The 111,436-nt window shown below is 40.8% G+C and overlaps 3 protein-coding genes and 3 pseudogenes across 12 annotated transcripts; 3 read left to right on the forward strand and 3 right to left on the reverse strand.

Annotated features, from left to right (window-relative positions):
* The first annotated feature begins 19,468 nt into the window (after window positions 1–19,468).
* Window positions 19,469–23,973, forward strand: ARMCX2 (armadillo repeat containing X-linked 2). Of its 4 annotated transcripts, XM_081794374.1 has the most exons (5): window positions 19,498–19,592; window positions 19,847–20,258; window positions 20,801–20,853; window positions 21,171–21,248; window positions 21,605–23,973. In XM_081794374.1, exon 5 carries the CDS (start codon window positions 21,734–21,736, stop codon window positions 23,561–23,563), a length of 1,830 nt encoding a protein of 609 aa, XP_081650500.1. In that variant the 5' UTR covers window positions 19,498–19,592; window positions 19,847–20,258; window positions 20,801–20,853; window positions 21,171–21,248; window positions 21,605–21,733; the 3' UTR covers window positions 23,564–23,973. The 4 variants fall into 4 exon arrangements, with proteins under 4 accessions (XP_081650499.1, XP_081650500.1, XP_081650502.1 ...); XM_081794373.1 differs by lacking the exon at window positions 19,847–20,258 and having other exon boundaries at window positions 19,469–19,592; XM_081794376.1 differs by lacking the exons at window positions 19,498–19,592; window positions 19,847–20,258 and adding an exon at window positions 20,624–20,647.
* An 18,950-nt stretch (window positions 23,974–42,923) lies between these two features.
* On the reverse strand, window positions 42,924–58,536 carry ARMCX3 (armadillo repeat containing X-linked 3). Of its 3 annotated transcripts, none has more exons than XM_081793467.1 (5): window positions 58,375–58,536; window positions 57,763–57,842; window positions 57,407–57,467; window positions 57,075–57,145; window positions 42,924–56,798 (listed from the first exon to the last, which is right to left on the reverse strand). In XM_081793467.1, exon 5 carries the CDS (start codon window positions 56,650–56,652, stop codon window positions 55,513–55,515), a length of 1,140 nt encoding a protein of 379 aa, XP_081649593.1. In that variant the 5' UTR covers window positions 56,653–56,798; window positions 57,075–57,145; window positions 57,407–57,467; window positions 57,763–57,842; window positions 58,375–58,536; the 3' UTR covers window positions 42,924–55,512. The 3 variants fall into 3 exon arrangements, with proteins under 3 accessions (XP_081649593.1, XP_081649592.1, XP_081649594.1); XM_081793466.1 differs by having other exon boundaries at window positions 57,763–57,870; XM_081793468.1 differs by lacking the exon at window positions 57,075–57,145 and having other exon boundaries at window positions 57,763–57,870.
* A 4,903-nt stretch (window positions 58,537–63,439) lies between these two features.
* On the forward strand, window positions 63,440–66,371 carry ARMCX6 (armadillo repeat containing X-linked 6). 5 transcript variants are annotated; one of them, XM_081792410.1, is made up of 4 exons: window positions 63,440–63,564; window positions 63,867–63,944; window positions 64,274–64,399; window positions 64,713–66,371. In XM_081792410.1, the coding sequence occupies exon 4, from the start codon at window positions 64,858–64,860 to the stop codon at window positions 65,758–65,760; it is 903 nt and encodes a 300-aa protein (XP_081648536.1). In that variant the 5' UTR covers window positions 63,440–63,564; window positions 63,867–63,944; window positions 64,274–64,399; window positions 64,713–64,857; the 3' UTR covers window positions 65,761–66,371. The 5 variants fall into 5 exon arrangements, with proteins under 5 accessions (XP_081648536.1, XP_081648539.1, XP_081648540.1 ...); XM_081792413.1 differs by having other exon boundaries at window positions 64,274–64,393; XM_081792414.1 differs by having other exon boundaries at window positions 64,319–64,399.
* Window positions 66,372–71,022: 4,651 nt separating this feature from the next.
* Window positions 71,023–72,595, reverse strand: LOC145713747 (delayed-rectifier potassium channel regulatory subunit KCNS3-like; annotated as a pseudogene).
* A 106-nt stretch (window positions 72,596–72,701) lies between these two features.
* On the forward strand, window positions 72,702–76,611 carry LOC145713748 (delayed-rectifier potassium channel regulatory subunit KCNS3-like; annotated as a pseudogene).
* A 4,651-nt stretch (window positions 76,612–81,262) lies between these two features.
* LOC145713749 (protein ARMCX6 pseudogene) lies at window positions 81,263–105,956 on the reverse strand (annotated as a pseudogene).
* Window positions 105,957–111,436: the final 5,480 nt, after the last annotated feature.

Genomic DNA, 111,436 nt, shown 5'->3' on the forward strand with positions numbered 1-111,436 from the left:
CTCTGCCTCTTCAATCCGAGCTGTCGCCATTTCCATTTTTTTTGCATTTCGTTTAAAGCGCTTTTCAGCTCCTCGTGACTGTTCCTTAGTCCCTTGATCTCTGTGGCAAGAGATTCTCTGCTGTCCTCTATACTGTTTTCAAGCCCAGCGATTAATTTTATGACTATTATTCTAAATTCACTTTCTGTTATATTATTTAAATCCTTTTTGATCAGTTCATTAGCTGTTGTTATTTCCTGGAGATTCTTCTGAGGGGAATTCTTCCGTTTGGTCATTTTGGATAGTCCCTGGAGTGGTGAGGACCTGCAGGGCACTTCCCCTGTGCTGTGGTGTATAACTGGAGTTGGTGGGTGGGGCCACAGTCAGACCTGATGTCTGCCCCCAGCCCACCGCTGGGGCCACAGTCAGACTGGTGTGTGCCTTCTCTTCCCCTCTCCTAGGGGCGGGATTCACTGTGGGGTGGCGTGTCCCGTCTGGGCTACTTGCACACTGCCAGGCTTGTGGTGCTGGGGATCTGGCGTATTAGCTGGGGTGGGTAGGCAAGGTGCACAGGGGCAGGAGGGGCAGGCTTAGCTCACTTCTCCTTAGGTGATCCACTTCAGGAGGAGCCCTGTGGCAGAGGAAGGGAGTCAGATCCGCTGCTGGAGGTTTGGCTCCGCAGAAGCACAGAGTTGGGTGTTTGCGGGGAGGGAGCAAGTTCCCTGGCAGGAACTGGTTCCCTTTGGGATTTTGGCTGGGGGATGGGCGGGGGAGATGGCGCTGGCGAGTGCCTTTGTTCCCCGCCAAGCTGAGCTCTGTCCCCCGGGGGCTCAGCAACTTTCCCTCCCTTTGTCCTCCAGCCTTCCCGCTTTCTGAGCAGAGCTGTTAACTTATGACCTCCCAGACGCTAAGTCGCGCTTGCTGTCGGAACACAGTCCGTCAGGCCCCTCCGCTTTTGCCAGCCAGACTCGGGGGCTCTGCTTGGCCGGCGAGCTGTCCCTCCGCCCCGGCTCCCTCCCGCCAGTCCGTGGAGCGCGCACCGCCTCGCCGCCCTTCCTACCCTCTTCCGTGGGCCTCTCGTCTGTGCTTGGCTCTGGAGACTCCATTCTGCTAATCCTCTGGCGGTTTTCTGGGTTCTTTAGGCAGGTGTAGGTGGAATCTAAGTGATCAGCAGGACGCGCGGTGAGCCCAGCATCCTCCTACGCCGCCATCTTCCCTCCAACCTAATTGCTTGTATTTCTGAGGGATTGGTTGTAATAATTATATTTTCATTCATGATTTTATCTATTTGGGTCATCTCCCTTTTCTTTTTGAGAAGCCTGGATAGAGGTGTATCAATTTTGCTTATTTTTTTCAAAAACACAATTCTTTGTTTCATTGATCTGCTCTACAGTTTTTTTGAGATTCTATATTGTTTATTTCTGCTCTGATCTTTATTATTTCTCTTCTTCTGCTGGATTTGGGGTTTCTTCGCTGTACTGTTTCTAGTTCCTTTCGGTGTGCTGTTAGATTTTGTATTTGGGATTTTTCTTGTTTCCTGAGATAGGCCTGGATTGCAGTGTATTTTCCTCTCAGGACTGCCTTTGCTGCATCCCAAAGCGTTTGGATTGTTGTATTTTCATTGTCATTTGTTTCCATATATTTCTTAATTTCTTCTCTAATTGCCTGGTTGACCCATTAATTCTTTTTTTAATTTGAAATTTATTGTCAGATTAGTTTCCATACAACACCCAGTGCTCATCCCAAAAGATGCCCTCTTCAATGCCCATCACCTACCCTCCTTTCCCTCCCACCCCCCATCAACCCTGAGTTTGTTCTCAGTTTTTAAGAGTCGCTTATACTTTGGCTCTCTCTCCCACTCTAACCTCTTTTTTCTCTTTTTTTTCCTTCCCCTCCCCCATGGGTTTCTGTTAAGTTTCTCAGGATCCACATAAGAGTGAAAACATATGGTATGTGTCTTTCTCTGTATGGCTTATTTCACTTAGCATCAAACTCCCGAGTTCCATCCCCGTTGCTACAAAGGGCCATATTTCATTCTTTCTCATTGCCAGGTAGTACTCTATTGTGTATATAAACCACAATTTCTTTATCCATTCATCAGTTGATGGACATTTAGGCTCTTTTCATTCTTTAGTAGGGTGTTCTTTAACCTCCATGCTTTTGGAGGTTTTCCAGACTTTTTCCTGTGGTTGATTTCAAGCTTCAGAGCATTGTGGTCTGCAAATGTGCATGGTATGATCTCAATTCTTGTATACTTATGAAGGGCTGTTTTGTGACCCAGTATGTGATCTATCTTGGAGAATGTTCCATGTGCACTCGAGAAGAAAGTACATTCTGTTGCTTTGGGGTGCAGAGTTCTAAATATATCTGTCAAGTCCATCTGATCCAATGTATCCTTCAGGGCTCTTGTATCTTTATTGATTCTGTGTCTTGATGATCTATCCATTGTTGTTAGTGGAGTATTAAAGTCCCCTGAAATTACCACATTCTTATCAATAAGATTGCTTATGTTTGTGATTCTTTTTTATATATGGGGGCTCCAGTATTCAGTGCTTAGACATTTATAATTGTTAGCTCTTCATGATGGACAGACCCTGTAATTATTATATAATTCCCTTCTTCATCTCTTGTTACAGCCTTTAATTTAAAGTCTAGTTTGTCTGATATAAGTATGGCTACTCCAGCTTTCTGTTGACTTCCAGTAGCATGATAGATAGTTCTCCATCCCCTCACTTTCAATCCGAAGGTGTCCTCAGGTCTAAAATGAGTCTCTTGTAGACAACAAATAGATGGGTCTTGTTTTTTTATCCATGCTGATTCCCTATGTCTTTTGGTTGGAGCATTTAGTCCATTTACATTCAGTGTTATTATAGAAAGATATGGGTTTAGAGTCATTGTGATGTCTGTGGGTTTCCTGCTTGTAGTGATGTCTCTGGTACTTTGTCTCACAGGATCCCCCTTAGGATATCTTGTAGGGCTGGTTTAGTGGTGACAAATTCCTTCAGTTTTTGTTTGTTTGGGAAGACCTTTATCTCTCCTTCTATTCTAAATGACAGACTTGCTGGATAAAGGATTCTCGGCTGCATATTTTTTCTGTTCCTCACATTGTAGATTTCCTGCCATTCCTTTCTGGCCTGCCGAGTTTCAGTAGATAGATCCGTCACTAGCCTTATCGGTCTCCCTTTATATGTTAGAGCATGTTTCTCCCTAGCTGCTTTCAGAATTTTCTCTTTATCCTTGTATTTTGCCAGTTTCACTATGATATGTCATGCAGATCAATTCAAGTTACGTCTGAAGGGAGTTTTCTGTGCCTCTTGGATTTCAATGCCTTTTTGCTTCCCCAGATCAGGGAAGCTCTCAGGTATGATTTCTTCAAGTACACCTTCAGCACCTTTCCCTCTCTCTTCCTCCTCTGGACTCCCAATTATGCATATATTATTACGTTTAATTGTGTCACTTAGTTCTCTAATTCTCCCCTCATACTCCTGGATTTTTTTATCTCTCTTTTTCTCAGCTTCCTCTTTTTCTGTAATTTTATCTTCTAATTCACCTGTTCTCTCATCTGCCTCTTCAATCCGAGCTGTGATCACCTCCATTTTATTTTGCAGCTCATTGATAGCATTTTTAGCTTCTCCTGACTGTTTCTTCGTCCCTTGATCTCTGTAGTAATAGATTCTCTGCTGTCCTGTATACTTTTTTCAAGTCCAGCGATTGATTTTATGACTAGTATTTTAAATTCATTTTCTGTTACATTGCTTAAATCGTTTTTGATTAGTTTGTTAGCTGTCTCTACTTCCTGGAGTTTCTTTTGAGGAAAATTCTTCCGTTTCATCATTTTGTATAGTCCCTGGAATGGCGCGGAACTGCAGGCTCTATAGGTCTTTTATGGAATAGGAGCTTTCCTTCGTGCCTGTAGATGAATGAACTGTTAAGGGCATGGCTGGGATTTGTTTTTTTTTTTTATATCTGTACCTTATAAGTAACTCACTGACTGCACTCCCTAAAAGTAGAGTGGCTGTCTCCATTTCCAAAGCAGAAGAAGGGAAAGGATCAGCCCAGAGCAGTGACCTCAATACCCATAGTTCCTGATTCTGGTTAGTGGTCTTCAAATGTTGATTGCTTCCCCATTACCACTCTTGTAACTTCTCATCCTATATTCTCCCATTCAAACACACACTCACACACACATAGTGAAAAAGTTATGAATGGCCTGAGGGGTAATATCTGGTTTCCACTCTTCCCATCCAAAAGCTCAGAAAGTTTCCAGTTAAAGAGAAACTGAGATGATTCATGCAGAATTTTTCAACTACATAAAAAGGTGCTTAGATTGTAGCAGACTAATGTGGAATTAATTTCTTCTTCTTTATACTTAGGTATACTTGCTAAATTGCCTTGGTATCCTATGGTCTTATCATTGAGTTGAGTCATTAAGGCTGGTTTCTAAAGAAATAGGAAACAGAATAAATCTAAATACTCAAGCTCAAACTGTGGGTAAAAAGAAAAACATAAGTCCACAGTATATCAGTAAGAGTTTTCTTAAAACAGGATGACAGAGTGGTGGGGAGCCTCAGATGAAGAAGCACAACTAGTGCTCCTGGATGGAAAGAAAATTGTTGAGGACACAGCTGGACTGCTATCTGGGGCTATGAACTAAGAATCTTCTTCAAGGTTATAAACATTTTCAGTGTCCTGATGGGACAGGACACAGCAGAGGACCTGGAACCCAGAAAACAAACGAATTTATCTGTACTCCCTTCCTCTTGAATCTCTGTCCTCCTTCCCTTCCTCCTTAGTCCTTTGGGTTCAATCATTATTTAGGGCCCTGGTGAGACTTGATGTCAGCTGGAGTCATGGTTCTATTTTCTTATGTGCAAGCAACTCTTCCAAACACTTTCTGAAACTAAGCAGGGTTGTCCAGATTGTTCTTCACCCGAAAATATCCTGGGGCACCTGGGTGGCTCAGTCGGTTGATCGTCCAACTTTGGCTCAGGTCATTATCTCATGGTTTGTGAGTTTCAGCCCCACATCTAGCTCATTGCTATCAGCATAAAGCCCACTTTGGATCTTTTGTCCCTCTCTCTCTGCCCTTCCTATGTTTGCATTCTCTCTCTCTCCCAAAAATAAATAAAACATTAAAAAATATCTTTAAAAATGTGCACGGGGTAGGAGACACTGGAGATTGTTTTGTGGACTGATCCTTCCCAAACTATTGATGCTCCTACCTGTCATTATCAATGCAGTGCCCTAGTTTTCCACTGGTTCTTAGTGGTCTTGTTCTTAGGGGATTCTATGACACCTTCTCCTATATACACCTTCCTTCTCTACACAGATCAACATACCATCAGAAACCATAATAATACAAGGGGATAGAAAAAGAAGGAAGGGAAGACACTGAAACAGACCCTTCTCCTAAAGACAACTAGACAAATATTGAGTATTAAATGTTAGGGGGAAGGACAAATACTTGCAGTTCTTTATTTATGACCATGCTTTTCAAGCTGCTCTCTCTTGGAAGTTCATTTTTTTTTTTTAATGTTCATTTATTTTTGAGAGAGAGAGAGACAGAGTGCAAGCAGGGGAGGGTCAGAAAGAAAGGGAGACACAGAATCCGAAGCAGGCTCCAGGTTCCAAGCTGTCAGCACAGAGCTTGATGCGGAACTCAAACCCATGAACCATGGTCATGACCCAAGCCAAAGTCAGACACCCAACCGACTGAGCCACCCAGGCGACCCTCTTGGAAGTTCATTCTTTTCATGGCTCCCTAGCATGCTCGCACTGACCAGAAACACCATGCCAATGGAGTCACAATTAGGAGTATGTGGAGGTGAACTGAGAATAGGAAAATAGGGAGTGGGAGACAGTGGGAGGTCAGACTTTTGGCAGGCCTTCACTCCCTGAGCATATGGACAGACAGTAGGGCAGGAGAGACTGCAGAGCTATTCAGAAGATGCAGAACAGGCAGCACAGAGTGGAAGAGACAGTGGCTGCCCCAGGACCCCAGCTAGTCACAGCCATCCCCACTTCATAGACACATACATATGAAGGTGGAGATTGGGTACTCAATGAATATACAAGTACTCAATCAGCCCCAGGACACAAATCTTAATACTAATCTTTCCTGATTGAAACGTCCCACTTCAAGGTCTACCTATTGGACCCCCAAACCTCACTCTAGACTTCTCTGCTGCTAGCCACTTGCCTAGAAATTCTTTAAAATATTTCCGTTCATAACTTTTAAAAACAATAAGGAAATTTTACTAGATATTGACAAGATATAGGTCCAAGTTTTAGAATAAAGAAAGTATACACCATGAACTTAATAACTATTCTTTCTCATTTTCTCTCCTTCTTCCACTCCTTTTCCTTCCCTCTTTTAATATCAAGAGTTTGTTCTTGATAAATATGGCACTGAGCCACCCATAAACCCAAAAGAAGCAGTATGATTGGTGAACTAAGGTGCATTCTGAAGTGAAGGCTCTTGTTTTCCAGAGAATCCTGACACCATGATACACTGAGTCACAACATAAGGGGAGTAGTTTAAGTGCCCGTGCTTCCAACACCTTCTCCTATGGCCCATCTTCACTCACCCCCTCCTGTAGGCTGGCTGCCCAGTGAAGCTTCTCAATTATATGATTTATTCTAACTCAATTAGGAGAGAATGAAAGAAACAAAGGAAATCTATTTTGCAGTTGGCTGATCACTCAAAACCATCCTACCTTAAAATGTCAGCTAATTAGGAGTTAGTGGGCCGGGGAGTTTTTGCTTGAGTACTTGGACCTTATTGTTGGGCCTTAAAGTGATTATTAATATTATACTTCAACAAACTAAACCAAAACTGTATCACATACCTAATTGTATTTGAAGACTGAATTTCTATTGCTCTCACTTTACCCAGACAGATTCGTAATGTCTAAAATCACAGGAACAATGGCCAAATTAGTGTTTTCTCAATTAAGTACTGACCTATTCAGTCTCTTTTTATTTTTATTTTTATTGTTTATTTAGTTGAGAGAGAGAGAGAGGAAGACAGAGCGTGAGCGGAAGAGAGACAGAGAGGGAAGGAGACACAGAATCCCAAGCAGCCTCCAGACTCCACACTATCAGCACATAGCCCGATGCGGGGCTTGAACCCATGAACTGTGAGATCATGACCTGAGCCAAAGTCGGACGCTTAACCAACTGAGGCGCCCCTGACCAATTCTCTTTAATTCCTTTTTGGTTTTTGAAGCTCTAATAACCTTTGGATACATTTAACCCTCAACTTATAAATGAGCAGAAAGCTGAGAGAGTAAGGTATGTTTGAAAAAATACAATTGGAAGAGACCGAATGGCTACAGACTCTAAAATGCAGAAAGAGTAGCTGTTCTGTTCTTTGGAGAAAAAGATACATGCAAAGGAAAACAGCATCCAGGATGACAACTTTGATTAAAATTTACTGAGCTCTTACTATGTGTCAAGCACTGCTCTAAACATACTATACTCTCTATCATATAGATCTCACAAATAGTGTATGAGAAAGGATGTTTTTCACATAAGGAAAATGCATAAAGAGGTTAAGTGGCTTCCTCAAAGTCATACACATAGCAATAAAACCAAAATTTGTACCTGTGCAGTTTGACTAGAGAGCCCTTCTTACAAGAAACATACGCTCACAAATGTTCTTGCACATCAATAAAGACAAATAATGAGAAAGCACAGTAAGATGATTAACAAAATGCATGACTAGAGACAAAGGGCAAAATTCAGTCTCTGTCAAAAAAAATATTTTTTATGGAAAATAGCATCTTTTAACTTTATTTTATTTTATTTTATTTTTATTTTTATTTATGTAAATCCAAGTTAGTTAACATATACGTGTAATAATGGTTTTAAGAGTAGAACCCAGTAATTCATTGCTTTCATATAACACCCAGTACTCATCCCAACAAGTGCCCTCCTTAATACCCATCATCCATTTATCACATTGTCCCACCCAACACCCCTCCAGCCACTCTAAGTTTCTTCTATATATTTAAGAGTCTCTTATGGTTTGCCTCCCTCTCTGTTTTTATCTTATTTTTCCTTCCCTTCCCTTATGTTCATCTGTTGTGTTTCTTAAATTCCACATATGAGTGAAATCATATATTTGCCTTTCTCTGACTCACTTATTTTGCTTAGCATAATACACTCTAGTTCTATCTACGTTGTTGCAAATGGCAAGATTCCATTTTTTTTTTTGATCATCGAATAGTATTCCATTATATATATATATATATATATATATATATATATATACACCACATCTTCTTTCTCCATTCATCAGTCAGTGGACATTTGGGCTAATTCTGTAAATTTGCTATTCTTGATAGTGCTTCTGTAAACATTGGGGTGCATGTGCCTCTTCAAATAAGCATTTTTGTATCCTTTGGATAAATACTTAGTAGTACAATTGTTGGGTCATAGGGTAGCTCTCTTTTTCCATTTGTGAGAGACTTCCATACTGTTTTCCAGAGTAGCCGCACCAGTTTGCATTCCCACCGACAATGCAAGAGAGTTTCCCTTTCTCCACATCCTTGCCAACATCTGTTGTTTCTTGAGTTGTTAATTTTAGTCTGGCAATAAATTAAGTCACCCTATAACTAAGTTTTCCATAAGGAGATAAATATAGACACACACAAACACACACATACAAGAGTTTGAAAATAAGGTTTCCCTCTGAAAGTTAAACAACTAAAAGCCAGCCATAATAGATGTGAAGAGCAAACTATAAAACACAAAGGACTGCCTGGCCAGATATGACAGCAGACTATGCACACATCCAACAGGCTAGTCAAGGCTGAGGGACCAGCGCTGGGGACCAGCCAGATGAAGGGGAAGAAAAAGGGTGTTTCAGGAAGAGAGACAACATGTACCAAAGCTAGGAGGTGAGAGAGGAAATGATACATTCAGAGAACATTAATAAGTTCAGTAGGGTCAAAACAGTGAAGGAGGAGTAGGCAGGGATGGGGCTATGGAAGGCCTTGTCTGCCTGTAAAGCTTTTTGGACTTTATCCCCAGTGCAGTGGGAAGCCAGGCACTGAGGTGTTTTAAGTCAGATGTGAAGGAATTCAGATTTGGGGGAGATCACTTTGGCCACCAAGTGTATTGGAGCCACTCCTACCCTCTAGCAGAGGCAGGTAGACCAGTTTAGGAGGCTGTTGCCATCATCCAGGAGAGAGATGACTGTGCAAGGTTGGCAGAAGTGACAACTGGGAGGTGTGGACTGATGAGAGACATTTCAGAGATAAATGGATGGGATGTGGGGGTGAAGTGGAGAGGGAGTTGGCTTGGGCAATGGGATGGGATGTTGGTGCCCTTCACTGAGAATGAGACCCCTTGGAGGAGGAAAGGGAAGAAGGACAGTTGGAGGAAGAGAAGGAGTTGAGTTTTAGGAACCAGTGAGATGTCCAAATGGAGGGAGCTCTTCACTGACCAGTTGATCACATGGATCTGGATTTTGGGTGCAAGGTGAAAGATGTGGGTATCATCAGCCTACAGACTCCAAGTGTTAATCAGCTGGCTAGAGGAAACCAGACTATGGAAATGAGGAACAGGAAAAAAACAGAGGCTCAGACAGCAGAGGCCAATGCATATTGCATGGTGTGGAAAAAGAGGACTTTTGTGACATCCCAAGTCAATATCATTTCTTTGCTTACTACTTTGGTTTCCTATTTACTGTGAGTCTGTTTTTCTGGAGGTGTGGTGGGCTGGGTTGGGGGCATGTCATACTTTCACATTAAGATGCAGCATAATCTAGTGGTGAAGAGAATGAGTTTGTGCAGTCAGTTGAGACTAGCTCCACTGATTTCTAGCTGGGTATACATTAGCAAAGTTGCTTAACTATTTTGAATCTATATTTCTTCACCTCTAAACTAATACCTATCCCCAATGTCATCTTGTCAAAATTGAAATAGATAACACATAGAAAACGCTCATCACATTCATTGCTATTATTGTTATTGTTATTATTATTATCATTACAATCTTCATCATGTCTACTTTTATCATTTTTGGTCCAGGACCATCTGGAGCATGCCATCCTAGGGTTTTATGCAAGGCATCAGGAGGAAGAAACAGTGCCTGAGAAGCACACTGTATTCATGATCTATAATAAACTTTGTACTTTCTAGATAAGGAGAAAGTCACAGGACTAGTTTGAGCCTGATGAGGCAGTTCTGAGTGTTGATTTACATAGCCCAAGGTAAGAGTTCTCTTTCCCAAGATATCATCTGATCTACTACAACATATCACATGGACAGTCCTCACATTCCAGCAGATTGATTTGGAGTCTCAGAATCCTTATTGATGAGATCTTGATTGCATGGTCAACTAATAAACCAGTTCTATACTCATCCTTTAAAATAAAACTAAAATAGGTAAAACACATTTTTATGGATTTCAGACCCCTGGGGGCCTGAGATCCAGATAACAGAAAGGTACTTCTCCACTTAATAGTCAATATTGCCATGGTTGCTTAATGGTTCACATGATTCACAAGTACTGTCTGCTCTCCTATAAAACAGTATTTGCATTTCAAAGAAATGTACATTTTTTAAAAATTCTCTTCTAAAAATATTTGTTTCAATAGGAAAAAATTGAATTAAGGTCTAGAAAAATTGAGACTTGCAATAACAAGGTTATATTTGCTATAATATTTTCAATAATAAAAAACTTTATTAGACCTATAAGTATATAGCTATAAACCATAGACTTCAGTGAACAAATTCAGGGTTTGATTACATGGAGCATTTACTCAGGAGTAATGGCTTTTCTTTTCCTTATCATCAGAAGCTCTATCATTAGCACAAAGCTTCTTACACATTCTTATCAATTTTTATCAGTTTTATCATTCACTGTTAGGATAAAAAAAAATTAAAGGCATCCTAACCAAGTTGGTGTGTCTTAAGCTTAAAAGAAAAATACAGGTGATAATGGCTCCTGATTTTGTTGGCATTAATGCCAACTACTCTTGGGGTGCCTGGGTGGTTCAGTTAAGCATCCAACTTCGGTTCAGGTCATGATCTCAAGGTTCATGAGTTTGAGCCCCAAGTCAGGCTCTGTGCTGATAGCTCAGAGCCTGGAGCTTGCTTCAGATTCTGTGTCTCCCTCTCTCTCTGCCCGTCTCCTGCTCATGCTCTGTCTCTGTCTCTCTCTCTCTCTCTCTCTCTCAAATGAATAAACTTAAAAAAAATACCAAGTACTCTTTACATAATGCAAATTAGACTTCATAATTGATCAATCACCTTATATCCAATTTGAATTATGAATATGGTTGTGAAAGAAATGCTTTCACTGAATAAAAATAGGCCATTAGCTAGTACTTGGAAACCCTTATTATACAGACATTCTTATAAACTCTTACATAATATTCTATAATGTGCTGCAATATTTGATTATCTCACAACATTAAAAAGTGTAAGTTTTAATTATAAATGAAACTGGTTTGGGAGAGAAGGTAGAGTAAGTTAAATTATAGTACAATTTCTCAAATTTCAATTTTGATTTATATTATTTATACGATTTTATTATTTAATTTAACTTGATTTTTTTTAATGAGAAAGGATTTATCTACTGACCCATTACTATCTATAGGGTCTTGGTTAATTTACTTACCCTCTCCTGACATCCATTAAGTTGAGCAAAATAACTTGTGGTTTAAAGAAACAAGAATTTCTTCCAAGGCCAAAAAAAAAAAAAAAAAATCCTCTAGTTTGGGAAAGTGTTAGTGAAGTTTAGGGATTCCTGAACAAGGAGATACCTGTGCCTTACTCCAATAGTTTCTCAAAGATGTGGCAAGCCTCAGAACAGCCATGAGATGCTCAGCAACTCCAGCTTTGACAAAGATTTCTGTTCCTTTAGCATAGAGCAGAAGCACCAGAGCCATCAAGCCTGAAATGAGCTTGCAATCTGGAACTATGTGTGTCTCAGCAGACCATGTGACTGGGCCTGCCTTTCTGATATGCTGGTTCCCAAATTTTGACTACACTCAAAGAGTAAGGGAACCACAAAAATAAATAAAAAAGCTGATTTGTTTTCCATTTTAACAAGATGGGGACTCAAAAGAGCTTAAATTCCTCCAAGTTACCTTCTATCCCCAAGACCCTTGAGCCACCACCTAGATCTTAGATTAATAAACCCATTTGTCAGAGTAGCTAGGTCCTCTTGTCTTGACAACTTCCCAACTCTGCTTAGGTCAGCTTTGATGGTCTACGTGAACATCTGACCCTCCTTTAGCAACTTCCTCATTACTTCCAAGAAATTTGGAAGTGAGTTGGAAGGCAGTAAACTTAACACCTGTCCAACCTGTTTTAAATGGGACAGGCCTCCACATCCTATGTCTAAACATCCATCAACCTTTGTATTAACTGGGGTTCCTGGGTGGCTCTGTCGGTTAAGCTTCTGACTCTTCATTTTGGTTCAAGTCATGATCTCAAGGTTCGTAGGTTCAAGCACGGCATCGAACTTCATGCTGGCAGCTGACAGCGCAGTCTTCTTGGGATTCTCTCTATCTCTCTCTCTGCCCCTCCCCTGTGCATGCATGTGCGTGCATGTGCGAACATGTGCTCTCTCTCTCTCTCTTTCTCTCTCTCAAAATAAATAAACTTTAACAAAAACAAAGCTTTAAAAAATACCTTTGTATTAACCTCTAGTCTCATTACAGGCAGAATACGTTTTCATGAGGCGCTAAACTGGGTGTCCTCCAAAATCTATATATTGAAGGAGGGAGAGTTGATTCTTAGGTTAAAGTGAGAAAACTAGCCTCTGAGGGAAAGTGTTTCTGAGACAACCACTAGGAGATTGGAAAAGAACAAGCACTCTCCTCTTTTTCAGTTATGGAAAAGTTAGGCATTTTCTGATAGAGTGCAACACAGCTAGTAATGCTGAAGTATAGGCCTTCTGGTGAGAGGAGCACATGAATGAGAAGCACATTTGCATTGCAGGAATGCTGAATGGCTACTTATAATAGAGGTAGTAAATGCTATTGATGCTTTGTCTAGATTCTGTTTACTGGGCTAATGCATCCATCCCCTAGCTCTTCCAAGCATTGGCTGCTAGATTCATAGTTGTACCCTTTTTAGAGGATACCCAGGAGCTAAAATCCCTCTCCCCTCATGTCACTTCACCCATACACCATGGCTTGCAATCAGTGGATATAAAAGGCTGGCTCCTTTGCCTCAAAGTGGATCAATTCTGTGGTGCCCTTCATGTCTCAGAGTTGCCCTGGGTTCAGGCTGAGGCTATACTTCAGCTGGACTCCATCTATGCCTAGTTTCTTCCTCTGTCCTTTGCTGCTCCCCTCACCTCCAAAGATGTTTCATTTGAGAACACTCCTTCACTAAATTACTTTCACAAGAATTCCCATCTCAGGCTCTGCTTCTAGGGAGCCCCACTTAAGACACAATGGTATTAATATGTTTCATCTCTGTATCTGTCTGTGTTCTCCACTTTCCCTTTCTAAATCAAGTCTACTTCCTTGCCTCAGAGTAACTTTGTAGCAGGATTTTCAAGATTTGGTTTCCCCCAAATCCCAAATCCATTGTGAATAACAGAGTTAGGGGAGTAAGAGATTTCCCTCACACTAAAGAGAAATCCCCCTTCGACTGGAGGGGAAAAGAGAGAGGTCTCTGAGTCCCTTGAGCAAACGGGACCTCTAGCCTCTTCCCTAACAGCCCAGAAAAAACAGTAGGAACCCAAGTTTGGTGGCCTGGATCCTTCCCAGGGCTCCCAACTTCACTAAATTCCTGTGTCTTTTATGCCAAGCATGGCACAGAAGCTGCCTAACTGGCCCACCTGGAAACTTGAATGATGGATATCACAGCTATAACTAGTGTGGAAAGATATCTCCTTGTAGATAGATTTTAGTTTAGTGTACACAGTTATTTTTTAGAAAATGAAAACATTTAATATTTTTCACACCTGAATCTGAGGACAAAGTTTCATACCTGCTATACGAAAGGTCAGCAAAAGGGGAAGACTATGATTACTATATTTTATTATTATGAAACAATTCATTAACAGAATGTTTGTGAACCATTTCTAATAACTAATAAAAGACATCCCTTGCAATGTAACCTAAAAAAAATAATCCCAGGATAATACATACAGTATGATTGCAATAATGTTAAACACACACATCTGCATTCTTACACAGAGAGAAAGACAAGGAATGGTAATTGTTGGTGGCTTATTTTTATTTTCTTCCTTACAGTTTTCTGTATTTTCTAAACTTTTTGTAAGCAGGATTAATGTCTTTTGAATCACCTGGTTTCTTCTTGTTCTGCTGTCCATCACAGGTTAGTTGGTATATGTAATACCATGTGCCAGCACCGATCACCAGTCCCGCTGCCATCACCCCCAAATTCTGGGCGCGGCCCATGCTGCCGCTGTTGCGTTATCTCACGGGTCTCTCCCAGGCTAGTGAGAGAGCATGTTGGAGGCGGCAGTCTGAAACAACAGTCAAGTGGGATCTAAGGGTGGGGGGGAGGAAAAAAGGAAATGAAGCCTAAGGCTTTCTCCATCTTTCGCATCCCACCCACCACTGATGGATGGACCACCATACCATGGACAGACCAAAGCCTGAAGTAGACAGGAACAGGAGACAGTGGGGATTCAGTGCTCCGGTGGATGCACCAACACCCGAATGTGGGTCCAAACCCCAACCTTTCCCTGTTCCAGATCCAGGTTGTCAGACCTGTCTCTCACCTCACATGTACCCCATCTCTCTGCTCCCTGATAACTGTTTCCTCCCCTCTGCCTCCTAAGTCACCAAAGCCAACCATTTCTGCTGGTGCTACTTCCCTGCCTTTTACAATGCCCGTGGAAGAGGCTGGTTTCGGGTGTCTCCAAGGGGAAACACTGAAGTGCCTCTAAAGTCAACAATTGTGCTGCCACCCTCCACCCTCACCCCATGAGTCTTCGATCAACACCCACCCTCACGACGTACAGGAATCAAGAACAGTCTCCTCCTCTTCCTCCTCCTCCTCCTTCTTAGCTCACAATCACACCATCTCCAAGGAAATAGGGAGCTTGCTACCTGAGCAGAACCGCCGTCTGGACCAAGACTTCAGTACTAGGCTGCTGGTCACGTGACACTGCGTCACTGGTGAGTTCGGGTCCCAAATTTCCCCTCCTATTATTAGCAACCCTCCTCCTCCCCACCACCACTGCACGCCAGGCACTGTCGCTTTTTTAGTCCTTGCACACCCAACAAATGTGTTGTGTTTCTCTGGTTACTGAAAGGGGCAGCATCTTCTACTGGACTATTGGTCAATTCTACTGTTTCTCTGGAGGAATGGCCCCATCCTTTTCTCTGTTCCCTCCACCTTGTTTCTTTGGAATCCCTACTGTTCCCGTCTGCAGTCCTGAAAATTGGGGTGGGAGAAAGGGTGTCAGGAAAGGAACCAGAGTGAAAAAAAATTTTTGTTATTTTCTTGTTAGCACTATTCTGTTCCTTATTTAGACACTAGTGTGCATCCTTTTTATTATTAGAAACTATGATAGAACTTTTGTCACTTGAGAAAAAAAATTCACTTAAAAAATACATGTATCATAAGCAATCATACTGCATAATGAGTTTTGTACATTCCATTCAAATCAATCTTAATTTCTTCTACATCTTGTTACATGATAAGATCCTGATTAAGCAAATCAGTTATCTGAGGGTTTGCAAATCTGCTAATATGGCATTACCAATTAGGCTTTATTTTTGGAATGCAAGAGAATTGTTCAACGTAGGAAAGCCATTCACTCATTTATTCAACACATTTACTGAGCACCTACTACATGCCATTCATTCTTCTTGATGCTGTGGTTACAGCAGTGAATTAAACAGACCTCAATCTCTAATCTCATGGCCCTTACATTGTAGTCAGAAAGACAAACAACAAACAAGATAAATAAACAAAATGTATACTATATTATTAGTGTTACCTATAAAAAAAATTAAAGGAAAGAAAGGAAGATATGAAAAGTTGAGATGGGTTGAACATTTGGATAGGGTAGCTGGAGAAGGAATCACTAGGAAGGTAACCCTTGAGTAAAGACCTGAATTCAATGAGTAATCTAAGTATGGTGATATTTTGGGTAAGAATATCTGAGACAGGAGGACAAGGAAATGAAAAGGCTCTGTGAAGGCAATAAGCCCAGTATGTCCCAAGAACATCAAGGAGGCCAGGATGACTGAGCTAAAGAGAACATCATAGAAGATGAAACAGGGAGGTAATAAGGTTGAAGAGAATACAGCCTTTTAAGTTAAAGACATTTGCATTTACTCTAAACATCAGGGGAAGTGGGGTGTGTGAAGTTTGAACTTGGGGAATGTGTTGAAAATAAACTATAGGGAGACTAGAGTGGCAGGGAGACCAGTCTATCTAAATCATTCACTGCAGCAGCAAACTGAAGGAAAAAAGAAACCTTTCAATCAAAGCATTTGATAAATTTAGCCAGCCATTCCTGAATATTTAAAAACTATTAGTAAAATAGGAATGGGAGGAAACTTAGTTTATGCAGTAAAGAATTATATATAATTTAACAAATCATTTTTGGTTACATTAAATCAGATATAAAAGAAAGTATCCTTATCCTGATGAAGAATATATCAGAGGATCTTCTAACCTGGCAGATTCCTCCCTCCTTGTGGGTTACCAAGACCACAGAACTTATGACTTGGCTCCACTCACTGACATTATTTCTCTGTATTGCTTTTTTTGCAGCATTGGTAAACATAAGTGAAAGTAACCCTTGAAAAAAGGATAGAATATATCAGAGCAAAGATTACACTAAATGATGAAACAAAACAGGCATTCCCATTTTATTCAAGAATAAGATCTAGTCACCACCTTTGCTCAACATAGTTCTAGAGGTTCTGATCAATGTAACACATGCAGAAAAGAAAAAAATGTACAAATATTGGAAAGGAAGAAGTGAAAAAAGTCGTTTGCAGATGATTGTAAATAAATACCTGGAAAAACCAAAAGTATCACCTGAAAACTATTGGAATTAATAAGACAAATCACAAAAATTAGCAGATACAAAATAAATATATAATAGTTGAACATTATCCTTAAGCAGAAAATTCCCTCCCAGAAATTTTAATTGGAGAAAAAATAGCATTTCAGCAACAAAGACTACTAAATATCTAGGGAAAACCTAACAAGTAATAGGAATTATTTAGCTGAAGAAATTTATGAAATTTGATTAACAAACATAAAAATAGATCTGAACAAAATGGAGACATAACATATTCCTGGAGGGGAAGTCTCAATGTTAAGATACTAATGTTTTTCAAATTAATCTGCAGATTTACTATAATTACAATAAAATTCCAAATGCTTATTATGTGTTTATTGTTGCTCAATTTGGAACTTGATTAATAACCACAAATGCACCTACTAATATGTCCATAAAAAGGACAATGGAAATTGTTAGCAGTGGTTTATAGTGCAAAAGATATCACAGATATCTTTCTCTGTGTACTTTATATATTTCTTTGTTATATTGGATATTTTATAATCATTAATATATGTTACTTTTTTCCTCAGAAAAAAAAAAAAAACAAACAAGAGATTCCTAATCTGGATTGTTATATATAACACTTACTCTCTAGGCCATTGTATCAGTTCTTAATATCTAGGGGAGCAATCACTGACCCCTTGAGAAACTGATGAGTTAAATGACCTCTAATGCCACTCCCCCCAAACAAATGCACTTAACCACACATACACCCACAAACAAAACCTTGTGTACAATTTCAGGTACAGCACAGAGGCAGCCAGTTAAGAATGCCTACTAGTTAATCAGTATGGTCAGTGAGGAGGTTCCCTTGAGCTCCAGCATACATTTGGCTGAGGGAGCACCAAAATGGGTGTGGGCTACATGCAGTGACCCTGCAGCACGGCTAGGTTCTGTCTGGGTGCCTGCAAGCAAGGAGGCCAGAGGTAAGAGGCCCAGCTGGCTGCACATCTCAAGCCAGGTGGGAGCAGCAGACAGTGTTAGGAGCAATGTTAACTAAGGCACCATGATTGAGGGCAGAACAGGCAGACCTGGTGCTTTCCCCAGCCAGCAATCACTTTTTTTTCATGGAAAACTGCAGCTGCAGGGGTATGTGAGAACAGCAGCCCCTTCTGTGTATCTCTGAGTTACATCTGTGGGGATTTTGGGGAGGAAGGGAGAAAAGGAAGAAGCCAAAGGTGGTTACTCAAGTTGGTCACCAGATTAAAGGTGGCATTTACCATCTTGGTCACCTGTCCATGTGTACTTTTAGAGTGACCAACAGAATCAAGTGCCTGAATGCAGGGAATAAGAGGCTCTGGAATATGGAAGGGGGTAGAGGGTCAACACCTCCCCACCCTTGACAAAACGGGGGGGGGGGGGGGATTTAGCTATCTCTGCATCCCTCACTTTCATCTTTCCCTTGGCCTAACATCTCTGCTTTTTGCCCAGAGCTGAATCACGAAACTGGAACCTAATCCAGGGACAGGTGTTCAAAACTGTTATGGTTACAGCCATCAAATTACAGAAGGTTCACACAGCAATCAGCAATGGTTTGGGAATATTAAATAAATGTGTTTCTCTAACAGAACAAGACAGGATCATTTATTTATCCAACTTAAAAGCCATCCCAGAAGGAGAAAAAGTAGGATATTATTTGTCCAAAATAAATAAGATTGGACAACTCAACATCTTTCCGTGGATCAATTTACAGATCCCATGAAAACACACTTATCTTGTTGAGGGAAAATGCCATTTTTATATATTCAAATACCTTAGCACGTTTTGACAACTATTTCCTATGTGGCCAATAGAAGTCATTTTCTGTATGGTAAAAATTAACCAAAATTAATGGTGCCTTCCAATATTAGTGGGAGATCTTTATAAATCATGCAGCTTTTTTTGTTTTTGCTGCTTCTCATACTGTGGTATTTTTTTACTGCAATAATAAAGGATGGTGATCACTTTAAAAACAAATTGGAGAAGTGTTACAGAAATACAGACCCCATTCCCACTCCTTATCTCCTTTCTGACACTCTGCCCCTTATCTATACTAGAACAGGGACACAACTGCAGGGGAAATGGTGGGCACTAGTGGATTAGGGATTGAAGGTGGAACGAAGGGAGAATGTCCAGTTGCCCAAGAAAAAATGAAACAATTCCCCCAACAACAACAACAACAACAACAACAACAACAACAGCAAAAAGTAAAACTGGTCCATAACCTTCCAAAAAGATGCATCCCATCCCCCGGTAACTAGAAAAAGACAAATTCTAACACAGGGAGAAGGGGCTACTTTTGACCTCCGGGACTACAAAGACAAAAAAATAATAAAATGAAATGAGTGACAGGACCTGATGTGGTAGGGTGAGGTGGGAGTAGGGCTAAAGGAGGGACTCATGTTCTTGGTGGGAGTGGAAATTGGGGACCCAAGCTTACTGGCGATGAGACCCTCACGTGACCGGGAGCTGACGTGGGCAAAGGTACTTAAAGCCCTGACAGCCGTCCTTCGTCCTCCTCTGGGTACCAACTCTTACGCTGCGCACTGCCGTGCGTTTAACCCAGGCGAGGAGGAGGAGGAGAAAATTCCCCCAGATCCGGGCAGGTGGGTGTGAGGGTGGGCATAGCCTGACACTCCCGAAAGGGGTAGCTCAGAGATGCGGGAATCTGAGGCCGCGGGTGCCTCTGCCTCAACCGCTCCTGGCCGGCTTTCCAGACCCCCGCGCTCAGTCGCAGCTCATTTTGGTGGGCGGCGGGGAGAGGGGGAGGGGGAAAACCTAAAGACTGGGATATAGCTGCGGAGAATCCGCTCAATTCCTCTCGCAGTCAGTGTTTTTTGGTTTTGTTTTTGACACTCAGGCCCCGCACCCCACATCCCGTCCTATTTTGAGAGGAGGAGGGAAGAGAAATAAACGTGGCAGCGCATATAAGGCCAGTAGGGTGGCTGGGCAAGGGTGATCGGAGAGGCACGCAATTTGGAAACAATCCGGGCCGTTCATTCCCATCCTCACTTTACAGATACCTCCCCCAACCACCACTCCCCCTGCCCTCCGCCCGGCAGGCCCCCTGTCATTAGGGGGTGCTGGGATATGGGTGTGCCAGTCTCTGTGGGGGAGATGGCGGTTTTGGCGCCGTCTGGGCTTCACAGGAGGGGGGACCCTGAGACAATCTGGTATTAAACCGCCGTGCTACCCCCCAGGCTGCTTTCCAGACACCTCCAACCCAAACAGCCCTTCATCTCCGTTTATTCAGTCCTGGAAAAGGAGTTCGGGTACGCTGGAGGGAGACGTGGCGGTGGTTATTGGGTAATTTGGGGAGAGGGGGAGGCGGAGCCCAGAACAGAGAAACAGTGGAAAATCACGACCCTCAAATCGAAAGGTCAGACATTGGAGCTCCTGTTCTTCAGGATAATGCTAGGGCCGGGGCCTGGGGACTGAAGGACGGGTGGTCCTAGGAGGAAGACACTAGATTGTTTGGCAGTAATCCCTTATCCCGCGTCCCATCCAGTTTTTGCTGCACCCTCGCCCCGCCCCCTCCTGCTTCGGTGCAGGAGAAGGGGTGTGGCTGTGTGTCCCGGAGAAATGGCGGACTGGCGGGGAGGGGCAAAAGAAAGGAGGGGTTGAGTGCCTGGGGAGTCTGCGCAGGAGGCGGGGCAGAGAGGTGAGAAGAGTTGAGTGAATTGAGAGGTGATCGTTCTGGTATGTGAATGCTAAAAGGCAATTATAGGGACTTGTGTCCTGGGTCTCCTCCATCCACCGGCTCTCACTGTCCAACCTCTGGTGTCTACATTTCTGCCCTTCTTTCTGTCCTTAGGATGAAGCTTTAACTGAACTGAAGGAAAGAGAAACAGCCCTGAATCTTTGGAGGTCAGTGTGGGGAGTGGGAACAGTCTGGAAACCCCTGGTGTGAACGGGGCAGAAACCTGAGCAGAGAATGGGACTAGAGGCCCCTCCTCCCCCATCTTTTCCCTCTTTACAAGATACCCTTGCCTTGGGCCTGTCCTTTCTGGTGCAAAGAAAGGGGTGTGTCATCCACTTTCTTAATGCTTTGAGTAAGAAGGGTTAGGAAGGGAAAGAGGATCCCTGAGAGGGAAAAACATGGCCTACAGGGGTTCAAATCAAGAAAGGAAATTGAATCCAACTACCAAATGCTCCAAAACACCCTTTCTGGGATCTCTCTGCAGGTCTGTCTGAATTTAGGGCCCTGTACAAGTACAAGCCTGGTGGAAAAAAAGTAAACTGCTCCTGCTTCCAGCAAGTTGGTATGTGTATGAGCAACATCTGGGGACCCTTGGGGTGACTGTGGGAGGATCAGAGCAGAATCTGGGATCTCTACTGTTTTTCCTGCTCTCCACCAGTTTCCTAACATCCATACTGCCTCTCATCCCTCATTTAGGTGCTAGGAAATTGTGTGTTGGCATTGGGTAGGGCTGGCTAGGGATGAAGGTGTAGAAAACCTTGGACACCCAAGGTCCTGTATCAGCAAACACAGGCCTTGACATCTGTGTCTGGGTACCAGCCCACTCACCAAGCATTATGTTTCCAAGTTCTCTAAGTAGCCTTGTTTAGACATGAAGTTAGCCAAAGTCCTAAGCTTCATTTCTGTCCTTTACCCCAGGTCCTTCTCAACTTGCATCCTGGGTAAAACCCGTGAGACTGAGTGGAAGTGCCTTGCCCAGACGTGCACACATCCCATTTAGGCAAGCCAGCTCCACGCACTGGATCAGGGAATTACTCCAGCTGCACCATGAGCCGAGTTCGAGATGCTGGCTGCGTAGCCGCCGGGATAGTGATTGGGGCTAGTGCCTGGTACTGTGTCTACAAATATGCCAGGGGAAGAAACCAGACAAAAAAGAGACTGGCCAAGCCCAAGACAAGGGCTGTGGCCGGGACTGGAGCCAGGTCTAGAGCTGGACTAAGGGCCGGATTCACAATTGACCTTGGGCCAAGATTCGGCCCTCCCACCCCAGTCCACACTCAGGCCGAGGACAGGGTCCAGGATGAAGCCTCTGCTCTGGACATGGCTGGACCTGAAGGAGTGGCCCCAGCTGTGTCCAGTGCTGAGGCTCAGAGTGGGGCAGGAAATCAAGTCCAGGAGGTAGAAGGGACAGGGGTTGGACCTAAAGCTGAACCAGTAGTCAGGGCCACAGCAGCTTCTTCAATGGCACCACCTCCCAGGGAGGCAGAGGCTTCCGTGGCTGCAGAGGCCCCCACAATCACAAGGGCTCCCAAACTGCCAGAAGCCCTTGACACATCAGAGGTTCCCAGGATGCCAGCAGCACCTCCCAGGGCGCCAGTGATGCCTCCTATGGCGCCAGCACCTACTGAGGCTGTGGAGGCTCCTGTAAGGGCAACGCCTACTGCAGCACCAGTGCCTTCTGGGGTAACAGTGCCTACTGGGGCTGCAGAGGCTCCTGGGACTTCAGGATCCCCTAGAATAGCAGCCTACAAGAAAGCGACCCCTGGAGCTCATACAGGCGCAATACCTAAGGCCGGATCAGCGACTGGAGCTGTACCCAAAGGTGGAGCCAAGGGAACCAAGTCTCGGACTGGGGGCAAGGGCAAGGGAAAGAAAAACAAGGTTGAAGTAGACGAATTGGGGCTGGGCTTCCGCCCTGGGGATGGGGCTGCAGCAGCTGCTGCAGCCTCTGCTAATGGAGGACAGGCTTTCCTGGCAGAGATCCCTGATTCTGAGGAAGGGGAGTCTGGGTGGACTGACACAGAGTCAGAGTCAGATTCTGAGCCTGAAACCCAACAGAGAGGGAGAGGGAGGAGACCTGTTCCCATGCAGAAGCGCCCCTTTCCTTATGAAATAGATGAGATTCTTGGTGTCCGAGACCTCAGGAAAGTCCTTGCTTTGCTTCAAAAATCAGATGATCCTTTTATCCAACAGGTAGCTTTGCTCACTCTGAGCAACAATGCCAACTATTCATGCAACCAAGACACAATTCGCAAATTGGGAGGCCTCCCAATTATTGCAAACATGATCAACAAAACTGATCCCCACATTAAGGAAAAAGCCTTAATGGCCATGAATAACCTGAGTGAGAACTATGAAAATCAGGGCCGACTTCAGGTATACATGAATAAAGTGATGGATGATATCATGGCCTCTAACCTGAACTCAGCAGTACAGGTAGTTGGACTAAAATTTTTAACAAACATGACTATTACAAATGACTACCAGCATCTGCTTGTCAACTCCATTGCAAACTTTTTCCGTTTGTTATCTCAGGGAGGTGGAAAAATCAAGGTTGAAATTTTGAAAATACTTTCGAATTTTGCTGAAAACCCAGATATGTTAAAAAAACTGCTCAGCACCCAAGTGCCATCATCATTTAGTTCTCTTTATAATTCCTATGTGGAATCAGAAATTCTTATTAATGCCCTTACTCTATTTGAGATCATCTATGACAATCTCAGAGCAGAAGTATTCAACTACAGAGAATTCAATAAAGGTTCCCTGTTTTACTTATGTACTACATCTGGAGTGTGTGTTAAGAAAATTCGAGCCTTAGCAGATCACCATGACCTCTTGGTGAAAGTGAAAGTTATAAAACTAGTGGATAAATTCTGATTGGCTATGTGCTGTCAAAAGACTTGAAGAAATTTCTTGGTTTTCCAGTCTGGAAGCAATGAAAATTGAAAGTTACTACTTTTCCACTTTTCATTTAGTAAAGGGATCCTTTCAGCTGCCAGTTTTGAATAATGTATCATCCAGAGTGATGTTATCTGTGACAGTCTCCAGCTTTAAGCTGAACCATTTTATGAATACCAAATAAGTAGTCCTCTTGTGCTGAAAACACATTTGTGACTTTAATCATGCTGCTTGAATGGAAATATTTTTACTGGTTCCTCTATGTGAATTGATAGTGAACCTGTCCATCAAAAATAGCCTACACTTCTGTCATATGTTTTGTCTTGAATTTATCCACCAAAGACTTCATTTGTGTATCATCAATAAAGTTGTATGTTTTGACTGATGAAAAAAAAATGTTCTCATGTTTGAATTTAAATTCTAGCTGGTGAGATAAAGTACATAAACACAAAAGGATTACTGACAGCACCTGGGCATCTGTTCATTGTCAAATATATGCTGTCTGGTTAAATAAAGAAGTTGCTGGAGACCTTTAAGGAGGAAGGACACACTTAGGCTGGGACCTGAAGGGAGAGCATGAGAAAACACAGAAGGGCATTCAGGTGGGTAAGATGGCCTGAAGAAAGGCATGAGGTGGAAAATCTGTGATAAGAAGACAACGAATTTGCCTGAAATGGAAGCTGTGGAAGAGAAGGATGAATGAAAAAGGTGGGGAAAGTTTGGAGAAATCCTGAACCCCCACCTGAGATGGAAATATCCCAGAGTTACTGGACATTTTTGACAAAAGGAAAAATAATCTGGTGGCCGTGTGCAAAATGTATTGGAGCTAGGATGGGGTTAGGCCTAGAGACTGGAAATGAGAACTGTTGTTAGGAAGTTATCGTCAACCGAACATGAGAGTGTGAAGGGTGAAATAGGGTGATGATTATAAGAACTGTTAGGGAAGGGTGCCTGTGGTTCAGTCGGTTAAGCGTCCGGCTTCAGCTCAGGCCATGATCTCACGGTTCATGCGTTCGAATCCTGCATCGGGCTCTGTGCTGACAGTTCAGAACCTGGAGCCTGCTTTGGATTCTGTGTCTCCTTTCTCTCTCTCTCCCTCTCTGCCCCTCCCCTGCTCACACTCTGTCTGTCTCTCTCTCTCTCTTTCTCTCTCTCTCAAAAATAAACATTAAAAAGGGTCACCTGGGTGGCTCAGTCGGTTAAGCATCCAGCTTCGGCTCAGGTCAGTATCTCATGGCTTGTGAGTTCAAGCCCCATGTCAGGTTCTGGGCTGACAGCTCAGATCCTGGAGACTGCTTCCAATTCTATGTCTCCCTCTCTCTCTGCTCCTTCCATGCTTATGCTCTGTCTCTCTGTCTCAAAAATAAACATTAAATTTTTTTTAAAAAAATAAATAAACATTAAGAATTGTTAGGGAATGGTGGGAAGAACAGACGCTTACAAAAAAAAAAAAAAAACAAAAACAAAAACAAAGTACCAGGATTTGCTGTCTGACTTGACTGTAGGTTGACAAAGAGGGAGAATTGTATGATCTGGTGCAAGTCCTAACAAAGAAAGCCCTCTTTCTTGGGCAGTTCTGGTGATCAAGTAATGCCAAAGTGACTTATCATTTCTAATGATGAGACAAAACATTGTGACAGAAAGACTCATTGCAAAGAGTGTTTCTTTCCCCTAAGATTAGAGATTTAGCTCTGTCTTCTTTTAGAAGAGGGGCAGTGGTGAGGCCTTTATGGGAACCCCACCCTCACCCTTAAATTCATTAAAGAGCAGATGCATCTTCCTTGCTCTTCTCCCTGGCCCACTGAAGCAATGAACATAGAAAATGGGTCCAGACATTTTTCAAACCCAGCCTGCTTTCCTGACACCCCTCACAAAATCCTCATTTTTTAAGTTTATTTACTTATTTATTTTGAGAGAGAGTGAGAGTGCAAGTGTGAGTGGGGTAGTGGCAGACAGAGAGGGAGAGAGAAAATCTCAAGCAGGCTCCATGCTCTCAATGCAGAGCTGGGCATGGGGCTCAATGCCATGAACTGTGAGATCATGACCTGAGCCGAAATCAAAAGTCAGGTGCTTAACTGACTAAGCCACCCAGGGGCCTCACAAAATCCTCATTTTTGTACAAGTGTGTGATAACCTGAGGCAAGGATAAAGATAGGGACTCCTGGGAGGGGAATACATAGAAAAGGGGTGGGTGGTTATTATTCACTGGCACAATTTATCTGGAAGGCAATTTGGTAGTCAACATAAGAAGCTATAAAGATAGCAATCTCTATCAAAATAACACCAGCATTCTTCACAGAGCCACAGCAAACAATTCTAAAATTTGTATGGAACCAGAAAGACCTCAAATAGCCAAAGCAATCCTGAAAAACAAAACCAAAGATGGAGGTATCACAATCCTTAACTTCCAGAATTATTACAAAGCTGTAATCATCAAGACAGTATGGTACTGGCACAAAAACAGACACATAGATCAATGGAACAGAATAGAAAACCGATAAATTGACTCATAAACATATGGCCAACTAATCCTTGACAAAGCAGGAAAGAATATCCAATGGAATAAAGATAGTCTCTTCAGCAAATGGTATTGGGAAAACTGGACAGTGACATGCAGAAGAATGAACCTGGACCACTTTCTATTAAATGCACACACACAAAAAAAAAACCCTCAAAATTGATGAAAGACATAAATGTAAGACAGGAAGCCATCAAAATCCTAGATGGATGAAGGACCTAAATGTAAGACAGGAAGCCACCAAATTCCTAGAGGAGAAAACAAGCAACAACTTCTTTGACCTCAGCCGCAGCAACTTCTTTTCTTTAATTTTTTTAATGTTTATTTACTTTTGAGACAGAGAGAGACAGAGCATGAGCAGGGGAGGGGGAGAGAGAGAGGGAGATACAGATTCCGAAGCAGGCTCCAGGCTCTGAGCTGTCAGCACAGAGCCCGACGCGGGGCTCGAACTCATGGACTGTGAGATCATGACCTGAACCGAAGTCGGATGCTCAACCGACTGAGCCACCCAGGCACCCCAGCAACTTCTTACTTGACATGTCTCTGGAAGCAAGGGAAGCAAAAGCAAAAATGAACTATTGGGACCTCATCAAGATAAAACCTTCTGCACAGGGAAGGAAACAATCAGCAAAACTAAAAGGCAACCAACAGAATAGGAGAAGATACTTGCAAACAACATATCAGATAAAGGGTTAGTATCCAAAATCTGTAAAGAACTTATCAAATTCAACACCCAAAAAAACAAATAATCCAGTAAAGAAATAAATGGGCAAAAGACATGAATAGACACTTTTCCAAAGAAAACTTCCAGATGGCTAACTGACAGATAAAAAGATGCTCAACATCACTCATAAACAGGAAATACAAATCAAAACCACAATGAGACACCACCTCACACCTGTCGGAATAGGTAAAATGAACAACTCAGGCAACAGATGTTGGTGAAGATTCTGAGAAAGAAGACCCTTTTGCACTGCTGGTGGGAATGCGAACTGGTGCAGTCACTCTAGGAAACAGTATGGAGGCTCTTCAAAAAATTGAAAATAGAACTACCCCACGACCTAGCAATTGCACTACTAGGAATTTATACAAAGGACACAGGAGTGCTGATTCAAAGGGGCACATGCACTCCAATGTTTGTAGCAGCACTACCAACAATAGCCAAATTATGGAAAGACCCCAAATTTCCATTAACTGATGAATGGATAAAGAAGATGTGGTATATATATATATATATATATATATATATATATATATATATATATATAATGGAATATCACTCGGCAATCAAAAATAATGAAATCTTGCCATTTGCAACTACGTGGATGGAACTAGAGTGTATTATTCTAAGCAAAATAAGTCAGTCAGAGAAGGACAAATATCATATGATTTCATTCATATGGAGAATTTAAGAAACACAACAGATGAACATAGGGGAAGGAAAGGAAAAATAAGATAAAAACAGAGAAGGAGGCAAACCATAAGAGACTCTTAAATACTAAGAACAAACTGAGGGTTACTGGAAGGGTGTTGAGTGGGGGGATGGGCTAAATAGGTGATGGACATTAAGGAGGGCACTTGTTGGGACAAGCACTGGTTATATGTAAGTGATGAATCACTAAATTCTATTCCTGAAATCATTATTAAACTATATGTCAACTTACTTGGATTTAAATAAAAAATAAATAAAATTTAAAAAATAAAAAAATAAAGACACACCTACTTTCAGATAAAGCATTCCACTGTGGAATGCTTTTCCTAAGGAACTAATCAAATAATTTTACACAAAGAAATATACAAGGGATGCCCATTTCAGCACTGTTTCTAAGGGAGAAAAATTAGAAGCAACTTAAATGTCTAACACTATAAAATTGATAAACAGGGATGCCTGGGTGGCTCAGTGTGTTGAGTGTCCAACTTTGGCTCAGGTCATGATCTCATGGTTCATAAGTTCAAGCCCCACATCAGGCTCTGCTCTGGTGGTGTGAAGGCTGCTTCTGATTCTCTCTCTATCCCTCTCTCTCTGCCACTTCTGCACTTGAGCTCTCTCTCTCTCTCCCAAAATAAATAAATAAACTAAAAAATATTTTTTAAACTGCTAAACAATAGGTGGTATGTCCACACAGTAAAATATACAATAATCAAAATCCGTGATGTGCTTCTATATTACTGGCATGAAAAGACATTCACCATATTTGAGTCCATGGCATCAGTCTAAAAAGGCTACTGCAACTGAAAGTTAGTGAAAATTCTTTCAGATGTTCATGTCATCTCTGTGTATTTTTACACAGAATTGGAATCATATTTGTACATCAGTGGTTCTCAATATAAAGCCCACAAACCATTGCAGGTCCCTGAAACTGTAAGGTCAAAATTATTTTCAAACAATATAACATGTTATTTGCTATTTTCACTAGGTTGACATTTGCACTAATGCTGCAAATGCCGTGGTGTATAAAACGGCTGGTGTCTTACCATAGATCAATGCAGTGCCCCAAACCATACTAGTAGTGATTGCCTTTTTACAGACACACATTAATAAAAATGTTTTAAATCTAGTTTCATTTTAAAATGTCATGAAGGGGCACCTGGGTGGCTTAGTCAGTTGAGTGTCTGACTCTTGATTTCGCTTAGGTCATGGTCCCAGGGTCATGGGATAGAACCCTGTGCTGGACTCCACACTGAGAATGGAGCCTGCTTAAGATTCTCTCTCTCTCTCTCTCTCTCTCTCTCTCTCTCTCTCTTTCTCTTTCTCTCTCTTTATCTCTTTCTTTCTCCCTCTCTCACTCTCTCCCTCTGCCCCTCTCCCCAGCTCCCACACTCTCTCTCTAAAAATAAAAAACAAAAAATAAATAAATAAAATGTTATGAAGAGAGTCCTTATTTATAATAAAATGATTACTTTTATTAAATCTCAGTGCTTGAGTGCATGCCTTTTTAATATTCTGTGTGATAGAATGGGACATGTGCAAAAAGCACTGCTGCTGCAAAGCTTAAAACAACGGTTGTCTCAAAAAATATATTTGCATGATCATTTAGTTATGCCCTGAATGCTCTGGGGGTTTTTTTGTATGTTTTTTTTTTTTTTGTTTTTTGTTTTGTTTTTTTTTTAACATGAAATTTATTGTCAAATTGGTTTCCATACAACACCCAGTGCTCATCCCAAAAGGTGCCCTCCTCAATGCCCATCACCCACCCTCCCTTCTCTCCCACCACCCATCAACCCTCAGTTTGTTCTCAGTTTTTAGGAGTCTCTTATGTTTTGGCTCCCTCCTTCTCTAACCATTTTTTTTCCTTCCCCTCCCCCATGGTCTTCTGTTAAGTTTCTCAGGATCCACATAAGAGTGAAAACATATGGTATGTGTCTTTCTCTGTATGGCTTATTTCACTTAGCATCACACTCTCCAGTTCCATCCACGTTGCTACAAAAGGCCATATTTGCATTCATTAGTAAGGAGTATCTGAAAAGATGTCAATCTGGAACTGTAATGTCTTCTCCTGGGTGAGGTAGAGGTGGTGTTTGAGCTCATATACTGAGGATGGATGCATCAGCATCTCTTGGTTCAATCCCAGCTATTAGGGTAGTCCACCCAGCTTCCTTTACTCTAGCAGTGGAAACTTCAATCCACTTCAGATGAAATGTATTTGGGCACAGAGAAATGTAAATCTGGCCTTATGAATGAGCTAAGAATCACACAATAGGCAAATATTTCATTTCCTGAAGTCTCAGTTTTTGTGTCTTAAATCACATTACACGTGAAAGATCAACAGCATAGCCCAGGTGTGGCTGAGACATAAGAATAGTTATTTGAAAAGATTTAACTTTACAGGAAATGTACTGTTCTATTATTCCTAAAATATGACTGTTGAAACATTCTTTAGACATTCTGTACTATAGTTTTTACTTCTTACATTGTGTGTCCAGGGCATGGGTGAAATGGAACAATTCTTACAACCATGTTTGCACTGAATAGTGCTTCCTTGCTTTAATTTATTGGTCTGGGTAAACAATCGGATTATGAAGTGATCATGTTCTTTTTCTTCAATAATATGAACAGATAATTGCAAAGAATAAGAACACAGGGCTGTCGTTTTAGTCGCCGAGCACAAGGCTGAAGTGATACAAACTGCTGCTATTGGAATCCCTAAGGCTGCACCTGTTTCCACCTTTCATCAGGTCAGGTTATTCAATTTGCCACTATTTGTAAGATATATCACAGTATATTTCCTTATATTCCTTTTGTGTGCTTAAGCAATGGCTACAGACTAAAAGTAAGTCAGAAATAGGGTAGTAAATAATAGAGTCTCAAAAAAACATGGGATATTTGGGTTGAAATGGGGAAAGTAAAAATGAGACTACCTTCCACAATCTGGGTTTGAAAACTAATAGCCTACATTTAACTGAGTGCTTTCCCTCTTATAATAGGTCCTACATGACAAGTAGCTGTTCCTATAGAATGACTTCATGGAGAAAAATAATTAGTTGGTATCAGATATTTGTTTCTAAGGACACTGACCAACTTCCAGTGAAAACAATGAGTAGACTAAATTATGGAATACCTGATTCAATATAAAAGATAAAATAGAGCCTTTATAGAATTCTCATACAAGAATTGTCTTCCACTTAAAGCTGTCAGACCAAGATAATTTGAAGAATGAGTTTAGAAATTGGTCTACTATTTAATTGTAGTATCAGTTGAATTCACCACTTGACCACATTTCTTTTTTTTTAATATGAAATTTATTGCCAAATTGGTTTCCATACAACACCCAGTGCTCATACCAACAGGTGCCCTCCTCAATGCCCATCACCCACTTTCCCCTCCCTCCCACCCCCAATCAACCCTCAGTTTATTCTCAGTTTTTAAGAGTCTATTATGGTTTGCCTCCCTCCCTCTCTAACTTTTTTTTCCCTTCCCCTCCCCCATGGTCTTCTGTTAAGTTTCTCAGGATCCACATAAGAGTGAAAACATATGGTATCTGTCTTTCTCTGTAAGACTTATTTCACTTAGCATAACACTCTCCAATTCCATCCATGTTGCTACAAAAGGCCATATTTCATTCTTTCTCATTCCATCAACTGATGAATGATAAAGAAATTGTGGTTTATATACACAATGGAATACCACATTTCTTATTTTTTTCAACATATGAAATTTATTGTCAAATTGGTTTCCATACAACACCCAGTGCTCATCCCAAAAGGTGCCCTCCTCAATACCCATCACCCACCCTCCCCTCCCTCCCACCCCCCATCAACCCTCAGTTTGTTCTCAGTTTTTAACAGTCTCTTATGCTTTGGCTCTCTCCCACTCTAACCTCTTTTTTTTTTCCTTCCCCTCCCCCATGGGTTTCTGTTAAGTTTCTCAGGATCCACATAAGAGTGAAAACATATGGTATGTGTCTTTCTCTGTATGGCTTATTTCACTTAGCATCACACTCTCCAGTTCCATCCACGTTGCTACAAAAGGCCATATTTCATTCTTTCTCATTGCCATGTAGTATCCCATTGTGTATATAAACCACAGTTTCTTGATCCATTCATCAGTTGATGGACATTTAGGCTCTTTCCATAATTTGGCTATTTTTGAGAGTGCTGCTATAAACATTGGGGTACAAGTGCCCCTATGCATCAATACTCCTGTATCCTTTGGGTAAATTCCTAGCAGTGCTATTGCTGGGTCATAGGGTAGGTCTATTTTTAATTTTTTGAGGAACCTCCCCACTGTTTTCCAGAGCAGCTGCACCAGTTTGCATTCCCACCAACAGTGCAAGAGGGTTCCCATTTCTACACATCCTCTCCAGCATCTATAGTCTCCTGATAGTTCATTTTGGCCACTCTGACTGGCGTGAGGTGATATCTCAGTGTGCTTTTCATTTGTATTTCCCTGATGAGGAGCGACGTTGAGCATCTTTTCATGTGCCTGTTGGCCATCCGGATGTCTTCTTTAGAGAAGTGTCTATTCATGTTTTCTGCCCATTTCTTCACTGGGTTATTTGTTTTTTGGGTGTGGAGTTTGGTGAGCTCTTTGTAGATTTTGGATACTAGCCCTTTGTCCGATATGTCATTTGCAAATATCTTTTCCCATTCCGTTGGTTGCCTTTTAGTTCTGTTGATTGTTTCCTTTGCTGTGCAGAAGCTTTTTATCTTCATGAGGTCCCAGTAGTTCATTTTTGCTTTTAATTCCCTTGCCTTTGGGGATGTGTCAAGTAAGAGATTGCTACGACTGAGGTCAGAGAGGTCTTTTCCTGCTTTCTCCTCTAGGGTTTGGATGGTTTCCTGTCTCACATTCAGGTCCTTTATCCATTTTGAGTTTATTTTTGTGAATGGTGTGAGAAAGTGGTCTAGTTTCATCCTTCTGCATGTTGCTGTCCAGTTCTCCCAGCACTATTTGTTAAAGAGACTGTCTTTTTTCCATTGCATGTTCTTTCCTGCTTTGTCAAAGATGAGTTGGCCATATGTTTGTGGGTCTAGTTCTGGGGTTTCTATTCTATTCCATTGGTCTATGTGTCTGTTTTTGTGCCAATACCATGCTGTCTTGATGATGACAGCTTTGTAGTAGAGGCTAAAGTCTGGGATTGTGATGCCTCCTACTTTGGTCTTCTTCTTCAAAATTACTTTGGCTGTTCGGGGCCTTTTGTGGTTCCATATGAATTATAGAATTGCTTGTTCTAGTTTCGAGGAGAATGCTGGTGCAATTTTGATTGGGATTGCATTGAATGTGTAGATAGCTTTGGGTAGTATTGACATTTTGACAATATTTATTCTTCCAATCCATGAGCAGGGAATGTCTTTCCATTTCTTTATATCTTCTTCAATGTCCTTCATAAGCTTTCTATAGTTTTCAGCATACAGATCTTTTACATCTTTGGTTAGGTTTATTCCTAGGTATTTTATGCTTCTTGGTGCAATTGTGAATGGGATCAGTTTCTTATTTGTCTTTCTGTTGCTTCATTATTAGTATGTAAGAATACAACTGATTTCTTTACATTGATTTTGTATCCTGCAACTTTGCTGAATTCATGTATCAGTTCTAGCAGGCTTTTGGTGGAGTCTATCGGATTTTCCATGTATAATATCATGTCATCTGCAAAAAGTGAGCGCTTGACTTCATCTTTGCCAATTTTGATGCCTTTGATTTCCTTTTGTTGTCTGATTGCTGATGCTAGAACTTCCAACACTATGTTAAACAACAGCGGTGAGAGTGGACATCCCTGTCGTGTTCCTGATCTCAGGGAGAAAGCTCTCAGTTTTTTCCCATTGAGGATGATGTTAGCTGTGGGCTTTTCATAAATGGCTTTTATGATCTTTAAGTACGTTCCTTCTGTCCTGACTTTCTCGAGGGTTTTTATTAAGAAATGTTGCTGAATTTTGTCAAATGCCTTTTCTGCATAGATTGACGGGATCATATGGTTCTTCTCTTTTCTTTTGTTAATGTGATGTATCACGTTGATTGATTTGCGAATGTTGAACCAGCCCTGCATCCCAGGAATGAATCCCACTTGATCATGGTGAATAATTCTTTTTATATGCTGTTGAATTTGATTTGCTCGTATCTTATTGAGAATTTTTACGTCCATATTCATCAGGGATATTGACCTGTATTTGACTTTTTTTGCTGGGTCTCTGTCTGGTTTAGGAATCAAAGTAATACTGGCTTCATAGAATGAGTCTGGAAGTTTTCCTTCCCTTTCTGGAATACCACATTTCTTTAGTGAAACTGGGAACACTGGTAATCAAAATAGGTGATATGGGAAATCCTGAGTCTTTCTGGGCCTTTAAAAAATAGTTCCCACTATGACCTGCTGATAAGGAAAATAAATAAGAATTTGTCTCATGCTCTCTTTGAGACTCATACTTCAAAATATAAAAACACCTTAGGTCTGGTGGTGATACTGCAATATTAAAACAAAAAAAGATAATTATAGGTTTTGAGGGTGCCTAAGAACATAAATTTATATCAGTCCATATTAATTGCAATTGAGCTGTCACCTACTATTTATATACTGTACTGATTAGCTCTAGACTTAAGTTAGATATGAAAAATAAAATTTCAGAAGAGACTACTAATATAATAGAATGTATGATGTCTAAGGCAGTAAAGAAAAAATGCACTAACAAAAGAAAATCCAAAAGAAGGTAAGAAATGAGAAAAGTGGAGCCTCAAAAACACAATACAAATAGAAAGCACAATAGTTCATATGTATTAGTAATCATAATAAGTGAAAATGGGCTAAACTTAGTAGTTGAAAGATATTGTCATATTTTTTAAATCCAGCCACATGCTAAGGAATAAGCATGCAGAAACTTGGAAAGTAAAATATGTAAAAATATACCATATAAGTACTAACCAAAAGGAAGTTGGCATAGCCAAATTAATATCAGACAAAATATATTTTAAGACAAAAAACATTATTAAAGATAAAAATAGGTGAATGGTTAAATAAATTGTACATCTATATCATTAAATACTATTTGCTAATGAAAAGGAATAAACTATTGATACACACAACAACTTGAATGAATCTCAAGGGCATTATACTGAGTGGGAAAGAGAAAAAAGCCAATCTCAAAATGTCACATACCATATGATTCCATTTATATAACATTCTTGAAATGAAAAATTATAGAGATGGAGAACAGATTAGTGGTTGCTAGGCATTAGGGATGGTCGGGGGGAGAATGTGTGTGACTAGAAAGAGGTAGCACAAAGGAGATCTTTGCAGTGATAGAACAATTCTATATCTTGATTGCAGTGGTGTGATAAAATAGTATAAAACTATGTACACAGTGTACTAATGTCAGTTTCCTAACTTTGTTATCACACTATAGTTATGTAAGATGTAACCATTGGGGGAAACTGAATTGTATGGAAGACGTCTCTGTACTATCTTTGCAACTCCTTGTAAATCTATTATTATTTAAAGATAAAAGTTTTGTTGAATCATGATAAAAGGTTCAAATCACCAAAAAAATAATTCTAAATGCATGGGCATTTAATAAAGTAACCTCAAAATATATAAAGAGAAATGTTATGGAACTATAAAAAGAAATGAACAAACCAACAATCACATGAGAAAATTCAGCATACTTCTGTAAAGTATTCAAAAGTCAAGGAGAACAAAAAATAGTAAAGACATAGAATAGTGAACAATGCAATCAACAGGCTGATTTAATGGACATGTACAGAATCCTGCCCCAAATAATAGGAGAATATGGTTTCTTCTTAAGCTACATAGGAAATTTACAATGATTAATCATGTACTTGGCCATAAAGCAAGTCTCAACAAATTTCTAAGAATCAATATCATAAAGATCATCTTATCTGACCAAATGAAAATAGGATAGAAAACAATAACAACAAGATAAGATTTTTAAAAACCCCATGTGTTTGGGGTTTTTAAAACATGCTTCTAAGTAATTCATATTTTTAAAAAGGAAACATAATGGAAATTTTTAAATACTGAAAACTGAGTAATAATTAAAATACTGAAGATCAAATTTGTAGAATTCAGTAAAAATAGTATTTCAAAGTAAATTTATGTTCTTAAATTTTTATGGTATACAATATTTTTCATATAGGTAAATCTACAGAGACAGAGTAGAATTGTGGTTGATGAAGGCTGAAGGGGAAGTAAAGGAGAGATGGAGAGTGACAGCTAATGGGTTCAAGGTTTTTTGGGGGAGGTGATAAAAATGTTTTAAAATTTATCATGGTGATGGTTGCACAACCCTGTGAATATACTAAGAAATGTTGAATTGTACACATTAAATAGTGAACAGTTTAGTATGTGAATTATCTCTCAAAGAAGCTGTTATTATTTTAAAACGTTATGTTAGACTAAAAAAACAACAAAAATCAATAAGCTAGGTATCCAAATTAAGTTAGAAAAAGACTAAGAGAATAAATGTAAAAACAGAAGAATGAAAAAGACAAGAGCAAAAGATAGATCAAATAGAAAGCAAAAATGCATTAGACAGTATTACCAGAGACAAAAGTTCTTCCTTTTAATGGTATAATAAAAAAGGCAAATCTTTGGTGAGAGTAGTCAAGAAAAAATATAAATAAACAATATTAGCAATGAACAAAAAGACATAATATTGCAAAAGCAGAGATTTTTAAAGATAATATTATGACTAACCTTATGAAAATAAATTTGAAAACAGGGACGAATTTGATGAATTCCTTGAAAAATAGAACTTACCAAAACTGACTCCAAAAGAAAAAGCCAAAGATTCCTATAACCACTGAGGAAACAAATACATAGTTTAAAAGTCCCTCTGCCCCTCAAAACAAGCCCATATAGAATTGATAATTCAAGTTTTATACAAACTCTTCCAGAGAACAGAAAGAAGTAATACTGTCCAATATATTCTACAAGACTAGTATTAACCTTTATATCAAAATCATAAAAAGTCAGTATGAAAAAGGAAAATTGTACATGTCTCACTTATAAACATATATGTGGAAATTTACAACAAAATACAAGCAAGTAGAATCCAGCAATGTACAAAAATATATCATGATCAATATTGGAAAGCAAAATTGGCTTAAGGTTAAAAAAATCTATCAAAGCTTAAATGATACAGTCTAACATTTATATGAAAGTATTCACCTTAAAAGAGTTATGTCAATTTTGAGAAATAAGGATTAAGAGGAGATACTTATTCAACCAGATAGTAAGATATACTACAAAACCATATAGATTAGTCAAGGTAACAAAAGGCTATGCTGCATTAACAAAGGAACCCCAGAATCTCAGTGAAATAAATAAATGTTTATTTCTTGTTTACATAAAATTTAATAAGGTTTGAGCAACTCTCCAGTCTTCCATGCAGTTACTCACTGATCCAAGGTTTCTTCCATCTTTTGGCTCCTCCATCTTAATACATGGTCTTTTTTACAGATGTTTAAACTACCTTGGCCCAGAAGTCATTTACATTGCTTTTGTTTATAGTACTTTGTCTGAGTCTGGTCACGTGGTCCCAATCCAAGCGCAAGGCAGGCTGGGAAAGTAAGGAAGTACAAAGATCATTTGGTCAGTTTTAGCTGTCCCCGCCATATCGCAGTAATAAAAGCAATATGGAAGAGATAAATAGATAAATGAAAAGACATAGAGACAGATGTAAGTAAATATAGAAACCTAATATAGTATAAAATTGGCACCACAAATCAATGGAGAAAGGACAAAGAGTTTAGTACATTATATTGGGAAGACTGGCTCACTCTTTGAAGAAAAATAAAACTGGACTCCTGACTAGCACCAAATATAAATCTGGACACCAGAGGATGAAAGAACTAAATATGAAAGCTAAAATTATGAAGTTAACAGAATAGAGAAGCATATCTTTGTGGCCTTGAATTGGATAACAGTGTCTTAAACAGAACCTGGGAACTATATACCATATGGCAAAAAAGATTAATAGATTTGATTACATTAAAAGGAGAATTTCAATAAAGGACACTATGAACAATGTTAATAGATAACAGATGAAAAAAACGTATTTGCAATATGTTAAACTAACAGAGAATTCGTATCTAGCATACATAAAGTACTCCTGCAAATCCAAACGAAAAGGACAGGAACACACCACCCTAAATTTGCAAAATATATACAAAGTACAATCAGATAAGAGGAAAACCAAAATACTTAGAAATACACGGAGGGGCGCTTGGGTGACTTGGTTAAGGGTCTGACTCTTGATTTAGGCTCAGGTCATGATCTCAGGGTTGATGAGATTGAGCCCTGAGTTGGGCTCTGCACTAACGTTGTGGATCCTGCTTGAGATTTTCTCTTTCTCCCTCTCTCTCTCTGCCCCTTCACTGCTTGCTCTGTCCCTTTCTCAAAATAAATAAATAAACATTAAAAAAAGAAATACATGAAGAGATGTTCAAACTCATTATTAATCAGATAATTGCTGATTACAATACAATTAGAAATGTATTTACACCTATTTGGCTGGCAATTAGAAAGCTGAGACATACCAATTGTTAGTAAGGGTCCAGAAATATAGGAACTTCAACACATACAGCTGATTAGATTTTAGACTGGAGCTGTTAATCCAAAAAACAGTCTGGCAGTACTTAATTAAAATAATTATATATATTCCCTATGGCTCAAAACTCCATTTATTTTATATATATTCCAGAACACATCTCACATAGGCATGTAAGGAAACATGTATGATGACATTCATCACAACGTTGAGGTAGTAGGAAATCGGAAGCAGTCTAGATTTTGTTTCTAAGAAACTGAAGTAGATTAGAGTAGATGAACACTGTGGTATATCAAACAACAATTAAAAACTCCAGATTAGGGGCACCTGGATGACTCAGTCGGTTAAGTGTCCGACTTGGGCTCAGGTCATGATTTCATGGTTTGTGAGTTCGAGCCATTTCGGGCTCAGTGATGTCAACTCAGGTCCTCTGCCCCCCTCTTTCTCTGCCCCTCCCCTGCTCACTCTGTCTGTCAGAAATGAATAAACATTAAAAAGAAAAAGACTACAGATTAGATGTACACAGAGTAACATGTAACATATTTTCTAAAATACTGCTGAGTGGGGAAAAGAAACAATGAGAACCACAGTACCATACCGTTATCTAAATTAAAATATCAGAGTCAATCTCCTGAGCAGATGGGGACAGGCCCTGAGCTGGGGTGGCATGTATCCCAAAGGGGCCTGGGCCATGCAGGGGAGAGTGACCTCCTGTGCTCCTGGTGACCATCCCTCCTTGGCAGTGATGGGGTCCAGACCCATTCCCCATCTCTCCTCTCTGTTTTACATGAGCATGAGGAGCAGCGGTTTTTTTGTTTATTTATTTGGTCCAAAATCACATGTAGGATTTGGGGATATGGATTTTTAAACAATTTGTTTTCTTTGGTTTAATGGAGGATATACAGACCAACCAGAACCAAGTGCCAAGAGGGCAGGAAATGGTCTGGTGGTGCCGCCTGGTCTGCATGCTTGTGTACAGCTTGGGCTGGACTGTGCAGCTGGTGGTCATGGGCAGAGTTAGGGGGTGATCTTTGCTCAGCTGATAACTGCAATGCACTGTACCACACATGTCCCCAGAGCCTTCTGGAACCATACACATTCAGGGCATTTCTCCCTCCAACCAGGGCTTGTCTCTCAACTGACTGGCCTAGTCTCCTCCAAGGAAGTCCCAGGAAGAGAGTAACCAGGGAGGGTATGGTTCTCACCTCCAGGGTCCCCCTCCCAGCCTGAGTCCTTCCTCCAAAATCTGGAAGAAGCCCCCTATAGGGTCTGGCTGAGCTCCCACCTTTTCCCTCCCTGGTCCCTTTCCTTTCCTGTCCAACCCCCAGTTGGGGTTGCTGCCTGGACTAACCACGTGTGGAGCCAGGACATCCTAGTAGGCAGCCTTTGTTGCCTGCTGCCCCAGGGGTGCTCCAACTGCTCTCCTTCTCCCCGGATCAGCCCTGGCTCCCTGCCTCCCCTCAGCCTGCCATGGCGACCCATCAGCCTGGCCCCACTCCGTGGAACCCAAAGTCTTACTGTAGATAACTCCAGGTGACATTTCTATATTTATAGCAGTGTTTAAACCCCACGTGTTTTACACAGAGAACCACTCTCTCCAACCCCTGATCTTTTCCCACCCAACAAAAGGTTTTCAGAATCCTTAAGTTTTCTGGGGCAGGTGGAAACAGGATCATGGATTGTGTGTCGGCTGCAGCAATGATCACAATAAGCAGCAATGGGGAGGAAACACAACATTTTTAAAAAAATCATTTTTAAAAAAGATTTATAAAACAATTTTTTAAGATGTTTGTGATTTGCTGACCTTGCTGTAGATGCCATGTTACCAATGATTTCCTGTGGTGGGGGCTTGTCATTGTTTACTCATTTATTTACCAACTTCTGGCCTAAGCATGACAGTGGGCACTATACCCCTGACCCAAGTTCTGGCAGGGCTCAGCACTCAAGCTCTGTGATATAATTTGGCAGGGACCTGTTCCTTACACATTTATAGTTACCTCATTTTTCTCATGTATGTATTTGAGATAATGTTAATATACAAAGAAAAAATGATTCTTAAAGCTTAAGTGTGGTTTTTTCCATTCTGTGGGATTCACATTAGCTTATAGCATTTAACATAACTAGTATGTTGTATTTTATATGTGTATTTACTGATTGACATTTTGACAGATTTTTACTTTTTAAAAGTGAAAGTTGCTAGTTCTGTCTGACCAAGTAGTATAATCATAATTTTTTATATATTGTTGCTAATTTCAGAGGGATATTCACTAATAAATGTATGATGTATAGCAAGTATTCCCCCCAAAATAAAAATAAATAAAAATTCATGCATACAAAATAATTTGAGTTTTAAAAGAAGTCAAACAAAAATATACAAATATATTAGGTCAGTAGTCTCCAGAGTGGAGGATGGAAGTGAGGAATAGAGATAAAAGGAAACAAAGTAGTAAATGAATGAATAAAGAGGGAAAGATTTTGATCAGACCAATGCAGATAGCATGGTATGAAGGAAGGAATATAGGAATATAGTTAGTATAATCCTTATCATCTGAAGTCTAAAAAAAATAAATAAGGAAAGAAATCCATTAATGTCATAGTAGCTTAAAAAGCTACAACTGTTGTAACAAAAGACTCAAGAGTATGCCTTTTTAGAAAATTATTTCCCACTCACAAAAGAGTCTCAAGTTAATGTTCCAGATCAGTAGTGAGTTTTTGCTGCAAATGCCTATTCAGGGTCCCAGGCTCATTCCATCTTATTATACTCCACTCTCTACTAGGTACTCAGCATTCTCTCCATTCATCTGGTAGATAGGAAAAAAAGAGCACAGAACAGGCATGCAGTTTTATGAGAGAAAATTTGGAAATGACATACATCACTTCTGCAACTCATTGGTCTAAACTCAGTCTTATGGCCACATTCATTCATAAGGGACAACTGATCATTGTCATCTAGTTGGGTGCCCAGGAGGAAGCAGACAGCATGGTTATAGGGGAGCACTAACAAACCCTTGCCACAGTGGATAAGAGCTTTGTAAAAGGAATTATAAAATGTCATTAAAAGATATTAGTCGTTCAGGATGATGGTCACATTGCCCGCTTTTCCTGACTCTGGGTAACTTTCTTTCAAATGTCTTCAGACTCATTGCTACCTTTCTCAGGGCTAGCCTGATCCCCAGGCCCCTCCCTCCACCTTCAATCTTACAGGAAGTAATATTTTCCATTTCCTCAGCCACCATGTCCATCCATTAAAATGGGAATGTGGGTGGGCAGGAATTGGGATTAGAGAGTGGGCAAGAGGTCAGCAGTAGAGACAGGGAGTAAACATGAGATTTTTACTTCCTCATATTTTCCAGTACTATTGCAGCCTTTAAAAATAAGCACCAACATGCAATCATTTTCACCATCAGAAAAAAGGCAATGAAATTATTTTCACTGAAAAATCAACAAGAAATCAATATGAAGAAAAATCTGTCATGAAAATATTTTCCAGCCTAAGAGGGAGGCATAATCCAACTAATATTACAATTGTATAATTTTTCTATGTAAGAAGTGTTAATAAACATGCTAAGATACTTAATAAGTTTTTAGACTGAATCCTTCTGAACAATGAGATGCAGCTCTGGGCAAAGGGAAGAGCTGTGAGACTGAGGCAGCTCAGAGTGTGGAGTGTGAGGGATGCAGAGATGGTTTGATCCTTCCTGTCCCATCAAGAGGGAGAGAAGGTGCTGTCCCCTGGCCCCTTCCTATATTCCAGAGCCTTTCATTATTTGCATTCAGGTAACTGACTCTGTTGCTGGCTCCAAGGAATTACATGAACAAGTGACGAAGGTGGTGACCTAAGTAAATGCCTTTTGGCCCTCTCCATCCCTCTCCCAGATTCCGATAGAGATAATTCAGTCCCAGCATAGATGGGTACATTGTTCCTACCAATGGAAACCAGAATGAGATTCCTCCTATGCCTCTACAGCTGAGGGTTTCCATGAAGCCTACAGAAGTGATTGCTGTGGGGCAAGCCCCAAAAACCCACTTGTTCTCAGTCCTTATTCATGATGCCTAAGTAGAAGCTGCCCTGAATCATTTCTTCTGCCTCCCACCTAGCCTGAGGAGTGCAGTCTGCCAGGTCTTTCATCCCCAAACTCCAGAGAACCCAGGAGGAGCCTAGCCGTGCTGCAAGTTTTCTGCCTGCCAGTCCACCTCCTACCTGGTGGCCCCTAAGCCAGGCTTAAGCTAGTATCCAAGGAATTCTCTCACCCACTGACCATACTGATTAACCTAGATAGACCAAGTGTTCTTAACCAAGTAAAAGCACCCGGAAAGTATATGCAAGATTGTGTGTTGGGAGTGAAAGGAGGGTGTATGTGGATTTTTCAGGAGAGAGAATATAATTACCAACACATTGTTAATGGTAAGTATGACCCTCAAAGGTATTAGGAATCAAAATAAATAGAAGGTATGTTTATAGTTTTTTCTAAATGGGATGATTTTTACTTTCTTTTAATAATGAAATTAATACAGTAATTGTGAAAATATTCCAACAATGCAGAAATGTATTCATTTATTCATTTAATAAGTCTTTATTTAGTGCCTATACAAGTTACTGAGAATACAATGGTAAGAAAAACAGACTAGGCCTTTGCACTCATGAAGCTCACAGACTAGTGGAGGATATACATAAACCAAATAATCACACAAGTGTATGTATAATTATAATTTCATAGAAGTACAGAGAAGGAATAGAACACAGACATATAAAAGTATACACCAGGGGCACCTGGGTGGCTCAGTCAGTTAAGCGTCTGACTTTGGCTCAGGTCATAATCTCGCGGTTTGTGGGTTCGAGCCCCGCATCGGGCTCTGGGTTGACACCTCAGAGCCTGGAGCCTGCTTCAGATTCTATCTCCATCTCTCTCTGCCCCTTCCCCACTCGCACTCTGTCTCTCTCTCTCTCTTAAATATAAATAAAACATTAAAAATTAAAAAAAAAAATAAAAGTACATACCAGAAGATCAAGACACACTCTGAGGGAGTAGATATGGGAAAAATTCCCTCAGGAAGGGAATTTGAGTTGAAATAAGGAAAAGTATAGTCAAGTAGGCAAAAAAGACAATATAAATGTCTTGTAATCTCACTGCTACAGAATACCATAGCTAACACATTATGGTATATCCTTCTAGCTATTTTATTATTCATATACAAATCTGTATGTACATATATGTGTATATATTTTTATGTAATTGCAATAAAGCCTAGTCCACAAATTCAAGTGTTTAAGACATTCGACTTTTATTTTCTATAGCAATACTCATAATTTCCTTTTTGTCTTCTCACTACATGGGGGTGACCAAAATGGTATCAGTTCAAGATCTGCTATTTCCTCTATGGTTGTGTCTAAGTTCAAGGATACTTATAGAGTGCCTTAGAATTATTGAAAGGAAAGAGACCATGTGGTTCTGGTGTCATCTACAAAATTTACCATTCTCATTCCTTCCTTGTGGCCCCTTTGGACATGATGGCTCTCTATTTGCTTCTTTGCCATCCTTGATTGATCAAGACTTTCTCTGCTGCTTCCTACCTTTGCTATGCTGGGACATAAAAAGCTTGATAAGACCCTATACTATCTGGATTTAAGTAATATAAAGCAGCCACCTCGACCACCACCCCAGATGTCTCTTAAGAGACATGACCATAAGTCACATATACAATTCAATCCAACAAACCTATCTGAGAAGCTTCCAGTCAATGGCAGACTGAACTGACTCAGAAAACTTCCCTTTTCCCACTTGAAACTCACAGAAATAATAGAATATGCATCCCCTCTAAAAATAGTAATATAGTCAAGCTCATAATCATGAAACAGAAATCCCCAAGAATCAAAGAAATAACTAACAACATTGAGCGGGAGATGAAGACAAACAGATGGATATTGGTTTGAAGGGCTGGGAACCAGGATTTTAATTCCGCATAATAACAGAAGACAATGCTTCTAGGCAGTGGAAGGTAGGAAGCTGGTTCTGAGCTACTGTCTAAACCCAGACCCCACAGAAGCACAACCAGTACATGAAAATGATGACTAAAAAACCTTTCCTCACAGCAAAAATATGGCTTTGCTTATCTTTTATGTGAGGGTGTGAGTAGATAAAGAGCCCCCTGGGAGCAATCAGAACCTAGGCCAACTCCACCCATCAGTATGGGACTGAATTCAGTTCCTACATTTTAGATAACCCAAAGGATACAAACCAACAAAAAAATAATCTGGAACTGGTGAAATGTGTATGGCACTGGCAGAGGTTAAACTCAAAAGCAAAGAGATAATTAAGACATCAAAACAGAGATCTCAAAAAATTACCTGAAATGAGCCCAAAAAGATGAAGTGGTACAAAATATAAATGAGAAGTTAGACTACATGGCAGAAAGAATGTAAAATATTCAAATATGTCTAGAATAATTTCCAAAAAGAGAAACTAGAGACAATGAGGAAAAGGCAATCTTTGAAGAGACTGTGGCACAACTGAAGTAAGACATGAATACTCATATTGAACACACTGAGTCTTCAGCAGGCTGAATACAAATAAAACTGTAACCAGGTACATCTTTGTCCAGAGCACCAACTATACCTAGTATGATATTTTCATGTGTTTGGGCCTTGGGAAATCACAAATCCCTTCAATAAACCTTTCTTGAAAAGAGGAATGAGGAAAAGGGAAAAGTAAGAAATATTGTGGAAGAGAAAAACAAGAACATAAATTTATATCTAAAACATAATAATCTATCATATGTGCATACATGTAAAATGTATATATTTATAATCTCCAGTGAAATATTAAATCTCTGCTTTGAAAATAAATAAGAAACCATCTTCAAGGAAAGGGAGAAATGACACTCTTTTTCCAGGATTTCAATAAGTGAGCACTTGGAATGTTCAATAGTTTTCAGTATCTGTCACCTCATCCCTTAGTAAATAATTGTATTATTTTCTTCTTTCTTACTCTTCAGAGGTTTCCCTTGGAGACATAAGCAAGATGAGCCCATTGGGAAACGATATCAGCTATTGGTCAATCCATGGTCTCTATGAAACTTATTTGCTTGCAGTCTGTTTTCTCCTAGACACTAAATTGTGAGCCCAGCTCTTTTAAAGTACAGCTAATCAAAGCACAATACAATAGCTGTATTGTATTGTACTAATAGAACACTGTGTTAATTTGATACATTCCAGATGTGCAAGGGATTGGGTAGACAGAGTAAGAGAACAGATAAATTATGGGTAACAGTCTAAAGATACTTTATGAAAAATATTTAATCTACTATTAGGTAGGCATCACTAGGTATGTCTAAGAAACAGTGTTTGAAGAAAATGTGACTATGGTGAAGAATAAACACAGAATCATAAAATTGATTTCAATAAAATTTCAGTCATATCTCAGTCCTGCCTCCAAGGGATAGCTCCCAGAAGACCTTTCTTGGAGTTTTTCATTCTCCAAATTTCTCCAGTCCCTTGTATTACTTCCATAAGTGACTATTCATATCCATTGTCTATGCATTGCAAAATTCAAAATATGTCCCACCGAAATAGAACTATTGAAGAAGTCAGAGATAATCTTTAGCAAAATAAATAATAACAGCACTGAAAGGATTATAATTAAAGCAAGAAAAATAATTTCTGGGATTAAAAAGCAAAATTTTCAGAGATGCCTGGGTGGCTCAGTCAGTTAAGCATCTGACTCTTGATTTCAACTCAGATCATGTCCTCACAGCTCATGAGATCAAGCCCCATGTCTGGCTTCACACTGGCAGGGTGGAGTCTGCTTGGGATTCTCTCTCCCTCTCTCTCTGCCCCTCCCCTGCTTGCACACACATGCTCTAGCTCTCTCACTCTCTCTCTCAAAATAAATAAATAAATAAATAAATAAATAAATAAATAAATATTTTTTAAAAATTTAAACACTACTTTCAAGTTTAAAAACTCAGATTACATGAAGGAGGAAATATATTTTAAAAATGAGACAATTTATAAGCACGCCCTCTTATCTTAACAAAATAAAATTAGAAATAAATAATAAAAGATCACCATAAAATGTAACTGCCTGATTATACAGTTCTCTAAAATAACTAGTGGGTCAAAGCAGAAATTAAAACTAAAGTTGTAAGCTATATGGAAAGCAAAGAATACATCATATCAAAGCCTATGGAGCATGACTAAAGCCGTACTCCATGAAAAATAAAGTCTTAATTACCATTAGGATTCAAGAAGACCATGTAAAGGGAAATAAGCACTCTTCTTGAAGAATTAGATAAAGATAAATACAACAAAACATATCCAAAACTACAAGAAATTATAAAAGTTAAAGATAAAAATATGACCAAGATAAACAATTGTAAAAGTGAAAAATCCAAAACTGACTCTTTGAAAAGACCAATAAGGTAAATAGACTCTTCATGAGTACAACTAAGTGAAAACAGAAGGGAAGCAAAAGTGTACACATTATGAAGAATAATGGGTTTAACTATATAAATGTGATTAAAAATTATAATTTTACATACATATCTGACATCAAATTAAAAACTTTAGAGATAATGGATGATTTCCTAATAGAAATTACCAACATTAACTCAAGAAACAGAGGATTTGAGTAGAGAAATTACTAGAGATTGGAAATGTGATTATAGATCTACCACTAAAAATGTAACCAGAATCAAATGATTTCACAGTTCAGTTCTATCTAACCTTTAAAGAAGAGATAATATCCATGTTACTCAATCTCTACTAGAAAAGAATAAAAAAATTGAAAATTCACTAAAGAATTTTATAAGCTAGCAACCTTAAAACCAAAACCTGTTAAAGATAGTACATAAAAGAGAATTATAAAAAAATACTAACAATAAATATGAAATCAAAATATTAACAAATTATAAAACATATAAACAAATAAAGCCCAGAAGGTTGGCAAGAAAAAGCTATATCATGATTTAATAGGGATTGATCCACAAAGGCAAAAATGTCAAAATTAGGAATTCTACCAATATAATTAATTTCATAAAAATATTAAAGGAGAAAAAGTATGCTTCTTTCAATAGATATTGAAAAGTGATTGGGGAAAAAAATCAGCATATACTCCTAATGGATACCAACAGGAACAGAAGGGAATAACTTAAATATTAAAAGCGCTTTTTACCAACAATCAATAGTAATCCTCATTCTAAACATGAAATGTCAGAGTCACTTCCACTAAATGGGAATAAATCAAGGTTATCCACAATCTTTATTTTTATTCAACAGTATCTTTGGAGATTAAAGCTACTGCAATAAGATGAGAAAATAAATAATTAGTATAAAATTGGGAAAATTAAAACTAATTTCAATTTACAATAGATATGATTGTGTTTGTCTAAAACACAAAGGACTATTTAAAAAGTACAAAGTTAAGCACATTTGAAGAAGTGGTGCAACATAAGATAATACAAAAAAATAGCTTTCATCTATTCCAGCAAATTTTCAGGGAGTATGACGAGACCATGTGCTGACATTATTTTCTTATTTCTTTTGCTTAAAAGGATATATTGTTGGTGAAAGGAGTAACATCTATTAAATTCATCCACAGAAAGTTTTCATCAATTGCTACTTCAGTCAACTGTATTGGTGTCAATGTCCCATTGGTATCTACTTCATTTTTTATTACATTTTTTATTTGTACTCAAGTGTGCTTTATAAACATAAATCTCTATCTATTCCAGCTTTTATAAGAATATTACTTTATCTTGTTAGTGTCCACCAAAATGTCTTAATTCATAGTGTTCAAGCTCTCTAGATCTAACAGTTCGTTCCATGTTTCAAAAAGATCAGTTTCTTATCTTTGGTTCCAAGGTAAATATAACAATATATAACAACTCTCCTTCTTGGAAGATTGAATTAGCTAGCAGATTTTCAAATTATCAGATACACTGATTAGTTCATCCACTGTCATGTGTCCCAAGACAATGTTAAGATTGCTTTGAGTGAAGTGTTGTCATACTCACAAAGTCATCTGCTAGACTGCCTTTTACAAATTCTTATCGCATGCTCATACCCCAAAGCACACTGTATTTATCTTTCTGGTGTTTTAAATGTCTTCATAATAGACCCATTAGTGAATTACTAATTTCACAACCCAGTACTATTAACTTCATCTTTAATAAAAGCGGCTCTATAATACAGGAATTCGCCAACTGTCCTCGGTATATCATACTTCAAAGATAGCAAAAAGAACAATAATGTTTCCATTTACAGAGAACAGTAACATTTTGTACATAGCCTATGACTGATAACATATGAAAAATTCTGCCAAAAAGTGGAGGAGACTATGGCATATTCAATGTCTGGGGCTGGGAAAAAGAAGTAAAATTAGGGGCACCTGGGTGGCGCAGTCGGTTAAGCGTCCGACTTCAGCCAGGTCACGATCTCGCGGTCCGTGAGTTCGAGCCCCGCGTCAGGCTCTGGGCTGATGGCTCGGAGCCTGGAGCCTGTTTCCGATTCTGCGTCTCCCTCTCTCTCTGCCCCTCCCCCGTTCATGCTCTGTCTCTCTCTGTCCCAAAAATAAATTTAAAAAAAAAAAAAAAGGAAGTAAAATTACTTCTCTATTTCATACCACTCATAAAAGTACATACGAGAAAGATTAAACACACACACACAATTTTTTTAAGTTTGAAGAAAATATAAAAAAAATTATTTTAAAACTGTGGGGTGGGAAAAGTCTGCCTCAGCATGACCCCAAAACTAGAGACCCTAAAGGGAAAGGTTGAGTGATAGGACTACTTAAAAATGTAGATCATCTACACAGAAGGACAACATGAACAAAGTTAAATGAAGTAAGAAATGCATGGAAAGATACACATGATTTGTTTTAAGTGAAATAAAAGTTGCAAAACAGAACAATGGACTATCAGTTCATTTTCTGATAAAAATGTGAATACATATATCATATATGTTTCTATATGCATAAAACATATTAGACTTGTAATAGTAGCTAACTGTAATGATGGGTAAGAAAAAGGCAGTTTTATGTTTCACCTTATATGTTTATCTGTTTTAATTTTTAATAAGCATGAGTTATTTCTATGGTTTAAGAAAATAAAATAAAGAAGATTAAAAATGAGTTCATTGTGAAAAATAACTTCTCAGAGTTCTGGTAATTCGCAAATCTGTCTCAAAGTGGTAGTCAAATGCCCAGTTGGATGCATAATGTTGTCCACCAATGCAAAGCCTATACTATGGCCTTCTTCCCCAGACACTAATTTTCTCTGGGTTGAAACAAATCTGGGACATCTATTAGTAGTTTAAGAACAGCTTAAAAACATTCCAGGGTTAAAAAAAAAATAAAAACCATTCCAGGGTGTTATTAACATCTTAATACTTCCCCAATTATAAACATATCCACCTAAACAAACATAATCATATATGTGATATACATTTATAGACATTCAAAGTTATGATATTCATGAATAAGGATTTAAGCTTTATATTGGAAGAAAATCAAACAGAATTTATTGAATTTTCACAGATGACATGGTGCAATTTAACAATTCCATTTTTTGGCTGTAAATTACATGGGTCAATTTAACAAGAGGTGAAGACTGATGATGTTAAATAGTAGCTGATTATAATGAATCATTGTCCAAATCAGTTTGAATGGATTTACAATTTACAAAATATTTTAAATACTGGTGGTTTTATTCATTCTTGCCTAAATTCCACTTTTCTAATATCAAAATGAGAACCCTTTTAGCTCATTTTAAATGATAAAAGAAAGTAAAAATTAAAATTTTTGCTTTATGAATCAATTTCATTATGTCTGCATTTTCACTGCAGTTTATTGAACGAAAGCCACAAAAATTAGCATGAACATAGTTAAATCACATTTCAGTGAACAGAAGACTGAAATGGAAATGGAAAAAAATAATTAAAGAGCTGACAATTTTGCTTGGGTTTCAGAAAAATTTAATAACAAATTATCATTACTCAACAAACAAAAATAATCCAGAAAAGAGAGACACTAATCAACATGTAGGGAAGAATGTATTGCACCAATACCAGTTTCCTCCTGCTATAAAAGTATACATCTCTCAAACTCTGTATGAAAGCTAATTGATAATATATCTTTATAGTCATAGTATATCTTTTATAGTCATAAAACTGCCATCCACTGATACTCTGCCTCTGTCAAAGGGGTATCCAAACAGACAAAATTTAGATTTGTGACCAGGAAGAAATATACTCTAACTATTGAATACAAGTATTTGATTTCAGTAACAAGTCAATCCCCACAGCAGACACGGATGTACCAGGTTCTTCCGCTTTGATGGCACCAACATTTAGCTAACATCTATTTGTCCTGATTCCCTGAGAACTAAATAAATAATCATTTGATGATAATTCAGTTTCTAATGTAGACTGATTTCAGGGACAGAATGTTCTGAGCACCAAACACTAAGAATCTGGTCTACTTGGTAACTATTTTTCTTACAGTAACATAAATATCACTATATATATATATATATATATATATATATATATATATATATATATAATGGAATATTACCCAGCCATCAAAAAGAATGAAATCTTGCTATTTGCAACGACGTGGATTGAGCTAGAGTGTATTATGCTAAGAGAAATAAGTCAATCAGAGAAAGACAAATACCATATTATTCCACTCATATGTGGAATTTAAGAAACAAAACAGATGAACCTAGGGGAAGAGGGGAAAAAGAGAAGGAGGGAAAACTCTAAGAGACTTTCAACTATAGAGAACAAACTGAGGGTTGATGGAGGGGAGGTGGGCAGCGGATGAGCTAAATGGGTGATGGGTATTGAGCAGGGCACTTCTTGGGATGAGCACTGGGTGTTATATGGAAGTGATGAATCACTAAATTCTACTCCTGAAACGAATACCACACTGTATGTTAGCTAACTAGAATTTAAATAAAAACTTGAAACAAACAAAAGAAGAAATGCTCGATAAACAGGGGGCTCCATGCCCAAAGATCTTGTACTATTATTCTTTCATTTTTTAAAATATAAATGGTCAATAGGGCCAGAGAGTTACACTAAACCCAATTTCATTGGTGGACCGAATTATATGTGCATGAACCTGTAAGGATAAAGTAATAAGGCTTCCTGCTCTCCTCACCTCCCTTCTTCCTACACTAAAGTCTATCACCAAACACACAAACTGTCCAAACCCTTAACACAAGGCCTGAGGGGAACCCAATGCACAGGGTCAAATGTGGAAGTATATCATTCTGAAAAATAAATATTTGTTATCCTGCTTAATACAACCCCTCAGGGCAGGAAAGACCAGGGGCCACTATCCTAGTTTACTACACACCAAGATGGCATGCAAGATAGTTCTGATTTAAAAGCAAAGAAGAGGGGCGCCTGGGTGGCGCAGTCGGTTAAGCGTCCGACTTCAGCCAGGCCACGATCTCGCGGTCCGTGAGTTCGAGCCCCGCGTCAGGCTCTGGGCTGATGGCTCGGAGCCTGGAGCCTGTTTCCGATTCTGTGTCTCCCTCTCTCTCTGCCCCTCCCCCGTTCATGCTCTGTCTCTCTCTGTCCCAAAAATAAATAAAAAACGTTGAAAAAAAAATTAAAAAAAAAAAAAAAAAGGCAAAGAAGAGCCACAGCTCAAATAGAGAAACCAGAAAAAACCTTTAGCTTGGGATGTGATGTAAAATGAACGTACAAAGATAACATTGAAAATAGTCACAATCATTCTTAGAAAACCCATTTTCAAGAGAACTTAGCAGAGAAATTAAACAAATGGAAGCATAAACACACAATTTTCCTGAACCATATCAATTTGCTAAACCTACACTTGGAATGTTTATTGAGACAAGACAAGTAAACTATGAATTTTAAAAAATAAGCCTTGAAATATTGTGCTTTAGGTGACATTTTATAAGAGAAGTATACTTCATTTTTGTAAAATTACTTTTGGACACATTTTACTGGGATAGACCCACTTAAATTCCTGAAATTGTTAGATGATAACAAAACCAAAATATCCTCCAAGTTCCTAATTTCCTCAGTTTCCCAGGAACTGCCCTCATCTCTAAAGACAGGACACTGCCTCCTCCATGCCCCCATGATCTGCCACTATCACGGCCACTATCCTAGAACTGTACCCTTCCCAAAATGATTGAGAGTGGCAACCTCCAGTGTGAAAGCATCAGGACACTGGCATGTGGCTTGGCTGGCCATGTGGCTTGCCTGGACCAGGCTGTCACACATCTGTCTCACACAGCACTTTCCAAAGTCCAGACAATTTGGTTCCAAATAATACCAGGTGTGGGACATCAAAAGTACATGCCATGCACATAGGGCTGTGCCACGCTAAGACTAGTTCCTCCTCAGTCTCTGTTCAACAAGAGTTCCAGAAAATTTTTGGCATCCACTCACACCCTAGGTCGCCACATTACCACAGCAATGACAACTCTGTATTAAATGCCCACTGTTGCATGACCTGGTGTCATGGAAATTAAATGGTCACAGAAGCACAAAGAGACTATATATACATCCAGTGATCTCCCAGAAGGAAGAAATAAAGATAGAAGTGGGAAGGAGGGAGAAGGGAAAAGAGTGGGGAGGAAGGAGGAGAAATCTGCCAGAGCAGATGGATGCTAGTCAGGCTGTGCCCCTGCCACATGGTGGCTTTTTATTACTTAACCTCATTTTTACCCACATTTCAAATGAGGTTAAGTAAAAAAAAAAAATCACTCAGCACCCCAAATTCAACATGGCTTGATGTGAATTTTTTTTAGATGTTCAAGCTACACATCTGGGTCAGAAAACAAGTGTGTTCTCATTGCCTCCATTTTCTCAAGTATCTTCAATGAATATTTTTTAGGAGCAAATTAGAAAGATTTTAAATCAGGCTCTGAAAATTTATATACAGTATCATCTAATTTTATGTATACAATATATAGAAATATGGATAGTGAAAGTGTCTAAAAGGGTATACACTCAGCCTCAATTCTGTGCTCTCTCCCCAGCTGCCACAGTTCCTTTTGTACCCCTCCACTCTTATACTCTGCACCTCCTCTCTGGGAAACCACATCCACTCCCATGTCCTCAATTACCATTCATCTTATGATGGCTCCCAAGTCTTTATTTTTCCTCTGAGTGCCAGTTAAATCCATTCAAATGACAATAGGCTGTCTCCACCTGGATGTCACATAGATTCCTCAAACTCAATTTATTTTAAGTGGATTAGCCTTCCCCTCCCAAATCTTTTTCTCCTACCTAATAATAGAGCAAGAAAAAAAATGTTACTTGCCTTTTCCCTAATCTATCCTTAAAACTGGTGTCAAATGAGTCTCCACTTTTACTTCATTCAATAGGGTCCTCGTATGCAACAACTTTAAGCCAACCAGTTCCTGACCCTTTTGTCTACTATTACAACATTAAGGTAAGTATATAGAAGCCTGGGTCTGAGAGCAGTTGGTAACTGAATGGAGGATTTTACCCTTCCCTGATCTCACTTGGAATATGTTGTGAAAGCTGGTGAGATCATGTCTGAAGAAACACTGAGCCTTTGGAAATAAGGAAATCTTATTCTTTGAGAAATTATTTTAACAGTTGTCTTGGAGGAATCACAGAACTCTACACAGTAGTCACTTAATAAATGCTAACTTTTATTGTTGTTCTTATTTATTAAATGACACTGACACATGGCAGAATGCCCCCCAACAAAACAAAGGCCACCCCAAAAAACTATCAACCCTGCATTCTAGGGAATTAAGAGTGCTTATTTTTCTTAATTAACTGCTCTGTGCCAGAACATTCAAAGTATTTTGCATGTATTATTTAATTTAGTCCTCATGACCAGCCCCATATTCATCACTCATCTATCATTTCAGAGAGGAAACTTCACGCCATCTCATTTTTAATCTAAATTCTTTTTTCCACTCAGTACATGTTCCAATCACCTGCTTCATTGCCAACACTTTCTTTTTCAATAATTTCCAAAAAAACCAATACTCATTTTATATAAATAAAAATACATAGATGAATAAAAAATAAGAAAAGTAAAAGATCACTCATTATCCTTCCACTCAAATATAGCCAGTTACTTTTGGGGTATCTATAATTCCGTAATTGTTAGTGTCTACTTTAAAATATGTTTTATTATCTTCAAAAAAGAAAAGGAATCATTCTATGAATACTGCTATCTAAACTACCTTTCTCATTTAACAATGCAGGATGAATATCTTTTCCTGGCAACATGGATTTGGATCAACATATTTACCATATATACTGTGTGAACATTCTTGAATTTATTTCACCATTCTGGTGTGTTAGACACTTAGTTGTTTCCAATTGTTACTGTTTTGGACAGTGCTGGGATAAATAGCCTTGTCCATAAAGCCTTTAGCTAATTATTCAATTATTTCCTTAGGACAAAAGAGTAACAAACTTTAAGGCATATATGTATTACCAAATGGCCCTCCACAAATCTTGGGCAAACTCAGTGTAAACTTATTCCTACCACAAGAGTTTGATAGGATCCATTTATCCACACCCTCGCAGATGCTGCACAGTTGATGAGAGAGGAATCTCTATATGAATTCCAATTGTTCTTTCTAGTCAAAGATATTTAATGACTCTTGGTGTTCAGTGGGATAATATTGAAACAACTCTCCACAAACTGGCTTCGTTCAGCTTTCCAAATTTATTTACTTCCATTCCCCACACTCTCCACTCTAAGTAGACTAGTATCCTCACTGTCATAGGAAAAGGGTTCCTACCTCCATGCCTTTCTCACCCTAGTGCCCACTCACTCCAGCTCTTGGAATGCCCTAACTACCTACACCATTCAGGACTCATTTTAAATAGCCTCTTCTTCCATGAATCTGTAGCTGACTACTGTATCCCACAGAAGCCTTTGCTTCCTCAGTGCTCTGAGACTGCACATTTGACAATGAGTATATGGTCCAGATATTGTTATCTATTTGTTTGTATTTTTCTTACCTCTCCAACTAGATTATAAACCAAAGGACAAGGCTGGTTTCTTTCTTTCTTCTTGTTTTGTTCAGCATTAATACACAACTTTATTGATGATATACAAATAAAGTTAATGCAAATGACAGGAGGGAGCTTACTTATGAAAAACTAGTTCACTGTCACTTACGCAAAAGAAATAGTAAAAATATTTCAATCTAGGCAGCGAGATAAAAAGCAACAAACATGTTTTCAGAACAGGTAGTGATATTCATTCATCCAGCTTAGACCTGAAGATCAACTCAGATAAAAATCAGCATTGATTATACAATGATATTCATCACTCAAAATTGGCAGCTGAAAGGATTCCTTTATCATATAAACAAGGTGGAGAAAAGGAATAGTTTACAATGTGTGTTACTTCTAAACTACAAAATTAAGAATTTATTCCTGGCTCTTTGGGAACATATGCTCAGCCAGTTTGGCCATGAATTTTCCAACTTTTACTTTCACCAAAAAATCATGGTGACTTTCTATCCCCAGAATCTTATCAGCACACACTTGAAATTCTTTTAAAAAGAAGAAAAGTGAACCTTCACTGAATTGATTCTGAGCAGGTTCATTTTCTTCCCACTTAAAATTGTCATTTATGTTCTCAAATATGACCAGAAGTTTAAGAATAACCTCTTTGTTCTCCTTCTTATTAAAGAGGGAACCAAGTGAAGATGGTACTTGGGCCCTGAGCAGTTCTCTAGTCATGGCTGGATTTTCAGCCAAATTCAAAAGGAGTTTCAAAACCTGAAATTTGGTTTCTTCATTTCCTGCTGAAAATAAACGAAAAAAGTCTGAAATGGAATTAGCAAGCATGTGCTGATATTCATTAGTAACAGTCATATTTGTGAGCAATCTTAGTCCAGCCAGCTGCACCGATGAGTTCAAGCGAGAAGTGATTGTGTCATCACACACTTGATTCATGTATATCTTAAGCCTGCGCTGATTTTCAGCATTCACACTCAAGTTATTCAAGACAATTAAAGCCTTTTCCTTAACTATGGGATCCCGAGTATTGAGAATCTTTGCAACAATTGGGAGACCACCTAGATCACGAATAATATCTCTGTTAAATGCATAAGCAGCGTTGTTACCCAGAGCAATTAAAGCTGCTTCAAGAATATAAGGCTTTTCAGACATCTCAACCAAGCAAAGAACTTTCTGCAGCTCTTGAGGGGACAAAATAGTATCATCTGAATTGGGGGAAGCCCGTTTCTGAACGGCCCGACGAGCCCGAGTAGCCCTGGCCCTTGCTCTGGCCCTTGCTCTGGTTCCAGCCTCAGTCCCAATCCGGGCCCAAGGTGGGTACCACACTATACCCTTGTTTTCACTGTTGTCATCATCATCATCAGACCAGTCATTGTACCTGGCCCCAGGACAGTCCCCAACATCATCCACATCCCCAGACCCACCCTCAGCCATTTTCTCCTTGTTCTGTTTTCTTCCCCGGGTCAGTCTATAAATGCAATAGCAGGCTCCAGCCCCAATCACTAGTCCCGCAGTCACCCAGCCTACTTTCCTGGCGTAGCCCATGCAATCGTCCCTGACAATAGCAGGGACCAAGGAACAGAGTATTCACTCAGGCTGGGAGAGGAGCACTATGGGCCTGGGTGCAAGGCTGTGGAAGGTGATCGTCTTCAGCCACTTCAAGGACACAATAGCTGATACTGGAGGTGGACCTGGGAGTGGAGGAAGGAAATGGGATTTGAGTTTCTCTTTTGTGTTGCCCCACACAGAGAGTTGCACAGAAGGACAGGAGCATAACAAATGTGTACCTGGTATGAAATGTAGATTGTTAATAAACCCTCTGTATCCTCCTCAGTTCACCCTCCCCCTACCCTCCCTAACCCACCCTCTTCCCAAGCCTAGATAAAGGCTATGGAGCCCACAGTCTCTGCTGAGGCCTCAGCACCCCAACCTCGGGTGTCCCCAGGGAATGGCACTGTTGCACTAACCTCCTCCAGACAGACAGTTTGTCCCTTCTTCCCTCCCCTGGAGGTGTGCCACGCCCAACAACCCTTTGGATCTGCAGAGAGACCACAGCTGGTGAGAACTAAGGACTTTGATGGATTGACTGTTCACATCCGTAGCTTTCCTGATTCACCATCCAGGCTGTTAGATTTTTTTTTAACCTCTATGCCATCCAAAACATGCACAAGCCTGCCCCTTCCCTAACCTGAAATGGGAGGGATGTTAGGAAAATAAGGTAGAATTGAGTGAGCTTATCCAACTGCGGCTGATTTCCAGCCCCTCCCCCATTCCAGGCAGCCCCCACGCCTACACCGACCTCTACTGATCCAAGGAAACTTCCTCCCTCTCTTCAAGTGGTGCCACCTGCTACAGCAGACCTGCAGGATGACAGATCGAAAACATCGGGACTAAGTACTGTTGAGAGAGGATTATGAACAAACTCTCTGATAGGTTTCCATACTGTCATTCTCCTCCACCCCACCCCCACCCCCGCCCCCGCGACACACACACACACACACACACACACACACACACACACACCCTGAACGCCATTTCACCACAGTCCCGAGAGTACAAGAAACACACTCAGACTCAGCCCTAACCTAGATTATTGCCATCTCTGGCTTCTCCCTAACCCCACCACCGCCCCTCAGGGTCTCCAGATAGTCTTACCCTCAAATCGACCTTCACCAATTGGGGTTAATTTCCTTCCTCTTCTCTTGCCTGGTGTAGTGTCGCAACCTACGGAAAGACTGGCAATCCAGGAGAGGCATGGACCCCCTAGACACAGAGCCATGGTCAGGAAGACACAGCCACAGTCAGAAAGACGGAAAACGGCTGCTACTAGAGCTCTTGGTGGACGACCAGTCCCCAGAACATGAAACTCTTTCCTAATTCAGAGGCCTGGTTGTCAAAGGTTTCCCACCCCTATTAACCCCTCTCAGCGTTCTGCTGACACATCCCTTTGCACCTTCCCCCTCCCCAAATGTTCAACCTTTCCGCCGGCACTGTCCTGAAGGACTGGGGGCCAACACCCAGGCCACAGCTCCCTTTCCGGATTACAGCCTCGGCTCCCAGCAGATTCCCAACTCCGGATCTCTGGGCTCCTTCCCAAACAGCCCCCTGCTCACCATTTCGTAGCATCAAAATGGTCTGCGGGCGGGACAGATGTCTTGGAAAGCCGGCGGCGAGAGGAAGAGACGACGGAGGCGTCTCAGGACCCGCGACGGTCTCCGCCCTACGCCCTCGGCCATCCCCACCTTATGGAATCTCCCAGGAACTGACCTGCAAGAATCCAGGACAATTTCCTTCTCCTCCACCTCTTTCCCTCTGCCGCAGGCCTGCTAGCCCTCAGGGCAATGGGGAGCTGGTACTCAGACGGGAACAAGGACCAGAACAAGAAGGACTTCTGCACACGTCAGCTCTTGGTCACGTGAGACCTACGTCATCCACCAACTCGGGTCCCTAATTTCCCCTCCCACCAGCAGTGCGGCAGAAGAGGGACCGCCCCCCTCTATTCCCTCCCCCATACCAGGCCTTGTTACTCTTTCTTCTTTGCTAACCCCATCTCCCTGTAGTTGTGTTTGCCTTCCTCGGATTACCAGGAAGGGACAGCATCTTCCCCAGGGGCTACTGGCCACTTGTACTTTTTGAAAAATTGCCTCTTCCTTCCCCTAAGCTCCTGGGACAGCAACCTCTCCTTTAACCTCCCCTCCTCCCAGCTATTAATGTCTACCATTTCCTCTGAAATCTAGTCCCTGATCTCAAACGAAAAAGCCATCAGAAAAGGAGACTTGTAGTGAGAGTGTGTTTTTTACTTTCTTAACACATTTTTGTTCTTTTTGTTCTGCCCTCTCCCGCCCCCAACCTGCATTCTTTTGTGAGGAAAAAAATACTATAAAGCTATTTTCATTTGAGAGAAAAAAAAAGAGTGGGAGTTGGAGAGTGATGTTGGGTGATGGCCTCCAAAACCCCACATTTTCTCATTCGTGGGGAGTGTTACACACCTCACTCCAAATCATCTTGATGTTTTCTGAGGCCTAACACATAACACAAACCCTAAATGAGCCCATTGAAGTGTCTAGAATTGCATAAATCTCCTGATGAGGCCAGTCTTCTAAACAGGAGAGCTACACACTAACACTTGCATCAGTCAGCAAGAAAGAGGCGTGGAGCCCTCAGAAGCCAGTAACACAGAAAAGATTGAGTAGGAATCACAGCTACGTAGTGGATATCTGTCCAAAAAGGCATGCACACTGACAAAGTAAGTAGCATAAAAGAACATTACAAAATATACTTGAGTACAAATAGGAAATATCACCTTTAAATAAAATAAGTGTTAGAGAAACACTGAGACCACTGAGACCAAATTGCCTGAAATCAGCAATTAGCAATTAGTGTAAAACAATTTCACTGACTGGTTTGGTGAACTCTGTGATTCACCTGTCAGCAATGATAGAACTTTTTTATACAGGGAAAAGTAATCAAAAAATGTCAGAACATGGGATCTACAATGGAATATTCCTTAATAGTTCAGATATAAGGCTATTATCTGAGTATAACTTTTATAATCCACAGACAATATGGAAGCAAAACAAGAAACTGGAAAGTTTGGGAATAGGCAAAACTCCACAGAAATTCTTGTCAGGGTAACTTCCAGGAGGCAGTACTTGGATATGACTGAAATTTAGCAAACAGAAACCAAATCAGCTATGTGATACTGTATTTGGAGAAAGATCACGTGCAGCGTGGGGCTTATTCAAGAATAGGAATGTATGAAAAGAAGAGTCAGAGAAAAGTATTGGTAGTTCCCACCCAAGTGCTGTCTGAGGAGAGGGAGTCTTGGCTAAGATGAATGGAACATTCAGCTTTCCTTGGCAGAGCCATCACCATAATGTGTAAGAGTATTTCAAGCTTCCTTAGCTGAAAGCCACTTCTTAAGGTGAACCAATGACCTTGATCTGATTTCAGGCTCACCAAGCAACCTTCTGAGGTTGTGGCTTCCCAAATAGTAGCTTGACTACAGGGAGAATGGACTGGTAAAACTGACAGAAACCTCCAGTACCCCCTGACAGTTGAATTTCTCAGGGTAAATTATTCATTTGTCACTCCTATTGAGACTTAGCTTCCCTTTTGTCCCACTTACTGGGAGAGAATGCAGAGATACATGGGTTTGGGTATTCAGATCTCGATTTATACATAAGTCTCTATGAATGGGGTTCTTTCCTTGATAGAGGCCTTTGCTTTCAGATAAAGTCAGGGGTTGATCATACAACAGTGAGGACAAGACACTGAGCTATATATACAGCCTTGTGGAATCCTTTCAGGAAAGCCAGGTAACTCTGGTTTAGAATACAATCTTGTGCATCACCATTTCCAAAATGTACCTTTCTAATGTTTAGTTAATGTGAAAATTACAACTAAGACATCCTGTGGCACATAGGCCCCAGCATCTCAGTCATAGCTGGACAATGGGTTAATATCCAAAGTAGTTAAAAGGCTTTTGCAAATCAATATCTGAAACAATTTACATTTATCCCTGTGAAAAGAAAGTAAGTGCATATTACGTTTTACATACCCTTTCATTTTCCCCAGCAAAAGGGTGAGCATTGTGCCCAAAATAGACCAACTCAATACTCTCCTACTAAAATTTAAATCTTGAATACAGATTTAAGAAAACACTGAAAATCATCAGAATTGTGGTATCCTGAAGAGACTATCTGTGAATTCCTCCTACCTATACCCCTCAGAGCTGACCCTGATCTTCGACATTCCCTCATTGTTTCCATTAACCAAGTTTGGTTTCTGTTGCTTGCAACCAAACAAAGTTAACTAAAACAAATTATTTAGTACAAAAACAAATAACACAGTACATAAAGTAATACACCTTTTTAAAATAACAATCTTCTATATATTTTTTCTCACTCTCTACAATCCTATTAGTGTTTCCATCTGGGGATCCTTTTGTGTTTGGGGGCACTCTGTAAGACACCTGTCACATGTGACTACATACCAAGTTGAGCCAAAATGTTCCTTTTGGCAGTGGCTTCACATAGTCTTCTGCAGGCTCAGGAACTTTTAACAGGCTTGTCTGAAGAATTGCTTAAGGATTTTCCTCTTTTGCTTTTGAAATGGTATGTCAGGCAAACAACCTGCCCTTAAATAGTTGATGATGCCCTTAAATAGCTATAATGGAGAGCAAAGTAGATTTTAAATGTTAGTTTCTAGGTTCCTTGGTAAGAATTGTGGATCTGAATGACAAAGGAGTAAGATAACTGAAAGGGTTATCATTCCCATGTTTTATAGGAAGTTTTAGAGATGGAGTGGACTCAAACGGGAAAGGTCTGACAGACTGGGAAAATGACGGTCGGGATAGTTATATGTTGGAATAAGTGGAAAACATACCAAAGTAGGGGAGGGAGATATTTTATACTAGTAAGGAGAGGTAAGAGTGGTGCTTTTGTCCTTGAAGCTTTGTTAAGCTTTACATACTCCTAAGTTCTTTCTAATGTATATGGTCAAAACAAGCAAAAGCCATTTATATAAGTACTTAGCAGCCAAAAATTGAATGATGAACAGTTAGATTTGTTAGTAAAACTCCATAAATGGAATTCACTCGTCTAGAAGAAAATAAAGGGAGACAAAAAGAACAGTATAAGGAGATGATGCAAAAGAAATGCTGTAAGGGTTTTAGAGAGAAATAGCATGATACTGGTGAAGGAATTTGGACTACAAAAGTTTTGAGGAAGACCAGAAAGTTGTGGTGTGCTCTTGACTTCTGAATATTCACCAGCAAGGCACTCTGGGCTCCCTGACTCACCTCCTGAAAGGGCCTCCCCCACACAGGGGCCCCTTACAAGGGGAACTTCCTGCTAGGGTGTCTTATTTCAATGTTCTAAGAAAGAAGCTGCCTGAAGGGTCTATATTTAGAGTATGACTCCCTGGCAGGGACAGCTGAATGTCTGGAGACTAGTTTCTGCATACTTTGTCCCCGAGTTCTGGGATTATTCTGAGGTGCTTGTATGGGTGGTACAGTGAAATTGTCACAGAAGGCAGCGAGTGAAAAGGCCTCTTTCTCCTGGTGACTGCTTGGGATCCTGTAAACTGTGCTTTTTGTGAGGGAAAAATGACAAAGATTTCACTTACAGACCCTCACCACTATCTACACTGGAAGGTGCTGAACACAAGCCGCTGCTAGGGTGACATATAGTACATGAACAACAGATCCTGGAGATATCTCACCAATGTTGTGATTAAATGAACATTTCACCTGCTAAGCCTCATTTCCATCAGTGAGTGGGATAACAGGGAATTCTTTAATTTATGGATTTCTTATGGGTTACACTACAAAACTTGAGAATAGATTTTGAATAAAGACTTTTGGGAGAAAAACAGGCTAATCTGTGAAGTTACTAATTTCTAAAGTTCATCTGAACAGTAAGATTAATCTGAATTTAGGGTCTGCATAAAGTATGTCCTTTGAAGCCAGAAGGAAAGCCATTCAGCAATCTTCTATGAAGTTCTCAGCCATCTGACACTTAATACTATGAGTTCAGCCAAAGAAAGGGAGAGTGGTTCACGTATCAAAAATGACCACGATTAAAACACTGACCACCTCACTATACATCCATTTTATCCATCAATCTATAAATCATATTGAAAGCACATTAGTTTTGTTTGCAAGGATATGTTTTTAAATTTTAATATGCTGTTTGGAACCTGCTATTTCCTGTGAATTCAGTAGAAAATATTTTCAACAGGGTATAAATTAACTTAACCAAATCAATGAGGTCTTCCTATTACCTGGCAAATCTTGTGTATTACATATATATGTATCTACATATGTACATAACTTAAATTCTTTTTTCTCCAACTGAAATAAATTTATTATATTTTCTGGTTACAAAATAGTGTAGCTTGAGTCAATAAAAAAGAAAGCATGAAATAGAACATAAATGTATCAAAAATATTAATAAAAACCTCACAACTACTTGAGCTTCCTTTCATGCAACTCCCCCCAAACCCCCGAATTTTGGTGCAGAAACCGGATTGCAAAGGAGTAGAAAAAGAAGGTATGGGGGCAGGAGTTTCAGAGCCAAGGAAAAGATAAGAAATTTCCCCCCAGAAGAAGTATAAGTAACAGCTGACCCAGGAAAAGATGCTGCCCCATCGTGTAATTAGAGAAAGGCAAATTCGACCACCAGAGAGCCAAGGCCACTTCTGGCTTAACGGTATTGTTATAGAGGAAAAGAGTGACAGGGCCCCGTGTGAAGGGGGGAGGTACGGGGCAGGCTGGCGCCTGCCGCACTGCTTGTGGGAGTGGAAATTGGGGGCCAGAGCTCATTCGTGACGTGGTGGTCACGTGACCAAGAGCTGCCTAGAGCAGAAGTCCTGCTAGTCGCCTCCATCTGGGTACCAACCCCTATCACTCTGTAGGCGTGTGGAGGAAGAAGGAAACTAGTCCCGGACCGCGAGGTCGGTAGGAGCCTGGGCTCTGCTTAGAGGCGGCGGGGGTAGGAGAGGGCCAAGGGCGTCACGAATTCAGGTTCGAGCTGATCCGGTTTGTGTCCCCTTCTCGCCTACTTTCTAAATGCCGGCACCCCCCTCCCTCGTGCCCATTTAGTAGAGAGAACTGGTGGACTTTGGGCGGGTGGTTAGGGGAGTGAATGGCGGTTCCAGAGACTCCGAAGAAAGGTGCCACAATTAGGGCACTCGTGTCCCGAGTGCTGCTCCGTCCACCAAATACTCCCTCCCCTGGGTTCCCTGTCTGTTTGCAGGTTTGTAGGTCTGTTGGCCCATAGGACGCCTCAAAACTCGTCCTGAGGGAAGGAGCAAACTGCCTTGGGTCCGTGCAGGTCGGTCTGAGGGTGGGATGAGCCCTGGACCCTGGGTGGGGGGTGGTGATGGGGGTGGCGGAGAAGGAAGGGCTGGGAACTGCGCGGGCCTGGTCGAGTCGCCCTCTCCTGGCCCCTTCTTTCTCCACACCCCCTCCCATCTCAGTGCAGGGAAAGGGGTGTGGCGGCCTTTGCTGGGGAAATGGCGGATGATATGGGGGAAGGGGGGAACCCTCGTTAGGAAAGTCAGGAGGGTGTGAAAAATATTTTAAAGTCAAAGGCTGAAAATTCAGAAAAGCGGGTATTAGGACCTGTGTTCTCAGTGCTGATCCATCCAACCACATTTTCAGTTTTCCAAAGCCGGCTATCTGTCTTTCCATCTGTCCTTCTGCCAGACTGTCCATCAATCTCTGTGGAAGGAGCACTGACAACCGAAGACAAGGGAAGAAGAAGGAATTTACCTGACTTTGGTAGAGGTTGGTGGGGAAAACTGCCTGTGAAGCTTTGTAGGTGGGGGTGTGTGACAGAGGAGACTACCTGAAGGTTTGCCTCTCCATGTCACCACCCTCCTGGATAGCATAGCACAGCCCTATCTCCTGCCCTTTTCTGTAGGGCCTGAAAGCATAATGGTTGGTCCCAATGGTACATAGAGAATAATAAACAAATAACAAAGAAACAGGTTACTAATAATCCAACTCTCTCAGCCAGAACTCAAACTCTACCCTGTTTGTGTAGTGAGGCACAAATTCAAACACAGCACAAGGCCCTGATACTATTTTTCAACCATAGATTCATCACAAGAGAGCTACAGAAACCTGAGAGAAGCTGAAGAGGACTACACTCCACCATTACTCACCCTGGCCTTAGCATCCTCTTCAATCAGGTGGAACAAGTCCCTCTCCCATCCTACCCAAAGACTGGCACAGACCTGAGCATGGGCCGAGCTCGGGAAGTGGGTTGGATGGCAGCAGGACTCATGATTGGGGCTGGTGCCTGCTACTGTGTTTACAAACTAACATTAGGAAGAGATGACAGTAACAAGTTGGAGGAGGAGGAAGAGGAATGGGACGATGACCAGGAGCTGGATGAGGAGGAACCTGAGATTTGGTTTGATTTCACAACTATGGCTCGGCCCTGGAGTGAGGATGGGGACTGGACTGAACCTGGGGCCCCTGGAGGCACTGAAGATAGGCCTTCAGGTGGGGGCAAGGCCAATCGAACACACCCAGTAAAACAGCGCCCATTCCCTTACGAACATAAAAATACTTGCAGTAATCAAAGCTTTAGAAATTTCAGTTGTGTTCTTGACCTCTCCAAGCGTCCTTTCATTCAGGGCAAAATGTGGTTTGCTCAGCCCAAGGATGCTGGTTTTTCATTTATCCACAATATCAATAGTCATTTGGCCAGCCTCTCCATTGTTGGAAACGCGATTCCCACTCCTGACCCCGCTATTAAGAAGAAAGCTTTATGTGCTCCGGATAACTTGAATGCACGTATTGAAAATCAGGGGCAGATTAAGATGTACATCAATGAAGTGTGTCGGGAGACTGTGTCACATTGCTGCAACTCGTTTCTGCAGCAGGCCGGATTAAATTTGTTAATAAGCATGACAGTTATTAATAACATGCTTGCCAAGTCCGTTTCAGACTTGAAGTTTCCTTTGATAGCAGAGGGAAGTGGATGTGCTGAGCTTCAGGTTTTGAAACTGTTGATGGGTTTGTCCGAAAAGCCAGTCTTGGCAGGGGAATTGCTGGGTGCCCAAATGCTGCTCTCATTCATGTCCCTCTTTATGAGGAACGGAAACAGACAGGTTCTCCTGGACACCCTGGCCTCTTAAATGGCCATCTCGAACAGAATGGAACTGAATCTGCCCAAAACCCTTCTGGTGAACACACACATGTGTTCTCACTCAAAGAATCTGCAGTGGGTGCTGTTGAAGATCCAGTCTTAGCCCATCACCACATCACGGGGTGAAAGTTACACTCGCTAAATCGAGGACCACACTCCTATTGGCCAGGCAGGGGTTCCCACAGGGCTTGGAGTAACTTCTTGGTTTTGCAGTCTGCAGGCAATGTGCATTGTCAGTCACTCCCTTGTGGCCTTCTTCCTGTGGTAAAGGGATCATTCCAGCTGCCAGATGTGGGTACAGAACATCCTATTATAGCATCATGAGGGATGCCCTGCCCGTGGTGGTCTCCCTGTCTAAGCGGGACCATTTTGTGGAGACCAGACACATATCGGAGCTTGTGCTGAAAATGCTTTTGTTGCCGCTTAGGTTGAATTCTTTCTCATTTACTGCTTCTTCTTTGCGAGCTGATGGATGGTGAACCTATTCATCAAAAACCTACACCCCCCTTTTGTGTGCTGTACTGACTTAACCTTATCCACCCAAACCTACCATTTGTATGTATCATCAATAAAGGTGTGTGCTTTGATTGGCAAAAGTGAGACATGGAACTTGCCCTTGAGTTTACAGTCTACATGAAGAGGAAGACAAAAATACGCGACCAACCGACACCAACCCGCGCTAACTAACTGGGGGCCTTTGCTCCCTGACAAATGCATGCTTATCAGTGCTCACAGGAGGCGGGGTAGAGGTGGGCTGCAGTGCTCAGGATAAGCCTCAAGAAGGGGCTGGAGGGCTGGGGGTGGGAGCAGGGGAGTGGAGGTGGGGTTAGTGGAATCAGGATGGAGTGTTGGGAGGACTGAAAGAGACAACACTTTTGAAGCAGGCGGCACAGTGCCTGGCACCTGGAGCAGAGAAATCCCTCAACGAAAGTGTCTTTCCTTGACTGCCAGCCTAAATAGGAAGGTCAGTATCCTTGGGGTGTGTGTACACGTCCTTGGGGACCACTGGACAACCCATCCCTGCGCATGTCACGCACTAGTATAGCAGTGATGGTTGCCGCTCTCCGAGTGCCCACTTTGTGTAGTTCTGTCTCTCCTGCAAAGCGGCTGTTAAACCTACCTCCAGGCCCCCTCCCTCCCTTGGGACCCCAAGCCCAGATTCCTGGCAGAGCGAGAAGTGTTGGCCTCTGCTTCCTCTGGGGGAACCTCCTTTCTGCCCTTTCCCTGGTACCTTCGGTGAAACCCAAGAAGGGGCCAGCAGAGCCTTCCATGAACTCCCCATTGGGGTGGTAGGGCAGATGTTGAGGGTGGTAGCAGGGTATGACAGGTCCATGGGGAGACATCTCTGTCGCCTCCATCCAAGCTCCTGGCATCCCTAGGAGGAAAGGAGGAACCCAGCCCTGTGCATTGAACCACTCCGTGGATCTGGGCAAGTCACGCTGCCACCCCTCTCAATACTGCCAGACCCCTCCCAGCAGCACCTTGGCCCTTGCATCACCAAAGCCAGGTTCCCTGATGGCTATTGATGTGTCAAGCAATGGTCCTCTTCCTCAGAGCCCTGGCCAACAGGCTCAACAAGAAGCTTCCCTTGGGCAGAGCTGCTTCTGTGCCTGGTGCCCTCTCCTGGTCTCCATGGGATGCTGCTCTGGGCCACTGTGCCCTGCACATCAGCACTCTGTGTGTGCTCTGCTTTCGGACTGCTCTCCTCTGCACAGAGCACAGTTTTACTTTTTCTCCCTTCTCCCAGAGTTTGGGTTGCAGGTAGATTACAACTCTAAGACTTTTTTCCATCCGCCCTGTGCTTCGGGCTGACTAGCAGGCACGGGCACCTGCCAGGTGCCCCAGAATCCTCCAACATGCAATGGAGACACTGCTTCTTCCCAGGCACTGGCACCTTGGATGGCCAGCATGTGACTTGTGGTTGCTGTGACACCACGCCCCAGTAGGGCTCACCCCCCCACCCCCCGGGAACTCTATTCCTCTGCTGGCTGCTGGGCCCTGCCATGTTGCTTAAGAGTTGCTAATGCGACCACCCCTTTCTCCCAAGCCAGCCTCAGGTGGACTGGGCAATCTATTTCCCAAGTAGAATGGCCGTGCAGACAGCTCCCACACCCACTTGTCCCAGTGGAGCCTGCTTGGCCAATGCTGTCTTCAGTGACACCCTCATGCTCATTCTCTTTAATCTCAGCACAAAGGCAGAAAAGATTTTCTCCTTCCTCCTGGCTTGGGGCCCCAAGTTAACACATGCCTCCCTTCTCCTCTTTGCTCTGCCAAATCAACAGTCGAGTGCTGCCACAGGCACTTGTCCTCCATCTCCAAGGCAGGCACTTGGCGTTTTTAGGCCACGGCTGACTTCTAACTCAGGGAGGGCCTTGGAGGCTTTCTGCCTATCTCCTGAGCAACTTTCTGTCCCTGGGAAGCCTGTTGGCATCGAAGGGTCTTCATGGTGTGGTTTTGGCCCAACTCAAGAGCCTCCTCTGCGTCTGCTGGCACTGCCCTCCAGAAAACACTCCTTGTGTCTGGAAGCTCAGGCCTCTGGTCTGCCCTTCATCCCTTGGTTGGTTGCTGTGCCAGAGCAGGAGCCCTAGAGGCAGTGGAGGGGACTCAGGAGCATGCCTGCCACTCAGGGCCTGATTAAGACACACAGAGGCTTTCAGCACCAGAAAGACCATGGTGCCCCCTCTCATACCTAATTCAGAATGAAACAGCATGGGACCACCGGGCACCAAACTTGCCTACCTGCCTGCTGCAACTAACAGATTCTTTCTGGGCTTCCCCATGGGAAATATTTGACAAGGTCATCGATGCTTGAGATTGTCACACTCTGTGGGGAAGGGCCCTGCCTTGATGGGGCCCACCCCAGCCTTGCCTGCCTCTTGGCTAAATCTGGAACTGCCCCCACAGACTGCCTTCCAGCTCCCAAAAAGCCCTGGTTCTGCTTCTTATTCATCTCATGATTACGTCTACATTTGGTGCCTGTGGGTACCGGCTTGCACACTAGCTCCCAGTGCCCTCCCCAGCTTGCTGCCTCTCCTGGGAAATTTGTGATTTGACCTCCCCCCGCCCCCATTAAGTGGCTCCTGAGGTTGCAGACATCCAGCTTCCCAGCGGATGCCTCCAGTCTCAAAGTCTGCATCCTTCCCCGGGGCCCTATGTGCCACTCTCAAAACAGTTTCAACCATAATCCCCTCACCTTGATATGCCACCCACAGATAGGCACAGCCCTCACCAAGTCAATCTCTAAGCCGCCACAGCACCATTCAGCTTAGAGTTTGACAACTGTGGCCAGTGCTGGCTCCAGGCTCCTTTCCAGGGGCGGGCCACCCGTTGGTCTAAGATGCAGATGGGTGCTACACCACAGTCCAGGACAGTCCTGCAGAGGATCGGCCAGTCCCTTGTCTGCTACACATGCTGCATGCATCACCTCACACCCTGTCACTTCCCTCCTCTCTTGCTCTTGGCCTCCTGTTACCCGGAAGGCAGGCTTCTTTTCCCTCATTGCCTCTTGTTTTTGTGTGTGGCTTAGGATGTCCTCCCTCATGCCCCAATTACAAAGAGTCTCCTGTAGGGTCTCCTAATTCCTTCATACTTTTACACTTAAAGGGTCTCACAGATCTACTTGGAAGTTACCTTTGTGAAAGGTAGGGGGTGTGATCCAACTTGACTTCTTTCCCCAAAGGGGTAGCAAATTAACCCAGCACCATTTAGCACTCCATTCTCACGCTGCAGTGTGGCACATATGGGATCTTCATGCACCCAGCTGAGCATCCCCTCTGTGGCTTCCCGGTGGGAATTGTGTCCTGAGGCACACCTTTCTCCCAGGAACTCCTGACTCGGGGACCCTCAGCTCACTGGGGGGGGGCCCTATGGCAGGTGGTGTGTGTGTTAGCAGGGAGGTATGTATTGGTGCTTGTGAGCAGGCCTCTGTCCCAGGTTCCTTCTCAGGACATATCCTGGCTCACAGGAAACATACGAACCCCGTACCCCAGCCTACTTTAACAACACGGGAAAGTGGGGACTGGTTTCTTCCCTCACCAAAATTACTGTATTTGTGTGAGAGAAAAGCAAGTTCATTTTCTATGTTTAGATTTGCTGCACTTTGCACATGGTAGTCTTTTGCCACTGTTGAAGTATGCCTATTGTCACATGTTGCATTCATGGCTCAATAGTTTCTCTCAACACTGCCCTTGATTTTTTATTTTTATTGTGGTATGTTTCATCAATCTGGAATTTTAACTAGTCTGTTCCTGTCAATGTTTGTATTGAACTGTGATATTTTTTTAGGAGTCTTCACATCCCATATTTACTAGAAAACATTTGCCTATATTTCCTTCTTTTCTTTAATATTTTTTTTTTTAGAGAGAGAGAGAGAACAAGTGGGGTGGAGTGGCAGAGAGAGAGAGGAGAGAGAGAGAAAGAGAGAGAGAGAGAGAGAGAGAGAATGTGAAGTAGGCTTCCATGCCCAGTGTGTAACCTGACACAGGGCTTGATCACACGACCCGGTGATTGTGACCTGAGCTGAAATCAAGAGTCAGATGCTGAACTGACTGAACCCCCCCAGGCACCCTGCCTATATTTCCTTTTAATATAAGTACAGTTTTTCTTTTTAGAGTTAAAGAAAGAATTTCTTTAGAGTTAGGTTCTTTTTTTAACCTACTAGTAGCGTATATTTGTAATGTGTGTGTGTTTTTGTACATGTGGTTTGAGGTAGACTTTGTATCTTAATTTTCTCTAAATGTATAATGAGTTACACTAATGTCATTCATTGCAGAATCCAATTTTTTCCCATACAGAATTAGGCAAGTGTGCTCCAAATTCCCATGTTTAGAATATGAACATGGATTTACATGCATTGTCTCCTTTTGTGGATCTTAACAAGCATGTAGTCTTCAGTCACTGGACCTTTGGTTCTTCTTATCAGTAATTCACACTTAGCTCAATTGAGTAAATGACAAACACAGAATGATATGTAAGGCATAGCAATAAGTTCCACCCAACACCATTCACCTTTTTTCCCAAAATCATATCACAACTCTTTCTTGTAAAACATAAATTTTAGAACAAGGCACTTAGTTCACTGTACTGTGGAAAAATAAAGAACATTCTACCATCTTGGAGCAATGAATGTCCAAGTATGGCTGTAAGGTACACACTGAGAATTTAATGATTTTAACGAACCCATTGAAGTTTACAAAGCTGTGTTAACCTAACATCAGGAAAGAATGCAAGATAAAGGCACAAATGTCCCTGCTCATGTTGCAGTGTAATTCCCCAAGGATGCCATGTTATAAACATCCTCATTGTCTTCAGTGCTTGAAGCATATGTAGACTTGGGATTGCTCACCACAATTCCCATAGAAGATAGACTGGTGATGAAGGAGTGCATCTGTTGTGCATAAATATCTCTACTGTTAAAGTAAGGTAGCTTGTGACATGTCTCTGGTGGGTCCTCACTGCACTGGTTCACATCAATGTCCTTCTGCTTCTGGAAAACTTGTTGAAGATAATGGTGATAGGCCATTGATAGTGATAGCACAGATGATGCATGTGCTGGCGATAAGCTTCCTGGCCAAGGTGACTCGGTGCTTGTCTCCATAGCCCCTAGTAGTCATGCTGATGGTGGCCCACCATCAACATATAGGGATGCTGGTGAGGTTGGAGATGTGGTCATCTTTCTCCACAGAGTAGATAAGCACAGAAAAAACGGAAATGCCCACAGAGAGAGAAGCAACAGCCTAACTTCATGGTAGCTGTGTCTCTATGTGATATCTAGAGAACAAAGTCCTACTGAGCGCTGGGCAAGCTTGAGAATTTGAAAAATCCTTATAAGCCTGAAGATCTGGACCACCATGCCCATGTTCTCAATGTCCTCGCTCTCTTCCTCCTTGGTGTCTACAGTCAAGGTGGCATAGAAGGGAATAATGAAGATGAAGTCACTTATATTCAGAGGGTTTTTCCAGAATTTCTTTTGAAAGGGAGAAACAAGCAGCCAGATGGCAAGCTTGCAGGTGAACCAAGCGATGCATGCAATCTCCAAGCCTTCCAGCACGGGGTCATCTACCTCTCCATCCTCATTCTGGAACTCTGATATACTGTGGACACACATGGCCACAACGGAGGCCAGCACCACACTCAAGGAGGTGATGGCAATCAGTGAGCTTGGCAGACAGGCAGTAGGCTGGATTTTCCATTCAAATCCACATCTTCTTCTGTAGTTGACCAAATTGCAGCTTATCAAACTTATCCAGCTCCTTCTCAGAGAACAGTCTTCAGAAGAGCCTGTACTCACATCATTGCTTTTCATGTCCCAATCTTTCTCATAGTTTTCTTCCTTGCCTTCCTAGTAGCCCTTACTGCAACAGAAAAAAACCCCACACAGCTCCTCCATGACATGTAGCTTACCTGTGCAATAAAAATTCAAAACATATCTGAACAAGGAGGGGTTCAGTTCAAAATAGTACTCCTTATCGGCATCACTCACTGTAGTCTCACAGCTCCAGAATGGCCTCTTCCAGGTGAGCAGCTTTCTGAGTCTGGTGTGAGGAAACCACGGGAGGGTGCCTTTGGTTGATGCACTTCTTAGAGCCTCCCTCGTTCAAGTTGACAAGTCCCTCCTCTTGTCCAGGATGATGCAAAAACTAATCAAATACCACGGTGGATAGAGGAGGCAGGGAGCTGGATGTGAAGGGAGATGAGGAAGTTCACACTGCACCCTTGTGTTAGATGTCACACTCTCTGCCCTCGTCCCATCCAGTGGAATGTCCATCATCATCTAAGAAGCTCTGCCCTTCTTCCCTCACAGAATGTGTGGTGCACACAGGCATTTAGTGGCCAAAAGGAAGAAAATAATCATGTTCTCCAGTTATACCAGCTGAAGCAATTGCTACGAAATCAATCTTACAGATTTGAGTGGGATAAGATCCTCCACCAATGGGCTTCTTTGTCATCTGTAGGATCATAAGCTTCTTCTGTTTCCCGTGTCTGCTTTGTGGCACACACTGTCCTGGGAACTGCGGGAGTCCAGACAACTCAGGATCACTCAGCTCTGTGATGCTGCCTGCCCACGGCTGTGGGGATCAGGCTTCATGGTGCAGCGAGGAAAGCAGGGTGGCCTGCCTAGATCTGTCTGTCTGTCCATGCAGAATCCAATTTTTAACGTTTTAAGTGAAATTGCACTAAGTTTATGGGTTAATCATTGGCAAGAGTTGGCATCTTTATAATTTTCCCATCTAGGCACATTTATTTAAATCCTCATTTTCTTTAGTGAAGTTTTCTTTATAATCATCTTTCCCATTTCTTTTTGGGTTTTATTCCTGTGTATTTGTCTGTTTTTGTTTGCTTGTGAATAGGCATGGTGAATAGGCATTTACCTTCTCCTACAATGCTATTTCCTTCAACTCCACTGTTCTTATTCCATGTGCCAACACACTAGATATATGTGTGGGGTCTGCTGCTTTTGGAACAGCAATAAAAAAGGAGAATGATCAAGTGCTTCACCATAGTTACTCCTAAAGAGGAAGGAAAAGGAAAAGGACAAGAATTAAGTCCTATTGTTCCACAAATGTTCTTTTCCAGGAACTCTCCCTATAGACCCTTTCTTTTCTTTTTTTTTTTTTTTTTTTTTTTTTTTTTTTTTTTTTTGTTACTTTTATATTCTCTTGCTCCCTCTTCCCTGGAGTGCAGTAGTTCAAACTGGTTATTCTGGCTTATTCAATCATGTTTTTTTTTTTTTTTCAATCCTGGCAAGGATTGAAGCGTCCGACTTCAGCTCAGGTCATGATCTCACAGTTCATGAGTTCGAGCCCTGAATTGGGCTCTGTGCTGACAACTCAGAGCCTGGAACCTGCCTTGGATTCTGTATCTCCCTCTCTCTCTGTCCCTCCCCTGCTCACGCTCTGTCTCTCTCTCTCAAAAATACATAAATGTTAAAAAATTTTAATAAAAATAAAAAATAAAAGAAACAGAGTTCTCAGGACGCCTGGGTGGCTCAGTCGGTTAAGTGTCTGACTCTTGATTTCAGCTCTGGACACCATCTCACAGGTCCTGAGATCGAGTCCAGCATCAGGCTCTGTGCTGACCAAGTAGAACCTACTTGGGATTCTCTCTCTACCCCTCTCCCATTTGCTCATGTGTGCTCTCCCTATCTCTCTCTTTCTGTCTCTCCCTCTCTCAAAATAAATAAGTAAACTTGAAAAAAGAGAAACTTAGACTTCTCAATGCTAACTTATAAAACTCATAGCCATCAATTTAAAGTTTGGCTAAATTCCAATACCTTTCCTTCCTTCAAAATCATCCCATATCCATACATCCAAGAACAAAGAACAATAGAACATGGTTAAACGTAATGGAAACCTTGCCAGGATTGAAAAAAAAAAAAAACATGATTGAATAAGCCAGAATAACCAATTTGAACTACTGCACTCCAGGGAAGAGGGAGCAAGAGAATATAAAAGTAACAAAAAAAAAAAAAAGAAAAGAAAAAAGAAAAGAAAAGAAAGGGTCTATAGGGAGAGTTCCTGGAAAAGAACATTTGTGGAACAATAGGACTTAATTCTTGTCCTTTTCCTTTTCCTTCCTCTTTAGGAGTAACTATGGTGAAGCACTTGATCATTCTCCTTTTTTATTGCTGTTCCAAAAGCAGCAGACCCCACACATATATCTAGTGTGTTGGCACATGGAATAAGAACAGTGGAGTTGAAGGAAATAGCATTGTAGGAGAAGGTAAATGCCTATTCACCATGCCTATTCACAAGCAAACAAAAACAGACAAATACACAGGAATAAAACCCAAAAAGAAATGGGAAAGATGATTATAAAGAAAACTTCACTAAAGAAAATGAGGATTTAAATAAATGTGCCTAGATGGGAAAATTATAAAGATGCCAACTCTTGCCAATGATTAACCCATAAACTTAGTGCAATTTCACTTAAAACGTTAAAAATTGGATTCTGCATGGACAGACAGACAGATCTAGGCAGGCCACCCTGCTTTCCTCGCTGCACCATGAAGCCTGATCCCCACAGCCGTGGGCAGGCAGCATCACAGAGCTGAGTGATCCTGAGTTGTCTGGACTCCCGCAGTTCCCAGGACAGTGTGTGCCACAAAGCAGACACGGGAAACAGAAGAAGCTTATGATCCTACAGATGACAAAGAAGCCCATTGGTGGAGGATCTTATCCCACTCAAATCTGTAAGATTGATTTCGTAGCAATTGCTTCAGCTGGTATAACTGGAGAACATGATTATTTTCTTCCTTTTGGCCACTAAATGCCTGTGTGCACCACACATTCTGTGAGGGAAGAAGGGCAGAGCTTCTTAGATGATGATGGACATTCCACTGGATGGGACGAGGGCAGAGAGTGTGACATCTAACACAAGGGTGCAGTGTGAACTTCCTCATCTCCCTTCACATCCAGCTCCCTGCCTCCTCTATCCACCGTGGTATTTGATTAGTTTTTGCATCATCCTGGACAAGAGGAGGGACTTGTCAACTTGAACGAGGGAGGCTCTAAGAAGTGCATCAACCAAAGGCACCCTCCCGTGGTTTCCTCACACCAGACTCAGAAAGCTGCTCACCTGGAAGAGGCCATTCTGGAGCTGTGAGACTACAGTGAGTGATGCCGATAAGGAGTACTATTTTGAACTGAACCCCTCCTTGTTCAGATATGTTTTGAATTTTTATTGCACAGGTAAGCTACATGTCATGGAGGAGCTGTGTGGGGTTTTTTTCTGTTGCAGTAAGGGCTACTAGGAAGGCAAGGAAGAAAACTATGAGAAAGATTGGGACATGAAAAGCAATGATGTGAGTACAGGCTCTTCTGAAGACTGTTCTCTGAGAAGGAGCTGGATAAGTTTGATAAGCTGCAATTTGGTCAACTACAGAAGAAGATGTGGATTTGAATGGAAAATCCAGCCTACTGCCTGTCTGCCAAGCTCACTGATTGCCATCACCTCCTTGAGTGTGGTGCTGGCCTCCGTTGTGGCCATGTGTGTCCACAGTATATCAGAGTTCCAGAATGAGGATGGAGAGGTAGATGACCCCGTGCTGGAAGGCTTGGAGATTGCATGCATCGCTTGGTTCACCTGCAAGCTTGCCATCTGGCTGCTTGTTTCTCCCTTTCAAAAGAAATTCTGGAAAAACCCTCTGAATATAAGTGACTTCATCTTCATTATTCCCTTCTATGCCACCTTGACTGTAGACACCAAGGAGGAAGAGAGCGAGGACATTGAGAACATGGGCATGGTGGTCCAGATCTTCAGGCTTATAAGGATTTTTCAAATTCTCAAGCTTGCCCAGCGCTCAGTAGGACTTTGTTCTCTAGATATCACATAGAGACACAGCTACCATGAAGTTAGGCTGTTGCTTCTCTCTCTGTGGGCATTTCCGTTTTTTCTGTGCTTATCTACTCTGTGGAGAAAGATGACCACATCTCCAACCTCACCAGCATCCCTATATGTTGATGGTGGGCCACCATCAGCATGACTACTAGGGGCTATGGAGACAAGCACCGAGTCACCTTGGCCAGGAAGCTTATCGCCAGCACATGCATCATCTGTGCTATCACTATCAATGGCCTATCACCATTATCTTCAACAAGTTTTCCAGAAGCAGAAGGACATTGATGTGAACCAGTGCAGTGAGGACCCACCAGAGACATGTCACAAGCTACCTTACTTTAACAGTAGAGATATTTATGCACAACAGATGCACTCCTTCATCACCAGTCTATCTTCTATGGGAATTGTGGTGAGCAATCCCAAGTCTACATATGCTTCAAGCACTGAAGACAATGAGGATGTTTATAACATGGCATCCTTGGGGAATTACACTGCAACATGAGCAGGGACATTTGTGCCTTTATCTTGCATTCTTTCCTGATGTTAGGTTAACACAGCTTTGTAAACTTCAATGGGTTCGTTAAAATCATTAAATTCTCAGTGTGTACCTTACAGCCATACTTGGACATTCATTGCTCCAAGATGGTAGAATGTTCTTTATTTTTCCACAGTACAGTGAACTAAGTGCCTTGTTCTAAAATTTATGTTTTACAAGAAAGAGTTGTGATATGATTTTGGGAAAAAAGGTGAATGGTGTTGGGTGGAACTTATTGCTATGCCTTACATATCATTCTGTGTTTGTCATTTACTCAATTGAGCTAAGTGTGAATTACTGATAAGAAGAACCAAAGGTCCAGTGACTGAAGACTACATGCTTGTTAAGATCCACAAAAGGAGACAATGCATGTAAATCCATGTTCATATTCTAAACATGGGAATTTGGAGCACACTTGCCTAATTCTGTATGGGAAAAAATTGGATTCTGCAATGAATGACATTAGTGTAACTCATTATACATTTAGAGAAAATTAAGATACAAAGTCTACCTCAAACCACATGTACAAAAACACACACACATTACAAATATACGCTACTAGTAGGTTAAAAAAAGAACCTAACTCTAAAGAAATTCTTTCTTTAACTCTAAAAAGAAAAACTGTACTTATATTAAAAGGAAATATAGGCAGGGTGCCTGGGGGGGTTCAGTCAGTTCAGCATCTGACTCTTGATTTCAGCTCAGGTCACAATCACCGGGTCGTGTGATCAAGCCCTGTGTCAGGTTACACACTGGGCATGGAAGCCTACTTCACATTCTCTCTCTCTCTCTCTCTCTCTCTTTCTCTCTCTCTCCTCTCTCTCTCTGCCACTCCACCCCACTTGTTCTCTCTCTCTCTCTAAAAAAAAAAATATTAAAGAAAAGAAGGAAATATAGGCAAATGTTTTCTAGTAAATATGGGATGTGAAGACTCCTAAAAAAATATCACAGTTCAATACAAACATTGACAGGAACAGACTAGTTAAAATTCCAGATTGATGAAACATACCACAATAAAAATAAAAAATCAAGGGCAGTGTTGAGAGAAACTATTGAGCCATGAATGCAACATGTGACAATAGGCATACTTCAACAGTGGCAAAAGACTACCATGTGCAAAGTGCAGCAAATCTAAACATAGAAAATGAACTTGCTTTTCTCTCACACAAATACAGTAATTTTGGTGAGGGAAGAAACCAGTCCCCACTTTCCCGTGTTGTTAAAGTAGGCTGGGGTACGGGGTTCGTATGTTTCCTGTGAGCCAGGATATGTCCTGAGAAGGAACCTGGGACAGAGGCCTGCTCACAAGCACCAATACATACCTCCCTGCTAACACACACACCACCTGCCATAGGGCCCCCCCCCAGTGAGCTGAGGGTCCCCGAGTCAGGAGTTCCTGGGAGAAAGGTGTGCCTCAGGACACAATTCCCACCGGGAAGCCACAGAGGGGATGCTCAGCTGGGTGCATGAAGATCCCATATGTGCCACACTGCAGCGTGAGAATGGAGTGCTAAATGGTGCTGGGTTAATTTGCTACCCCTTTGGGGAAAGAAGTCAAGTTGGATCACACCCCCTACCTTTCACAAAGGTAACTTCCAAGTAGATCTGTGAGACCCTTTAAGTGTAAAAGTATGAAGGAATTAGGAGACCCTACAGGAGACTCTTTGTAATTGGGGCATGAGGGAGGACATCCTAAGCCACACACAAAAACAAGAGGCAATGAGGGAAAAGAAGCCTGCCTTCCGGGTAACAGGAGGCCAAGAGCAAGAGAGGAGGGAAGTGACAGGGTGTGAGGTGATGCATGCAGCATGTGTAGCAGACAAGGGACTGGCCGATCCTCTGCAGGACTGTCCTGGACTGTGGTGTAGCACCCATCTGCATCTTAGACCAACGGGTGGCCCGCCCCTGGAAAGGAGCCTGGAGCCAGCACTGGCCACAGTTGTCAAACTCTAAGCTGAATGGTGCTGTGGCGGCTTAGAGATTGACTTGGTGAGGGCTGTGCCTATCTGTGGGTGGCATATCAAGGTGAGGGGATTATGGTTGAAACTGTTTTGAGAGTGGCACATAGGGCCCCGGGGAAGGATGCAGACTTTGAGACTGGAGGCATCCGCTGGGAAGCTGGATGTCTGCAACCTCAGGAGCCACTTAATGGGGGCGGGGGGAGGTCAAATCACAAATTTCCCAGGAGAGGCAGCAAGCTGGGGAGGGCACTGGGAGCTAGTGTGCAAGCCGGTACCCACAGGCACCAAATGTAGACGTAATCATGAGATGAATAAGAAGCAGAACCAGGGCTTTTTGGGAGCTGGAAGGCAGTCTGTGGGGGCAGTTCCAGATTTAGCCAAGAGGCAGGCAAGGCTGGGGTGGGCCCCATCAAGGCAGGGCCCTTCCCCACAGAGTGTGACAATCTCAAGCATCGATGACCTTGTCAAATATTTCCCATGGGGAAGCCCAGAAAGAATCTGTTAGTTGCAGCAGGCAGGTAGGCAAGTTTGGTGCCCGGTGGTCCCATGCTGTTTCATTCTGAATTAGGTATGAGAGGGGGCACCATGGTCTTTCTGGTGCTGAAAGCCTCTGTGTGTCTTAATCAGGCCCTGAGTGGCAGGCATGCTCCTGAGTCCCCTCCACTGCCTCTAGGGCTCCTGCTCTGGCACAGCAACCAACCAAGGGATGAAGGGCAGACCAGAGGCCTGAGCTTCCAGACACAAGGAGTGTTTTCTGGAGGGCAGTGCCAGCAGACGCAGAGGAGGCTCTTGAGTTGGGCCAAAACCACACCATGAAGACCCTTCGATGCCAACAGGCTTCCCAGGGACAGAAAGTTGCTCAGGAGATAGGCAGAAAGCCTCCAAGGCCCTCCCTGAGTTAGAAGTCAGCCGTGGCCTAAAAACGCCAAGTGCCTGCCTTGGAGATGGAGGACAAGTGCCTGTGGCAGCACTCGACTGTTGATTTGGCAGAGCAAAGAGGAGAAGGGAGGCATGTGTTAACTTGGGGCCCCAAGCCAGGAGGAAGGAGAAAATCTTTTCTGCCTTTGTGCTGAGATTAAAGAGAATGAGCATGAGGGTGTCACTGAAGACAGCATTGGCCAAGCAGGCTCCACTGGGACAAGTGGGTGTGGGAGCTGTCTGCACGGCCATTCTACTTGGGAAATAGATTGCCCAGTCCACCTGAGGCTGGCTTGGGAGAAAGGGGTGGTCGCATTAGCAACTCTTAAGCAACATGGCAGGGCCCAGCAGCCAGCAGAGGAATAGAGTTCCCGGGGGGTGGGGGGGTGAGCCCTACTGGGGCGTGGTGTCACAGCAACCACAAGTCACATGCTGGCCATCCAAGGTGCCAGTGCCTGGGAAGAAGCAGTGTCTCCATTGCATGTTGGAGGATTCTGGGGCACCTGGCAGGTGCCCGTGCCTGCTAGTCAGCCCGAAGCACAGGGCGGATGGAAAAAAGTCTTAGAGTTGTAATCTACCTGCAACCCAAACTCTGGGAGAAGGGAGAAAAAGTAAAACTGTGCTCTGTGCAGAGGAGAGCAGTCCGAAAGCAGAGCACACACAGAGTGCTGATGTGCAGGGCACAGTGGCCCAGAGCAGCATCCCATGGAGACCAGGAGAGGGCACCAGGCACAGAAGCAGCTCTGCCCAAGGGAAGCTTCTTGTTGAGCCTGTTGGCCAGGGCTCTGAGGAAGAGGACCATTGCTTGACACATCAATAGCCATCAGGGAACCTGGCTTTGGTGATGCAAGGGCCAAGGTGCTGCTGGGAGGGGTCTGGCAGTATTGAGAGGGGTGGCAGCGTGACTTGCCCAGATCCACGGAGTGGTTCAATGCACAGGGCTGGGTTCCTCCTTTCCTCCTAGGGATGCCAGGAGCTTGGATGGAGGCGACAGAGATGTCTCCCCATGGACCTGTCATACCCTGCTACCACCCTCAACATCTGCCCTACCACCCCAATGGGGAGTTCATGGAAGGCTCTGCTGGCCCCTTCTTGGGTTTCACCGAAGGTACCAGGGAAAGGGCAGAAAGGAGGTTCCCCCAGAGGAAGCAGAGGCCAACACTTCTCGCTCTGCCAGGAATCTGGGCTTGGGGTCCCAAGGGAGGGAGGGGGCCTGGAGGTAGGTTTAACAGCCGCTTTGCAGGAGAGACAGAACTACACAAAGTGGGCACTCGGAGAGCGGCAACCATCACTGCTATACTAGTGCGTGACATGCGCAGGGATGGGTTGTCCAGTGGTCCCCAAGGACGTGTACACACACCCCAAGGATACTGACCTTCCTATTTAGGCTGGCAGTCAAGGAAAGACACTTTCGTTGAGGGATTTCTCTGCTCCAGGTGCCAGGCACTGTGCCGCCTGCTTCAAAAGTGTTGTCTCTTTCAGTCCTCCCAACACTCCATCCTGATTCCACTAACCCCACCTCCACTCCCCTGCTCCCACCCCCAGCCCTCCAGCCCCTTCTTGAGGCTTATCCTGAGCACTGCAGCCCACCTCTACCCCGCCTCCTGTGAGCACTGATAAGCATGCATTTGTCAGGGAGCAAAGGCCCCCAGTTAGTTAGCGCGGGTTGGTGTCGGTTGGTCGCGTATTTTTGTCTTCCTCTTCATGTAGACTGTAAACTCAAGGGCAAGTTCCATGTCTCACTTTTGCCAATCAAAGCACACACCTTTATTGATGATACATACAAATGGTAGGTTTGGGTGGATAAGGTTAAGTCAGTACAGCACACAAAAGGGGGGTGTAGGTTTTTGATGAATAGGTTCACCATCCATCAGCTCGCAAAGAAGAAGCAGTAAATGAGAAAGAATTCAACCTAAGCGGCAACAAAAGCATTTTCAGCACAAGCTCCGATATGTGTCTGGTCTCCACAAAATGGTCCCGCTTAGACAGGGAGACCACCACGGGCAGGGCATCCCTCATGATGCTATAATAGGATGTTCTGTACCCACATCTGGCAGCTGGAATGATCCCTTTACCACAGGAAGAAGGCCACAAGGGAGTGACTGACAATGCACATTGCCTGCAGACTGCAAAACCAAGAAGTTACTCCAAGCCCTGTGGGAACCCCTGCCTGGCCAATAGGAGTGTGGTCCTCGATTTAGCGAGTGTAACTTTCACCCCGTGATGTGGTGATGGGCTAAGACTGGATCTTCAACAGCACCCACTGCAGATTCTTTGAGTGAGAACACATGTGTGTGTTCACCAGAAGGGTTTTGGGCAGATTCAGTTCCATTCTGTTCGAGATGGCCATTTAAGAGGCCAGGGTGTCCAGGAGAACCTGTCTGTTTCCGTTCCTCATAAAGAGGGACATGAATGAGAGCAGCATTTGGGCACCCAGCAATTCCCCTGCCAAGACTGGCTTTTCGGACAAACCCATCAACAGTTTCAAAACCTGAAGCTCAGCACATCCACTTCCCTCTGCTATCAAAGGAAACTTCAAGTCTGAAACGGACTTGGCAAGCATGTTATTAATAACTGTCATGCTTATTAACAAATTTAATCCGGCCTGCTGCAGAAACGAGTTGCAGCAATGTGACACAGTCTCCCGACACACTTCATTGATGTACATCTTAATCTGCCCCTGATTTTCAATACGTGCATTCAAGTTATCCGGAGCACATAAAGCTTTCTTCTTAATAGCGGGGTCAGGAGTGGGAATCGCGTTTCCAACAATGGAGAGGCTGGCCAAATGACTATTGATATTGTGGATAAATGAAAAACCAGCATCCTTGGGCTGAGCAAACCACATTTTGCCCTGAATGAAAGGACGCTTGGAGAGGTCAAGAACACAACTGAAATTTGTAATATCTTAAGCACCACACAAAAAAATGTGATCATTTTAATTGGGGAAAGAGTGATTCTTCTCTATTGGGACATTGTCCTCTTTGGAAAGCCCTGTTTTTTGTTTTGTTTTGTTTTGAAATAAAGACATTCTCAGACAAAAAATATATACCAGTAGCAAATTCAAGTATGACTGGCTGGCTCTCTCAGTGGAGCATGCAACTCATATATATATAAATATATAGATAGATAGATAGATAGATAGATAGTGATAGAGGTATATAAATAGATATATAGATAGATATAGATATAGATATAGATATAGATATAGATATAGATATGAGCAAATTCATACTAGAAGAAATACTAAATGTTGTTCTTCAAGCATAATGAAAATTTATCTTTTTACAAAGCAGGAAGAAAAGAACTACAAAGGAAAATGTAAATATGTGAGTCTTGACCATATGAAATAATTTTAAGAATTCTTAAAATATTGAAATATAAAGAGAAATAGGTTGGAAGCATATAGAAAGTTTGAATGCATGACAACAATACCATATACATTGAGATGAGGGTAAGTGGAGTTGGCATGTGAAGTCCTGTGAGCTGTCTGAGAAAAGGGGGAAAAGGATTGATTCATAGAAAACTTTGAAAAATCAAGAATGCGTGTTGTAATGTATAGGGTAATCACTAAACAATAGTGAATTAGTACAACTATCAAGCTAGTAAAGAGGAATAATAAAAAAGTGAATAAATCCTAAAGAAGATAAGAAAAAAATTGGGACATAGAGTAGGCTGGTCAAATAGAAATCACTGAATAAGATAAGAGATTATACTCTAAATGTATCAGAAATTACATTAAGTTAAAACATAATAAATGCTTCAGTTCAAACATAAATATTGAAATATTGGATACAAATAACAAAACACAACTATATGCTGTTCAGAAAGGATACATCTAAAACTCAAACATACAGAAAGTTTGAAAGTGTAAAAATGTAAAATATATACCATGAAAGCATTAACTAAACAAAAATTGATAAAGATATACTAGCATCAGGGGCACCTGGGTGGATCAGTCAGTTAAACATCCAACTCTTGATTTTGGCTCAGGTCATCTTATCGTTGGTGGGATCAAGCCCCACATCAGGCTCTGTACTGACAGCATGAAACCTGCTTAGAATTCTCTCTACCCCTCTCTCTCTCTCTTTGCCCCTCCCCCCACTCGTGCTCACTCACTCTCTCTGTCTCAAAATAAATAAATAAACTTAAAAAATACTAATATCAAATAAAATGGGTACTATGTCAAAAAGCATTACTAGAGATAAAGAGGGATAATACATGAGGGAAAATGTAGAATTCACCAGAAAGATGTAACAATTCTAAATTTGTATGCATCTCATAGGGGCACCTGTACCCCAATGTTTATAGCAGCACTCTCAACAATAGCCAAATTATGGAAAGAGCCTAAATGTCCATCAACTGATGAATGGATAAAGAAATTGTGGTTTATATACACAATGGAATACTACGTGGCAATGAGAAAAAATGAAATATGGCCTTTTGTAGCAACATGGATGGAACTGGAGAGTGTGATGCTAAGTGAAATAAGCCATACAGAGAAAGACAGATACCATATGGTTTCACTCTTATGTGGATCCTGAGAAACGTAACAGAAACCCATGGGGGAGGGGAAGGAAAAAAAAAAAAAAAGAGGTTAGAGTGGGAGAGAGCCAAAGCATAAGAGACTGTTAAAAACTGAGAACAAACTGAGGGTTGATGGGGGGTGGGAGGGAGGGCAGGGTGGGAGGGAGGGCAGGGTGGGTGATGGGTATTGAGGAGGGCACCTTTTGGGATGAGCACTGGGTGTTGTATGGAAACCAATTTGACAGTAAATTTCATATATTAAAAAAAAAAAAAAATAAAGTATATGGGACATGAAAAAAAAATAAATAAATAAATTTGTATGCATCTAATAACATAGTTTCAAAATATATAAAACAGAAATGGACAGAACTACAAGAAATAATAGAGATCCCCAATCACAGTGGGAGATTTTAACATATCTCTTTTTATAGCTGACAGAATGAGCAAATAAAAATGGCAGACACATAAAAAATTTGAACATGACTGGCAAAATTGACCCAATTAATTCAAACCTTGGTTGGTATAAAGCTATACTCAACAATTACAACATATATGTTTATATATTATTTTTAAAAACATACAGAATATGTACCTGGGAGTACCTGGGTGTCTCAGTTGGTTAAGCGTCCAACTTCGACTCAGGTCATGATATCATGGCTCATTGGTTTGAGCCCCATTTAGAACTCTGTGCTGACTGCTCAGAGCCTGGATGCTTCAGATTCTATGTCTCCTGTCTCTCTGTACTTTCCCTGTTCTCTCTCTCTCTCTCTCCCTCTCATAAATAAACTAAAAATCATACAGAATGTGTATAAAAATTGATCATATCCTGAGCTATACATCAAGTTCTAACATCGCAAAAAGATTAAAGTCATACAGAGTATGTTTTCTCACCATGGTGCAATTAACTAAAAATCAGTAATAACAATGTAATAACTAAAATCCACGTATTTTTTGGAATTAGGAAATACACTTCTAATAACATATGGGTCAAAGAAGAAATTACATTTAAAATTAGAAAGCATTTTTCATGGGATGGTAATGAAAATATTATGTTCAAAGTTTTGAAAGATGCTCTGCTTCTAGCTATAATGGCCTACTAATAGAAGACTAATCCCCCCCCCATTTAGAAGGACAAGAAAACCTGAAAAATTCATTGTTATTATATTTAAATAGATTAAATTACTTAAAGAAATCAGAAAACTTCCAAAGCAGCCAGGATTGAGGTACCAAAATCCTGGAAAGAAGGGAAATTTAATGAGGTGAACTGACATTTGGCACCAATTTTCCCCTTGAGGCATTGACCAGTCCATTATCAGCATTGGTGAAGAGGCTGAAAAAGAAGCTGGGAAGATACAGAAACCTGAATAGAGCTTTTAGTAATTATGCAGAGTTAAGGAGTCAAAATCCAGAGCACAAAGCCAACTAGACAGCCAGGGTTTGATGGGCTAATATCCTGGAGAAAAAGAAATTACAAAGAAATGAAATGGGTAGTCTGAGTTAATTTTCTCCTTGATGCATTCACCAATTCTTAATAGGTGTAGAACTAGAAGCAAAGAAGCCAAGTAGAAATAGGTAATTAAGAGTCTGGGAAGATAAACAGAGCTATTGGCAATTTCAAAGTGCAGGAAAGATGAAAAATTGGAATTTGGGGACTTCCAAGATTGGGGGAACTGATAAATTCCCCAGGCTGTCAGTTAGAAGCCCTGAAGAATTACACACTGGAAGTAAGGGTGACCTAGAAATAGAATAGGTCTGAAAAGATTGAAATCCAACCTCAAAATAGTTTAATTCTTGATTTACTTAAGCTAAATTACTCCTTTGTATACTGCTTTCCCAAAGCAAAAGAAAATCCTCTACAAATTAAGAAAATTTCATCTAAATTTGCTAGAATTTTTCATTCATAATGTTTAACATTCAAACAAAAGCACACGAGAGACATGACAAACAGAAATTATTTTTAAAAGGAGAAGCCAAAAGAAGAAGAAATAGAAATAGAAAAAATAGAAAAAGAAAAGAATAGAAATAGAAAATAAATAGAAATAGAAAAAAGAAATAAATCTATAAGAGATTAAGCTATTGGATGCATTAGGCATAGACTTTAAACTAATTATAATTTATACGTTCAAGAAAACAAATGACAAGTCATCTAAAAACAGAAATGAGGAGGGGGGAATCAAATGGAAATTCTTTTTTTAAGTTTACTTATTTATTTTTTGACAGAGAAAGAGAGCAGGGGAGGGGCAAAGAGAGAAAGAGAGAGATAATCTCAAGCAGGCTGCACTGACACCAACATGGAGCTCAAATTCACAAACCATGAGATCATAACCTGAGCTAAAGTCAAGAGTCAGATGCTTAACTGAGTGAGCCACCCTGGTGCCACCAAATGGAAATTCTAAAACTAAAAAACATAATAGTCATTTTTTTTCAATATATGAAGTTTATTGTCAAATTGGTTTCCATACAACACCCAGTGCTCATCCCAAAAGGTGCCCTCATCAATACCCATCATCCACCCTCCCCTCCCTCCCACCCCCCATCAACCATCAGTTTGTTCTCAGTTTTTAAGAGTCTCATGCTTTGGCTCTCTTCCACTCTAACCTCTTTTTTTTTTCCTTCACCTCCCCCATGGGTTACTGTTAAGATTCTCAAGATCCACATAAGAGTTAAACCATATGGTGTCTGTCTTTCTCTGTATGGCTTATTTCACTTAGCATAACACTCTCCAGTTTCATCCATGTTGCTACAAAGGGCCATATTTCATTCTTTCTCATTGCCACGTAGTACTCCATTGTGTATGTAAACCACAATTTCTTTATCCATTCACCAGTTGATGGACATATAGGTTCTTTCCATAATTTGGCTATTGTTGAAAGTGCTGCTATAAACATTGGGGAACAAGTGCCCCTATGCATCAGTACTCCTGCATCCCTTGGGTAAATTCCTAGCAGTGCTATTGCTGGGTCATAGGGTAGGTCTATTGTTAATTTTTTGAGGAACCCCCACACTGTTTTCCAGAGAGGCTGCACCAATTTGCATTCCCACCAACAGTGCAAGAGGCTTCCCGTTTCTCCACATCCTCTCCAGCATCTATAGTCTCCTGATTTGTTCATTTTGGCCACTCTGACTGGCGTGAGGTGATATCTCAGTGTGCTTTTGATTTGTATTTCCCTGATGAGGAGCGACGTTGAGCATCTTTTCATGTGCCTGTTGGCCATCTGAATGTCTTCCTTAGAGAAGTGTCTATTCATGTTTTCTGCCCATTTCTTTACTGGGTTATTTGTTTTTCAGGTGTGGAGATTGGTGAGCTCTTTATAGATTTTGGATACTAGCCCTTTGTCCGATATGTCATTTGCAAATATCTTTTCCCATTTCGTTGGTTGCCTTTTAGTTTTGTTGTTTTTTCCTTTGCTGTGCAGAAGATATTATCTTCATAAGGTCCCAGTAATTCATTTTTCCTTTTAATTCCCTTGCCTTTGGGGATGTGTCAAGTAAGAAATTGCTACGACTGAGGTCAGAGAGGTCTTTTCCTGCTTTCTCCTCTAGGGTTTGGATGGTTTCCTGTCTCACATTCAGGTCCTTTATCCATTATGAGTTTATTTTTGTGAATGGTGTGGGAAAGTGGTCTAGTTTCATCCTTCTGCATGTTGCTGTCCAGTTCTCCCAGCACCATTTGTTAAAGAGACTGTCTTTTTTCCATTGGATGTTCTTGCCTGCTTTGTCAAAGATGAGTTGGCCATACATTTGTGGGTCTAGTTCTGGGGTTTCTATTCTATTCCATTGGTCTATGTGTCTGTTTTTGTGCCAATACCATGCTGTCTTGATGATGACAGCTTTGTAGTAGAGGCTAAAGTCTGGGATTGTGATGCCTCCTGCTTTGGTCTTCTTCTTCAAAATTACTTTGGCTATTCGGGGCCTTTTGTGGTTCCATATGAATTTTAGGATTGCTTGTTCTAGTTTCGAGAAGAGTGCTGGTGCAATTTTGATTGGAATTGCATTGAATGTGTGGATAGCTTTGGGTAGTATTGACATTTTGACAATATTTATTCTTCCAATCCATGAGCATGGAATGTTTATCCATTTCTTTATATCTTCTTCAATTACCTTCATAAGCTTTCTATAGTTTTCAGCATACAGATCTTTTACATCTTTGGTTAGATTTATTCCTAGGCATTTTATGCTTCTTGGTGCAATTGTGAATGGGATCAGTTTCTTTATTTGTCTTTCTGTTGCTTCATTATTACTGTATAAGAATACAACTGATTTTTGTACATTGATTTTGTATCCTGCAACTTTGCTAAATTCATGTATCAGTTCTAGGAGACTTTTGGTGGAGTCTATCGGATTTTCCATGTATAATATCATGTCATCTGCAAAAAGCGAAAGCTTGACTTCATCTTTGCCAATTTGGATGCCTTTGATTTCCTTTTGTTGTCTGATTGCTGATGCTAGCACTTCCAACACTATGTGAAACAACAGCGGTGAGAGTGGGCATCCCTGTCGTGTTCCTGATCTCAGGGAAAAAGCTCTCAGTTTTTCCCCATTGACGATGATGTTAGCTGTGGGCTTTTCATAAATGGCTTTGATGATGTTTAAGTATGTCCCTTCTATCCCGACTTTCTCAAGGGTTTTTATTAAGGAAGTTGCTGAATTTTGTCAAGGGCCTTTTCTGCATCAATTGACAGAATCATATGGTTATTATCTTTACTTTAATTAATATGATGTATCACATTGATTGATTTGCGAGTGTTGAACCAGCCCTGCATCCCAGGAATGAATCCCACTTGATCATGGTGAATAATTCTTTTTATATGCTGTTGAATTCGATTTGCTAGTATCTTATTGAGAATTTTTGCCTCCGTATTCATCAGGGATATTGGCCTGTAGTTCTCATTTTTAACTGGGTCTCTGTCTGGTTTTGGAATCAAAGTAATACTGGCTTCCTAGAATGAATCGGGAAGTTTCCCTTCCCTTTCTATTTTTTGGAACAGCTTGAGAAGGATAGGTATTATCTCTGCTTTAAACGTCTGGTAGAACTGCCCTGGGAAGCCATCTGGTCCTGGACTCTTATTTGTTGGGAGATTTTTGATGACTGATTCAATTTCTTCGCTGGTTAGGGGTCTGTTCAAGTTTTCTATTACCTCCTGATTGAGTTTTGGAAGCATGTGGGTGTTTAGGAATTTGTCCATTTCTTCCAGGTTGTCTAGTTTGTTGGTATATAATTTTTCATAGTATTCCCTGATAATTGCTTGTATCTCTGAGCGATTGGTTGTCATAATTCCATTTTCATTCATGATTTTATCTATTTGGGTCATCTCCCTTTTCTTTTTGAGAAGCCTGGCTAGAGGTTTATCAATTTTATTTCTTTTTTCAAAAAACTAACTCTTGATTTAATTGATCTGCTCTACAGTTTTTTTAGATTCTATATTGTTTATTTCTGCTCTGATCTTTATTATTTCTCTTCTTCTGCTGGGTTTAGGCTGTCTTTGCTGTTCTGCTTCTGTTTCCTTTAGGTGTGCTGTTAGATTTTGTATTTGGGATTTTTCCTGTTTCTTGAGATAGGCCTGGATTGCAATGTATTTTCCTCTCAGGACTGCCTTCACTGCATCCCAAAGCATTTGTATTGTTGTTTTTTCATTTTCATTTTTTTCCATATTTTTTTAAAATTTCTTCTCTAATTGCCTGGTTGATCCATTCATTCTTTAGCAGGGTGTCCTTTAACCTCCATGCTTTTGGAGGTTTTCCAGACTTTTTCCTGTGGTTGATTTCAAGTTTCATAGCATTGTGGTCTGAAAGAATGCATGGTATGATTTCAATTCTTGTATACTTATGAAGGGCTGTTTTGTGACCCAGTATGTGATCTATCTTGGAGAATGTTCCATGTGCACTCGAGAGGAAAGTACATTCTGTTGCTTTGGGATGCAGAGTTCTAAATATATCAGTCAAGTCCATCTGATCCAATGTATCATTCAGGGCCCTTGTTTTTCTATCAATCGTGTGTCTAGATGATCTATCCATTTCTGTAAGTGGTGTGTTAAAGTCCCCTGTGATTACCACATTCTTATCAATAAGGTTGCTTATGTTTGTGAGTAATTGTTTTATACATCTGGGGGCTCCTCTATTCGGCGCATAGACATTTATAATTGTTAGCTCTTCCTGATGGACAGACCCTGTGATTATTATATAATGCCCTTCTTCATCTCTTGTTACAGCCTTTAATTTAAAGTCTACTTTGTCTGATATATGTATGGCTACTCCAGCTTTCTTTTGACTTCCAGTGGCATGATAAATAGTTCTCCATCCCCTCACTCTCAATATGAAGGTGTCCTCAGGTCTAAAATGAGTGTTTTGTATACAGCAAATAGATGGGTCTTGTTTTTTTATCCATTCTGATACCCTATGTCTTTTGGTTGGTGCATTTAGTCCATTTACATTCAGTGTTATTATAGAAAGATACAGGTTTAGAGTCATTGTGATGTCCATAGGTTCCATGCTTGTAGCGATGTCTCTGGTACTTTGTCTCATAGGATCCCCCTTAGGATCTCTTGTAGGGCTGGTTTAGTGGTGACGAATTCCTTCAGTTTTTGTTTGTTTGGGAAGACCTTTATCTCTCCTTCTATTCTAAATGACAGACTTGCAGGATAAAGGATTCTCAGCTGCATATTTTTTTTCTGTTCATCACATTGAAGATCTCCTGCCATTCCTTTCTGGCCTGCCAAGTTTCAGTAGAGAGATCAGTCACGATTCTTATAGGTCTCCCTTTATATGTTAGAGTACGTTTATCTCTAGCTGCTTTCAGAATTTTCTCTTTATCCTTGTATTTTGCCAGTTTCACTATGATATGTCGTGCAGAAGATCGATTCAAGTTACGTCTGAAGGGAGTTCTCTGTGCCTCTTGGATTTCAGTGCCTTTTTCCTTCCCCAGATAAGGGAAGTTCTCAGCTATGATTTCTTCAAGTACACCTTCAGCACCTTTCCCTCTCTCTTCCTCCTCTGGAATACCAATTATGCGTATATTATTTCTCTTTAGTGCATCACGTAGTTCTCTATTTTTCCCCTTATACTCCTGGATTTTTTTATCTCTCTTTTTCTCAGCTTCTTCTTTTTCCATAATTTTATCTTCTAGTTCACCTATTCTCTCCTCTGCCTCTTCAATCCAAGCCGTGGTTGTCTCCATTTTATTTTGCAGTTCATTGATAGCATTTTTTAGCTCCTCCTGGCTGTTCCTTAGTCCCTTGATCTCTGTAGCAATAGATTCTCTGCTGTCCTTTATACTGTATTCAAGCCCAGCGATTAATTTTATGACTATTATTCTAAATTCACTTTCTGTTATATTGTTTAAATCGTTTTTGATCAGTTCGTTAGCTGTTGTTATTTCCTGGACGTTTTTTGAGGGGAATTCTTCTGTTTCGTCATTTTGGATAGTCCCTGGAGTGGTGCGCAACTGCGGGGCACTTCCCCTTTGCTGTGGTGTATAACTTGCGTTGGTGGTTGGGCCCGCAGTCAAACTGATGTCTGCCCCCATCCCACCGCTGGGGCCACAGACTGGTGTGTGCCTTCTCTTCCCCTCTCCTAGGGGAGGGATTCACTGTGGGGTGGTGTGGCCCATCTGGGCTACTTGCACACTGCCAGGCTTGTGGTGCTGGGGATCTGGCGTATTAGCTGGGGTGGATCGGCAAGGTGCACGGGGGCGGGAGGAGCTTGCTCAGCTCGCTTTTCCTTCAGAGATCCGCTTCAGGAGGGGCTCTGTGGCACCAGGAAGGAGTCAGACCCGCTGGAGGGATGGATCCGCAGAAGCACAGTGTTGGGTGTTTGCATGGTGCAAGCAAGTTCCCTGGCAGGAACTGGTTCACTTTGGGATTTTGGCTGGGGGATGGGCGAGGGAGATGGCGCTGGTGAGCACCTTTGTTCCCCGCCAAGCTGAGCTCTGTCGTCCGGTGCTCAACAACTCTTCCTCCCGTTGTCCTCCAGCCCTCCTCCTCTCTGTGCAGAGCTGTTAGCTTCTAACCTTCCAGATGTCAAGTCCCACTTGCTGTCGGAACACACTCCGTCCAGCCCCTCCGCTTCTGCAAGCTAGACTCGGGGTCTCTGCTTGGCCGAGGGGCAGCCCCTCCGCTCCAGCTCCCTCCCGCCAGTCCGTGTAGTGCGCACTGCCTCACCGCCCTTCCTACCCACTTCCGTGGGCCTCTTGTCTGCGCTTGGCTCTGGAGACTCCGTTCTGCTAGTCTTCTGGCGGTTTTCTGGGTTATTTAGGCAGGTGTAGGTGGAATCTAATTGATCAGCAGGACGTGCGGTGAGCCCAGCGTCCTCCTATGCCGCCATCTTCCCAGGATCCCCCATGTTATTGCTTTTTAATGAGTCACTGAGTTCTCTAATTCTTATATCATTCTCATTTGTCTTAGTTTCTCTTTTTTTCTTCTTCATTATTTTCTATGTGTTTGTCCTCTATATCACTGATTTGCTGCTCTGCTTCATCCACCTTGCTGCCATGGCATCCTTTAGAGATTGCATCTCAGTTATAGCATTTTTCATTTCATCCTGACTAGATTCTACTTCTTTCATCTCCACAGAAAGGGATTCTAATCTATTTTCAACCCCAGCTAGTATTCTTATTATCGTGATTCTAAACTCTGGTTCAGACATCTTGCTTGTATCTGTATTGATTAAGTCCCTGGCTGTCATTTCTTCTTGTTACTTCTTTTGGGGTGTATTCCTTCATTTCATCATTTTGAAGGAACAAAAAGAAGTAATAAATTAATTTAAAATTAGAAAATTAAAAACAACACAAAAAATATCAAATAAAGGATGCTAGATGCTAGGTGTATTTTGGTCTGGTTTTTTAAAGAAGCTTGACAGAATAGAGAAAAAACAGGAAAGAAAAGAAAAAAAAATGGGGGAAAAAAGAAAGCATTTGAAAATTTTGAAAAAATGAATACAATAAAATATAATGACATGAATTGATGAAAGTAAAATAGAATTTAAGAAATGTATAAAAAAGTAAAAAATATAATAGAAAAAAAATTTACAAATCTGTTTTATAAAAATAGAAAATAAAAATAAAATTTTCTCTTCCTGTATTCAAGAATAATAAAAGAAAAAAGAAAAAAACTGAAAAGATAGACCAATGAAGAGAATGAAATATGATTGAAATTACATCCAATTTCCCCTAGAAGTCAAACTATGAACCACTTTATAATCTGTAAACTAAACAGACTGAGAGACTTATGTTCCTCTAGAGCACGGTTGGCCAGTTGGGCTGGGCTTGGTGTAACAGCTCTCTTCTCCACTAGATGGTGCTGCTTAGCTTACTGGTATTGATTGTGGTGGTGCGTGTAGGCGTGTATGCGCATGTGCAGGAGGGATGAAAATGGCGTCACCCAGCTACCCAGCCTCTAGTTTCAGAGCTCTGTTCCCTCCTCCACCAGCAATCAAGCACCCCTCCTTTGTCTCCAGCTTCTGTCCAGTCTTCATTTCTACACTATCTGAGACCAAGCCATCAGCCTGCCAGACAGCATCTCCTTCCTGAGTTTTAACTCAGGTGGGGGCTGTTTCCAAACCCCTCACAGCTTTGACTTTCCCAGACCCTCTGGGGGAGGGTCTCACTGAGCAATGGCAGCGTCCCCGCCTGCCCCCAGAAACGTTTGTGCAACTCCACTTCTGCAGATGCCCAGAGACCGTGGCCAGGTGCCAGCCTGCCCCAGAAAACGTTGGCATGATCTTGTAGCAGCAGCTTTTCAGGGATTATGGTAAATCACAACACACATCTGGCACCAGGGTTCACCCTTAATGTACTTGTTCCAACACCAGTAAATGAGGCTGTTCTCCAGGGTCTGCTGGGAACTTTGCCTGTGGGGCAACCACATAGCCTCTACCAAATGTCCACCCAGCACAAGAACCACCTCTCCCCATGTGGCCCAAGGACCCCTAGGACCTTGCTGTCAGCTCCTGGGGATTCACTCTTCCCACCAGAGCTCTGCCAGGTATCGAACTGCAGAGTTTAAGACTCTGCGCTCCACTGGTTATAGAGTCTTAGTGGTATTTAAACCCTCTCCTTTCTCCTTTGTCTTAATGGTATTTAAACTCTCCTTTCTCCTTTCTCCTTTCTCCTTTCTCCCTTTCTTCTTCAGTCTCTTGCAGGTGTTTCCACTCTTTCTCTCCACATGCTTTAAGGGGGAGTTCTTTTCCTGTACTTTCCCCCCTGTCTCTGTCCTCTCCCAGCCAGCAAAAATAGCTCCCTACCCTCCACAGCTTCTCTCTCCCTCATTTCACCTCTCCATGCTATGTACCTGCCAAATTCTGTGGTTCAAGTTTTGCATATTGTTGTGTTAATCCTCAAATAAGTTTTCTAGGTGTGAAATATTGTTTGATGTTGATTTAGCTACATTTCAGGGGTGAGAGAGGCCAAAAAACTTCTGTGCTGCTCTGCCATATTGGCCTCTCCTTCCAAGCTTTTTAATAAAGGCCATACAGTAAATATTTTAGGCTCTGCAGGCCATATAATCTGCATGACAATTATTCAACTCCACCTTTGTAAAACAAAGCAGTCATAGACAATACATAAACAAATGAATGTTGCTATGTTCAAGCAACATCTGTTTTATCTACAAAAACAGATGTTTGGCCCACAGGCCAGAGTTTGTTAACTCCTGCTCTATGATCACTAATAGAAGAAGGGTAAAATAATATTGTATAAGAGGTAATATGGGGGCAATATGAAATAATAAAAATATTTCCTTAATCAAAGGGGAAAAAGAAAAGAAAGAAAATAAAAGGAAATATATAACAGATTAGCCAAAACAATGGTAAGTTGGTAAACTTAACCACAAATATTTCAGTAATTAAAGTAAACAGAAATGATGTAAATAAAGTGGAGTATATACAAATATATAGATAGAGCAAATAATCCAATTAGAAGAATAAGAGTGTCACATTGGACAAAAACCAAAATCCAATTGCATTCTGCTTATAAGAGATGCAACTTAAGTATAGGAACACATAAATATCTACAGTAAATGAATGGGAACAAATCCACTACACAAATACTAACAAAAAGAAAAACAAAAACAATTGCTTGAGATAGAGGAGAGAATTTTATAGTGATAAAAGGGTTAATCAACAAAGGAGATACAACAATTCTAATTTTTGATGTACCTATAACATAGTTTCAAATAAATGAAGCCAAATGGATAGACTAAAAGATAAAATAGACCAATTCACAATCATAATAGGGAATTCAATATACCTAGTTCAGTAATTGATGGACCAAGCAGATATTTTAAAAAGCAGGGAAGATATAAATTTGAACATTATCAACCTAATTTTAAATATACATTTTTTAAGATTACTTGCACTTGAGAGAAGAGAGTGAGAGAGAGAGAGCAGGGGAGGAACAGAGAGAGAGGCAGACACAGAATCCAAGGCAGGCTCCAGGCTCTGAGCTGTCAGCACAGAGCTCAATGCAGGGCTCCAACTCATGGACTGTGTACCCAAGACCTGAGCCAAAGTCACATGCTTAACAGATTGAGCCACTAAGGCACCCTCTGAATAATTATAAAGAACATTTCATTGAAAATTTTCTGAATATACATGATTTTTTAATGCATGTGGAAATTTGTAGAAATTAATCAAATATTAGATTATAAAGAACGTTACAGGTCACCAGGGTGGCTCAGTGGTCCTGATCTCACAGTCTGTGATTTCGAGCCCCCCGTCAGGCTCTGTACTAACAGCTCAGAGTCTGAAGCCTGTTTCAGATTCTGTGTCTCCCTCTCTCTCTGCCCCTCCCCTACTAGTGCTCTGTCTCCATCTCTCAGAAATAAATAATCGTTAAGAAAAATTTTGAGCATGAAATTTATTGTCAAATTGGTTTCCATACAACACCCCATGCTCATCCCAAAAGGTGCCTTCCTCAATACCCATCACCCACCCTCCCCTCCTTCCCAGCCCCCATCAACCCTCAGTTTGTTCTCAGTTTTTAAGAGTCTCTTATGGCTTGGCACTCTCCCTCTCTAACCTTTTTTTTTCTTCCCCTCCCCCATGGACTTCTGTTAAGTTTCTCAGGATCCACATAAGAATGAAAACATATGGTATCTGTCTTTCTCTGTATGGCTTATTTCACTTAGCATAACACTCTCCAGTTCCATCCATGTTGCTACAAAAGGCCATATTTCATTCTTTCTCATTGCCACGTAGTATTCCATTGTGTATATAAACCACAATTTCTGTATCCATTCGTCAGTTGATGGACATATAGGCTCTTCCCATAATTTGGGTATTGTTGAAAGCGCTGCTATAAACATTGGGGTACAAGTGCCCCTATGCATCAACACTCCTCTATCCCTTGGGAAAATTCGTAGCAGTGCTATTGCTGGGTCATAGAGTAGGTCTATTGTTAATTTTTTGAGGAACCTCCACACTGTTTTCCAGAGTGGCTGCACCAGTTTGCATTCCCACCAACAGTGCAAGAGGGTTCGCGATTCTCCGCATCCTCGCCAGCAACTATAGTCTCCTGATTTGTTCATTTCAGCCACTCTGACTGGCGTCAGGTGCTTTCTGAGTGTGGTTTTGATTTGTATTTCCCTGATGAGGAGTGACGTTGAGCATCTTTTCATGTGCCTGTTGGCCATCTGGATGTCTTCTTTAGAGAAGTGTTTATTCATGTTTTCTGCCCATTTCTTCACTGGATTATTTCTTTTCCAGGTGTGGAGTTTGGTGAGCTCTTTATAGATTTTGGATACTAGCCTTTTGTCTGATATGTCACCTGCAAATATCTTTTCCCATTCCGTTGGTTGCCTTTTAGTTTTGTTGGTTGTTTCCTTTGTTGTGCAGAAGCTTTTTATCTTCATGAGGTCCCAATAGTTCATCTTTGCTTTTAATTCCCTTGCCTTTGGGGATGTGTCAAGTAAGAAATTGCTGTGGCTGAGGTCAGAGAGGTTTTTTTCCTGCTTTCTCCTCTAGAGTTTGGATGGTTTCCTGTCTCACATTCAGGTCCTTTATCTGAGTTTGTTTGAGTTTGTTTTTGTGAATAGTGTAAGAAAGTGGTGTAGTTTCCTCCTTCTGCAAGCTGCTGTCCAGTTCTCCCAGCACCATTTGTTAAAGAGACTGTCTTTTTTCCATTGGATGTTCTTTCCTGCTTTGTCAAAGATTAGTTGACCATACTTTTGTGGGTCCAATTCTGGAGTCTCTATTCTATTCCATTGGTCTATGTGTCTGTTTTTGTGCCAATACCATGCTGTCTTGATGATGACAACTTTGTAGTAGAGGCTAAAGTCTGGGATTGTGATGCTTCCTGCTTTTGTCTTCTTCAAAATTCCTTTGGCTATTCAGGGCCTTTTGTGGTTCTATACAAATTTTAAGATTGTTTGATCTAGCTTCGACAAGAATGCTGGTGCAATTTTGATTGGGATTGCATTGAATGTGTAGATAGCTTTGGGTAGTATTGACATTTTAACAATATTTATTCTTCCAAAACATGAGAACGGAATGTTTTTCCATTTCTTTATATCTTCTTCAATGTCCTTCATAAGCTTTCTATAGTTTTCAGCATACAGATCTTTTACATCTTTGGTTAGGTTTATTCCTAGGTATTTTATACTTCTTGGTGCAATTGTGAATGGGATCAGTTTCTTTATTTGTCTTTCTGTTGCTTCATTATTACTGTATAAGAATACAACTGATTTCTGTACATTGATTTTGTATCCTGTTACTTTTCTGAATTCATGTATCAGTTCTAGCAGGGTTTTGGTGGAGTCTGTTGGGTTTTCCATTTATAATATGTCGTCTGCAAAAAGTGAGCGCTTGACTTCATCTTTGCCAATTTTGATGCCTTTGATTTCCTTTTGTTGTCTGATTGCTGATGCTAGAACTTCCAACAGTATGTGAAACAATAGCGATGAGAGTGGACATCCCTGTCGTGTTCCTGATCTCAGGGGGAAAGCTCTCAGTTTTTCCCCATTGAGGATGATGTTAGCTGTGGGCTTTTCATACACGGCTTTTATGATGTTTAAGTATGTTCCTCCTATCCCGACTTTCTCGAAGGTTTTATTAAGAAAGGATGCTGAACTTTGTCAAATGCTTTTTCTGCATTGATTGACAGGATCATATGGTTCTTTTCTTTTGTTACTGTGATGTATCACATTGATTGATTTGCGAGTGTTGAACCAGCCCTGCAGCCCAGGAATGAATCCCACTTGATCATGGTGTATAATTCTTTTTATATGCTGTTGAATTCGATTTGCTAGTATCTTAATGAGAATTTTTGCATCCATATTCATCAGGGATGTTGTCCTGTAGTTCTCTTTCTTTGCTGGATGTCTGTCTGGTTTGGGAATCAAAGGAATGCTTGCTGCATAGAATGAGTCTGGCAGTTTTCCTTCCCTTTCTATTTTTTGGAACAGCTTGAGAAGGATAGGCATTATCTATGCTTTAAACGTCTGGTAGAACTCCCCTGGGAAGCCATCTGGTCCTGGACTCTTATTTGTTGGGAGATTTTTGATAACTGATTCAATTTCTTCGTTGGTTAGGGGTCTGTTCAAGTTTTCTATTTCTTCATGTTTGAGATTTGGAAGTGGGTGCGTGCCTAGGAATTTGTCCATTTCTTCCAGGTTGTCCAGTTTGTTGGCATATAATTTTTCATAGTATTCCCTGGCAATTGCTTGTATTTCTGAGGGATTGGTTGTCATAATTCCATTTTTATTCATGATTTTATCTATTTGGGTCATCTCCTTTTTCTTTTTGAGAAGCCTGGATAGATGTTTACCAATTTTGTTTACTTTTTCAAAAAACCAACTCTTGGTTTCATTGATCTGCTCTACAGTTTTTTTACATTCTATATTGTTTATTTCTGCTCTGATCTTTATTATTTCTCTTCTTCTGCTGGTTTTGGTGTGTCTTTGCTGTTCTTCTTCTAGTTCCTTTAGGTGTGCTGTTAGATTTTGTATTGGGGATTTTTCTTATTTCCTGAAATAGGCCTGGATTGCAATGTATTTTCCTCTCAGAACTGCCTTCGCTGCATCCCAAAACATTTGCCTTGTTGTCTTTTCATTTTCATTTGTTTCCATATTTTTTTTTAAATTTCTTCTCTAATTGCCTGGTTGACCCATTCATTCTTTAGCAGGGTGTTCTTTAACCTCCATGCTTTTGGAGGTTTTCCAGACTTTTTCCTGTGGTTGATTTCAAGTTTCATAGCATTGTGGTCTGAAAGTGTGCATGGTATGATCTCAATTCTTGTATACTTATGAAGGGCTGTTTTGTGACCCAGTATGTGATCTATCTTGGAGAATGTTCCATGTGCACTGCAGAAGAAAGTATATTCTGTTGCTTTGGGATGCAGAATTCTAAATATATATGTCACATCCATCTGATCTAATGTATCATCAGGGCCCTTGTTTCTTTTTTGATCCTGTGCCTAGATGATCTATCTATTGTTGTAAGTGGAGCATTAAAGTCGCCTGCAATTATCACATTCTTATCAATAAGGTTGCTTTTGTTTGTAATTGTTTTATATATTTGGGGGCTCCCTTATTTGGCACATAGATATTTATAGTTGTTAGCTCTTCCTGATGGATAGACCCTGTGATTATTATATAATGCCCTTCTTCACCTCTTGTTACAGCCTTTAATTTAATGTCTAGTTTGTCTGATATAAGTATGGCTACTCCAGCTTTCTTTTGGCTTCCAGGAGCATGATAAATAGTTCTCCATCCCCTCACTTTCAATCTGAAGGTGTCCTCAAGTCTAAAATGAGTCTCTTGTAGACAAAAAATAGATGGGTCTTGTTTTTTTATCCATTCTTATACCCTATGTCTTTTGGTTGGAGCATTTAGCCCATTTACATTCAGTTTATTACAGAAAGATATGGGTTTAGAGTCATTGTTATGTCTGTAGGTTTCATGCTTGTAATGATGTCTCTGGTACTTTGTGGACCTTACAACATTTCACTCACACAATCCCCCTTAGGATATCTTGTAGGGCTGGTTTAGTGGTGATGAATTCCTTCAGTTTTTGTTTGGGAAGACCTTTATCTCTCCTTCTATTCTGAATGACAGACTTGCTGGATAAAGGATTCTAGGCTGCATGGTTTTTCTGTTCATCACATTGAAGATTTCCTGCCATTCCTTTCTGGCCTGCCAAGTTTCAGTAGATATATCTGTCACGAGTCTTATCGGTCTCCCTTTATATAGAGAGCATGTTTATCCCTAGCTGCTTTCAGAATTTTCTCTTTATCCTTGTATTTTGCCAGTTTCACTATGATATGTCATGCAGAAGATTGATTCAAGTTATGTCTGAAGGCAATTCTCTGCACCTCTTGGATTTCAATGCCTTTTTCCTTCCCCAGATCAGGGAAGTTCTCAGTTATGATTTGCTCAAGTACACCTTCAGCCCCTTTCTCTCTCTCTTCCTCCTCTGGAATCCCTATTTTACGTGTATTACTATGTTTCATCGCATCACTTAGTCCTCTAATTCTCCTCTCATAGTCCTGGATTTTTTTATCTCTCTTTTTCTCAGCTTCCTCTTTTTCCATAATTTTATCTTCTAATTCACCTATTCTCTCCTCTGCCTCTTCAGTCTGAGCTGTGGTCGCCTCCATTTTATTTTGCACCTTATTTATAGAATTTTTTAGCTCCTACTGACTGTTTCTTAGTCCCTTGATCTCTGTAGCAATAGATTCTCTGCTGTCTTCTATACTTTTTTCAAGCCCAGCAATTAATTTTATGACTATTATTTTAAATTCATGTTCTGTTATATTGCTTAAATCGTTTTTTGATCAGTTCATTAGCTGTCATTACTTCCTGGAGTTTCTTTTGAGGAGAATTCTTCCATTTCATCATTTTGAATAGTCCCTGGAGTGGTGCGGAACTGCAGGGCTCTTCCCCTGTGCTGTCTGGAGTAACTTATGTTGGTGGGTGGGCCACAGTCAGACCTGATGTCTGCCCCCAGCCCACCGCTGGGGCCACATTCAGACTGGTGTGTACCTTATCTTACCCTATCCCAGGGGCAGGACTCACTGTGGAGTGGTGTGGCCCCTGTCTGGGCTACTTGCACACTGCCAGGCTTGTGGTGCTGCTTCTATGGGATCTGGCATATTAGCCTGGGTGGATCTGCAAGGTGCACAGGGGTGGGAGAGGCAGGCTCAGCTCGCTTTGCCTTCAGTGGTCCCCTGGGGGAGGGGCCCTGGGGCACCAAGAGGGAGGCAGACCCTTTGGAGGGAAGGATCCACAGAAGCTCAGTGTTGGGTGTTTGTAAGGTGCAAGCAAGTTCCGTGATGGGAACTGGTTCCCTTTGGGATTTCGGCTGGGGGATGGGCAAGGGAGATGGCGCTGGCCAGCACCTTTGTTCCCCACCAAGATGATCTCTGTCCTCCAGGGCTCAACAACTCTCCCTCCCATTGTCCTCTAGCCCTCCCACTCTCCTAGCAGAGCTGTTGACATAACATTTCAGATGTTAAGTCCCGCTGGCTGTCAGAATACACTCCGTCCGGCCCCTCCGCTTTTGCAAGTCAGACTCAGGGGCTCTGTCTTGCCGAACGGGCTGCCCCTCCACCGCCCCAGCTCCTTCCCGCCAGTCCGTGCAGCGCACTCCGCCTCTCTGCCCTTCCTACCCTCTTCCATGGGCCTCTTGTCTATGCTTGGCTCTGGAGAGTCTGTTCTGCTAGGCTTCTGGTGGTTTTCTGGATTATTTAGGCAGATGTGGGTGGAATCTAAATGATCAGCAGGACACGGTGAGCCCAGTGTCCTCCTACACCACCATCTTCAAGAGACTCCTAAAAATTTTTTTAAAAATAGTATTAAAAGAATGTTTCAATACATTTAAAAAGACATAGAGTATGTTTTCTGACTACAGTGATATTAACCTAGAAATCAATAAGTAAAAGACAACCAGAAAACTCTCAAATACTTGGAAATTAAGTAAAATACTTATAAATAACATAGATTAAAGAAAAAATATGAATGTAAATTTAAACATATTTTGAACTAAATGGTAATGAAAATACAAATTATCAAAATTTTGTGGAATGCAACTAAAGCAGTGTGTAGAAAGAAATTTATAGATAGAATCATAGTTTTTATACTGCATGTTTGTAAAGGAGAAAGGCTATAAATCAATGATCTTAGAAAAAGAACAATGAATTAAACTCAAATGAAAATGAATAAACTAAATAGTAAAGATGAGAGCAGAAATTAATAGAAAACAAGCATATGAGAGAGAAAATATTACATAGAACCAACTTTTTGCTTCTCTCTCATCTGCTTGTTTTCTATTAATTTCTGCTCTCATCTTTATTATTTACTTTCTTCATTTTCATATTGAGTGTTTAATTTTTGTGAGTTCTGTAGCAATGCCTACTTTTTCATGCCTCATATTGGTTTTCCTGATAGAAAAATATCAGGAATAAGAAGCACAATAACAGGAAAATCAACATGAGGCATGAAAAAGTAGGCATTGCTACAGAACCCACAAACATTAAACATTCAATGTAAGGATAAACAGATACAAGCAAAGATGAAAATTTGATTAGTGCTGTACTAATTTTCTAAATTGATTAATTTTCTAAATTGAATAGGTAAAAAAAAAAAACAATTTCCCACAAAAAGACACTTCAGCTACAGGTGGCTTCACCAGTAAATTTATCCAAATATTTAAAGAAGAAATCAAATTAATTTTATAGAATTTTTTGCAAAGAGAAAAAGAGGAATAATCAAGATTCTCCACAGAAAAAAACCAATAAGTGATAGATATAGATATATAGATATGGATATATATACAGATGAAATAGAGATAGATACACAAAGAAAAAGAAAGATTTTATTTAAAGGAATTGGCTCTGGCAATTGTGGAAGGTGTCAAATCTAAAATCTATAGTGTGGGCCAGAAAGCTAGAGACTCAGGAAAGAGTTGACATCCCAGCTTGAGTCTGAAGACAACCTGGGGGGGCCTGGGTGGCTCGGTTGGTTGAGCATCCAATTCTTGATTTTGGCTTGCGTCATGATGCCAGGGTCATGGGATAGAGCCCTGTGTTGAGCTCGCACTGAGCATGGATCCTACTTAAGATTCTCTCTCCTCTGCCCTTACCCTGCTTGCACTCTATCTCTCTAAAGTAAAAAAAAAAAAAAATCTGAAAACAGAATTCCCTCCTCTTCAAAAGATCTCAGTTGTTTTCTCTTAAGGCCTAAAGCTCATTGGATTAGGCCCACTCGCATGATGGATAATGATCTGCTTTGCTCAAAGTCTACTGATTTAAATGATATCTGAAAAATAACTTCACAGCAACATCCAGACTTGTGTTTGGCCAAACATCTGGGTACTGTGGCCTAGCCAAGTTGATACATAAAATTATTTATCACACTACCCACTCTGTGTTATGATCCAAGAATAAATATGATACCAAACCTGAAAAAAATATTACAAAAAATGAAATTAAAGGTTAATCCCTCTTATGAAAATAGATGCAAAAATTTCAAACCAAGTAAAAGCACACCAAATTGAGTGATATACAAAATAGATAATACATGATAATCAAGTTGGGTTTCATCTAAAAACACAAGGTTAAATTAACATTTAAAAATCAATCAACATAATTTGCCACATTATTATAATTACAGGGAAAAACTTATATAAATGTCTCAATGGATGCAGAAAAGGCATTTGATAAAATTCAACCCCCATTCATGATTTAAAACTTTTAGGAAACCAGGAATAAAGGGGAACTTCTATAATTTGATAATCACCATCTACAACAAACATAATAGTTAATATTGAAATATTGAGAGCTTTCCACTTGAGATCAGTTAACAAGAAAAAGGTGGCCACTATTACCACTTTTATTCATCATCATACTGGGGAGAGTACAATAAGGGAAGAAAAAATAAATAAAAGGAACAATAACTGGAAAAAATAATCATAACTCATATACAAAATGATTGCATATGTAGAAAACCCAAAAGAATCTATAAATAAACTATAAAAATTAATAAATGATTTCCACAAGTCCATTCAATACAATGTCAGTATATTTTTAGAAATCAGCTCTATTCCCATATACCAGCAGCGAACAAGTAGGATATGAAAATTTAAAAACAAAGCCATCTGGGGTACCTGGGTGACTTGGTTGAGCATCCGATTCTTGATTTCAGCTCAGGTCATGATCCTGGGGTTGTGGGATTGAGCCCTGCATTGGGCTCCGTGCTGAGCATGCAGCCTGCTTGAGATTCTCTTGCACACTCTCTCTCTCTAAAACACAATAATAATAATAATAATAAATTAATAAATAAAAATAAAAATGAAGCCATCTAAAATAGCATTGAGATATCATCATATCCTAGGAGTCGTTCTAGCAAAATGTGTACAAATCTGAACTAATATGAGTGTAAATTGGCAAACATTTTAAAAAAAAATATGGAGATGCAAAGCACCAAGAATAACCAAGAGAATTCTGAAAAAGAACAATAAAGAGGATTCATACTACCAAATATTAAGATGCACTATAAAGCTACAGTGATTATGACAGGATTCAAACACATTGATGAAAGGATAAACAAATAGACTAATGGACAGAGATGCCTGGGTGGCTCAGTCAGCCAAGTGTCTGACTCTTGATTTCAGCACAAGTCATGATCTCACTGTTTGTGAGTTCGAGCCCCACGTGGGGCTCTGCACTGACACTAAGGGGCCTGCTTGGATTATCTCTCTTTCTTTCTCTGCCCCTCCCCCACTCTCTCTATATATCTATCTCTCTCAAAAATAAATAAATAAAGATTAAACAAAAATGACTAATGGACAGAATCAAAAGTACAAGGACAGACCCATACATATATGGCAACAAGTTATCACAAATATGACACTGTAGTGTATGTAGTAGAGAAAGGACAGTCTTCTCAAGAAATGGTGCTGAGTCTATTGGATATCTTTTTATAGGGAAAAAATATAATCTTGACACTTACTTCATGTCACATACAAAAATAAATTCCAGGTGAATTGTAGATCTAAATGAGATAAGGCAAAACAGTAAACCTGCTAGAAGATAATGTAGATAATCTCATGACCTTATGGTAAGGGAGAATTTGTTTGAAAAGAATAAACTAAATGAATGAAAACATTGATAATTTTCTTCTTTATGAAGACACTGCTTTGTAAGTGAAAAACAAGCCACACAATCTTAATAACAATATTTGACATATGGATGGACCTAGAGGGTATTATGCTAAGTGAAATAAGTCAGATAAAAAAAACAAGTACCGTATGATTTCACTTATATGTGGAATCTAAAAAGACAAAACAAAACAAAACAAATAAACGAACAAAAAAGCAGAAACCACAAAGAGAACAAACTAGTGGTTGCCAGAGGGAAGGGGTGGGGGATGAGCAAAATGGGTAAGAAGGAGTGGGAGATACAAGTTTCCAGTTATGAAAGTCATAGGAATGAAAGGTACAGCATAGGGAGTATAGTCAATGGCATTGTTTGGTGACAGATGGTAACTACACTTGTGGTGAGCATAACATAATGTATAGGCTTATTGAATCACTATGTTGTACAACTGAAACTAATGTAACTATGTGTGTCAATCATACTTCAACTTAAAAATACTTGGTGATGTAAAAATAAATAAAACGATGGATTAATCACACCAGTGATGTATATGTGAAAATTCTAAATATAATAATTATAAATGCAATCCAGAAGTATGGCAAAGAAATAATACACTATAACAAATCAATCAATTGCTGCAATAAGAACTCAAACAATTGTCTCAGTCCCAATGTCCCTCTTACACTTATTTCATTTTATCCTTATATTATTTTTCCATTTTTTCTAAAAACTTTTAAATTTTCAAAAGTTCAAAAATGCATTTTACCCACTTTGTCAAACAGGATGTCACTCTCCTTTGCAGGTGCTAGCAAAAATGTCTTCATTAGTATTGCTCACATCTTCAAGACCTAATAGCATGTTTTGTGTTCCTAAAACATCAATGTCCTATACTTGGTTGCAAGGCAAGATGACAATGTGTAATAACTTGGATAACAGAATTAGGCAGCAGATTTGAAAATGCTTAAATGCACTGATTAATTCATTCGTGGTCATATATCCTGAGATAGGAGGCATTATGAGTACTTTACTTGCTGACTCAGAATTTTTGGTCCAGACCCCCTTCTACCAATTGTAGAATTTTCATAGCCCAAATTATAGTGTATCTTATCCCCATGGTGCTTTAGCATCCTTCATAATGGACTCATAACACAATTATTAGTATCACATTTCCCAATTCAATGTATGTACCATCAAAGTTCCACTTGGCCCAACTGCATCCCCTCGCCATTCCTGGGCCCTGCCTTACTTCAAATCCAGAGGAAATACAGCAATTATCCTTTCTGCCACTGCCAATGCCACTGTGGTTCAAGCCACAGCTTGAGGAACGAGTTAATGTAGTGTCACATAGCAGGAAAGGACTATTGCTGCTGCAAACTAACCAAACTACACACATGGAAACACAGTAGAGTTAATGCTTCAAAGGGTGAACTTTGACAAATGGAGACTAGCTAAGATCCCTTGATAATGGCTTTTCTAAGAATGATGATGACCATTTTCAATGCTACCTTTCCACATTCATTTTGTATAACATCCCAAGCTAAAGTTTATTTCTGGTTTCTCTGAGCTGTGGCTCTTCCTTGCCCTTAAACCAGAACTATCTTGCCATCATAAGGTGTAAAAAACTAGGATAATAGTCCCTGGTCAGCTCTGCCCTGAAGTGTGATATTAAGCAAGATAATAGACATTTATTTTTCGAAATGGTATACTTCCATGCTTGACCCTGTCCATTCAGTCCCCCTCAGGCCTTTTGTTAAGGGTTTGGACAATGTGTGTGTTTGGGGATAGGCCTAGGGGGAAGGAGAAGGGTGGTGGGGAGATCAGGAAGCTTTATTGGGTGGTAACTTTATCCTTACAGATCCATTCAGTCCACCATTGAGATTGGGTTTAGTGTAACTCTCTGGCACTGTTGACCATTTATAATAATACAGAATGTTTGATTAGGCATAGAACCCCCTGTTTATTGAGCATTTCTAAGTTTGCAGAAGGCATAACCTAATACCAAGTGGGGTAGCATTTCTTTTTGAAAATAAAAGAATGATGATTTATGTTACTATAAGAAAAAAAATTACCAAGTAGACCAGATTCTTAGTGTTTGGTGCTCAGAACATTCACTCCCTAAGATCAATCTACATCAGAAACCAAATTATCATCAGATGATTATTTAGTGCTCAGGGAATCAGGACAAGCTGACTTAGCTAGATGTTGGTGCTGTCAAAATAGGTATATCTAATTCATTTAGTGTTGCTCATGTGTTTCCCCCTATATAGGTGATCAAATCCTTCATATTTTCCCTTTATGGATTCTAGATATTTGATCACACTGAGGAAGGTTCTTCCTACCTCTAGGTTATAAAAATAGGCTCTTGTCCCCATCAAACTTTTTATAAACACAATTCAATGCTTTCCTTTCTAATTTTTCTGTTATATACAGTTTTGTGTATTGTGAAGTAGGTGTCTAGTATCAACACTTACCTTTTTCTGACAGCATACTTTGTGGAAGGTTTTTGGTTACCTCCAAAACATTAATTTTCTCCGTAAATAGAAACATTATTTTTTATGCTTGCTACTTTTGAGGGATGGTGCATTGAGCTACTATAGTAATATCTTATATTACAGAACTCATTTTCTTAAAAATAGAATTAATAGTTTGAGTAGCTCCTTAGTTCAAGACTAGAAAACAGGGCCTGGGGCAAAAGTTGACCCTGAGATGTATAATACAAGGGAAAAAGTGTTAGGGGAAAAGGGAAGTGAGACAAGGAAAGAGGGAAGGCAAATACAAGGAGGTAAGTTACTCATCTGGACAGAACTTTTCAACAAAAACACAGCTGATTACTTACATCACATGACGTTTTCAGTAAGAACACATAAAATTACTGCATCTATGACAGTCTAAGTGGAAGGGATAGAAAAGAATTTAACTGTTAGCTCTCTTTAGTAGTCTCCATTGGTCGAAGTCCACCCCACAGGGTGAACTTAGCAGAGAAAATAACCAAACAGAAGCCTAAGTGCACAGTTTGCCTGACCGTATCAATTTGCTAAACCTACACTTGGAATGTTTATTGAGACAAGACAAGTAAACTATGAATTTTAAAAAATAAGCCTTGAAATATTGTGCTTTAGGTGACAATTTATAAGAGAAGTATACTTCATTTTTGTAAAATTACCTTTGGACACATTTTACTGGGATAGACCCACTTAAATTCCTGAAATTGTTAGATGATAACAAAACCAAAATATCCTCCAAGTTCCTAATTTCCTCAGTTTCGCAGGAGCTGCCATCATTTCTAAAGACAGGACACTGCCTCCTCCATGCCCCCATGATCTGCCACTATCACGGCCACAATCCTAGAACTGTACCCTTCCCAAAATGATTGAGAGTGGCAACCTCCAGTGTGAAAGCATCAGGACACTGGCATGTGGCTTGGCTGGCCATGTGGCCTGCCTGGACCAGGCTGTCACACATCTGTCTCACACAGCACTTTCCAAAGTCCAGACAATTTGGTTCCAAATAATACCAGGTGTGGGACATCAAAAGTACATGCCATGCACATAGGGCTGTGCCACGCTAAGACTAGTTCCTCCTCAGTCTCTGTTCAACAAGAGTTCCAGAAAATTTTTGGCATCCACTCACACCCTAGGTCGCCACATTACCACAGCAATGACAACTCTGTATTAAATGCCCACTGTTCCGTGGCCTGGTGTCATGGAAATTAAATGGTCACAGAAGCACAAAGAGACTATACAGCCAGTGATCTTCCAGAAGGAGGAAATAAAGATATAAGTGGGAGGGAAGGAAAGGGGGAAAGAATGAGAGGGAAGGAGGAGAAATCTGCCAGAGCAGATGGATGCTAGTCAGGCCTATGCCCCTGCCACATGGTGGCTTTTTATTATTAACCTCATTTTTACCCACATTTTAAATGAGGTTAAGTAATAAAAGTCACTCAGCACCCCAAATTCAACATGGCTTGATGTAAATTTCTTTTTTAGATGTTCAAGCTACACATCTGGGTCAGAAAACAAGTGTGTTCTCATTGCCTCTGTGTCCTCAAGTATCTCCAGTGAATTTTTTTCTAGGAGAAAATTAGAAAGATTTTAAATCAGGCTCTGAAAGTTTATTTACAGTGTACCTAATTTTATAAAAGTCACTCAGTACCCCAACTTGAACAAATCAATACAAAAGTCATTATTATTTGCTCAATAGCCAAACTGCTCATCCTACCTGACACATAAGAGCACCAAGATAAATATTTTCTCTTTTTCATCTGAACCTCAACTATTGGCAATTCCTAAGACTTTACTCTTTCTTCTACACTTTGCTGTGTGGTTATCTATAAAGTTATGGACTCGACATAAAGAATATCATCTCCATTTCTGTCTTCATCAAGGGGAGTTTTGTATAAAATATCTATGGAGGCATTATACAGACATTTGGTTCCAAAGAAAGCGATTTTAAAACAACCAATTGCTGGGGCACCTGGGTGGCTCAGGTGGTTGAGTGTCCAACTTCGGCTCAGGTCATGATCTCGCAGTTTGTGGGTTCAAGCCCTTCATCAGCCTCCGTGCTGACAACTCAGAGCTTGGAGCCTCCTTCAGATTCTATCTCTCTCTCTCTCTCTCTCTGCCCTCCCCCACTCTTCTTCTGTCTCTGTCTCTGTCTCTCTCTCAAAAATAAATAAACATTAAAAAAATTAAAACAACCAATTGCTCAAGTTTGGAAGGCCACTGAATCTACCTCTTACTGATGAAGTGATCTTGGGAAACTTACCTATATCCTCCAAGTCTCATTTCTTCTTCAATAAAAATATAATATTTACTTGACAGGATTGTTGAGGAGATTAAGTGGAGGGGGTAGGAACTCTATAAATTCCAAACAGTGTCTGACAAATATTAGGTACTACCAACTTTTTTCTTCTTTAATATACATCTTGTAGATAAATGCGTTGCTTATCAAATTTGAGTAATATTATTCTTAAAAAGAAAGAAAACTCAAGGGCTTCTAGTTTTGTCTGAAATTATTATTGTAATCAGGAGAAAAGCAAACAAATTTATTTAGCATAAGTTCTACATGACATAGGAACCCTCATAAGAAAATGAAGATCCAAACAAGTGGCAAAATCCAAATGTTTATATAGTAGGTTGAAGGAAAAGATTCAATTGTGTAAAAGTAGCTAAAATATGGGGAGATTAAAGGAAGATAAAATTTATTTTAGCAAGATCTTTTTGTACAGAAATATCTCAACCTTAACTCCCTCTCTAGTGATAAGAATGTGTCTGTCTTTCCTCCTGGTTTAAGGAATACAATTTTCACATAAGATTTTTTTTTGGTTTTTGTTTTCTTTTGTTTTAACTTGTTTTATTTTTTACTTTTTTAAATTTACATCCAAATTAGTTAGCATACAGTGCAACAATGATTTCAGGAGTAGATTCCTTAGTGCCCCTTACCCATTTAGCCCATCCCCCCTCCCACAACCCTCCCGTAACCCCCAGTTTGTTCTCCATATTTATGATGTCTCTTCTGTTTTGTCCCCCTCCCTGCTTTTATATTATTTTTGTTTCCCTTCCCTTACTCATATGAGGACTTTAAGAGACAAAACAGATTACTTAAGGTTTTTATCTCCTGCCTTCCTGTGCCTATTTTTTCAAATGTTTTTAGCTCAAAATAATCCTTATGCAAAAGTGGCATATTCTACCAACCCTAACTCTTACATAAAGTTCAAAACAAAAAAAAAACTCACAAAATAAAAATAAACCAAGCCACAAAATTAAGAAAATTTAAATTAATATTACTGATATTGATAATGTTGCTTTGTTGGCTCCAAATCACAATCTGCAATATGAATACGGCAGTGATACAACAGCACCCATTCCCTTGATGTTTACACCTGTGTAACCACCAATTAAATTGAGATATAGGTCATTTCCAACTGTCCAGAAGGTTCCCTCATGCCCCTCCCAATCATTCCCCAAAGTAACCACTGGTCTTATTCCTATCACCATAGATTAGTTTTGCTTATTCTTGAATTTCATATAATGGAATCACATGATAAATGTTCTTTTGAATCTGGCTTATTCAACATTATATTTGTGTGAGTCATCCATATTGCCACATATAGCAGCATGTGTTCTTCCTTCTTGCTTTGTAGCATGTAAATATAGCACACTTTATTTATCTATTATACCGTTGATGGTCATTTGTTTCCTGTTTGAGGCTATTTTGAATAAAGATGATATGAACGGTCTAAATAAATAAATAAATAAATAAAATATTCCTTCAGTAAGGGGAATCTGATGACTCCCCCTCAACC

Source organism: Panthera onca, chromosome X, assembly GCF_046562875.1.
Source record: "Panthera onca isolate mPanOnc1 chromosome X, mPanOnc1 haplotype 2, whole genome shotgun sequence".
NCBI classification, from domain to species: Eukaryota; Metazoa; Chordata; class Mammalia; order Carnivora; family Felidae; genus Panthera; species Panthera onca.

What these genes read in the sequence shown, in the direction of transcription:
- ARMCX2 (XM_081794373.1), top strand. Translation starts at nt 21,734, where the DNA reads ATGAGCCGAGTTCGAGATGCTGGCTGCGTAGCCGCCGGGATAGTGATT.
- ARMCX3 (XM_081793467.1), bottom strand. Translation starts at nt 56,652, where the DNA reads ATGGGCTACGCCAGGAAAGTAGGCTGGGTGACTGCGGGACTAGTGATT.
- ARMCX6 (XM_081792410.1), top strand. Translation starts at nt 64,858, where the DNA reads ATGGGCCGAGCTCGGGAAGTGGGTTGGATGGCAGCAGGACTCATGATT.